General features: G+C 52.6%; 1 protein-coding gene and 1 long non-coding RNA gene across 7 annotated transcripts; one reads left to right on the forward strand and one right to left on the reverse strand.

The window, feature by feature from the left end:
• Positions 1-27,423: 27,423 nt before the first annotated feature.
• TBX5 (T-box transcription factor 5) lies at positions 27,424-113,511 on the reverse strand. Of its 6 annotated transcripts, none has more exons than XM_086681770.1 (9): positions 113,436-113,511; positions 71,575-71,759; positions 69,807-69,901; positions 67,522-67,641; positions 66,582-66,729; positions 62,912-63,064; positions 55,112-55,203; positions 38,431-38,657; positions 27,424-29,629 (listed from the first exon to the last, which is right to left on the reverse strand). In XM_086681770.1, exons 2-9 carry the CDS (start codon positions 71,719-71,721, stop codon positions 29,052-29,054), a joined length of 1,560 nt encoding a protein of 519 aa, XP_086537896.1. In that variant the 5' UTR covers positions 71,722-71,759; positions 113,436-113,511; the 3' UTR covers positions 27,424-29,051. The 6 variants fall into 6 exon arrangements, with proteins under 6 accessions (XP_086537896.1, XP_086537895.1, XP_086537894.1 ...); XM_086681769.1 differs by lacking the exon at positions 113,436-113,511 and adding an exon at positions 75,722-76,015; XM_086681768.1 differs by lacking the exon at positions 113,436-113,511 and adding an exon at positions 73,446-74,046 and having other exon boundaries at positions 71,575-71,754.
• On the forward strand, positions 76,040-80,823 carry LOC147575306 (uncharacterized). The gene is made up of 3 exons (XR_015242248.1): positions 76,040-76,488; positions 76,803-76,958; positions 79,967-80,823. It is a non-coding gene; the product is annotated as an uncharacterized LOC147575306 (long non-coding RNA).
• Positions 113,512-142,121: the final 28,610 nt, after the last annotated feature.

A 142,121-nucleotide genomic window follows, 5' to 3' on the forward strand; every position in this document is an offset into this window, starting at 1 on the left:
AACTACGGGACTTGTCAGAGCCTTTAATATGCTAATGATATTTCTAAATCTTCCATGGGGGGGGGGGTATCACATACAGTGTGCCCGGATGCATTTGCCTAACAACCCCTCTTTCTAATAGTAACAATAAGAACAATGACAGTAATAGCAATACAACGTGTTAGGTCTTATGCCAAATGGTACATGTTGTGTAACAGTCAGCTAATATTGGGATAATGCTGCAGAATAAACAGCCCCCCCACCCAAATCTCCCCAGCATACACAAATAACATCCTTTCTCAGTCGTTGGCCTGTGATTCGCTCATATGCCTCTGCTTCTGGCTGTGGGTCGATTCGATGCTGCTCTATAGTGTCTAGAATTCTGGGACCCCGGTTAAAGCCTCATCAACCACCCAGGGATTGCTCTTCTCATGGTTCCGGAACGATATATAAGCACATTTAAAGTCTCCGATGGAATACGTGTTACATCTACTCCCATCCATTGGCCAAAGTAAGCCACGTGGCCAAGCCGACAGTCAATGGAACGGGCACGTATATCCCCGAGGCAGAAAGCCACAGCAAGGGTGGAGAAGAAAGGACTCCAAGCAAATAATACAGTTGCTAGCTACTGCCTCTGTGCCCTCCCTCATTTATTTCTCACGACAGCTGTGCGCAGTATTTATATCATTGGACAGGTTAAAAAAAAAAATCAAGATGAGCATCCATTGGACAAGGGGGAATAAAGACAAAAACTAAAGCTCAAAGGTTAAGCAAGTCGCTGGAGGTCATAGTCAGAGGTGGGACTTGAACTCTGTGAGTCCCGACCCCGGCTCTTAAACTTGGGGCTAGCTACGGAAGTCCCATTTGACCTCGATGTTCCTTCACCTCACGTTCCCCATGGTACCTTCTGACACGTTCACACATATGTATTTTCGACGCAGTGACATGTTTTATGACGCTTTGGCCCAGAAGCTCGCCTCTAAGCCCGCCGCATTTATGTAAATACTTATATTATAAATATTACATGAGCCCTGTTCTTAATTTACTGCAAAACCCAAGGTTGTCATCTTTAGAACTTGGTCTCCCGCGGGGAGAAAGCGCACTCGGCGATGAAACCAGGAAATGTGAATTTATGGATGCAGTAGATACCGCGGGGAGTTCACCCCTATGCTCCGAGCACGCATCCTTCCTATGCACCTTGATGGATTCCTGGTGCCAATGTTTGCAAGTGCACCTGAGAGGTGCCCTTGGCCTTAGCTCCCGGGGTAGACCAGCAGTCCTGGGGAGCTGGAGCCTCCCACGGTAGCCCTGGAGTCACGGGCAGTGACAGACCGGATTTGGATGATACAGACTCCAGCTTTTGTCCCCCAGTGGACAACCCCACAGCGTGTTCTGTATTGTCTCTCAGAGGTCCCCAGCGGGACTGAGCCTCAGTTTCCTCCAGCAGTAACCTGCTCACAAACACATTCTGTTTTTCCTTTTAATTTTTTAAAATGTTTCTTTATTTTTGAGAGACAGAGAGAGGGGGGCGGTGAGAGCAGGGGAGGAGCAGAGGGGAGAGGGGGACACAGAATCCGAAGCAGGCTCCAGGCTCCGAGCTGCCGGCCCAGAGCCCGACACGGGGCTCGAACCCACAAACCGTGAGATCCTGACCTGAGCTGAAGTCGGAGGCTCCACCGACCGGGCCACCCGGCCGCCCCCGTCACATTCTGTACGGGCTGCTCTCCTTCAAATTCCTCTGCACCCTTCCGGGTGCTTACTGGGACCACCTCCAGAAGCAGAACAAAACAAAAGTTACAGGCACCCAGATTCTCCTCTGTTTCTAGGGGAATCGCTACCTAAGACCATAGAATATTGGTAACAAAAAAAAATAGTTGGCATTCTTTACCTACTTGGTAACTACTTGCATTTTTTGACACATTTATTATGAAAGATGTTCCTCTTTTCAGGGAGGGATCACAGAGGCTCTGATACAGGCTATGGATGCTCCCAAGCGCAAAATGCACATTGACGTCCGGCGCACCTTCCAGAACTCTGTGGGCCCCAGGTGGATGCATTGGACACGGAGGCAGGGAGAGGGGAAGCCACGCGTGAGCCAACCTCCGGGCGGCAGAGCCCAGAGCCCCAGCTCTGCAGAAAGCCGGTGGGAACAAAAATGCTGAGCTCGTGCTCCTTTGGTCTCTGGCTTAGCTGAGTCTGGGAACATCATCCTTCAAAGCTCCAAAAACTAGACTAAGCAAAACCCAGGCAAGGACCCGCTGTCGGAAATCCCTCATTCTGTGACGGGGAGGGCACTCGTGATTGTTTAGGTTGCTTATCTGCTGGCCCCGTGTTCACCTCTTCCTCAGTCCCTGACGCCTTGCTTTCCACGGCGTCACCGGTCACTTCAAAGGCTTCTCCACCCTTCGAAGGGACCCGGGGTTGGGGGGTGAGGGGGGGCGCGGCAGGAGGTGGGAGCAAGCAGGGCTCCAGCCTCTGGCTCTTGGCAAGGAAGGAGGGCTGTTGCAGGGGCCAGAATTTCCCCAGCTAACAAGGATGAGCCCCTCACGCACCAGCCTCCAGGCCTCCCTTTCCTCGGCGTGGATCCCCGCACCCCACATCCGTTACCCTGGTTTGGCAGTTTGATAACAAGGGGGCGAACGGGCTTTGAGAGCAGCCGGCCAGGCTTGAACTGGAATCCAGGGCTTAGTAGAGCATGTCTCTACTTCGCTAGGCCTGACTTTGCCCATTTGTAAAGTGGAAAAAAAAAAAAAATCACTCTCTTTCCAACCAGGATGTTTTAAGGAGCAAATGGGAAAAGGGAAAATCAAGCGCCCATGAGCGCAGAGCACATAGTAGGGGCTGCACGACTGCAAACCTCTGGCTGCTCCTGTTACGAACGCGTAACCTTGGCCGATTTCCCTCGCTGACCTTGATCCCGTTTTTATGTCTTCCTCTCCTTTCTTTGCAAACCAGGGTAGGTAATTGATCCAGCTCCCTCCCAAATCCTTCCTCGCTTGGAATATTCTCCTGGGGTCTTCCCAGAGTGCTGCCACCCCCGGAATGATCCCCGTGGCCCCTACGTGAGGCAGTGAGATCTTTCTTTATGAAAAAGACAGCCCCGCACGAAACCAGTGGAAGCGTTTTAGATGCTCAGTTCACCCCGAACAATATTCTTCTATTGAGGCTGCATCGTAAATATCTTACTGGCTGATCCTCAGCTAGGAAATTGTCTCCAGAGCCGAGAGATTGCTTTCCGCCCCCGTATTTATGGGGAAGACTTTTAAAAATCCCACTCTTTGGGTCTGCAAAGCCCATTATTGACATGGCAGTTGGGCAGGTTTGCCCGGAGTCACCCTATCGTTCAATGCCTCAGTGTCCCCATCTGGAATTAGGGCATGACTGCTGTTACTAATTATGTGATACTGAATACTTCCTAAGACTCTAACCACCATCAGTCAAAATGCTGCGACTAACAACCCAACTGCTGATGTTCCAGGCACCACGCTGGGCGTTTTGCCTCGTTCCTGTCTCCCATAACCAACCCCATGAGATGTGGGTCATCATGCTTGTTCCCATTACTCAGCCGAGGAAACTGAGGTACAGACGGGTTCCATAACCCTAATCGAGGTTATAAGGTAGTAGGAGGCGGAGCCAGGATTGTTTTTCTTTTCAGTTTATTTCTTTACTTCTCTGAGAGAGATAGGGAGCGAGCAGGGGAGGGGCAGAGAGAGAGGGCGAGAGAATTCCCAAGCAGGCTCCACGCTGTCAAGCGCAGGGCCCGACGCGGGGCTCGGACTCACAAACGGTGAGATCGTGACCTGGGCTGAAACCCAGGGTCCGACGCTGAACCGACTGAGCCGCCCGGGCGCCCCTGAGCCAGGATCCGGACTCAAGAAGAATGTGAAACTTTGGATATGCACGGGGCGCCCGGGCGGCTCAGTCGGTGAAGCGGCCGACTTCGGCTCAGGTCACGATCTCACGGTCCGTGAGTTCGAGCCCCTCGTCGGGCTCTGTGCTGACGGCTCAGAGCCTGGAGCCTGCTTCACATTCTGTGTCTCCCTCTCTCTGACCCTCCCCCGTTCATGCTCTGTCTCTCTCTGTCTCAAAAATAAAAATAATTAAAAAAAAAAAGAAACTTTCATCACCCCCACAACCCACCCCTCAGAGCTGTTCCCAAATTGATAGAGAATCCAGTGAGAAACAACCCATCGAGCAAGATAGGCGCACGTGGGAGGGCCTGGGGTTTGTCTTTTCCTCCTATTATTTTTTTTGTAAGATCAGATTACCCTGGTGACTAGCAGCCCCCGCAACCCAAACAGGCGGTGACCGGGATTCAACGCGCGTTATCGTCGGCTCCACCCAACGGCTCATAATGCAGCGTCTGTGCCTTTCTGTGACCTTCCGATCCCTTGGAGCTCTGTGCCAGCTCATTCCCCTGTGAAAACAGAGGAGCCAAACCGGGTTTCAAGCAGCCGTCTTCATTATCTAGAGGCAAAGAAGAGCTTTTGGTAGCCCTCTTGGGACCTGGCCTGGGTTGGCCGTCCCTCTGTGAAAGACCCCGGGGTGAGCAACGGGGGAGTTAATTCTCCCCCCTGCCCCCTGCCCAGTGCATGGTGGGCTCCATCTTGGATCCAGTGTTGACGTGTCCCCAAGGCCCTCTGGAAAGCTCCAGGCTGGCCCCCGGAAGAACCAGCTGACAAAACCTCGGACATCCGGCTGGAAAGAGCTCCCCAGAGCCCCTGCTGGGTAGATCCAATCTCTTGGGCTCTTGGGCTGGTCAGTAAAGTCTTGGGCCCGGGAGCTGATGCCTTCATCGGTCTCTCCTGCAAGGAAGACATGGCAAATGGGTGGTCTTACAGCCAGAAGTCTCGAGACCACTAGACCTTGCCAGGGGTGCCTCTTCCCAACCATCGAATCTCAACCCAGTTGCGCCCTCCTCCGAGAAGCCTTCCCTGACCGCCGTGACCTAGAGTAGGCTCGGCCGCATCATCCAACTGAGTTCCTTCTCGCTAGCAGAAATTACCTTCTGCGTCAAGCTGTTGGATGGCCCCCTCGCGAGAATATAAGCCACAAGCGGGCAGGGTCTTTTTCTGCCTCATTTTGGTCTGCGTTTCCAGAATCTAGACCAACGCTTGGCTTGTAAACAAAATTTGTTGGATGAAGGAGCGAATTCCACAGAGGAATAACTGACCGAATGACAGATGGAGGATGAACCCCTGTTTCTGTTCCACGTTCGAGAATGTTCCACGTTCGAGGAGAGGGAGGCCTGGTGAAGACAAAGCCGAATAGACACGCCAGCAGTCCTGTGGGCTTCCAGAACTCTGCCTGCTTCCTGCCACCCACCCCTGGCCCCTTCCTCTTTGGCTGCTGGCCAGGCCCTTAGCCCCTGGCGAGAAGGTGCCCTGTGTCATTTGGCTTTTTATCCCCAAGGTCTCATAGGTCCGGGCTCCTCACGGGGAGAGAGCAGGCTGGGGCAACAGACCCTCTGGCTTTAAATTTGTTTTAGGTTTATTTATTTTGAGAGAGACAGAGACAGTGCGAGTGGCGGAGGGGCAGAGAGGGGTAGGGAGAGAGAATCCCAAGCAGGTTCCCCACTGTCAGCGCAGAGCCTGACGCGGGGCTCGAACTCACGAACCGTGAGGTCGTGACCTGAGCCGAAACCAAGTGTCAGACGCTCAACCATCAGAGTCACCCAGGTGCCCCGACTCTCTGGGTTTAAATCCCGCATCCTTGGGGCGCCTGGGTGGCTCGGTCGGTGAAGCATCCGACTTGTGTTCAGGTCGTGACCTCAGTTTGTGAGTTTGAGCCCCACATCGGGCTCTGTGCTGACAGCTCAGAGCCTGGAACCTGTTTCAGATTCTGTGTCTCCCTCTCTCTCTGCCCGTCCCCCGCTCATGCTCTGTCTCACTCTGTCCCTCCAAAGTAAATAAATGTGTAAAAAAAAAACTTTTTTAATTTTTAATATAAATTTAAAAAAACCTCGTCCTCATATGTGATTTCAGACAATTCACTTGTGTCCTCTGAACCTCAGCTTCCTCATCAGTAAACATGAATTATAACAGAACTTTCTTCATAGAACAGTGCGAGGATTAAACGAGACAGCTGTGCATAGTCTAGGCAGAGCCTGACAATTATAATACGAATTATTATTACCGCCAAACGTTTTAACATCTTAAATGTATTATCACTAAGTGTCTTAATATGTATAAAGATTATGCAAGTGTTTTAAATATATTATTTTGAAACGTTTGAACGTTCTAGATGTATTATTCTTACAGTTAAGTATTTTAATGCTTTCAAGATATTGTCATGGATGGCTTTCGTGTTTAAAATGTATGGCTGGGAACTTTCAATTTGAAACATACTGTTCTCAAAGATTTGCTGAATAAATACATCGTTCAGGGGCGCCTGGGTGGCGCAGTTGGTTAGGCGTCCGACTTCAGCCAGGTCACGATCTCGCGGTCTGTGGGTTCGAGCCCCGCGTCGGGCTCTGGGCTGATGGCTCAGAGCCTGGAGCCTGCTTCCGATTCTGTGTCTCCCTCTCTCTCTGCCCCTCCCCCGTTCATGCTCTGTCTCTCTCTGTCCCAAAAGTAAATAAACGTTGAAAAAAAAATTTTTTTTTTAAAAAATAAATACATCGTTCAAAATGGACGCTTTTCTCTCTCTCTGTCTCGTTCTCACCGCTCCCCATCTACCCCTGAAGACGGAGCACTTGAACTCTGGAACTTGGACTCCAGTGGCTCTATTTCTGTTTCTATTCTCAAACACGCGCCTTTCCTTGTAGACGGGTCTGCAGTGAGCATCCATACGACAGGGCAGCACCGAGAAGCCCTTTGAAGTCAGACAGACCGGGGTTCGAATCCTGACCCCCCCCCCCACCTGCCTCTCTAAGCCTCTGTTTGCAAAATGAGACCCGGCCAACCCAGCCCCCTCACAGGTCCATGAGGAGAGCTAAACGTGAGAGCGTATAGGAGGTTTATCAAGGAGGCATCTATTTCTTTGCCTGTTTTAAAAAGGAAAAATTCTTTATTTGGTAACTCTGTTTTTAATTCCAGTGTAACGGGCATACGGTGTGACATCAGTTTCAGGAAGGCAGCACATATTTCTTGAGCACCTACTATGTGCCAGGGACCAGGGACAGCTCAGTGAGCCGAGGAACAGAGTCTTGCCCTCGTGGGGCCTCTGCGCGGCCAGCTGTACCTTTTCCTGCCTGAGAACTTGACTCCATTCCCCCTGCAAGCCCTCTGCCTTCTCCCACGTGCTTCGACTCCCAGCGGCAGACATTTACAGAGCGTGCATGCGAAGCCGAGGGTGCCGGGCACATCCCCCGAGAAAGGCACAACCTGGGATGCTGAGTGGTTGAGAGTGGAGTCTGTGTTCCAGTGGATGCTGTGCTGGTATGTCCAGACTCCCCCTTAGGACAGAAGGCTACGTTCCCTCGCCTGCCGGGACGCGGCCGGCTGATGGCCCGTAGCTGCCAGCCTTGTCGGGACGGCCCCTGTCGCAACCCCCCTGGAATTCTCTCCTGGACCGTTCCAGAAGATGATTTTTGGATCACTCACTTCAGGGTTACCTCAGCCCTGCCCCACCCCCCCCCCAGGTGTCCTTATCACACTATATTTTCCTCTCTTGGTTTAGTTAAATGTCTCCCCCGCTGACCTATGAAGATCTACACGATGGAGCTTTCCGGAAGAATGTCCTTCAGACAGCAGAAACTGCCTATGAATGTATTCAGCCTCGTTCTCCGACTGGCTGAAAGAAGCTTGGCCAAGGCTTGCGAAATCGGCTACAGGAAGCATGACAGAGGTCGGAGGGGATTCCAGAACTCTCCTTGACAGGACTGGGCAGGGTTACCCGGTGGGTAATCAATGGTAACAATGGCTGATGTTTGTAAACACTTTCTCGCGCATGCTTTCTATCCGTCCTCAATATCATTACTGTCAGTAGTCATTGTTGGGCGTCTCGCTTGTGAGTTCATGCTGTGCACCAGCCCCCGAGGCTGGCAGTTGACCTACAGGATCACAGGGATCGCCTATGACATTGGGAGGCAGCCGTCGCTTATTTTCTTTCATAGGTGAGCGCCCTGAGTCCCTCTCCAAGAGAGTGACTGGCTTAAGGTTGCACGGCCAGCAGGGGTGGGGCCGGGACTCCAACCCACTGGGGTTTAGAGTCCACTTGGCTCGAAAACCCTCGATCGGAAGCATCAGAGTAGAATTACGCTTGCATTCTGACAAGCCCGGCCAAGAAAGGAGACCAACTTATGCCCACTTCACAGCGTGGAAGCCGGAGGTGCAGACGGTACATAGAATAGTCACAGGAAATCACTAGGATGTCCACACGGAGGGCACAAAGACCCGCTAAGCTCCCGAAAGAGGGGGTTCCTGCTAACGCAGGAAAAGGGAGCGAGGTTCCGAAAGCAGCGGGCCCGAGGGACGCTCGCTCTCCCCGCGATGTCTGGCTGTGTCCGGGCGACGCGCTTGGCACTGAGCAGGCGCCAGATGGCCGGGAGCCGAAGCGGACTCCACGGACGCCCGCAAGGAGGGCTGCTGACACGTGTGATGTTTCACGCGGGACCCCTCGTCCGCGCGATGGACGTGAGGCAGCGAGGCTGAGCCCGGGGTCCCAGCGAAACCGGCACCCCTAGGAGACGCACCCCGCGTCCCACAGCCCCCTCCGCGCCCGGATGTTGGAGCCAGATCTCCCAAGCCCCCCCACCCCTGGCCCCCAACCCCGTCCGTCTGGTCCTTCCCCCCCTCCTCCTCCCCCAGCAACTGAGCTGGCCCTGGAAACTTATCCAGTGTTTCCCGCCCCGCAGTAAGTACCTAACACCGCCTGCACTCACCCTGCCCGCCCGCCCCCCGGCCCCGTGCACCTTGGCTACAATATCTCCTCCTCATAAATCACACAGCCATATTAACTGTCTCTCAATCAATCTCTTCCAGGTGTTGGCTTAGACAGTCTCTCAAGGAGAAAACGTCTCTCCCCTCGAGGCTTAGGCGCTAAGAGCCCCGTCGTCTGGGAACGGTTTAAAGCCAGATAGCTTCCCTTCCTTCTCAGGGTCTCCAGGCTCAGGCTGGAGACCCCCAGGATCCACAGACTGCAGACGGCTTCAAGAAACCCAGGAGAGGGTCAGATGTACCCCGGAGCGTGAGGCTGGTCTTTCTCAACGCGCGAAGGCTGGGTAAATCTGGACCATTTGAGGTTTTTCCGCCAGCAGATATTCCGCATGGGGGATCTGAACCCCGAAGCCCCGGGCTCGAAGCCGAAAGCGTGGTCTTCCCAGGACAGTTGTTAATATTGGTGGGGCGCCTGGGTGGCTCAGCCGGTTGAGCGTCGGACTTCGGCTCGGATCCTGATCTCGAGGTCGGTGGGTTCGAGCCCCGCGTCAGGCTCTGTGCGGACCGCTCGGAGCCCGGAGCCTGCTTCAGATGCCATGTCTCTCTCTCTCTCTCTGCCCCCCTCTCACTCGTGCTCTGTCTCTCTCTGTCTCTCAAAAATAAACATTAAAAAACCCACAACTGTTAACATCGGTTCGTTTTAGAGACTTGTCATCCCACACTGCCTGCCCACCCCCCCACCTTTGGGCACACTGGTGGGTGTGGCAGAGATAATGCTGGACGTTCGTAAGATTCCCCGTCGACCCCATTATAAACCCTGGTTATTTTGTCTGTCGAAGACATACGGCCCGATCCTGGCCCAGGAGAGATGGACAAAATATACCCACAACTTCCAGGTTCAGCCATGAGACTCCCTGTACATCTAGAATCTTCTTCTGCTCTTTCCACGATGATCTAGGGCGCCCCGTGCATAAGACGGAAGGAGCCCAGAGCCCTGAGTCACCACCTGGAGAACGGTCCAAACAGCTGCCCAGCGCACACGAGCCTGTGATGACAGCGAGTGTGACAACCGACTGAGTTTCAAGGATGTGTCACTCCAGCATCGCCTGGCCTACCCTGACTAACGCAAGTAGGTTCCAAAAAGTCTACCGGCTTGCGAGATACGACAGCGGCCTGCTTACGTGTCACCTTCTGTGACCGACTTCGCTTGTAAATGCCACAGAGGCCGCGCTGAGCAGCAAATCTGGTGGCAGGGACCATCCGCCGTGGGGATTATACCTAGATGGCTGGAAATCAGCGTATCCCAATTGGGCTTTCAATCCCGGCGAGGCCTCATACAGCCATGATGAAGCACGTGGCTGCCGAAGTCAGGCCAACGGGGGTCGGACTTTGGCTTAATCCCGTCCTGCTGTGTGGACTTGGTCGAGGTTAAACGTCACCGCCTCATCTGTAAACAGGGATAAGATTTGTAGCAGACGCTGGTGGCCGCGTTGCGGTCACTGTGGCTCCTCGGCTGCCAGACGTGGCCTCGTCAATAGAGAGCCGTCTCACCCAAGGTCACAACCCGCATCCAATGATGGGTGGATGACGAGGCGTAAAGACCTGATGCCCGTGACACGGCTCGAGACAACTCCGAAGGGTCATCCCAGCTTCGGATGTTGTGGGGGGGCAGAGACTCTTAGGTGACCCCCTGATGATCCCCGCGTCTTGTGTCTTGCGCCCTTGTATAGTGCCCTCCCCGGGAACGTGGGTAGAAGCCGTAACTTGCCTCTAACAGATGAACACGGCAAAGGTGAGGGAACATCGCTTCTGCGGCTCTGTCGTGTAAGACTTCACTGTCGGTCTTGCCGTCACACTCTGTCCCTTGCTGACTTTGATGAAGCCAGGGGCCAGCCGCGGGGCCAAGAACCAGAGTGGCTTCCTGCCAACAGCCAACAAGAAACCACTGTCATCTGTCCCACAACCTGTACGAAACGGAATTCTGCCAACAGCCATACGGGCTTAGAAATAGACCCTTTGGGGCGGCGCCTGGGTGGCTCAGTGAGTTAAACATCTGACTCTTGGTTTCAGCTCAGGTCATGATCTCGCAGCTCATGGGCTCAAGCCCCATGGTGGGCTGTGTGCCGACAGCTCAGAGCCTGGAGCCCGCTTCAGATCCTGTGTCTCCCCCTCTCTCTGCCCCTCCCCCACTCGTGCACTGTCTCTCTCTCTCTCTCTCTCTGCCAAAAATAAACAAACATATAAAAACATTTTTATTTTAAGAGGCTTCATCTCTGCCCATTTTGCTGCCTTTCCTTCCCTTCCGCAAGTGTCGATCCCAAGAGCACTCCCTAAAAAACCCCCAGCCCCCTAAATTCCGTCCCGGGGTCTGCTTCTCAGAGAACCCAACCTGGGACGTGCACCAGATAACTCATTGTTCTTCTCCACTTTGCTGGCAAAGCTCTGATCCTGCTGACTCCATCCCCCCTCGAAGTGACTCCGTGCTCCCATTCTTCCTGCGTGGAGCTTTTTAGGAAGAAGCCCCCGGGCCAGTTGTGACCAAGGAGCTTCAGGAAGGGGAGTCTGTCCGGGGCTTCGAGGAAATAGACCCGGGAGGGGCAGTCCCTCCACTGCCCCTGAGCACTGCTAGACCTGATCGTAGGAGCTGGGAACGCGGAAGTCAGCTGACACCCACGGCCAGAAGGCTCGGGACCGGGACGGCAGCGCGAGAAGTCGGAAGGGGGCTGCGTCTTTCATTAGATCGGCGTCATGGAAGTAATCGGCCCTGGTGTTGCGCTGCCTGGAGACTCTACCACGGGACACAACTTCTGTCTAGGGCAGCTGAATGCATTCTGATGGAATCAGTTTAGGTGGCCGCTTACAAAGGGTGGACTGGAGAACTGAATGCAACGATGCTGTCGTCGCCACGAAGCACACCTTGCGGGGACCCCCCCCCCCCGGCCACGGGAGGGGTAATTGACTGAGAGTTCCAGTGGCTGTACTTTGCAATCCATCACCAAGTTTGGGCCACACTTCCCTTGGGCCGCTTCTAGCTAAGGACTCAGCACAGCAGGGATACTAAGATGGGCGTGTTCCTGGGAGACCTGGGATTTCTCTGATGGATGACTTTGGCACAAGGACTTGCCATTGGCCTTGCTGAACCTTCCTTAGAACTGCACGGCAGTCTGGGACTCTTCCTACCAAACCAAGTAGCCTCCCTCCCTCCCTTTCTTCCTTTCTTCCTTCCTTCCCTGCCTCCCTCCTTCCTCCCTCCATTCTCTTCCCTTGCTCCATTCCCTTCTCCCTTCCTTCCCTCCCTCCCTCCTTCCTTCCTGCCTCCTTCCCTCCCTCCCTCCTTCTTTCCTTCCTTCCTTCCTGCTTCCTTCCTTCCCTCTTCCCTCCTTCCTCCCCTCCCTCCCTTCCTCCCTTCTTTCCTCCCTCCCTCCTTTCTGTCCCTCCCTTCCCCCCTCCCTTCCTCCCTCCCCTCCTTCCCTCCCTCCCCCTACTCCCTCACAGGGGACAGACCTGAATCAGATCCAGTGACCCTTCAGCTCCTCCATCTCCCTCCCCATTTGCCCTCCAAGATGTTTCCCTCAATAAGCCTCTTGAAGGTTCTGTCTCATCTTAGTGTCTTCCCAAAGGATCCAGACAAGCACAGATGAGCTTAGTGCAGAATTTGCATTCAACAAATAGTGGTCATAGCTGTTGCTGTTGTGTCCCACTCAACATTTACTCCTCGTGTCTAGCACAGTGCCTAGCACAAAGTAATACTTCATAAATATTTTTTAATGAATGACTGGATGGATGGATGGATGGATAAGTGGATGGATAAGTGGATGGATATGTGGATGGATGAATGTGTGGATGGATAGGTGGATAGATGGATAGATGGATGGGTGGATGATGGATGGATGGGTGGATGGATGGGTGGATGGATGGATGATGGATGGATGGATGATGGATGGATGGATGGATGGACGGATAGATGGATGGATGGATGGATGTGTGGATGGATAGATGGATATGTGGATGGATGAATGTGTGGATGGATAGGTGGATACACGGATAGATGGATGGGTGGATGATGGATGGATGGGTGGATGGATGGGTGATGGATGGATGGATGGATGTGTGGATGGATAGGTGGATGGATAGGTGTATGGGTGGATGGATGGATGGATAGATGGATTGATGGGTAGATGAATGGATGGATAGGTGGATGGATGGATGGATGGATAGATGGATGGATGGGTGGATGGGTGGATGGGTGAATGGATGGATGGGTGGATAGATGGATGGGTGGATGGATGGATGGGTGGATGGGTGGATGGATGGATGGATGGATGGGTGGATGATGGATGGATGGGTGGATGGGTGGATGGATGGGTGATGGATGGATGGATGTGTGGATGGATAGGTGGATGGGTGGATGGATGGATGGATGGATGGATGGGTGGATGGGTGGATGGGTGGATGGGTGGATGGGTGGATGGATGGATGGGTGGATGGGTGGATAGATGGATGGGTGGATGGATGTGTGGATGGATAGATGGATATGTGGATGGATGAATGTGTGGATGGATAGGTGGATACACGGATAGATGGATGGGTGGATGATGGATGGATGGGTGGATGGATGGGTGATGGATGGATGGATGGATGTGTGGATGGATAGGTGGATGGATAGGTGTATGGGTGGATGGATGGATGGATAGATGGATTGATGGGTAGATGAATGGATGGATAGGTGGATGGATGGATGGATGGATAGATGGATGGATGGGTGGATGGGTGGATGGGTGAATGGATGGATGGGTGGATAGATGGATGGGTGGATGGATGGATGGGTGGATGGGTGGATGGATGGATGGATGGATGGGTGGATGATGGATGGATGGGTGGATGGGTGGATGGATGGGTGATGGATGGATGGATGTGTGGATGGATAGGTGGATGGGTGGATGGATGGATGGATGGATGGGTGGATGGGTGGATGGGTGGATGGGTGGATGGATGGATGGGTGGATGGGTGGATAGATGGATGGGTGGATGGATGGATGGATGGATGGATGGATGGATGGGTGGATGGGTGGATGAATGGATGGATGGATGGGTGGATGGATGGATGGATAGATGGATGTGTGGATGGATGTGTGGATGGATAGGTGGATGGATAGGTGGATGGGTGGATGGATGGATGGATGGATGGATGGATGGATGGGTGAATGGATGGATGGGTGGATGGGTGGATAGATGGATGGGTGGATGGATGGATGGATGGATAGATGGATGGATAGATGGATGTGTGGATGGATAGGTGGATGGATAGGTGGATGGGTGGATGGATGGATGGATGGATGGATGCATGGATGGATTGATGGGTAGATGAATGGATGGATAGGTGGATGGATGGATGACAGAAGGATTGGTGAACAGGTAGGTGGATGGACAGACAGACGGATGAATCAATGTATGACAACACTTCTTTCTTTGCCAACTGATGCCTTTAAAGCCAGGTCTGAAGTTTCTCAAACCCTAGTCCACAGATCTAAGCTAATATACTTGCTTGTTTTAGGACTTTTTATTTCCTTGATGTCAATAGCAACAAGAAATCTGAGGCCTCCCTGACTTCTTCCCTAATGTGCCTGACATCTCTGTAAATGGGAAGTGGAGTGAAAACGTACATTTCATGAATGTTCCTGTCATCCACTGAGACCTCCCTATGGAATCACAAACAGGAGTGCCAGACTGGGAGATCCTAGGTTCCCATTTGGACCAGTGAGGCAAAAACTCCTGCCTTCAGCTCTGCCAGTGACTTGCTGTGTGACCTTGCACCAGCCCCTTCCCTCTCTGAGCTTAAGTTTCATCATCTGTCCAAGACGGGGATTGAATGAGATGGTCTCTGGACCTCCCATCCTCCTTGTCATGTTCTGTCATTTAGGATGTGCTCAGCTACAAGTAAGAGTCAAGTAAACCATAGCAATATTGAAATATATCCTACATTAATATGTCACTTAACCAAAGTGACGCTTTGTGCAGCTCCTCAACCAGTTTATCCATGTGCAGACTTTTTCAATCCTTTCTCCTCACTATATTTAACAGGCTGGCTTCCAATCTTGTCCTTGTTGTCTCATGGTCCCCTGAGCGCTGCCAGAGCACCGAATATCGCACTTCACTCCAGTGTCCGAACCCAGGAGAAAGGCGCCAACAGAAAGGTATTCCCTTTTAACAAGAGAAAGGAGATCCTGACCCCTTGCTTTCTCCGGCGGGGCTGCGTGCCCTCTGTCTGTGCCCACCTTCGCATGAACCCTACCGAAACCCCTCCTCGCTGCAGCCGGAGTGAGCTTGTCACCGCTCGACACAGGACCTGGCGTGTGATAGGTGTGCAACAAATGGGAAATAACGGAGCGCGTGCAGGTAGGAGGGCTCCCCAGGGAGTCCCCCGCCCGCCCGGCCCTCCTGCTCCAAGCCCTTCCCCTCTCCCTTCCCCAGTGCAGGTGGGGACCTCCAGCCCCTCGTGGTGGGACAGCCTCCAGGGCCGGCCCCTCCATTCTCCCCCACGCCGCCCGGAGACACGGGACGGCTTTGATCACTAACAGGAGACTTCTGGGAAGAAAGAGACAGGGAGCGAGAAATCTGGCGCTTTAAGCTCCCTGGACAGGACCCTTATTAATGAAACAAGCGGCTGTCAGCCTCCCCTCCAATCAGCTGTCCATTGCTGGGGGGCACACGTGGAGGCTCAGGGCAGCCCCAAAGCTGGGGGGGGGGGTAGCTGTGGCAGGGGAGGGCACAAGAAGCCGCTGCCTCCAGATATTAAATGCATAAAAAAGCCCAGGCCTCGGCTGAGAAAGGTCTGGTGCCCCGAGCCACGTCCGACCCCACTGATTTTCACTGACTGTATCCCCAATGTTCTCCTGTTTGCCTACAGCAGTTAGGGTTTACTTCTAAAATCATGAATAAGTTCCCCTTGCTCAAAAAAAATTAACCTTGCAGATAAAGCCACAGGGACCCCCTTCCCCTCCTGTCTTGGCCCCTTCAGCGTCTCCCAGGAACTAACCACTGACAGCATTGTGGGGGGTGGGTGTATCTTTCCAGAACCCGTTTCATGCTTGACACGCACACGTACCCCCCGCGTTAGGCAGTCGTATTTTGCGTAGCTATTGGTACGTAGACTTTTCCCGGGGGGAAGTGGGGGGGGGTTGGTTTGTTTTATTTCCAAATGGCATCTCCTCGAATCTCTGATTCGGCAAGTGGCTTCTTCCATTCGATGATGTGTCTGGGGGGTCTTGCCGTGTAGGTGCACACAGATCAACCTGGTTTTTTTCATAACGACATAGCATTCCTAAAAGTAGATACAACCGAGTTTATTCCACTCTGGCTGCATATTAAAACGCCAAAGTGGGGGCACCTGGGTGGCTCAGTCGGTTAAGCGTCCGACTTCGGCTCAGGTCATGATCTCCCGGTCCGTGGGTTCGAGCCCCGCGTCGGGCTCTGTGCTGACACCTCAGAGCCTGGAGCCTGCTTCCGATTCTGTGTCTCCCTCTCTGCTCCTCCCCTACTCACACTCTCTCGCTCTCAAAAATAAAATAATAAACATTAAAAAAGTAAAAAACAAACAAACAAACAAAACACCAAAGTATAGGCGTGTAGGAAGGTCCCTTTTAAAATAGGGATGCCTGGGTCCTCCCCCGCCCCAAACAAACCTAATGAGAACTCTGAGGGCAGGGTCTAGGCAGCAGATGTTACAACTCTGAATGATTATAGCTTGCAGCCAGGGTCAAGCCTTATTCATGGAGTCAGTCTCCTATTAATGCATATTGTTTCCAAGTCTGTTCTGTTAAAGCAAAAAAAAAAAAAAAAAAAAAAAAGTCTGCCGAGCATTTCTTTGTACATTTCTTCTTTGTGCCTCTGCCCTGATATTTCTCTAGGGTGGGGGTCTACCTCCGACATTTGGGGCTTCATAAGTCCTTTTTTGTGGAGGGCTGTCCTGGGCACTATAGCATGTCCAGCAACATACATACACACACACACACACACACACACACACACACACACACACACGTCACGACAACCAGAAATGTCTCCAGAGGTAGGTAAAGGGGATTAAGTGATACAAACTTCCGAGTATAAAGTAACTAAGTCCTGGGGCTGTAGCTTACAGCACAGGGGATACAGTCCACGATAATGTAATGACTCCGCGTGGTGACAGATGGTTCCTATGCTTCCCGAGGGGGTCGCTCTGAAATGTATAAAAATATTGAGTCACTATGTTGCATGCCTCAAACTGATAGGATATTGTATATCAGCTACATTTCAATTAAAAAAAAAAATGTCTCGGGGCGCCTGGGTGGCGCAGTCGGTTAAGCGTCCGACTTCAGCCAGGTCACGATCTCGCGGTCCGTGAGTTCGAGCCCCGCATCAGGCTCTGGGCTGATGGCTCGGAGCCTGGAGCCTGTTTCCGATTCTGTGTCTCCCTCTCTCTCTGCCCCTCCCCCGTTCATGCTCTGTCTCTCTCTGTCCCCAAAATAAATAAACGTTGAAAAAAAAAATTAAAAAAAAAAAAAAAAAAAATGTCTCTGGACACGGCTGAGTTCTGGGGAGCAAAATCACCCCCGGTTAAGAACAACTGCTTTGGGATAGGAACCCAGAAGGAGAGTGGTTGGATTAGAGGGGGCGCACCCTTTGGGGACTGATCCACAACCTCTCATTTTCTGGGACTATCCTTCCAGCAAACATTCTACCCCTTTGTCCCTGTGTCTGGATCTAGAAGCGGGGCCACAGCCCTGAGCACCTCCAATTTTCACGCTGCCACCTGTAGCCCCAAAGCTCAGGAACGCTGTCATGCCTGGGAATACACTTCAAGCTTCTAGAATCTAGACTTGAGAGCCTAAAGGTCTGGAGTAGAAATAAGGGTTTTGTTGTTTTTTTGTTTGGGGGTTTTATTTCTTTTTTTTTTTTTTTCTTTCCTTTCCTTTTAGTTAATTCTGCTGAGGGGAGGGGAGGATATTCCATCCTGCCCTCCCCCCCCCCCCCCCCCGCCTCAAATTTCCAGAGTCCTCTCAGTCTCCTTAAGGGCCCAGTCGGCGTCCTGGTGGCTGCCTGAGTTTCACAAGCAATGAGCCCAGTGAACAAGAGGGAGAAAGACGAGGTAAGCTGAAGAAGCTTCCCCGGGTCTGGGTGCAGGCGTGCTTGCGAATGTGCATCTGAAAGAAAATTAAATTCACAGGCTGGGAAGGAAGAGAAGGGGGGGGGGGGAGGCCACAGGCCCAGCCAGTCATGTCTCTTTAAGCGAGATAAGCTGCCTGTCTCATCCATCTCATTGACACTATCAGCCTGTTGTCTAAAGTACTTACAGTTCCCTCCTCGAGAGAGGAGAAGCTTGACGTGGGGGTGTAGGGGGCAGGGGAACGGGAGGCACTTAGGACAGGGCGCCCTGGCTGGCCTGCTTCCCCAAAGAGCAGGGAGGGTGCGCAGAGGGAGGAGGTCTTCCCTCCCCTGGCCCGTTTTTAGATCGGCCCTGAGTGCCGGGGGGGATGGTCCTGCCCCTGCCCCCTACCTGGGGCCCCATTCCCAGGGGAACCACTTGAAACCCAAGCTTGTTCTTCTCAAGTGGCTGGGGGAGAGTGTGAAGCACAGGAAAGAGAGAGTGAGAGGAAAAGGGAAGGGTCTGGGCTCCAACTGACCTCAGCCCTGCCCCGGGACCCTTTCAAAATCACCGTGGTTCTCGCTGCGCGGTGAAACCGCCGCGGGGAGTCTCCCTGTCTCCGAGAGCAGGCAAGCAGACCCAGAGACGTTGACTAACTCACCCAGGGTCACACAGCCAGTCAGAGGCATCGATGGGACTTGAGCCTAGATGTCTCTCAAGTTCCCAAACTGGCTTCTTACCTCTTTAAACCAGGGTGTTCCTTGCCCTCTTTTGTTATGAGAGATCCTGTTGATGGAGGACCTGTTGGAATGACTGTACAGCCATTTATTATTTATTCATTCAACAAATACTTTAAAAAAATGTTTTTGATGTTTCTTTATTTTTGAAAGAGAGAGAGAGAGAGAGCGTGAGCAGGGGAGGGGCAGAGAGAGAGGGAGACACCGAATCCGAAGCTGGCTCTGGGCTCTGAGCTGCCTGATGCGAGGCTGGAACTCACAAACCCTGAGACCGTGACCTGAGCCGAAGTCGGACGCTTCACCGACTGAGCCACCCAGGCGCCCCCAGTGCGTCATCTTTCCAGGAACCCAAGAGAAAACTCTCTCCCGGTTTTTAGCAAACACGGCGATCTGTTGGTCTCTTACAACCTCTCGGACTATTGTCACAAACGATTCATTCTCTCCTCGTTTTGGCAGCTGGGAAGTTCAGAGCCAAGTACGTTTCTACCAACTACACAGGATGTTCCAGCTCTGAGGGCTGAGATGCAAACTATCCCCAAAGGGGGTGGTGCAGAACGACGCTTTCTTACGTGATCCAGACAGTGTGTGGCTGGAATCCTGAGCCTCTGCACCTACCGGGTCAAGGGCAGGGTGGGAGGGGGTTGGGAGGGGGTTAAGGGGGTTGCAGGATGAACTGAAGGCTCTTCATTCACGTGTCTGGGGGTAGTGCTGGCAGGCTGGGGCTTCTACGTCTCTCCACGCGGACCTCCCCTTGGGGGCTCTCCCGGTAGGCGGCTGTCCCTTCACAGAAGGCCGGCTGGGTTTCAAGAGTGAGTCTCCCGGGGGCAGGGGCAAGTAAGACAGAAACGGCACCCGCTTTTCATGACCTCGCCTTGGGAGGTTCTCCGACTGAGAACCGTCCCCCACCCTGGGCCTGACCCGCTTTCAGCTCGGCCCTTGATGCTGGGGACCATCACCCCCTCTCACACGGCGTTTGCCAGAAGGAAGCCACCACGAGGTCCAGCTCGCACTCAAGGGGGAGAATCAGACTCCACCTCTTGATGGGAGAAGCGCGAAGGTTCTAGAAGCCACCGGGGGACGCAGTTACTGCCGTGGCCACCTTGGGAAAACACAGCCTGCACACACGGGACCAGCTAGAGCTCACTGATGTGTGCTCGGGATTCCGGCCTCTGTCCCCTCATTGATCGTCCTCCGCGGATCACGCGGAGGTTTGCAGTCCCAGATTCTTTGCACGACCGGGCGGGCGCGGAGACAGTAGCTGAAACGGCTCTGCTCTCTGAGTGTGTTTCACATGCCTGGCACCATGCAGATGGGTCCTTCCTTCTCCCCCTCTCAGTTTTCATTCACAGACAATCCTCCCATCTTTCTTTACCGCACGAGTAAAGACACAGGAAGCGGACGAAGGTCACCAGACCCCGCATCTCGGAGAAGTGGCAAAGGTGGGACTCCATCCTGGGCCTTCGGATTCAGCTCTGCCCCCGGTGGAGACCCACCCCCCTGCCCCCCCACCACCACCCCCCCGCACCTTTGTTCCCGGCCTTTGAGCCCCACTCAGCACCAAGCTCCTGCCCTTGAGGTTGTAACCTACAGGCTACGCCAGATTTAGCCCTCCCTTCCCCCCCGAATGTCTCCCCTGACCCCCGAGCGTTCTTACGCGCAACTCTCTCTGAGAAATAAGAAAGTACTCGCTGACCCCTGCGTATACATCAAGATTAACATTCCCTCCAACTTAGATCAGCCAGCCTGTGGGAAGTCGGGGGATTTGGCAGAAAGTTTCTGAGCACCCACTTCCTGCCGGGCCCTGAGCTGACTCTCAGGAATCCAGACGCAAGGCCTGGAACGTCACACTGGACTGAGATCCGTTCGAGGACGGGGACCATGCCGCCGCGGCTTTATCGCTGCGCACCCTGCGAGCGCCTAGCGCCCCAAGGGAGAAGGGGGAAGCGCTTGTCTGTGTGCGGTAGCAACGGAGCCTGGGGCGAGCGACCCCCTCTCTGAGCCTCCATTCGCTCACCTGTAAAATGGAGATGAGACTCCCCACAGGGCTGTGTCAGAAACCTCGTAGCAAAGTAGGTTCTCCGTTTTTGTTTTTGTTTTTTTGCTGGCTTCTAAGGGGCTCAAAGGCGAGTTTGGGGCCTGTGCCCCGTCATCCCGTAGAATGCCCAGCAGACAACCAGCCCTCAGTCCCCAGGGCTGGGGGTCGGGGGGGGGGGTGCTCTCTGGGGCTTGATCTAACCTCAACCTCAGGGTGATGGCAAGCGGGAAGAGGAGCGTGGGTAAAAGTCATCGGGCCTCCGGTTGGTTCTCCCACCTCTGGAAACGGCAGCCTTGAGGGAATGGGATGCAAGCCGGGGACCTGATGCTTCGGGAATGAACAGAAATCTCCCACGTTCTTTTCTTTCTTTTTTTTTTTTTCCCCCCCTAAACCCCTGATCCTTTAAGCCAAGCTCTTTGGCCAGTGCCTGCGTCAATGGATCTGAACAGATGCAGCCAATGACCTTCTGAGGCTGCAGCCTCGCGGGCGGGTGCCTGGTCAGGGGGCGCCGGGTGGGAAGGCGGGCTGGCGGCCTTTTCAGCTCCGCAGACCCCGTTGCTGCCCTGTCTCTGTCGGCCCGATCAGCGCCCACCTCTACTTTTCTCTTCCGCGTAGAATGTGGCTGGGGCGTCAGGAAGAAAGGAGGGCTTCACCATTCACTTCTTTTGCTAGCTCTTGGAAATATCAAGAATGCCTGGCCCTCAAGACAAACCCCAGCTCTCGGCCTAAAAAGCTAAGTCCAGATATGTTATATATTTATTCAAGGCAGCAATTGGCCAGGAAACGACTATAAAACACACATTTTGAATAAAAGAGGGAGATTTATGGTGCATTTGTGAATCTGAGTCATATCTCTCTGCCTCCCCCAGGCCAGGATCCCTTAATCACTAACATACCCCCAGCTTGTACACTCGGTGGGCACAGAATTGCTTCCTTCTGGTCCCGTCCCAGTTAAAGATGTGGTGGGGATTGTGCTACTTGGACTGACAGTCAGTAAATGAATTGCCAATTCATTCTGAGCTGGGATGGGGGCTGGTTTCTGCATTGGGAAGAAAAAAAGTGGGGTCCTTTCATATGTATCTTTGATCAGTCGGGACTTGACAAATTATTTTCATAGGAATTTCTCTGTCCTTAATGCCACAGGGAAAAAATGGATTTACTCTAAAAGAATAGCTTTTATGTTTCAGAAATTAGAGCAATGTAAAAGCTTTCCTGGGGTTTCTCTCTCTCTCCTTCTCTCTCTCTCCCTCCTCCTTTTTTCCCTTCCACTGCATTTTTCTCCAGGGAAAGAAGGCAGGTAGCAGAGAGAGCTGGGCAAGGCCACTGCCAATGGCTAGACTTCCAGCTTACGTTACTTCAAGCAGATAAACAGAACAGGAAAAGAAGACTCACCTCCTACAAACAACTGATGTTGAGAAAGCCAAGTCAGCTTTTCTGCCTCAAGCGTCCCTTGTGATGGCTGATTTCTTTTCTCCTCTGGATTTTTGTCGTAGGGACAAAATTCAACCCGCAGAATACCTGAATTGGGTTTGAGCAGGATTCAACCCTACGGCAACTATCTTATGCCCATGGTTTTTAGACGTTGACTTCTCCGGAGGCAGAGGGCTGTGACAGAAGATCTCTACGTGATTTCCACATCAAGATTTTTATCAGCTAGGGTACCACCTTAAAGAAAAGAACGTAATGACAGGAGTCGTGGTACAGAGCTGCCAGGGACAGCTGGGCAGGCTGTGCACTGCACCACTCCAAGAGGCACCACTCAGGTAGACTACCCCTGTGAAAGTTGCCTTCCGAGGGTTGTGCCACGTTCAACCTATACAAGTGTGGGTGACAGCTCTGAAAGGGAACTCACAGAGGTGAAGGGAAGATTGGAGAACCACAATTATAAGAAAGGGACAATCTTGGGGATCTAGGTGGAAGGAACTCGAAGAGAGTTTGGTTAGGGACCAGAGTGAGCGAGTGAGCACGAGCAACGTCAGTCCGTTTATTTCTCTACTCCGGATTCCGACGCTGGGAGAGACAGAAGCAGAGACAGGGAGCCTTTCTCGGGTCAAGCACTCCTACCCCTTGTCTGAGGGGCTGGGGAGCTGTTGGATGAGCAGCTTTACTCTCTTACTCTAGGGCTCCCTCAAAGCAGCCCCTGACACCAGCACTTGGGAGCAGCGGTCTGTGTGGGCGAGACCAGGAAGGCGAGGAGGCTTGCTCAAGGCCACGGGGCTATGTAGTGGGATGAACACTTGGGCAAAACCCTATTTGTGCTGGATTCCTCGTGTGATGGGTATTCGGTTTTTTTCGACCTCCTTGCCTCCATTACTCCTTTTTTGGAGGGGGCACCCCAGTCTTTTGATGGGGTTTCTCTCTCCTTCATTAACAGGCAGAAGAATGCAGTTCTGAGGTCAGAAGAGAGAAGGCGTGGGGTTGCCGGCCTTTTGGGGCGTAGAGATTTCTGGTCGCTCGTGGTTGCCGCAGGGGACCCGGGGTTGAGGTGGGGCCTGGATGGAAGACCTGTGTTTGAATTCTCGTCCTAAGTGACGACAGTGGCGATGGCAAGGATGGTGACGTTTTCCCAACCCTCACCGAGCTGAGGTGCGCTGTAAAACTCGTAGCACATCGCAAGGGGCGAATTTCCCAAGCGAAGAAGGGGGAGGGGGTGGGAGGGGGAGGGGAGGACGGGGAGGAGAGGGGCTAATAGCAATGAAGATAATCAATACTAATTCATCTTTTTATCACCTGACAGCCATTGCCTTACACGGGGCTCTGTGCCCAGCACCCTCGATACCCACTGTCCCACTGAACGCTGGCTCGAACGTCCCGGGGTTGGGGGGAGGGGGAACGTACCCTTATCCTCATGCCGCAGATGATTAAATGGAGGGTCAAAGAGGTTAAGTGACTTGCGCAAGGTCACGGAAGCAGTAAGCGGCAAGGTGACTTTTATGAGCCAGGTCAGGTAGGGAACAAAGGTGTGATTCTCACAACGGCCTGTGTGTGTTCGTATGTATATGTCGCGCACGTGTTTGTATATGTGTATATTGTGTGCGTGTGTGTGCGCGTGTGCATGTGTGTGCTGTATTTGTTAACAAGCGAATAATAATTCGGACCAGGACAACATCCTACCCCACCAAGAGGAACAAGCCAGCAAGGGCCAACCCCAGAAAGCGGCAACAGAGAAGCACCCAGGTGTCTTCTTGTCTCGGAGGTAGAATGTTCCGTGATTAGCAGTCGGCCGACTGGGACCGGCGTCCAGCTCTGTCACCGACCGGGCCAAGGGCACTCCTCGACGGATCTCCAGCCCCTTCGCCCTCGAAGCACACAGACACCAGGTGCCCCGCCTTCCTCACAAACTCGATTGGACAATGCGCCCCCAAAGAAACTAGACTTTATTTCACTAGTTCTGTTCCCAGTTGCAAAGATAATTCGTCTTCGTCACACAGGAGAACGGCGACGTATCCGAAAACACAAAGAAAACGTAGGCACTCACAATCCTGTGTCGTGCACACAAACAGTGGTTTCCGTTCCCCTCTATGCTTGAATGAAGGCCGTTGCATTCAAGACGACCGAGAAGCCGCTGGGCATGGCAGTTGTCGTCAGCGTCTTTTGACTTCCGATGTATCTTAAATACCCCTTGGGGCAGAGAGAGGGAGACACAGAATCCGAAGCAGGCTCCAGGCTCCGAGCTGTGAGCACAGAGCCCGACGCGGGGCTCGAACTCATAAACCGTGAGATCATGACCTGAGCCAAAGCGGGACGCTCAACCGACTGAGCCACCCAGGCGCCCCGACAAATGTGTTTTTTTAAAATAAGCCATGTGGTATTTCATTGTGTAGACGTACACTAATTTATTTAACCCGCACTGACTATATTAGTGGATAATAAGGCTGTCTCCAGTTTTGCAGGATTTATTTTTTATTTATTTATTTCCTTTTGAGAGAGAGAGAGAGAGAGAGCCAGCGGAGGAGGGGCAGAGAAGGGGACAGAGGATCCGAAGCGGGCTCTGTGCTGACAGCAGAGAGCCCCATATAGGGCTTGAATTCGCCAACCGTGAGATCATGACCTGAACCGAAGTCAGACCTCAACCTACTGAGCCACCCAGGCGCCCCTCCAGTTTTGCAGAATTTTAAAAAATCATGATGAACGTCCCAGAAAATAAGTACGATGCACATTCCCGATTACTTCCTTAGGACCAAATTCCTCAAAGTGGAATCATCAGATTAACTGATTGGCACAATTTTAGGGCTTCTGATATAGTTTGCCAAGTTCCCCTCTTAAAAGGTGTATCTATTTTGGGGTGGGGGGGTGCCTGGGTGGCTCAGTTAAGCATCCGACTTCGGCTCAGGTCATGATCTCATGGTTTGTGAGTTCGAGCCCCGCGTCCAGCTCTGTGCTGTCAGCTCTGAGCCTGCTTCAGCTCCTCGGTCCCTCTGCCCCTTCCCCACTGGTTCTGTCTCTCTCTCTAAATAAATAATTAACTTAAAAAAAGAGATTTATCCATGTTCATTCCAGCCAACAGTTTCTGGGATTTCTTATCTTCTCATTAGAAAATCTGTATCATTGTTCGCTAAACATACATTTGCTAACTCAATGAATAAAAGTTACGTCTCACTTGCATTTCATTGAGGGAAGTCTGTCTTTGCAGGCATTTATTTAGCACCTACTACAGTAAGTACTTTACTGGACATTTCTATAGATACCACCCACTTAAAGTTCACAACAGTCCTTTGAGGCAGGTGCCCTTATCCCCTTTCAGTGAACGAGGCAGCTGAGGCTCGGGTAAACTGAGGGTCCCTGCTGAGCTCGGCCACACACCAGCAGTGAGGCTGGGGGGTGTTCCCAACCTCTCTGAGCTCAAGAATGCTAACGTTCTGAATCTCTGCGAGTCCTGGCGATCCTTCCGGTGATCCCAGAACTTTGAGTCCCACGCTCACATACCCCGCGTTGGACCAGAAAGCCAGGAGGACGCTGTCCCACTCCTCTCTCAAGTACAAGGAAGCCCCACCAGCTCACAGATCGAGACTGTCCTCTGGGAACTAGCTGGAAAAGAGCCTACCACCATGAGTAGGCGCTCAGCGAGGAGGGGTGTCTACCACATAGGGTGGGACCTTAGCAAATGCTCGTTGAATTAATGAATATAAAGAAGGTCATCACTACCCACGCATGATCCCACGGCTCCTTCCTTCATCGCCATTTCTGCCTCAGGACCTTTGCACAAGCCGGAAGTCCCCTCTGCCTGAAATGCTCCTCCTCCCAACTTTTTACCTGGTTAATTCCCACGCGGCGTTCAGGGCTCTGCTCAGAAGTCACCTCCTCCAGACCGAGTTAGGACCCCTCATCTTACCCTTTTGTGACCTCACGCATGCTGCCTTCATCGGTCGTCCTGCCTCTGCAATCCACTGATTTTGCAGATGATCACCTAAGGGCTGTTTCTCTCACTAGACCGGAAGTTCCAGAAGGATACAACCTATCATCTTGTTCACTACTGCGAACAATAATTGCAGCAAATGCACATGTCCAGTCCAGAGCAAGTATCCACCAAATACATTACAGGAACGGAGCAATTTACATCGTGTCTCCTGACATCTACATAATGATAAAACTACACGAATATTTAGATAGGACAACCTTAACCCTACCAATTCGGTGAGAAGATCCTTGGTAACCATTGTTTGGAACCCAAAGCAGTTCACTTGCATCCGTTATGGAATGAGATGTCCCTTCTCTGATTTATGAAACTTGCCCTGAACATGTTTTTAGTGATTTTCCAACGCCAGCAACTATTTGAGTGCTGTGCCCAGAGAGTGGGGTGGTGGTGTTAATTCAGTACTCTTGTGACGTTCTTGGGAAGAAATAAGACTGACTGCCTGCCTTGTACAGTTGGGGAATTAGTTTGGGAAGCTAATTTTTCCAAAGGCAACCTTTTTTTTTTTCTTTCTTTCTTTCTTCAGAAGAAATACCTATTTAGAGCACAATCAGAATTTATTCGGCGAAACTTCACTAATTCATTCTCTGCAGGGACACGAATGCCACGGACCTAGTTTCTCCACTGTACCTAAAAGAAGCTGAATTGTCATTTCTGTATAATTAATTCACGCTTCTTGGGAGTTCTCTGCCTAGGAAAGGTTGGGGGCGGGGAGTATGATTAAATGAATAATTTGTAATCAACAATCTAATTGTTCCTGTTGCAAGGGGATGTGATCTCTTTGATGGTTCTTGATCATTTGAAAGGCGCAGGCACGGAAATTATAAACGTTTTTAAACATCGCGCCATGAATTCACTCACAAGTTTGTAGCTCTGTTCTGCCTTATAGGTATTCTACAGGAAGAACTCACAAATCCTCAATGTGTGCGTTGAAAATAAATATCCGTGGAAGGCCCACAAGGTCGCTTGCATCGGGACCTCCAGAACACTCACTTCCAACAATTAAGGTCAAAGAAAGAGATCCTTCAGAAAACTCCAGCACGGGGTGTTCTATGCGGTACGACCGATACATCTTTTGATCAGTTGAGATTCCTGACGGTTTTTCTTGTCCGATGCCGGCACGAATTCAGTGAAAATCAATTAACTCCATTCCAGGGACACAGGCCAGTGGATAAATATATTCACCACACTCGGACAAAGAAAACGGGACGGAAAACGCACCTGCAAGAGAACTTCTTCCTACTTCCTCCACCTAACTTCCCCTCTATTCAATCAGCAGAAAGAGCAAGGAAAATAAAAGGGGGGATCCAAGTCCCTTATACTTTTTTAAGCACATGGTATTTATTAGGCATTAATTGGCGCACAAATACACGAAATGGTTACTTAATTCTCACCCCACCCCCGTAGCAACATCAAAAGACGTGATCGCATGAAGACACTCACGTACAAACATACACACTCGCTCATACCTGGACATACTTAGCCTCACATATTACCCTGTTCTCTTTATTAGGGTCAGTTTAAAAAAAAAAAAATTTTTTTTTTAATCAAGAAAGCAAAGCACATTCAAAAGAAAAAAAAAAAAACGCAAACTTGGTTTTGAGTATTCATAAAATTAAAAGCTCTTGGCCAGCTCCCATGCTGGATTTCATTTCATGTTATTACTTAATTAGAATTCCTATTTATAAATAAATAGTACCAGTAAAATATTACATCTGAAGAACCCTGCAAAAACATTTTACTTACACGCTTATTTTTTTTTTTTTTTTAATACCGTTTTCTGCTTTCAATAACCACAGTTTGGTGTCGGCATCTGGCGTTGGTATGATCGCTTTGGAGAAAACCAATCAGCGAGCACGTCTCGCCCTTTCTCTAGGAACGGCGGGCCTCGCGTGGCGTCCGGGCCGGGTCGCCGGCGACGGTGACGGACATTTGGAAGCTTGGGGCTGGCTTTGTGTTTTATCAGGACGAATATTTGCTTTGGCCTTTTTGCAACGCTTGTCGGCACAGAGCTTGCTCCTGGCTTATCACAGTTCTGCCCGCGTGTAACCCAAGGCTTTTTAAGTTTTTCAAAGCAAGCTTTCCGGTCGGGAAGCTATAGGCCACGTCTTAGCGACAGACGGCTGGAAAGACACAGAGCTGGGACGACGGGAGGGCTGAGTAAGATAGGAGGCCAGACGGAGTGCAACGCTATGCTGACCCCGCTGGTAAAGAAGAAGGGCCAAGCGGGGCTCCGCGAGGCCCGGCAAGGTGGGAAAAGTCGGACAAAAGCCAGGACGTAGGGAACTTTCTTGAGAACATCACGTGGCAGAGGTAGGTAATTTCTTAGTCAAGGGCAGGGTGGCGAATCTCCGGTTCCGGCCGTGGTGTACGTGAGGGGAACCCCCACAGGTACATATAGGAAACACACTTGCCTCAGACCTCCCCCCCTCCCCCCCCCCATAAGGGACTGGGTCCCATTAAGAAAATTGAAAGAAAAAATATATTATTATTTATTATATAACAACGTCAACATTAACACTGAGACAGGAAAGACTCCAGCCACACCTTTAGGCTAAAACCCTCGATAAGGCAAAGGCCTTTGGAGGCCAAAAGAAGGAATCACGGAGGACTCCCGGAGGAGGCGTGAACATGGCCGGCCGACACGTGGAGTGGTCATGGCAGGTGGGGTGCATCTTGGTTTTTTTTGTTTGGTTTTTTTTTTTTTTTGTCTTTTTTTTTTTCTTTTTAAGTGTTGAAACGACAAAGTCACCTTTTTTGAATTGTGGTTTCGAGCTACTGATTAGATCAGCGTCCAGGGCTCTCGAGGGCAGACGTGAACACTGCGGAGGAGAAACGCCTCCCGCGGGGGTCCTCTCTGCTTCCGTGTGTCTCCCGCTCTCTCTCTCTCTCTCTCTCTCTCTCTCTCTCCCCGGCCAACGTCTGTGACGAAGCAGCCCTCCCTTTAGCTGTTCTCGCTCCACTCTGGCACCATGCCGACCCCGTGCACAGGGTGGTACTGATGTGGGGACAGGGTCCTCGGCACGCCGTGAGGATACAGGAACTCGGACGGCTGAAGGCCGCCGGGGGACTGGAGGCCAGTCTGAGGCCCGCACTGCCTGACCGCGGGCTGGTGGGCCGCGGAGGGCTGGTGCTGGAACATTCCCTCTGCGAGCTGCGGGGAGCCGTGGTTGGCCACGCCAGCCAGGCGGGGGACCAGGGGCCCCGAGGTGAAGTGAGGGGAGAAGGCTTGGTAGGGCAGCCGGTCCATGGGCTGCACCGTGGTGACCGTGCAGCTGCTGTAGGAAGGCATGCCGGACCACGTGTTGCAGCTGATGTCCTCCAGGCTGGGCACCGGCTCGCTGGGGGGCACGGAGCTGGCATACATGCAGGCGTGCCGCTGGGCCGACTCTGTCCTGTAGGAGGCACTCAGGGCCTGCTGCTGGGCGTAGCCGGAGCGGTAGAAAGGGTCCTCGGGGCTGGGCGACGTCTCCATGTAGGGCTTCTTATACGGGTGGTCCGTGGTAGAACATTCTTCATCTGCTAAGACAGGAGGAGAGAGACCAGTGAGGCCCCGGGACCAGCCACCCCTCATTCTGAAGGCGGAGGGGGACCTCGGGCCCAAGGCATGAAGAATCAAGTCCGGGAGACTCAGCTGCAACCTCCTCTCTGATTAAAAAAAAAAGAAAGAAAGAAAAGAAAAGACAAGAAAAGGAAAGGAAAGGAAGAAAAGAAAAGAAAAAGGAAAAGAAAAGAAAGGAAAGAAAAAACAAAAGAGGGAGGGGAGGCGCCTGGGGGGCTCAGTCGGTTGAGCGTCCGACTTCGGCTCGGGTCACGATCTCACAGTCCGTGAGTTCGAGCCCCGCATTGGGCTCTGGGCTGACAGCTCGGAGCCTGGAGCCTGCTTCGGAGTCCGTCTCTCTCTCTCTCTCCCTCTCAAAAATAAATAAACATTAAATAAGTTGTTTTAAGTAAATAAGAATGATAAAATAAAAATAAAATAAAATAAAATAAAATAAAATAAAATAAAATAAAACAAAATAAAGAGGGTAGAGACCTCGAGCAAACAGGCTGACCTTTCTGAGCTCAGTTTCATCTATAACATGGAAAGGACAATAACGACACGCTTCTACTTTTCCACTTTTCACGGTGAAGGGAGGTGTTGAGAAGGAGACGGAAAAATACAGATTAAGCAACTTAGTCCAGAGCTTGGTACAAGAAAGAAAAAAGAAAAAAAAAACACCCAATAAGTAACAACTATCACTCTTTCCTTCCCTCCGCTCCGGCACGTATGTTCCATGAAGGCGGGACACTGTCCTACCCATCACGATATTCCCAGATTCCGGTACATTCTGCGTGCGCAAAACAGTAATAACACCGTCAACAACAACAGTAAAAACAAACGCCAGCAGCGTTTCCCCTGCCTGGTGCTGTTCCAAGCTGTCTCCGGAAGGTACCCCGTGACGTGGGTTCTGGGATTATCCTCATGCTGCAGATGGCAAAAAGGAAGCACACAGAATTTCGGAAACTCGCCCGAGGCCTCACTCGCGTGGCTGATCAACAGGGGAGCGAGGGTTGCAATTCAAGGGAGCTTACTGCAAGTCTCTGCCCTGCGGTACTACGCTACCCAAAAAGCCATGCGCTAAAATACCCGTGCGACAGATGGGAAGGACAGATGGACACGTCGTGCACACACGGCTGGGCGCTCGGACGCCGCCCCAGCTCCTCTCCCGATGCCTCCGTGAGCAAGGCTCAGTTAACATCTGCAGAGCTGGTACAACGTAACGTCAGTCCACTCCCTTCCCCAGACACTAGTCCCTGGCGTAGGGCAGTGGAGGTACTTCTGTCCCTGGAAGAGGGTCTCCCTTCGTGACTCTGGGGTCACTGCCTCGTTTGGGAACAAAAGTGCGGGGCTGTGTCCTGGAAATACCCACTGAAATACAAAGTTTGGAAAACGGCACGTGCCTGGCACAGCTTCGCGTGCAGTTTGCGGAGCTCACGGATCCCCTAAAATCCAGACCCCGAGTTAAGGAGCGGAGACATATGTGAGTTTCGATCTCGTTCTTCTGCTTAATGCCTGTGTGACACCAGCAGGGCGTCTGCCCTCTCGGAGACTCGTTTTTAGCATCTCTGAATCCGAGTTAATACTATTTACCTCACCAGGCAGCTAAGAATTAAATAAAATCAAGCATGTAAATCTCCCGATAGCTTTCGTCAAGAGCAGCTCTTGTTGCAACGGTAACACCACCAGTTGGTCCCTCGGCAGACCTGATGTAGATTAACACGCCTCCAGGTGTTTCCTTTAGGGAGGCAATATTTGAGAACTTCTACCAAGGTGTAAACCCCAACACAGATTCATTCATTCCTTAGCTGGAATTTCAGCCCCCAGCCCAGAGATTTTCCGTCCTCATCTTCCAATCTCTTTCAAATCAATAAATCTTAAGAAATCTGTCTGTCATGGGGCGCCTGGGCGGCTCAGTCGGCTGAGCGTCCGACTTCGGCTCAGGTCGTGACCTCACGGTTCGTGGGTTCGAGCCCCGCGTCGGGCTCTGTGCTGACAGCTCGGAGCCTGGAGCCTGTTTCGGATTCTGTGTCTCCCTCTCTCTCTCTGTCCTTCCTTGCTCGTGTTCTGTCTCTCTCTCTCTCAAAATTAAATGTTAAAAAAAGAAAGAAAAGAAAAGGAAAGAAAGAAAGAAAGAAAGAAAGAAAGAAAGAAAGAAAGGAAGAAAGAAAGAAATATGTCTGTCGTTGCAGGGTGTGAAGAAGAAATAAATACTGGAACATTCCTCCCCCTCACTGTGATGGCCGACGGCCTGGCGGGGAGGGCGAAGAACAAAATGGGAGGAGATACGAGTTATTATTTATGTAGCACCTCCTAAGTGACCTTACCCTAATCTCTCAGTAATTCTTCAAGATGGCTGCTCTCCAGCCTGTCTCAGTGGCAGAAACCGAAGCTTGGTGAAGTGACCTTCCCGAGGTCATGCAGGGAAGGGGCAGAGGCTGGACTCGAGGTCAGGTCTGGCTTCCTTTGCCAACCACACCTTGCTTCCAGTGCTCCAGATTTCTCATATCCAAGGCCACTCACCCAGTCATCCAACAGAGACGTACTGAGCCCCTACCAAGTGCCAGGCGGTGGGCGGATAGAGAGGTCAATAAACAGTCATGGTCCTGCTCAGCGCACATGGCGGGGGTGGGGGGGGCCCTCTCCAGCCCACCCTGAACAGCGAAGGTGGGAGGCTAACAGCCTGTGAGCCTGTGCACGGGGGGTGGTCCTTGCTAGAAAGCTCCAAGTGACTCATTCACCCCACAGGGAGTCCTTTGGTTTTGCACTGGATTTTAATACAGCTCCCCAACTCGGATAGGATGGCCTGAGTTTAGGTTCCACCAAACACTTGCCCTGGTATCAAGCTCGGAAGTGACCCTCACAGGTAAGTAAAAAAAAAAAAAAAAATCTCCCCAATCAAAACACATCTACGCTGGGATCGTACCCGCCTCACAGCAAGCGCGTTGTTAGCTAGACTCTTTCTGGGACACATCTGGGCCCCAGAGGACACCCACGCCTGTGTCCAAAAGAAAGGGAAAAAATGCGGCCGCTCTTCCAGGTGCTTCGTCTACATCATGCCAACCATCCGAACGTTCGAAGCCATCCAGATGAGCCGGTGGCCACATTTCTCACCTTTCCACGGGGCATCTCTCTGGCATCTTGAAGACATTGTTACACGCAACCTTTTCTGTCCTCCCCACCTCCTCCTTTGGTCCCATCGTGCCTCTGTGCTTCCTTCCAACCCCACCCCCACCCCCGCCGCCGGATCCATAAATCTGAATGTTTCCATTGTTGCTAGAATCATAACCTTTGGGTTTTCCATTTAACCAGGGCGTTCCCGTTTTCAATAATAAAAAGTACAGCTGCAGGGTACCCTTGGCAAGAGAAAAAAAACAAGGCAAACTAACCATTCCCGAGTTTCTGATCCCCTTCCAGATTTGTTACAAGTAGAAAAAAAGGAAGAATAATATGAAAAAGGCCGAGGCGCATTTTGGAAAATCGTAAAATTACACATTCCAGTCTTTAATAACCCAAAGATCTGATGCAGAGTCCTAAGGAAAAGCAAAATGCTGGCTTGTTCACGAAAGCGGGTCCTGAACATTCTCACATTCCTCTTGGACCTCATCACATTGTCAAGAAATTCCGAAGCACGGATCCAGATTTCAAGTGGGTCGCGATAAATGGTTTGGATGTGATCCCTGTGTCCTTTTGGGTTGCAGCTTGATTTCCTTCTCTTTCTTGGGAGCCTGATAACCAACCGGTCAACTGCAAAGACCTCTTTCCCAGCCAAGCCTACTTTCCACGGCCCGGAACGCGCTGTAGTCAGCCATCAAGTCTTCCGTGAGACGGGTCCAACAGCTCAGGTTCAGGAAGTTGAAGAACAAGAATGCTCAGTCGTAGTCCACCTGTCCTGAACCCCGCTGTGTCTCCTGAATTACGGGAAAGCTCTTATGGGATGCTGAGCACCCGTCACCTCATTGCCCCGTGAAAATCCCCGGCCCCTTGCGTCTTTCTAGCGGCTTTTGATTCTGGACCACGTGGCTTTGATGATAAATCCAGATCACAGATTTTAGGACGCGGTCATGTCTCTGACTCTCCCTCGGCTATGTGACCTTGGGCAAACCACTTTACCATTCCAATTTCCGTTTTTGACTATATAGGAGGCTAATACTTAACTTTGTTGTAGGAATGCACGTAAGAAGTGTGCTTTAGTTTCTATCTTCCTTGCCCATCATGTGTTCAAATCTTAGCTGTCCAGGGACGATGGGTCTACTCGCTTTTCCCTCTGGAAGACGGGACAGATGGCCCTGGGAAGGCTGTCCCATGCTGGAGGGTGTCTGGGTGGATTCGAGCCGGAATACCCACAAGCCCGCTTTGAAATCGCTATTCCCGTTAAGGACATTTGTCACTATTCCCAAACAGGTCACTTCCCTCGCTGACTGGGTTCACTCAGATGAAAGACCATGGTCACCAGCCACTCGGCTGAGTGACCTTTAGCAAGTCAGAAGCGGAACTATAGTTCAGTCCCTCCAGGTCACAAAACCGTGCTCTTTCAGAGGGCTTAGCCTTTCGGCTTTCACGAAACTCACTGTGTTCAGAAAATACGAAAGGGTGGTAACCTTGACCTGGATGGATGGGTGGGTGGATGGATGGGTATAGATGGGTGGGTGGTTGGACGGATGGATGGACAGATGGATGGGTGAAGAATGGTGCGTGTACCCGTAATGTTAGCTCTTAGCCCAACATGGAAAGGACTGGAATGGTACTGTAGGCAGATCGTCAACTGGGAACCAAAAGACCCCAGTCTGCCCCTCACTTAACCACCACCTGAAAATCATAAATTCATCCACTTGATTACTATCTGTCTCCCCAATGAGAGTACAGGTTTCGGGAGAGCAGGGACCCCGGCCACCTTGCCCCCCCACCCCGGCTTATCCCCCATATTCAGCACAGTGCCCCGGACACAGTAAGAGCTCAACCGATATTTCTTTGACGAATGCGTCCCCGATCTGCCACTCACCAGCCCCGTGACCTTGGGAAGCGAACCCAACCTCTTGGTCCCGTTGACCCTGCAAAATGTTGAGCCCCCTCCCCGCTCAGGGGCTACAGCGCGGGTCCAAGGAAGGAAGCGATGTGAAATTCCTCGAAAAAGCACACAGCGCCGACAAAACGCACCCTGCAAAACTATATTCCCCGCCCTTCCTCCCACCTCTGACTTGCCTTTGAAGGGCCAAGGCAATATATGGCTTTGCTTTAAATCTTTATTTGGGTTGCCTCTGATATCTAAATGTGGGAAGGCGGTGGGGGGGGGGAGGGGGTGGCTGTCAGGGTGGGAGGGGGAACAAGAGACAGACAAGTGTTCTCCCAGGCCCCTGGGTCCTGGATTTGATTGAGTGGCGTTGATAAAAGACCTTCCCAGCTCTTTTGGTTCCATCCATCGGGAGAGATAGTTGGGAGACAGCTGGGTCCAAACACAAGAAGCCCTCCGGCCGGCCTGGCCCTTTGACATTTCATTGGGCCTGCCTCCTGGGCTCGTTGGAAAGGAGACAGACAATGAGGGGAAGTCAGATAGTGGGACAGGCAGGGGGCCGGGGGTGGGGGGTGGGGGGGGGCGGGGAAAGCCACCCATGGAGTCACCACTTCGCGGGACTCCCAAACTGGAAGGAAACCTGGCTGATTCCTTATCACCTTACAATGGAGGCTGATGATGAATTGCTTTTTGTCGTCTCCGAGGCACGCAGGACAGACAGAGCTTGGCTGGAATGCTGTCCCTGGGAGCTCCCTTTTGGGGGTTTGCAGAAGAGGGAGTTAGGGCTGAGAAAGCGGGGGGTTTGCCCGCAGCCGGAAAGCGTCAGCTGCTGTGACCTCCTGTCACAGACTGGTCGCCACCCCACTGGCTTCGCCCGTGGCCATCTCAAGCTGACCCTGAGCTCACCTGAGGACCCGCCGAGTGCCCTGTGCGGGTCACCTGCTCCCATCACGGGAGGGGGTCCATTCCCCCCGGCATTCAAAGCCTTCCGACTCTCCCCTGCCGCCTCCAGGAGAAAAAGCATTGACACGGATGCTGCTGTAAGTATCGAGCCTTAAAGAAGTGCCTTGATTCTTTTTAACTTCTTCCTCCCCTTCTTCTGGTCTGGCATTAATTTAATCGACACGACTCCCTAATTCAAACCCGGTGAGGTCTTCATCCGTGTGTCTGACCCAGTCTCGGTCTCGAGACGGGTCTCTAGCGGAGGACGGCGTTTTGAGATCGTAGCTGATACTGCTGACCAGGCATGGGTTCAAATTCTGCCCCCCCGGGAGCCTTCGGCACGTGCGTTTACCTTTCCGGGCCTCAGTTTCCCCACCTGTAAAGCGGGTGAATAACCGCACCTACCTAGCAGCGTTGCTGAAAGGTCGTGGCGGAGAGCCTGGGCGGGGCACCCTTACACAGAACACAGAACAGGATCTCCGTGCAGGGTCCTGTGGCCCAGGTGACATCCTCAACCCCTGCTGGGGCCTGGAGAGGCAGACATTTTTGCACGCATCTGGTCTCCAGGCCACGCAGCAGCGGACACGCTGGGAGCCGGGCCAGGGGGTCTGTTGGGGTGATATCATTGTTCCACCCTTCGGGATCCAAGGAGCGTGGATGGGCTTCAGGGTCAGCCTGGAAAACAGCCTCACCCGGATCAGCACCCCAGTCCCGGGCTTGAACCAACGACGGCCTCTCTCTCCGTCAAACTGCGAGATCGGTACACGTCCAATAGTCAAACCGTGCGACTCTCCTCGAGTAACCTCGGCTCACAGAACACTGCCAAAGCATCTGTTTCCATCAGTTGTTAGTGAGTTGGTATATTTTTTTTTTTTTTTCAGATGTTCCAGACACTGGGCACTGGAATTCCAAAGGCATTGAGTTGGCTACTGAGGCTGGGAGACACATCCAGGCCACACTGGGCCCACCGGAGCAAACCAGTGACTGCTTATTGGGTCCACCTTGTGCTAAATATGACAAGCACGAGGGACGCCTGGGTGGCTCAGTCGGTTAAACGTCCGACTTCGGCTCGGGTCACGATCTCGAAGTCCGTGAGTTCGAGCCCCGCGTCGGGCTCTGTGCCGACAGCCCGGAGACTGGAGCCTGCTTCGGATTCTGTGTCGCCCTCTCTCTCTGCCCCTCCCCCACTTGCACGGTCTCTGTCTCTCTCAAATAAATAAAATAAAACTTAAACAATATATATATATATACAACAAGCCCAATTTCATGACATCCTCACACCAAGCCTATAGGTCTAAACGTGAGCCCAAATCTATAGATTAGAAAAAATAAGGCTCAGAACAGTTAAGTAACTTGCCCCTAATCATAAAAATTTGCAACTGGCAAAGGTAGGATTCATGCCAATTGTATGTAGTTCCCTCCGTCCCGTATCTTTCTCAAAGCTTCACTGGGACGGGAGCCTTACCACCTCCCCCTCCACGGACACACTTCCTAGAGCGACAGCCGTAACCAGAGCCAACACCTGCCGGGTGCTCACCGAGTATCAGGTGCTCTCGGGAACTCGGCACCATTTACAAAGTGAGAAACTGAGGCACAGAGACGCCAGGACACCTGGCTAAGGCCACACAAGAAGCTGGCGGCAGAGCTGAGACTCGAGCCTGGGTCCTCCAGCCCCGTTGCCCACGCTGTCCCCACCGTGCCTGTCTGCCACTCACACAAGCAACGGTTCCAGTAAAGCTGAACTCAGCCACACACCCCACCCCCCCCCCAGGTCAACCACTTTGATTCTGGCTCGAAAAATATGCCACCAGAAATTCCCTTCGGTATGATAGGCCTAGACTCAGATGACTCAGGAAAAGTCCCCATTTCTCATTCAGCCAAGAAAAGTACACAGCGTCTCAGACAGAGTTCAAACCAGATTTAAAGACAAAATGCAAAGGAGAGAAAAACAACCCGTTGTGATTTTTCTCCTTTCTTTCTTTTTTGGGTGTTGGTTTGGATCTAGAAAGGCAAGAAGACGAGCTCAGAATCCACCCACCCAAGAGAAACCGTAGCACATAAACCAAAGCACATCCAACTGTAAGAAAGCTCCCTGCAGCGTGGCTCGCGGGAAGCAACGAAAATGCTGGAGGCGACCACCGTGTCTGCCAGTGGGGGTGGAAAAGCAGACGCGGCTTCATCCTTCGGGGGCAACGCTCTCCCTTCGGCAACTAAAAAGCACGAGGCAGCTCTAGGCTCGGGAAAAGATCCTCCGCGGCATAGTCTCAAGTTTAAGAAATACAAGTTGCGATATTCAGACGGCATAGTATCAGCCGTTAGAAGCAAAAACAAAACCATTTTTAAGTGCTTGCGCGTGCGGGTGTAAACGACTCAAATAAGACTGGACGTTTCAAATACATTTTCCCCAAGGAAGGGGCCAGAACTGGAGGAGACATGTCAAGTTCTACAGATATGGTTTGAGTGTCTTACAACCTCCGTGAGTTTTTTTTTTTTTTCAACGTTTTTATTTATTTTGGGGACAGAGAGAGACAGAGCATGAACGGGGGAGGGGCAGAGAGAGAGGGAGACACAGAATCGGAAACAGGCTCCAGGCTCTGAGCCATCAGCCCAGAGCCCGACACGGGGCTCGAACTCACGGACCGCGAGATCGTGACCTGGCTGAAGTCGGACGCTTAACCGACTGCGCCACCCAGGCGCCCCCCTCTGTGAGTTTTTATATTGCTTACGTTTTTTAAATAAGCAAATGTAGTTGTGTGTACTTTTCTTCCCCCAAGGAAAGGAAGGAAAAACAGAAAGGCAAGGTGGGCAGGCAGGGAGTGTCACACTCACCTTTCCTCTTGGTGCAGTGATAAATCTGGCTGTGCTCCTGGGGCAGTGGGTATGGGTTGGGCGGGGGCAGGAGATCCTGGGAGGGGCCGGATACACCATTCTCGCACTGGTACTGGGACCCCAAGTTGGACGAGGAGGACAGAGCTCGAGGCTCACTGCTGAAAGGACTGTGGTTGGAGGCTACTTTCTGTCTTACTGTGCTCCTGGGAACCACGGGATATTCTTTACTGAAAGAGAGAAGGTGAGAAATACTGTGGATCAGTGCCCCCCATACAGATGCCCCCCGCTGGCTGAGCCACGGGATCAGAGAATCCACCAGAAATGTGTCACAGCATAAGAAACAAAGGCGTCCCTGATGAGTGAAGCGATCCACTTGTACTCAAGTGCATCAAATAAACAGACGTATATATTTAGGCACTAACTTTTCATGCCTTATACGTTAGGCAGGTGGGTTTACATATAGTTCTGTATGTATACTGGAAGTTAAATGAGCTCCACCGCTGAGGAACCTTCTTCCTGATCAATGAACACACAGCGTCTTGAAATACTTCAATCTGTTGCGTGTGTCTTTGAATTCCCTAATTCAAAAGCTCAAAGAGCTGAGTAGTCGGGGTCACTTAGACTTAACTCCTGGGTTTCCATGTTTAAAACGGCGCTCAGGTCTTTGGTCAACATTAGGAAAAAGGTAGTTGACCCTCTAGAATAGTCAGGAACGATCCCCGGCTACCCTAATCTGTGCCTTACAATTTCCTTTTGAGCTGTTCTACTGGTCACCACTGACATCATATTTAACTTCTCCTCCGTGCCTGGGTTGTCCCATCTGTGAAACAAGGATAGTAAAAATCCCCAGTTCAAAGGATCATTGAGGGAAAAAAAAGAAATTCATACGTGTGAAAGACGGAACAGTAGCTGGCACAGAGCGAGCGTTCAACAAATGACGGCCGTCATCATTACTGTGGTCGTTTTGAGAGAGTAAGGAGAGAGAAAGAGAGGAGGGAAGGCAGAACAGGGCCAAAGGAAACAGAGAACAGAGCACAGGATCTAGGACTGGGCAGGCCCAGGTTCAGGCCCCCCCCCCCCATCACTTATAGACTGTGTGCCCCTCTGAGCCTCAGGCGTCACACGGGGAAACTGAGTAGAAGAAAATCCAGTGACATCCTACGAAGAGCATCCTCCCAGGTGCTCAGAATCTGGTTTCTCACACTCGTCCGGCTCGCACGCGCCACATTCCCTTGCCTTCAGCTTTCACACCAGGAATTCCCACTCCTTTCCTCATAAGAGCTTGGGAATTTCACCAGGAACCTCCCCCCGGGAAAGAGGGAGCCCCACAGGAAGCCGGGTAGGTGAGGAGTGTCAGAAGAAGAGTCTGCAGAGGAGTCGGGAGGAGGGGTGGCTCTACGATAAAAGGGAGAATTGAGGGGCGCCTGGGCGGCTCAGTCAGTTAAGCGTCGGACTCGATTTCAGCTCAGCTCACGATCTCAAGGTTCGTGAGTTCGAGCCCCACCCCGGGGTCCATGCTGACTGCAACAAGCCTGCTTGGGGTTCTCTCTCTCCCTCTCTCTGCCCCGCCCCTGCTCATGCTCTCTCTGTCTCTCAAAATAAATAAATACATAAAACTCTTTCTTTAATTTTAATAAATAAATAATGTTAATTTTTTAACGTTGATTTATTTTTGAGAGAGAGAGAGACAAAAAGCATGAGCAGGGGAGGGGCAGAGAGAGGGGGAGACACAAAATCCAAAGCAGGCCCCAGGCTCCGAGCTGTCAGCACAGAGCCGGATGCGGGGCTCGAACTCACCAACGGCGAGATCGTGACCCGAGCCAAAGTCAGACGTTTAACCGACTGAGCCACCCAGGTGCCCCGATAATTACTTTCAAAACAGGGAGAACTGAGAGGAGCATCTGTGCTCATAAGAAGATTATAGTCTGACCCCCAGCGTGTGCTCCTCCACGCAGGGAAGGGGGCTGCTGACATCTGGAGTGGGGAGAGGAAATCGGGGACAGGAAAACCACAATCAGTGTACAGGCTGATGGAGGGGTGATCCATCCCATTCTTACTGGAAGGCGACTGGATAGCATCCCCCCCCCTTTTTTTTTAATATACAATAATGCAGATCCAGCAATCCAATTACGATGAATTTCCCTAAGAAGTTGACCAGGTCAGTGAGCAAAGACATAAGCCTGAGGCTTTTCCCTGCAGCCCAGGGAAAAACTAGAAATGGCTGAAATGCCCTCATTAATGCCTAAGTAAACTCTGACAGAGCCGAGCAATGGAATATTACACAGAATTGAAAAAGAATGAGGAGGGGCACCTGGGTGGCTCGGTCGGTTAAGCGTCCGGCTTTGGTTTTCGGCTCAGGTCATGATCTCGCGGTCCGTGAGTTTGAGCCCTGCTTCAGCTGAGCTCAAGCCCCACTTCGGGATTCTCTCTCTCTCTCCCCCCTCTCTCTCTGTGCCCCTCTCTCACTCACGCTCTCTCTTAAAGAATTAATAAATAATAAAAATACTTCCATCACTGTATTTTAATACAACTGGTGTTCTTCTGCAATCCACACAATTGCTACGATGCGTCGAATCGTGTTACTCTGAGAAGTGACACGTCAGTTTCACGAGGCCACCAGAGAGGCCCATGCCACCAAACAGGCTGTGACCGCCTCCCGAGAAGAAAACCGTATCAGTAAATCCCAAACTCAGCTGTGATTTTTGCCATGAACCAAACTCTTCTTTTACGAATCACGTTTTTTCAATCCGTTTTTCGCCGAGTGCGTTTAGCCTCACTCTGAGCGACGAGATCTGCAAAGTGACGGCAACTGTAAAGCAACTGAAACAAATACTCATTGAACTCAAAGAGGGGCGCCTGGGTGGCTCAGTCGGTTAAGCGGCCGACTTCAGCTCAGGTCACGATCTCGTAGTCCGTGAGTTCGAGCCCCGCATCGGGCTCTGTGCTGATGGCTCAGAGCCTGGAGCCTGCTTCCGATTCTGTGTCTCCCTGTCTCTCTGCCCCTCCCCCGTTCATGCTCTGTCTCTCTCTCTCTCTCTCTCTCTCTCTCAAAAATACATAAATTTTTGGGGCGCCTGGGTGGCTCAGTCGGTTAAGCGTCCGACTTCAGCTCAGGTCACGATCTCGTAGTCCGTGAGTTCGAGCCCCGCATCGGGCTCTGTGCTGATGGCTCAGAGCCTGGAGCCTGCTTCCGATTCTGTGTCTCCCTCTCTCTCTGCCCCTTCCCTGCTCATGCTCTGTCTCTCTCTGTCTCAAAAATAAATAAACGTTAAAAAAAATGTTTTTAAATAAAAACAATTAAAATTTTTTTAAAAACTTAAAAAAATAAAGATAAATCTACGTTTGAAAAGAGCTCACGTGAAATCATGTCACGTCCAAAGAGCGCTGCATCTAGCACATTCTGAAGGGTGCGCTGCATTGGCCCTCTCCATCCTTTCTGTGACCCTTAGGAAGTAGGGACTGGTTTTGTCCCCACTTTACAGATTGGGAAACCAAGGCCCTGGGAGAAGAAGCAACTTGCCGCCCCTGGTCACAGAGCTAGAAAGACCCACCACCAGGACTCTACCCCAGGCGTCCCCTAACGACTTCTCCGCAGGCTCCTGATGGTGTCTTTCCATTCTCAGAACACAGTATACTTTTAGGAGAGCAGGGACCGGGGCCCAAGATTCCTCTTCCGCTTCTCCCACCCCTCGGGGGCTGGAATGATCTCCACCCTGGCCCCGGACTTTGTTTGTCACGCGAAAGCACGTCAGAGTAGCCAGGCAGGGGACGCAGAGCATCCGCCAAGTTTCCATGAGGGCACAGAACCCTCACGACACCCGGGGGTCCCCTGGCGGAGCTTTCCCGTGCTCTGGGCCATCTCAGAACCCAAGCTGGAGCCGTCCTGAGCAGCCACAACACTCAGAACTCCCCCCTGGGGCCAGAGGCCTGAAAGGAATAGAATTAGCTTTACGGTCCTCTCTTTGAGGTTCCAGCTACGTAATGGAAAGAAGAAGAAGAAGAAGAAGAAGAAGAAGAAGAAGAAGAAGAAGAAGAAAAATTAGAATAATAATAAAACATTACAAAAGTTGTCAACTCTTGCTGGCAATTCTGTTCGGGTCTGCTTAGTTCCAGAGCTGGGCTGCCAGAGCTCCGACAGGAAGGGGGAAATCTCTTTCAGTCGTATGTTCTTAATGGGGAAGGTTATTTTTTTTTTAATTAAAGAAAACAACTCCCAAAAAATGTTGGCCGAGGGATTTTACAAGAGAATGTATCAATGGACTCCGTGGAATTCTCCCCTCCAGTGCTGCCAACTTGCAAAACAACTCTCTGCAAAGGCCAAACCCTGCTTTTGATTACTGACACTCCCAGAAGTGGGAGAGCCACATTATCCCAACAGCCGCTTGTCCCTCACAGCTTGTTTCTCTGCAAGGCGCTTGAGACATCATCCCCACCGTCAATCAGGAACACCTCCCTCTCGGTGCCTGCCGTGCAACGTCCCCAAGCCCATCTGACAGGTGTCAAAACAGGAGCGTGCAACGGCGAAGCGTCCCCTCCATTGGTACGGGGTCGACACAAAGGGGGGAAAGCGCCGGCAATCCACCAACACGGGGCTGGGGCGGGGGGGGATTTTCCCCGGGCTCCCCAATGCACCAAAGGAACGCGGTCAGAAGCAACAAGACGGCGTCTAACGTCCTTGCAGAGGGGAAGACAAATTGTCTTCCTCTACAGCTCGAGAGCGGCAGTGAGGAATCCAGCGCGCTTGGGGCGCCTGGGTTAAGCCTCCGACTGCGGCTCAGGTCACGATCTCGCCGTTCGTGGGTTCGAGCCCCGCGTCGGGCTCTGGGCCGACAGCTCGGAGCCTGGAGCCTGCTTCGGATTCTGCGTCTCCCTCTCTCCCCGCCCCACCCCCTCTTGCACTCTGTCTCTCTCTCTGTATGTCAGAAATAAATAAAATGTAAAAAAAAAAAAAAATTAGAAAAAAAATCAGGATCAGGAGGGGTGCCTGGGTGGCTCAGTCCATTGAGCGTCTGACGTCAGCTCAGGTCATGATCCCATAGGTTTGAGCCCCATGTCGGGCTCTGGGCCGACAGCTCGGAGCCTGGAGCCCGCTTCGGATTCTGCGTTTCCCTCTCTCCCCGCCCCACCCCCGCTCACGCTCTGTCTCTGTCTCTCAAAAACCGAATAAACGTTAAAAAAACAAGAAGAAAGAATCCAGGGCACAAAGGGGGTAAAGGTAAAAGCTGAAAAGCCCTTGTGCATCTAGGAAGAGGGCAGCAACAAAGTGCTGGGGGTTTTGTTTTGTTTTGTTCCAGCCTTACCCTCATCTTCTGGGTGATGATGAACTGAAGCCTTACCCTCATTTGATCCGGGCGATATGCCCACCTCACCGGTAGGATTACATGCACTTCAGAGGTAAATAAACTGAGGCTCAGAGAGGTCAAGCAACTTTCCCCAGATGGCACAGCAGAGGATAAAGCCGAGCTTCTCCCGGGCTCAGTGCTATTCCAAAGCTCTTGCCAACTCACTCGATCGCAGGGAATTGTTGCCTTCACAACAACAGCCTGGGCAACACGGCCGCCCTGTTGCATAAGGCATCCTGGTGGCAGCAGCTGGAGATGGGCTGCATCGGGCAACATCAAGTTCTACAGGTCAACCTGTCAATCCTACCGTTTGAGCGGCCTTGAGTTTACCGAAGGTCACCCCCCGCCCGCACCCCTGCTCTCTGCCAGCCGCGGCCACATCCTCAAGGACGGGCTGTGCTCAGTCCGGGCTCGCCCGACACAAGCCGGGGTCCTCAGCCCCTCCGCTCGCCCTGGGTGCCGGCGCCCCGCAGAGCAGCTTCTCCCCGGCTCGGGCCCCCGCTCACATTCTGTTCCACGTGAGCGAGTGCAGTGAATGACGCCATTGTCGCCGGGTCTGGGCTGTAAAACGTTACAAGGGAATATTGCGATCCGCGGCCAAACTGCCCGCCGCCAGCTAATGAACGCCCCCGAGAAGGTCTTCCACTGCAGCCAACTGAATCGGCCTTTTCACGGGAGCAGGTGGCAGGGGTGCTGGGTGCTGGGGGGGAGGGGTGTTGTCGCTCCCCCCCCCCCCCGCCCCCAACCCCCGCCAAGCCCAGCGAGCCCTTCTCAAACAACCGAAGCAGCTTGCTGGGGCAAGACTGGGATTGCAAAATCCCTGTCCCCGCGGAGCAAATCCCTCCTCTGCTGGTACCTTAATCTGTGATTAAAATTCCCACCATCCCACAAGGGCCTTGGCGATTTATTCACTCTCTAGTACGCTCAGGGGCGCTCTTCTGATCTCACGTGCGTGGACGCTTGGGGGGACCGGGGACAGCTCAGCCCAGGCAGGACGGAGCTCAGCACACAGAGGGCTTTGCCATTATTTTTATGACTCAGTTCATGCCGCACCAGCACACTGCAGAAGGCGCGGTGAGAACCGGACGCGCTAAGAAATTGGACCCCCTCTCCCACCGCTGGTTCAACAACCGGGGCTGCAGGACTCAAGGGGGCACCAAGAAATTCAAAGGCGCCTCTCCCTCTGTGGCTGTGAGCCCCCACCTTACGGCACTTCGGTTTGAGAACTCGGGGCTCCCCGGTTGAATCTCCGGGTAACTGAATATCAGGGTGGTCGTGTGGAGTCAGGGCTCTGAACTCAGGCCTCGTGGATGTGCCTCACCAGCGACAAACGCGGCCACGGTGGAGCTGGCTAGCTTCCACCTTTCTCTGAGCCTCAGTTTTCTGTCTGCAAAATGGGAACAGTAAAACCCACTGCCTCTTGGGATTGTAAAACAATACGATGCGTGGAAAGGCTGAGCCCGTAGGCGGGACACACAGCTCGATGAGCACCAGCTTACAAATCGCCCATTACTCGATTCTGAAGCAGAGATACCTCCCTTGCCCGGGCTCTGATTGGTCTAGGAACCCCCCCTACTCTGCCCAAACATCAGATATTTAGAACTTGTCAATGTTTCCAGGGAGAGGGCCATTCTTGTTATCACCTCCTCAAAAGCGGTCCAGAGACAGCTCTGGGATCACAGAGAAAGCGCTGAATAGTTTCATGGACCGCTGATGACATCAATCTTTGCCTCAGTTTCTCCACTCACAGAACGGGACGACCAAAGCCCACGTCACATAGCATAGCTGTGAGCCCCCAAAGTAAGAGCTAGGATGTGAGGCTACGGACAGGAAAGGTCAGTGCAAATGAAACTTTCGATGGGGCTCACGGTAAGGGTACAATCCGCCTTGGTTCAGTCTCCTAAAACTATCAGTTTCAACAAGTTTAACCATGTCTTTGTTTTACTAGCTTTTTTTTTTTTTTTTTTTTTTTTAATGATTTTAGACAGAGGATGGGAAGGTGGAGGGGACTTTCTGAGGTCCGGCCTCGGTCTTTCTGGAAGCCGGAAGACTGGGAGGGCCCGGACTAACAGATCTTCCTCAAACTGCTTCCTATACCAGAGGGGATTGTTTTGAGGCTTTTGTTCCGAGGGGACGCACGCGGGGGCCCCTCGGTCATGCAGAAAGAAGTAAGTCAAGGAGCTGCTGGTGACCTTCAGTTCGAACAACGACCTTGGCAAAGCCACCCAAAAGCAACCACTTCTGCAAGAATGCTAAATGGCCTGTGTACTAATATAAAAATCTGTCTCTCCCCCTAAAAACAGACACAAACACCTATGAGGGAACGGATCTCCAGGGAGACTAACTTCTAATGTGAGAACATGACTGGGATGGGGCAGCTGAGATACAGGGCTTAGAGTGAGGATGGCTAGAGATTGGAGTGGGTTTCAAGCTTGGCTGCACAGTACAACCACCTGGGAGAATTAAAGGGAAACAAATGTTCACTCCGGGTGAAATAGTTAACGGAGATTAAGAATGCATTCATTGTGGGGGCGCCTGGGTGGCTCAGTCGGTTGAGCGTCCGACTTCGGCTCGGGTCATAATCTCGCAGCTTGTGGGTTCGAGCCCTGCGTCGGGCTCTGTGCTGACAGCTCAGAGCCCTGAGCCTGCTTCGGATTCTGTGTCTCCCTCTCTCTCTGCCCCTAACCCACTCGCATTCTGTCTCTGTCTCTCTCAAAAATAAAAATAAACATTAAAAAAAAAAATGAATGCACTTATTTTCATGAGCATTGAATATATCGAATTGTTGAATCACCATCCTGTACACCTGAAACTAATAGAACACCATGTATTAATTATGCTTCAATTTAAAAAAAATATTTCAGCAAAGAAAAGGAATACTGACTCCTGAGTCCACCCCACCCCCCACCCCCGCGAGAGTCTGATGTCATTGTTCCATGGTGCAGCCTGGACTTGGCGATCTTAAAAAGCTCCCCAGGAGAAAGAAGCCTTATGCAAAAAGAGTGCACGCTATAAGCATCCATTTATACCAAATTCTGTAACAGAAAAAACCCACAGTAGAAAGGAAATAAAAGTCGAATTGCTTCTGGTGGGGACGTGGGGGCAGGAATTAATTGGGATGGGGCATGAGGGAAGTTTCTGGGGTGGGGGAATGTTCTATATTACGACGGGGGCTTGGGTTTCATTTCACAGGAATGTGCATTTGTCAAAAAGCGAACGGTGCCCTTATGGTTTGTGCATTTCACTGTATGTAACTTTACCTAAAATAGAGATTTGTGAGCAAAAATGGAGTCTTAGTTAATGATACGCATGAAGCATAGAGGAGTGGAATATACTCGTGTCTGCCACTGCCACTCAGTATGAAATGCATAAAAAATAAAATTGATGGATGGATGGGGTGGTGGATTGATGGACAGATAGATTGGTGGGTGGATGGATGGATGGATAGATGGACTGGTGGATGGGTGGATGGGTGGATGGATGGAGGGAAAGATGGACTGGTCAATGGATGGATGGATGGATGGATGGATGGATGGATGGAAAGACGGACTGGTCAATGAATGGATGGGCAGATGGATGGATGGATGGATGGATGGATAGATGGACTAGTGGATGGTGGATGGGTGGATGGATGGATGGATGGAGAGACGGACTGGTCAATGGATGGATGGGCAGATGGATGGATGGATGGATGGATGGATGGAGGGAAAGACGGACTGGTCAATGGATGGATGGATGGATGGATGGATAGATGGATGGACTGGTGGATGGGTGGATGGGTGGATGGATGGATGGAAAGACGGACTGGTCAATGGATGGATGGATGGATGGATGGATGGATGGATGGAAAGACGGACTGGTCAATGAATGGATGGGCAGATGGATAGATGGACTGGTGGATGGTAGATGGTAGATGGATGAATGGGTGGACAGATGGATGGAAAGATGGACTGGTCAATGGACAGATGGGTGGATGGATGGATGAATGGATGGATAGATGGACTGGTGGATGGTAGATGAAGGGATGGGTGGATGGGTGGGTGGATAGATGGACTGGCCGATGGATGGATGGATGGATGGAAAGACAGACTGGTCAATGGATGGATGGGTGGATGGATGGATGGATAGATGGACTCATGGATGGTGGATGGTAGATGGATGGATGGGTGGAGGGGTGGATGGGTAGGTGGATAGATGGACTGGCCGATGGATGGATGGATGGAAAGATGGACTGGTCAATGGATTGATGGGAGGATGGGTGGGTGGATGGATGGATGGATGGGTGGTCAGATGGCTGATAGGGCAAATATGTAACAAAATATTAACTGTAGAATGTAAGCAGCAGATTTGTGGGTGCTCACTGTACCCTTCTTCCACGTTTTCTGTATGTTTTACAGTTTTCATAACAAAACACTGGGGAAGCACTGCGGGTACTTCTCACATTCAGCCAAAGTTGAGCGCTTACAACAAAGGGTTAGGTTTTACACAACAGCCCAGCACACGGGATCTATTTCCAGATCTATTTCACACATTTACCTGAACACCCGTGCCCGTTCTGTAGAGCCAGGGGATTACCCAGGTGCGAGCAGGGGACCCCTCCATCAGAAAACGTGCCAAAGGGCCGTTTCTGAACCCTCCCTAGAGCCACCGATTCAGAACCTCTGAGGAAGAAACCCAGAAATCTGCTTTTCTTAACAAGCTCCCCACCCCCAGATAATTTTGATGTCTGCCAAAAGTCTGAGAAGCGCTATTCACACGTGAATGAGTGATGTGCCCACAGACACTGTCCCTGAAGAGAAGGTATGCCGGAGGGGGGGGTGGGGGTGGGGACAGTGCTGCAGATGAGCAAGAAAAGGTCGAGGGGGGGTGTTCTCAGCATCCATATCCCTGCCGGTCAACCAGGAGCCAACATGGGACCCCCTTGGGACAAACCTCAATTTCACATCTTAGGCCGGCTTGGCTTCCCAAACACAACCCCCTCTTATTTTCCATAAGTTCACACTTCTCTGGGGGAGGCCGCGTGGCTAGCCAAAAGTACGGCAAGGAATGGGGAGTTCATGCCATCTCCGGAATGTTGTCTTGCAAATCACTCCTCATTAACCGGGCATTCCGATTACCTTTAACCACAAGCATGGGGCTACAAGAGCGCTAAGCCGTTTGAAAAGTGACCGTTTGAGGTTAAGGGCTCAACATTCATTTAAAATCAGGAAGCCGGGGCTGGAGAAGGAGGGAAGGTGCCAATGGAAGGGCTTTAACCTTTTAGGGCGGCGGTGGGGGGGGGGGGGGTGGACCCCTGAATCCTTCGAAATCGTTTGCAAATGTTGGTTTTTTTTTTTCCTATTTGTATCTTGTGAGTTGTTCAGAGAGTCCCTGGCTTTCATCGGATTTTCAAAAGGGACCCTGATTAAGAAGCCCAGCCCTGCAGAAAAAGATGGAGGGGACTCTAAGGAGCGCAGAGGCAGGTGAAACGTGGGTTTCCAGCGTGGGTGGGCAGAGCCGGCCTGGGAGAGACAACAGGAACCTACTGGGTGGAGCTGGGACATCCTGGGCCCTAAGCTTTCCTAGCCGCTGGCTGGCTGGGGGGCGGGGGGCTCCAAATCCAGGCCAGCGAAGCAGAGCCTCAGGGTGTCCCGGCTCCAGACAGGCTCTGAAGCCACCACTGTCCATCGAGTGTGACAAACCCCAATGACGCTGCATAAATGGCCCTCTGTGCAAGGTGACCCAAGAAGTGTGGGGGAAGCGGTGGGGAGCAAGGGGGAGTCTCTCCACCCTCAAGGGGCCGAGCTCACAGCCAGGCCTCTGCGACCTGACTCGCCATGGGGCCCTGGGCTGGCCAAGCCGGTGTCTGGCTTCACGAGGGCACGGGCCCCGTCTCAACGTCGGCCTGACATCAGTCCAGCCTCAGTCTGGGCCTCATCCCCTGCCAGATGCCTCCGTGCATGTCGGGGTGGGCTTAAAACACACGGACACCCTCTTCGACTCTCCTCCCTAGAGGGGGGATCCCCGCGCCTCAGATTGGGCCCCACTCCAGTGAGTCCCGTGCAAGCCACGGGATGCGGCAGGAGTAACACTACCTGTTTTCAAGACCCGGTAAGCAAGAGTCTCACGGCTCCCTCCTGGTCCTCTTGGGAGGAGCCGGCAGCCCGGGGAGGAGTCTGACTCCGCGGAGTCCGCCACGCGGGGCGGGCCGCACACACCGGCTGAGGTCCCAGCCGAAAGGCAGCACCAGCTGGCGATCACAGTTGCGTGCCTTCCCGGACGCCCGGACGCGTGACTTCAGCTACCTGCCGCCCCAGCCAACACCTGGCTGCAGGCGACAAGTGCCCAGACGAGCCCTTTCCAAGTTCCCGACCGCAAATCACGAACGAGACGAGCGGGGTGACTTCCTGCTTCACCTGGCACACCTGGCGGCCAGCCACGCCTGGTCTTTTCAGCATCAGTGCTTCTGACGAGCAGCAGCACCGAGCGAGGGCCAGCAGATGGGCACTCTGAGGTCGCCTGCACTTCCTTGGCCCTTTAGCGGGCCATGGTGGCACAGAGCAGGCGGGGTCTAGCGCTCCAGCTGTCCCGGATTTAGTCACGCACACGGAACAGAAGGCATAGCCTTCCAGCCCGTCCCAGCGAAGGCTGGGCGTCACCTGTTACCTTGCAATAGCAATCAGGATGCGCCCATTATCTCAGTCATTATCTCAGTCACCCAGGCAACAGCCCTGGAGGTGGGTTCTATAGTCATCCCCCATTTTACAGATGAGGCAGCCGAGGCTCAGTGGAGTAGGGGAGTCCTGGAGCCACTCCATGGGGTGGCCCCGATCCCAACTCCAGAACTTTCCCCCAGTGGACCCCGTTCCCCAGGAGATTCACCTTTGCATCCTCAGGACCCGGCGTCGAGCGAGCCCTTCACAAACGTGTGTTTGCTGAATCACGGATCGACAGATCAGAAACTGTATGGATTAATGAGTCTCTGGTCCTCAGTTTCCCCTTCTGCCAAAGGGAGAACACTGGGGGGCAGGCTGTCTCCTGTGGTCCCTTCTGTCTGGAGCATCCTATGCTTCTTGGAGCAGCTGTGCCCCCTAATGCCACCATGTCACTGGGCCACCCCGGCTGGCTTTCAGAGAGCTTCAGAACGTGACCCCTACTCTAGACCCCAAGACTTGTACATCACTGCCCACTTCTACCCTGAGCCAACCCAGAAAACCCTTGTTCCCAACAGGGCAAACGCCACTCTTCCCACAAAGCCTGACTCCCACCCGCTCCTTCCCCCATCTCCCCTCCCCCCAGGGCTCCCACCTCCTGCCCCAGCGGCCTTGGCCTTGGTCCCCAGCACCTGCTGACTCTTAGGAAGTTCACAACCTGCCTGAACACATCTTAAAGACTGGAGCAAAGTTCAAAGAAAGCCATGTTCTATGGAAAACCAGGCTCTAGATCATTTCAAACAGCAGTGAAGCTCCCACACCTTTCTTGTTAGGATGCACATTTAGGGGTATTTCCCAAATTTCGGCCATTTGCATAAGACCTTGACAAGTTCGACAAACGTTTACTCCAGCTCTACTGCTATTTATTTTTTTTTTTTAATTTTTTTTTTCAACGTTTATTTATTTTTGGGACAGAGAGAGACAGAGCACGAACGGGGGAGGGGCAGAGAGAGAGGGAGACACAGAATCGGAAACAGGCTCCAGGCTCTGAGCCATCAGCCCAGAGCCTGACGCGGGGCTCGAACTCACGGACCGCGAGATCGTGACCTGAGCCGAAGTCGGACGCTTAACCGACTGCGCCACCCAGGCACCCCGAGCTCTACTGCTATTTAGTTAATACTTTCCCTTAAATAATCAGCCTTCGCCGTCCCCCTTCCCTCCCCCCTTCCTCCTTCTTTAGAAGCAGCCTCTTTCTAAGCAACAGCAACTATAAAATCAGCCTGATGTGCTTGCGTCCCTAGACCTTCTAAAATCATCCATCTGTCACCAGGGGAGGGGTCCTGCAATTGGGGGAATATTGGTTTTTAGGGGAAGATGTTGTTTAAGCCGCAGATTAACCTTGCAGAATAACCTCGGCATATTTTATTTTTTTTTTTTTTTAAATTTTTTTTCAACGTTTTTATTTATTTATGGGACAGACAGAAACAGAGCATGAACGGGGGAGCGGCAGAGAGAGAGGGAGACACAGAATCGGAAACAGGCTCCAGGCTCCGAGCCATCAGCCCAGAGCCTGACGTGGGGCTCGAACTCACGGACCGTGAGATCGTGACCTGGCTGAAGTCGGACGCTTAACCGACTGCGCCACCCAGGCGCCCCTTCCTCGGCATATTTTAATCAGCCTGCTAAAAGACAGGATTTTAAAATAATTTTATCGTCCTCTTTGTGCTTTTCCCACAGCTCTCCCATTTTTTTATAGTAAGCGGTCTTCTTTCTGGAATTAGAAATCGTACACGGACGTTGCAAAACAACTAAGACCATCTGCATTTTCAAAAAACACCGAGAGCTGGGTGAGAAGAGACAGCGGGGTGAGTGCCCAGACATTTGCCAAGCGAACACGGACGATATTTATGCGGGCTAACTGTGAGTCAATGTCCGGCCCTTTCCCTTCTTCCAACTGCTGGAATTAGAGGAAATGTCATTCCTCCTGCTTTCCCCCCCCCCCACCCCCCACCCCAAGCCAGCTGTCACCGGGTGTGCAGGGGACAGGAAACAGGATTACAAGACGAACAGGGAGCCTGCCGTTCCGGCCTGGCTATTATCACAGCCGACTCCGGACAGCCATCTTCCCCACTTGTCACTGGGAGTTGGGACCACAGCCCAGAATAACTGCTTAACGAGGGCAAAACTAGGAGTAATGGCGAGTCTTCCCCCAAATCAGATACGTTATATCGAGCGTGGACTAAGAACCAAGTACCCTGTTGACAGCCTCTCATATAACACTTACAAGAACCCTGGAAAATGGAAGCTGTATTCATTTACACCCATTTTACAGATGAAGACACTGAGGCTCTGCGAGGTTAAGTCACTCGCCTGAGGGCGCATGCTGATAAATGCAGAGTGAGGATCGAACCCGGGTGGGTTCGTCCGACTCCCAAAGCTTTCTGTTGGACCCGCTCTGCCCTACTCTGTCTCCTTCTCAGGGACCACGTCCACAGTACTGGGCCCATGACCGTGTCCACTCTCCCAGCCTGGTTCCCCGGTGCGGCTCCTAACATGGCCACAAAGACGCACGCGGTTCTTAGGCTGAGAGTCCCCTGGGGTCACTGACAGTGAAGCTCTCAGACATCTGTGCTTCCCCACCTGTCTCTCCTTCCACGTCTATCATCCAGCCAATCAGCTTCCAAAGCGCAGGGCCCTGGCCCGACACAGGAAAGCGGTGAGGGGTCCTGGGGACAGACATACACGGTCTGTGGCCAGGGGACACCTCTTGGAGGAAGGGGCAGCTCCAAGGAGACCTAGTGATGGGCAGGAGAGGGTCAAGTGGGGAGGAAGGAAGAAAGCCCGAGGCAGACCAGACGTGCTGTTCGAGGGGCCAAAAATAATGGGAAGAATACAGGTGTCGAGCATCCCCTTCCGCAAGATTGAGACAGAGCGGGGGGGCACTGGAGGGGGACAGAGCTAGGGAGGAGTGGCCAGGTCGGACAGGAAGGGCGCGGCCCTCCACGAGGAGTCTGGACGACCTCATCCTGAGGGCATCAGGAAGCCTGGGAGTGTTCTAGGCTGTGGAGTAACCTCGTCTGATTCGTGTTTTACACAGATGTCTTTGGCAGCTGCCTGAAGAATGTCCTAGAAGGGTCTAAACAACTCAGGAGGCTGTGGCTGCTGGAACCGAGAGCCTGGCAGGAGAAAGGGGGGGTGAGTTTGGACACATGTTAAGAAGGCTGCATCGACGGGACCCGGTGGCTGGGTGCGTGTGAGGGGGTGATTTGCAACACCTTCAGTCCATCATCCCATCTGCTCTTGACTTTGCGGGAAGGAGGGAAGATGTGAGGGAAGAACCCTTGGTGTGCAGGCCGGAGCGGGGTGGCTCGCATCCAGTCCCTACCTGCACGGCCTAGAGCCTCACCTTCAGGCCTGAGGTGAGACTCCATCAAAGGCTACAACGCCTTAAAGGAAGCCGACAGGATGGCGAGGGAGTGTGGTCGCCGTGCAAACGACAGCTTGGCGCTGTGAGCCCAGGGCCACAAACAGGTTGACCCCTCCCGGCCTTATGAGGTGCTGTCAACTTTTCCACTGACCGTGGACTTCACCCAACTCCAATTTCCAAAATGCAGACACTCGACGCCAACGTTTTCTAACAATTTAAGAACTGGGTTCTCTTAGCCACAACCACAAAAAATCTCACTACCCCCGCGATCGTGAAGGACCCCAATGATAAAGCGGGGTGGACGTGTGCGCGTCTGAAGGTATCGGTGTTACTCACTTTTTAAAAGCATGCAAAATCACAGCAGGTGACCCCACCAGCTAAACACGGTTTCCGTGGCACGTATTTCCAAACGCATGTTAAAACCCCAGCGCTGCGGGTTTTCCCTCTCCCTTTCTTAGATCCCTTCTGTTTCTTTGAATGGGTTTGTCCGTCCATCTGCCTGACTCACCCTTCTCGTGTCTTCCAGAGAGGATAAGGAAAAACTTCCTAAATGACCTCATTTTATTTTGAAACACTAAACCCACCAGAAGGGGTGCAGCGGGGGGGGGGGGGGGGGGGGGGCGGGGACAGAAACCCCTTCCTGGTCAAAGGAATCAAGATGTATTTCTAATTCCCTCGCCATATGGTAAGTTATTTTGGAAGCGTATCATGAGGTAAGAGAACGTTTGAGAAACTTGGCAAGGCTTGTACAACCCTTTCAAATCAGACCAAATTCCCACTATGTACATTTGCTATAGCCCCTTCTATTCATCATATCAGCGACCGTGACCACAGGATATGTAAAAATACCGAGCAATTTTTATCACCAGCTTCCAATCCCCCCAGTGCCCCGGACCACCACATGGTGTCAGGTTTGTCTGTATTTCACCCCCAGGAAATCAAGTCATTAACTTCCCTTTCATTTACGGAGAGCTGTTGCCAAAAAGAAAATCATTCATCGGCTGTGACTTATGGGAAGAAAGAGAAAGGACTGACTTCACAGGAAGGTAGGCGACAGCAAAGAAAGAGGGGAGAGAAAGTTCTCGCTTTTGTCCCTCCCACCCTCCCCAGGGCAGATGGAGAACATCAAGTTCCCTCGTTCCTCCTCCCCGTCCTGCCCCCCCCAAAGGGGCACACGCCCCTCCCCCCAGGCTGTCCCATCCTTTAAGGTTTAAGCCGTGGGTGGCCGCTTCTCCCTTTTCTCGGTGGGGACGAAGGAGCCCAGACTTCCAGCTTCTTACCTTTGCATTCTTGACATTCTGTGTAGGTCCATGTCGTCACTGCCCCGGAATCCTTTGGCGAAGGGATTATTCTCAATCTTTAATTGGGTGATCTGAAGGAAGGAGAGAGAGAGAGAGGGAGGGAGAAACTTGGGTTTTCACTTCACTTGATGGCAGCCTCTGGCAACCAAAGGCAGCAAATTAAGCCAGTCACGTCAACGGAACCCACCACTTCATTCGAGAGGAGGCTTTGAAAAATGTCCTAGATCAGACCGCTTGGAAAAGGGGAAAAAAACCTGGTTTCGGTTTGCCCATTAAGTGGAGTCATACCCCGCATCACTCCAGCTGCGTTTGGTTTTTAATCCTGCCATGTTGTGCCGCACACACGATCTAGGCCCCCGACACTCGGTGCGCCGACCCCCCCCCCCCCCAGCCTGGAAAGTTGTGCGCGTTGACACGGTGTCGCTCCCCCCCGCAGCGTGGCGATCGCCGTTTGGAAAAACTCGACTGCTTCCAAAATTCTGCTCTGCCTCATGCCGGGTTCATTCAGCTTCACAGACAAGGGTTATAGCCAGCCCAGGTAGAAGACGGTGTCTAATTAAATCAATACCAAAATACAGAATGGTAACGTACATGATATCTGTCAGACCGCTCCAAACCCCTTCAATCTTCTAGACAAAGAAGCGCGATCCCTGTTCTTGGAAATTTCGGTTGTAATGTACAATACTCAGTAACAGAACAGGGGAAACAGTCCAACCGTATGGACTTTGCTAGAAGTACTTCCTAAAAGCTGTGTGTGAATCGCATGTTTATGCATCAAATCACTTTTTTTAAAAGGATTCTTTTTTTATGTTTATGTGTTTACTTTTTGAAAAATGTTTTGATTTGTTTCTGAGATAGAGAGACAGAGTGCGAGCGGGAGAGGGAGACACAGAATCCCAAGCAGGCTCCAGGCTCTGAGCTGTCAGCGCAGAGCCCAACGCGGGGCTCGAACCCAAGAACCGCGACATCATGACCTGAGCCAAAATCAGATGCTTAACTGAGGCACCCATGCGCCCCTATGTTTACTTTTGAGAGAGAGAGAGAGCAGGAGCGGGGAGGGGCAGAGAGCGAGGGAGACACAGAATCCGAAGCAGGCTCCCGGCTCAGAGCTGTCAGCACAGAGCCCGACGCGGGGCTCAAACTCAGGAACTGCGAGATCATGACCTGAGCTGAAGTCGGACGTTCAACCGACTGAGCCACCCAGGCGCCCTCATCAAATCACCGTTACAGCCAGCAAGGCAGATTCAGTGACACTAACTTCACCTTCATTATCATGATTGTACCCTATCTATACGGCACGCTGGTCTGCTTAGTATCGTGATCTCAGTCAAAGCCCTTCTCGTTTACGTTTATTTCATACATGTAACTTTCTCTACGCATCAAACCAGAATCACCAGCTATTCAATAAAAGGAAAACTATTGTATCAAATTCTCTCTGCTGGCACCCACAGAAAGTTCTAAATCCAAGGCCCGCCCTCACTTTGTTGCGAGGGGAGACGAGGCACTTTTCGAGACGAACTTACACAAATTGGTTCTGCACTCTCTCCCTGATAGATGAACGGAAAGATAATCAAAGCGAGAACACTTTTCTCTTTGTGGTCACATCATATGCCAAGTACACACGAAAAACACCTCATCCACCCCCCGTAGTAGCGCTGCAGACTTTGAGAAACTGAGCACGTTTCTTTGAGAAACCAGGAGTAATTAGTGAATGCACCCATAATTCATCCGTGGCACATCCGGGGGGGGCAGGCATTCTGGTATGTTCTGTTTTCCAGAAGAGATGGCTTTATAAGGTTTCCTTCCCACCCCAAGACGCTATAATGAGTGTGAAATTACTATATTGTGTATGTGTACACGTGTGTGCGTTTGCGATGAAAAAAAAAACATATAAAATTAACGTTTTTAAGATCTGGTGTATGAATCCAACCATAGGACATTTTAGAAAGGCAAAGGTCAATGGTGGCCAGAAGTTGTGTGGGGAGGGACGGATGAAAAGGCAGAGCCCAGAGGACATTTAGTGAAACTATTCTGTGTGATACTTAACGGCGGACACACGTCCTCATATGTTTGTCCAAACCCACAGGATGTACGACACCACAAATGAACCCTAAATTAGACTCCGGGTGATAACGATGTGTCAATGTGCATTCATCGATTGTAATAATGTCTCACTCTGGTGGGGGATGTTGATGGTGAGGGAGCCTTTGGGAAGGGTGGGGGGCAAGGGGTCTATGGGAACTCTCTGTACTTTCCACTTAACTTTGCTGTAAACCTAAAACTTCTCTTATAAAAACAAAATCTGTTTTAAAACTTTTAAAGTAGGTGTGGGTATTTATGTGTATACACATTCCTTCCCCCCTCATTTCTTTTTTTTTTAAACCATGCCCATTCCTACAACTTCCTGATCTTGACTTGACTCTTCAGAACGCGTAGAAAAGTCTATAAAATCTCTTAGGAAAACAGTCTTTAACATGTGCACTCCCGAAGCCACTTCTGTTTTGGAGTCCAAAGACCCATCCCCTCCTGGAGCTTTTTTTATTTCCCACTCAGGCTTTGTCACAGTAAAATGCAACCCAACTGACCATAAATCATGTTTTTGTTTTTGTTTTTTAAAGGAGGGGGAGAGATTCTCAATATGCTAAGTAAACATTCGATCATTTAAGAAGGGAGGGAGGGAATCCTTGCCGCACTCCACGCCTCCAATCCCCCCCCACCCCCCCAAGTGACTGAAGCCAGTCTCTGGAAATATTGAAGACAGTCAGGGTGTGGTATCGGGGCTGAATTAATGCCTGGTCCATGATGTCACTGTTCCTCCAAGCGCTCAGGACAAACAATTATTATGCAGGGGCGGGGGGAGGGGGGGGAGGAAGTCTTTTATCAGCAAAAATCTTTTTCCCTGACACCACTCTTTACCAAAAGGTTACCTACTTTTTGCGCTTCCAAAAGTATGATCGCATAGGACAAACACAATCTGCTACAAGTACCCCTAGGTAGGTTGATCTTACACACATCTGGCTTTGTAGACTGAGTCCAGACGCCCGTAGGTTATTAAGAATTATCACCCTGGAGAAACGTTAACCTACAAGCTTAGCTAAAGGTGGCAAAGTCCGCCTTGTTCTGTATAACCGCCTCTAGGATACGTCCTTCCTGACACACCGCCGTGTGCTGTCGCTCGCTCACTCACGGGCACACAGGCTGATAGAGTCAGACGTCTGAGTTCCACTAAAAAGGCTCCACTGAAACTGACTTCCCTCCAAAGTCAGCATAAAACCGGATATCCGGGGGAGGGGGGGGCAGTGGGGGAAAAAAAAACAAATATAAATGCCAGCTCGGACCAGTGAGACAGAGGTTGTAAAAATTAATGAGAATAATTGTTGGGAATTCTTGCTTTTGAAAAAAAAAAAAAAAAACACCCTCGCGAGGGCCAAAAATCTTAATTATGTCTCTCTATTAGGGGTTCATTTCCTGGTCCCAACCAGAAAGCTCATACCTCATAAATACAGGCTCCTTACACAATGATTTAAGCAGGAAGAAAAAATGCCTCTTAATGGCGAGGTAAGTTAATATCGGGGGGACGGCCGCTTGCAAACACAGCCATTGTTGCGCGAGCAGAGAAATGAAATGCCCACGTGACCTTTTTTTAACACCTAAATATTTCTAGGGATCGCTCTGGACGCTGCTGACAGCTTCAGTGAAAACCTTACAAAAACGTGTTTCACAGAGCAAACGTCGTTCTGGACGAGTCGAGTTTTTAAATATCTTTTCCAAGCTGTCAACCATCTGGGGAAATAACTCCCAAATCCAGCTTGGGGATCACAGCTGGGCTAAGGAAATACGTCGTGTCATTAGGAGCCCGGCGGCGTGCGGGTGCGTGACTGCAGCCCAACGCGCGAACCCTGCCACGCACCTGCCTCCGCCTGGTACCCGCATCCAAGCAGAGAGAGGGCATCGTGAAGGCACCGGGCCCTTGACACCAAAAATCAGCGGCTCGTCAGTGTCCCGAACTGTCCTGGCGATTTAATCACGCGGATGGCTTTTCTGTCCTTGCTCATTTTTCCAAAGCATAATATGGGGCAAAGAGCCCTTGAATGGATGGCATGTTCGGGGAACGAACCGACTCCACCACAAAGACTAATGTTTGTAGCTGTTGTGCAACCACAGTAAGAGGAACTTCTTTAAAATCTCAGTTTTTCGGAACCCAACGTAGCCAGGGCAGGGCAAAGGGTTTCCAAGCGTGTGTTCTGGAAGGAGCTGCCCTGTTGCAAACGGATCGGTTGAGCGGTAAGTCAGTGACTTCATCACTAACCGTGCTTACTCTTTGCCAGGCTCAGCACTACGAATTTTCCGAGGATTATCTCGTTTGGTCCTCACAGTGATAAAAACAATGCTTGTGTTATCCCCATTGTACAGAGGAGGAAAACTGAGTCCAGGAACTATGCCCAATCGAATGGACTTCAACCCAGGCAGCCCGCCTCCAGAGTCCCACCTTAACCTTATGCAACAATGAGCAGCAGCTCAGGTGGCTCCTGCCCAAGAGGTCTCAACTCCTCGCCCAGGTGGGACCATAAGGGAACAAGACAGAGTCCACAAACCACACACAGGCTGGCCCTCTTAAGTCAAGTCACACGTCATCTATCCACGCAGGGAACGTCTGGAGGGGCCCTGGACTGGACTGGAAAAATGTACTGCTTTAGACTACCTCCTGATAAAAATGAGTGCCTTTGGTACTTTACCACTAAAAAGTGGGGGAAACCTCATATGGGAGAGAGTGACTGCAAGTTCTCTCCTATGGAATCCCTCTTCTGGATGTCAGGTGGGCTCAAAAACCTTTATGGCCCAACCAATTAAAAAAAAAAAAAAAAAAAAACCCAGGGGCACCTGAGTGGCTCAGCCGGTTAACTGTCCAGCTCTTGATCTCAGTTCAGGTCATGATCTCACGGTTTCGTGAGTTCCAGCCCCACATCGGGCTCTGTGCTGACAGGGTGGGGCCTGCCTGGGATTCTCTCTCCTCTCTCTCTGCCCCTCTCCCACTCATGCTGTGCCCCCCCACTCTCAAAATAAACAAACATTTAAAAAAAATTTTTTTTAAATTCCCACCTGTGAACCCTATCCATCCAGATTCATATTTGGAGACACACATTTTTAGACCCATGAGCATTTAGATACACAATCCCCTAGATTGTGCTCAAACCTCACACAAAGTACACACCCCGTTGGGCAGACACTCCTTCAAGCACACGGATCACTAAATATATTCACTGGGGAAGATACCTTTTTAAAAACAGAAATCTGGAAAAAAAAAATTGGAGGGGGGGGGCGCCTGGGTGGCTCAGTCGTTTCAGCATCCAACTCTTGGTTTCGGCTTGGGTCATCATCTCAGTTGGTGAGTTTGAGCCCCGCATCTCACCGTCAACACAGAGCATGCTTGGGATTCTCTCTCTCTCTCCCTCTCTCTCTCTCTGCCCCTCCTCTCCTCATGCTCTCTCTCCCTCTCTCAAAATAAATGAACAGACTTAAAAAAAAAAAAAAAGAAAAGAAAGAAAGAAATAACAGAAACCTGAGCGTGTCAGGTAGATTCACAAGAGGTCGCGATGATAGTCTTGTGGGTATAACATACCTGTCAAATTGGCCAAACTGTACGCTTCACATATCGCAGTTTATTGTTGGACGGTTATGCCTCAATAAAGCAAAGAAAGAGACGGAAAGAAGGACAGAGACAAGAGTGTGCTCATGTTCCCCAGATCTAGCCAGGCTGGATGGGCCCTAAGATCCTAACTACGCAGAGCTTAGGAATCTCCCCCACAGGATCTACTCTCCAGCAGGGAGAGTCTAACACTTCCTGTCCTTTCTGTAGGAGCCTATGCTTTCTTAGAGGAAAAGAAAGAAAGAAAAGAAAAGAAGATCTGATACATGTTTTGACCCTCTGTCAGGTGTGTGTGTGTGTGTGTGTGTGTGTGTGTGTGTGTGTGTGTGTAGATACGTATGTGTAATACATGGCTGTGTGTGCATATGTATGAGAGGGAGGGAGGGAGGGAGGGAGGGAGACTGAACGTCCTTGCTACTATTTTTTCCAATTTTTTTCCCCTGTGACTGTCACCGCAAAGTTAAACATAGATTGACAGCAGCCATAGAGGAAACAGGTTTCTAACAGCCAGACTCAAATTAGCCTGAAACAGTTTTGCAATTTTCAGGGTATTTGGCCTTAATGTTTTTGCTCTTGCTGGGTTTGACGAGTCGGGGCTTGGATCCCAGAAAAAAATCCTTCTTCCCCTTTAAAAAGTCATTGCACTTTGGGGAGAGTGAGTTTTCTTTCTGGAGGGAAGCTCTCTCAAGACCTGGGGCCCCGAGACAGGCCTTGTGGTCTAGAAGGGACCATCCATCACAGCTTGGCCTGGTGACTGACAATCTGAATTTGGAGATTACTATCTTGTAAGTGCCCTGGCTTCACTGGGGCGGGTGGGGGGACACTTTCTGACACCCGGCATGTACTGGACTGACCTTCCCGGGGTGACCGGAGGCTTTAGGGTGCTAAACCCACCCTTCACCCTGCCCTGTCCTCTCCCACCTCTTCCCAGTCCCTGTAACTTCCTGCCACCCTTGCTGGCAAGTGGGGACAGGAGCTGTGGAGAGGGAGGACATTACCATGCCCCCATCTACTATCTCCTCATGTTGCCCCAGTGACCTGCCCTCACTGATCCCCTATGGGACCTGCTAATTTCCCCTTTGCCAGTCCTCCAATTCAAACCACTACTTAATGCTAACAACCTGCACCCCCACGGTGCCTCCCCCCCCCCCCCCCAGATTCTATGCCTTTTCATAAGTAGGTTTAAGAATCATTCAGTCCTGCCCTCCGGCCAATAAAATGAATCCAGAGGCACTCAAGTGTCTAAAGAACAGAAAGGACCCAAGACAAGTCAAGACGAGCCCGTTCCCCTGGGAGAAAATAAAAGATACTCCCCCAACCTGCGGTTATGGGGTGCCCTGTTCACATATCATTGTCCAGCTTGGAAATACCCGAATCAGGGCCTGGATTTTGAACAGCGTGGGGTCTGTCGTTGACAGGACCCATGTGCACCCTTCCCTGTCTACACCACACTGCAGCCGGCTTCCTGAAAACAAGGTATCCCTCCCCTCCCCAAGCGGTGGTTGTGCAGGGTCTTGTCTAACTAGAGAAGGCATCTTGCAAACCCAAGCCCAAGGCTTCTGGCAACTTTGTCCCAGTTCAAGTTGAAATGCATCCAAAAGACAGACTGGAGGAGAGACCCCCAACCCTCCCCCACCACCAAAAAAAAAAGCTCCATGAAGGGTACCACCGGGCCCCCACCCAAGAGCAGGGAGCCACGTACAAAAGTGACCTTTCTCCTTGGTGATCACTTCATGAGACCAGAGATGTGCTCGCTTTGGCAGCACATATACTTCATGAGACCAGAGAGATGCTTTCTTGTTGCATTTGGACGCATGGGCACCTGCAGTTTGATAAACTTGTGTCTGATGGTGTGTGCATGTGTGTGTGTGTGTGTGTGTGTGTGTGTGTGTGTGTGTGTGTCTATGTGTGAGAGGGACACACAGAGACAGAGACAGAGAGAGTGATACAAAACACGTGAACATAGTACAAACAGCTGCAGTCCTCGATCTGTAGCTTTGTCCCGCCTCAGCCCGCAGCGAGGGAACGAAGAATCCCTTAAAGTCTAAAGGTTCCAGCACGAGACCCCTGCACAATTGTTTTCATGCAAACGAACAGACAGTCCCAGAGCTAGCTCCCAGGTTTCAGCTTACCTTGTGGTTCTGGTAGGAAGTCACCGCAATAAAGGCGGTCTCAGGAAAGACGTGGGTGCAGAACGCAGTATTTTTTGAGCCAAATCCATTATTTTCATCTGCTTTCACGATGTGTAATCTGGGCTGGTATTTGTGCATGGAATTTAGAATAATCTAAAAATCATAAAGAAAACGAAATTGTAAGAACAATCAAAACCCCTTTGTTTCCAGATAAAAAACCCCACTTTCCACCCCTAAAATTCGCCTCCTTATACGGGCTCTCAAAAAAAAAAAAAAAAAATGTCTGATTTTTTCCCTCCTGTTTTGAAAAGGGGCCAGTGATTTCATTAAAAAGAAACATTTCAAAAATGACAATTTCCAACCAAAAAAGCCCGGGTAATATTCCAGGAATCTACCCAAAGCACACACGGCAGTAAATCAGAATTCTTAATAAAGTTTGCTTAATAAATTAACTCCTGCATAAGGTACTCCCCCCCCCCCCCAAATGGGAGGAAAGCAAGTCAGGAGCAGGGAACTTGTGCCTGGAGTTGGGGCGGGGGTGGGGGGAGATGTCTAAGCATCAATTTTGGAGTGAAAGGGGAGAAGACACAAACATCCTCCGCCCTGCCCCACCCCCCATAAACCTGCGAGAGATGGAAAAAGAAGAGACCAAGAGTTCGCAGAACTGGAATAAAAATCACCTTTTGTTTGCAGACTGTGCAAAGGAGCGTCGATGAAAAAAAAAAAAGAGGATAATGGAACGGGGGGGGGGGGGGGACCTCCACGGATGGCGAGATGGGGGGGGGAGGAAGCATCTCCTTGTCACCCCCCCCCCCCATCTCACCCCCAGCAGAGGAGGGCCTGCTTCCTTCCAGGTTCCCTTTCTATAAGGTCAGCAACATTTCAGGATCCACGAGCCTGATCTCCAGATTTGGCGGGACACAGAACGGCTGCATCTGCCTTTTGGGGGGAATGCGCTCTTTCTCCTTCCTTTCTGCCTTCTGCGTGTTTGGGGAACGCCCCCGGGGGGTGGCGGGGCAGACAGGATCTTACCGCGGTAGCCTGAATCCAGCTACTATAGTCAGTATGGGGTTGGGGGGGGGGGGGCTCTGCTGGAACAGGGCTATTCCTAGGAGATGAGCATCTTTACTTGGAAAACCGGCCTGGCTGCTTTGAGGACGCCGGGTTTTTGATGATTTCGGGAGGCTGTGAAAGCCAACACGCATCAGGACGCTCCGAGAGAAACCCGCCGAACCGGCCAATCGCCGCGCTCAACGGGCAGGATGGAACTCGGGCCTGCTTTCTCCCCAGGACAGCCAACTGGAGCGGCCGGAGGCTGTCCCGGTGTCTTGGATATTTGCGTTGATGACCCTGGGGCAAGGTCCTTGGGCCAACCCTTGAGACCCGCCCGGAGGAGGGGGAGGGGAAGCGGAGAAGGGGCGCGAACCCGGGGCCCCGCGGCTCCCCGACCCCGGGCCGCGCGGCTCTAATCTCCGGCCCGCCGCGGTCCGGCCGCCTCCCTGGCCGATAGCGACGCCGGGCTGGGGCGGCGTGGCGACAGAGAGACGCAGCGGGGCCCCGCGCGCCGCCGCAGCCCCCGGCCGGCGCGGCCATCGTCCCGGCTTAGCCAAATTGCTTTGACGGCCGGGGACAGTGTCGAGACATCAGCGCGAGGGCGATCTAATGACTCCTAATTTCATTAGGGCGGCTCTGGACCCCAAGTCCGGAGTTGGGGGGTGGGGGAGGGCTGCGAAGGGCAGTCCAGGGCAGCCCGGAGCACCCTCCCTCTTCGGTGCCCTCGGGAGGACCAGAAACGCTCCAGGGTGCGGGAGCCTGACTGCGGGGCTGCGAGCCTTCCCCGGGCGCCTAGCCAATCGCGACCACAGAAGGCACCGCAGGGGAAAAGCCAGGCGCCCACGTGGGGCCAGAGCACGGTCCCCGCAGCCGCGCACCAGGGTTCCACGGAGACCCCCCCACACACACACACAAAAGGGTCCCCCGCACCCAGCCCGCGGGAGGCCGCCAGCCAGGCGGGAGTAGCACGCCGGACGCTTACAAAACCGTCCCGCTTCTCCCCAGCGCTTAAGCTAAAGTCTCGGTCCGGTGCCCGCAGGTGCGCGTCACCCTGGCCAGCTGACCGCCCACGCACGCTCGACGGCATTTCTGTGCAGTGCACGCTCCGGCCTACCGGCCGCTGCGGGCAAACTGCCTGGTTGAAACGGAAAGGAGGCCGGGCGTTTTGTCTAGAGACGCCCCTCTGCACCCCCTGCTCCTTCCCGCCGCACAGGAAGGGAATGGGCCTGCCTTCTCTCTTCCCCAGCGGCCAGTGGTGCAAGCACTCAATGTCCCCTCCCCACCCCAGACCCTGGGGGCTCAGTGTTTTAGCACTAAGGCCCCACGGGACCAGAGTCTCCCATTTGGACCTTCCCAAACCGTCTCCCCTCTGGATCAAATCCTTGCAAACCCAGCTCCCTCAACTGGGCACCGTGTGTTTGTTGATTTTCCCTAAAGAGACCACATGGCGGGACAGAGACCACCCTTGGAATTAGATCAAGCCTCGATCTCTGCTCCCACATACAAGCTGCATGACCTTGGGCAACTCCCCTCCCCTCCCATATTTCTGTCCTCGTTTCTAGGCTGCCATGAGGGTCAAGTGTTCTAAGACCAACCAGCCCACTTTATGGTGGAATCAGCAAGCTAAGGGTTTTGAACACCGAATCCGGAGACCGTGTTCTGTCTTGGTGATTAATTATTGCCAACGAAAAAACCTAGAGACATTTCCCCCCAAATCGGCGTTTTGTTCTTCATTTGCTTTTCGTTGGTGAAGAGAAATCTACTCAAAGCTAGAGAATCCACTAAAAGCTACACAATTCTCTTGGAAGGTGGGGCGGGGGGCAGCACATGCAATGTCCTGCATGCAGATTCAGGGGGTTCACCAAGGCTGTTCTCTCCAACCAGACTCCAGGTTTAGGACCCTGGTCTAGTGTGCCTGCTGCGGGAATTGGTGCCCAGCCCATCCTGGGAACTGGGGGTGAGGAAGGCTAGAAGTCGGGGGGGGGGGGACATAAACCCTAAAGTATCAGCTAAAAAGGATATCAGGGTTGGTCTCTGGCAGCTTGGCTTCCCCATCCATAAAAGAGGGAGCAGGTGGCCTGGGGTCTCCCTCTCAGCCAGAATGTCTCAATAATAAGGCAAGATCTGGAAGCGAATAGGGAAGGTATCTATGGCTCCCACCACGGTCCAGCCTTTGGGCAGCGGGTGCTGCGTACCCACTGGGCTAGAAGGACCGTGTTTTCTGAAGATCTGAAACGCAGCCGCCGTCCCTAATCACCGATGGGACTGGGGGCCAGGCCAGGGGTGCGCACTTGCCTCTCCGCAAGACCCCGGTTCTCCAGTTGCCCGGGAAAGGTGGCCCCAGAGCATGGGACAGCAGACCACAGAGAGGACCGCACAGGAGAGAGGTGGAGCCAGAGGGGAAGAAGGTGAGAGAAATCAGAGGAAAAGGAAGAGAAGGGAAGGCCGGAGCCTGGAGGAAAAGACTCAGGCGGGTGGAGCGGGACAAGGAAAGGAGCGGCTGAAAGTGTGACGAGGCAAGAAGAGAGAGAAACCCTAGGAGGAGAGAAGCGGGGACAAGAGAGACAGAGAGAGACTGGGAGCAGGGGTGGACCGGAGGAGCCCTCCTGGTACTTACGTGCCCGAATGGGTCCAGGTGGTTGTTAGTGAGCTTGAGTTTCTGGAAGGAGACCAGCTGCCGCATCCAGTGTGCCCCAGTGGCCGGCGAGTCTGGGTGCACGTAAAGGCGGCCCGGCATAGCGGGCTCTGCTTTGCCCGTCACAGACCTAGACCGAGATGGGGCGGAAACCCACCCAGACTTAGCGCCCCGTGGTGCTGGCGAGGGCAGCTGACTAAGAGAATGATCTGGAAATGTCCTGACCCTCCCCTGGCATCTACAAGCCCAGGCGCCCAGAACGCCCGTAGCCAGGCGAGCCCCCACCCGGCTCTCTTTTCTTCCACCTCGCTCCTTCCCCTGCACCAGGGGCATGCAGCCTGGCGGCCCTCAAACAATCGGTGGGTTCTGGAAGGCTCTGGACAAAAAAAAAAAAAAAAAAAAGTCTAAGAAAAATCCTTGAGGGCTTTCAAACGGGCCTTCCTCTTGGAGCCTCCGTTCGCTGGGCAGCCACGGGGAGCAATCCACCCAAGGAATGGACCTCTCCTCTCTTGCCTGTTTGACTCAAATACCACGGCCCGACTTTGCAATTTCATAAAAAGGCATGTTCAAAGCAGGTAACTCATAAAAAATAACTGTAAATGGTTTTATGCCCCCAGAAATACCTCCAGCGCTTGGAAACAATACCCTTTTGAAAAATCCACAACCCGCGGCTGCAGCAACAGATAACAAGCCCTTTACCTCCCGTGAGCCTCAGTTTTCTTGTCTATAAAATGGGGGCTAAGGGCTGCTGTTTCTTCCTCTCGGGGTGGTCCGGAGGATGCGTGGGGATAGCAGCAAGAGCCTCTAAGGCACAGTAGGAGTTCAGAAGATGTTGCTTCGTTCGGTGCGGGGGAGGGGAGGAGGTTTTTTTCTCCCCCCCTTTCCTCCCTGCTCCCCCTCAACTGCCCACGCCGGTGCCTACCATTTATTGTCTGCGAACTTGTATCTGTGGTCATCCGCGGGAACGATGTCCATGAGGAGGATGTATTTCGTTTTGGGGTTAAGGCCCGTCACCTTCACTTTGTAACTGGGAAACATCCGCCTAGGGGAGAAAAGGAGGGAGACCCAGAAAGTCAGAGACAGAGACAGAGAGAGAGAGAGAGAAAGAGAGAATTAATGCCAACGTTTTAAAGAGCGCGTCCCCACATTTTAACGGGAGAAGCCACAGTTTGAGAAGCGCTCGGGAGAGAAGTGACCCCCGCTCCGCTCCTGCCAAAATCCACTCCGGGTTTCCCTGCGAGTTCTGGGGAGGAGAAAGGCCCAGAGGTGAGCTGGAGGCTGGTGATTATTTGTAACCAGGAAGAAAATAGAAACCTGGAGGCGAGGGCTTCTAGAGAGAACCAGGGCCTCCATTTCTGCTCTTTGTAAATGCTCTTTTCAGAGCCAGAGACCTACTTTTTAATCTAGGGGCAGAAGGAGACTTCTTAGGCCAAAAGCTGGCCTCCTCCGTGCAGGCAGGTGCGTTGGCCGCTATGCACCCACATGCGGGCACCGAGGTGGGTGCACACCCGTGGGCACCCGTGTACCTTCTGTCCTGGCTTCGGTCCTCCACCCCCAGCGGAGAGCTCAGCTGGTGACCTTGCCACGAGCCTCCAGCCGACATTTGTTCCTCAATCCCACCACTCACCCGCCCCCCAACTTCTCCAAGGCACCTGGTGCCCTTCCTGGGAGAGTCTAAGCCCTCCGGCCCTCGGCAAAGAAACTCAAAACCCATCCGGGTTTGGTTTTGGAGACACCGGGGCCTGAACCAGGATGGGCTCAGGGGCAGGCGGGTGCTTCGGGGTCTGCGAGGCTCTGTACCCCCCCCCCCCTCAGCGCGCACGGGGCGCGGGCTCCAGATTCCCAGCCCTCCCGCGGAGGGGGATGGAGCGCTCCCCAGAAAGCCAGAAGGCGGGTCCGAGGCTGGCCGGGGCGGAAGGACGGGCTGCTGGCTCCTGGCTCACCCAGGGATGGCAGGAAGGGGTGAGCGAAGGGAGGCCTTGGAGCCGAAGCCTGGTGGTGTTTATCTGCCTGAGCTCCGCGCCTGCAGGCAAGCTCGAGGGAGGCTTCCCAGGCCTTTTATAGTTAAATCCCCTCAGCTCAGGCTGAGGGGGAGAGGGGGCCCGGGCTGTGTCTTTCCTTCCAGAGCAGATTGGGAAGAAGAACTCAGTTCTTCAGTGTAAACAGAACGCGCCTCCTGGTTCACTCAGGCCGAGCGGGGGAGCAAACGTTGTTTAATTTCAAATAATAATAAATGTCACTGTTGTCAGTTTATTGCGGGGGGCTCAGGCTGGACAACCAGGGCGTCTGGTGAGGCGGCTCCCCCCTCCCCCCCTTCACACACTCGGTGGCCGGCTTCACGAGCCTGTCCGGGGCGGACTCCGGACTTTCTGCCCTTGGGACACGGAGGGCCCCTGCGGCACCGGGAGGCCTGTGGTGAGGACGTCCCCAGGCCCGGGCTCGTGCACACACAGTCGCCCCTGGGATACAGAGTTGCATGACCCTCCAAATAGCTTTCCCCAGAAGTTTAGCGTTTCTAGAAAAAAAAAAAAAAAAAAAAAACCCCTGCGAGCTTTTAAGAGGAACTCTGGGGTGAGTGTCTTGGCCAAACTGCCGTGTTTATCGGTGTCTGTATATATAGAGCCCGGCCGAGCCCCGGTTCAGTTTCAAAGGCTTCTCCCGCTTTCTATAAACAATGAAAGAGGTAGCGAATACATTCAGCGGTTCGGAGTTTGGCAATCGGGTGGGACTCTGGAGCCGCTACAAGGTCAGGGAGAGTGGGACGGAGGGTGGGGGCCAGGAGTCAAGGCTGAGAGCGGGTCTCATCTCCGTGCCGACTCCGCACCTCCCGGTTCCCCGTTCTCTCTCCCTGCCTGTCCCACTTTCTCCCACGACCAACCCGTCCACTTATTATGGCCCCCAAAGCTCTGGATTCTTCTCCTATACGAGGTGGGAGAAATGCCCTGTTTCGGAGGTGAATCCAACAGGCGTTTCCTCCACCAGCGATGCAGGTCAATGGAGGAATTCTCCAAGCGTCTTTATCCAAAATCGGGTCAAACAAAACACATTCGTTCTCTCTCTCTCTGCTCTGCTCTGCTCTAGGCTCTCTTTTCTCTGCCCCCGTCTCTGTCTCTCGCATCTCCGAGACCTTCCCTCTTTTGTCTCCCCCACAAGTTGCCCAGGCGCCCCCCCCCACCCCACCCACCCCAGCAGAGGTGGCCAGCTCACCGTCCGGCCTTGGTTATGATCATTTCTGTGCCGACTTCGTGAAATTTCAGCCACAGTTCTCTTTCGTGGAGAAACACCTTGATCCCTTCCATGCCCTAGAGAGAGGAGAGAAAAGTCACACGGACCGGCCCCAGGAGCAGTGGGCCTTCCCTTCCCCCCAGCTGCCCCCCAAACACAGACTTCTCCTCCCCTCCGGAGCCTCTGGGCTCTGAGGCTGAGAACTGCCCCCAGCCAGCCCTGGAGCACCAGCAGCCCTGCCCAGGAATCCCTGTACAAGCTCCGTGTACCTCCCCACGATGCCCTGTTGTCTCCTAACGCCACCAACACAAGGCTAGAGAAAAGTCCCCAACCATCAGGGTCCTCTAGTGCGTCCATGAGAACAGACTTTAAAAAACCAAAACAGAAAAAAAAACAAAAAATAACAAAAAAACTGGGGCCAATCGCAAACCCTTTTAGCCAAGATGCAACTAAAAGACAAAAGCAAAAAACAAAAACACTCCACCTCAAAAGGCCCACTCAGAACATTCTCACGTAGCCACTCCCACGGGGTGCAAATAGTGCATATATGCGTGTTGAGTCTCGCGGTGGTGCAAATATGGCCGTAAGAGAAAATGTAAACTTAAAACTGTGTAGATCGTATAAGAGGTTCCCACGGTCCAAAAAGTTAATCCTCTGATGCCTCTATTAACAAACCTCCTAGGTTCTCACACCCAACTTCATTCGCTTCCAGCTGTTTTTTGATTACGGGAGCAGCCGAAACCGGTTAACGTTTCCGCTATGCAGCTCAAAGTTATTTTACTGAAGCGACGCAGAAAAATTTCTAGACGAAACCTTCGTTTTGCAATAATCCGCAACTGTCTCAATAAGCAGATTTGCTTTTCCGGAAAGAAAATCGAAGTCCCCCAAACCGTGTACCCACTGTGCTCTACAACTATTCACGCATTTTCCTGAGCCGGGAAGGGGAAAAAGGAGAGTCAATGAGGTAGCCAGGAAGGACATCCATGGAAATCCCAAAGAAGGGCTTTAGCTATGTGCAAATATCTCTTCGGACCAAGTCACCCCGTTTTGCACCAACTGACACCTTATTTAAAATTATGGGAGGGCTCCAGGGGCCGCCTGGAGCACCCAGAGCGCTGGGGGGAACAGGGCACAGAGCACACGGCCTAGGAGGCCTCTCCCCCTCTAACTGGGGCCCAGCTTCCATCCAGGGGAGACTGCGGCTCCCTGCAACCTCTTGGCACGGCCCGGCGCTCCCCTCCACCGGCCAGAGCGAGCCAGCCCTCCAGAGCCCGGCCCAAGACAAATAGTGCAACTCGAGGGTCTGGGCGGCGGCTCGGGGAAGGCGGGCGGAGGCGAAGGCTAAGGAAGATCTGAAGAAGGGTCAAGCCATCGCTCACGCCGGCCTGAAGCAGCCGCTGACCCAGCCCTTAATGAGGTGCTCAGGGCTGAGCCTATACCTAGTGCAGCAGCAAAGGAATGATCTGGGCTATTGTTAGCTGGCCCCAAATAGCCGGATAATGAAGGCTTCTCTATAACAACTTCAATGTATTTCCAAAATCCTCTGGCCATAAAGATTATCGTCACAATAAAGTGGATTGGAATATACTGGAATGGGGGGGGGGGGATGCAGGGCATAGGAAAGTGGAATGATTGGAGATAAAAAGGAAAAGGGGACAATTATGAGCAACGGGCAAGCCACCCTCCTCCCCTCCCCCACAGGAGGGCCTTCGGTTTTTGCAAAGGGCTTCTAGGCTAGCTGTCTTCTTACCTGCTGGGTGAAGGCGGCCTGCGGGGATGACGGAGACTTGTTGGGGGCCCCTAGCGTGCTCTCGGGCTTGGAGTCACAGGGTAGATCTTTCGAATCAGGTTCCAGGGGAGTGTGTGCCAGGCCAAAGCCCTCGTCTGCGTCGGCCATGGTGTGCCTGGCGCCCTGTGCCCGAGCAGGGTCCTGCTCTGAGGCCAGGAAACAGAGAGAGAGAGAGAGAGAGAGAGAGAGAGAGAGAGAGGTTGGAAGTACAATTCTAGTGACAGTAGGGCGCAGCTGGGCCCCAGTGTCCAGCTTCCAGCACCTCCGTTCTCAGCTGAAGGAGGCTGTGGAAGGTCCCGTTATTATTATCGTTGTTATTACTCTATGACCACGCACAACCTCTTGCAAAAGACCCGGGTCAGGCTGAGAGGAGGCGGCGAGGCTCGCATCTCCCCTGCGCAGGCTCCCCCACGATAAGCCAGCTGCCCGTCAAATTTGTCTGGACTTCTGGAAGGGCCAATAAAGATAAGGCCTGGGTATTTTTGGAAGCCATTGGGCACGAACCAAAAACAAAACAAAAACCTAGTGTCCTTTGGAGAACTGTTTTTCTCCGTCAGACTTACAGAAGGACATCACGGCTCTGTGTACTAAAAGTCACAGGAGGCATATTCTCCTGCAGCAGGCAAAACGTCTACAGTAACCCGCCTCTTGCAAAACCAAGAACCTAGAGGGGGAAAGATACGCAGATCAAGAGACCCAGCTCCAAGGAGAATTCGCATTCATCCTTTATCAGTTACAGGCCTTAAAATGAAAAGTCCCTTAACAGTAAGAGTCCTCCCCTTTCCCCCCACCTTCAGCAAGGGTAAAAATTAAAAGTAGCCGAACAGAAAAGGCAGGAGAGCGGCCGCGCAGCAGTGGGGAGGGAGGCGCGCTGCTGGGCGCGGCAGGCCAGCGCTCTGCAGGCCGCAGGGGCTGCGCGATCTCCAGGCTTTCTCGGCTCTCCGGCCCAGACGGGCATTTTTGACGAGCAGCCAGGCCGAGGGGAGTTTCTCCGAGCTTCAGCCGGGCCTGGCTCGCTGGAAATGCAGGCCCAAGCTCGGGCCGAGGAGGACAAAATGGGTCCCGGACAAATCCTGGGCGGCAGGCGCTGGATCCAACTCGGAGGTCCGACGCACCGGGGAGAACGGCCGGGGTTGCAAGCACGTAAAGGAACAGCTGCAGAACTGTTCAAGCCCGGATGAGCCTGCCTCCCCGCTCTGATCGCTTTCCAATCTCCTCCACGTTTCCAAGTAGGGATCTCCTCCCCCCACACCGGGCTGCACTGGGAAGGGGGCGCCAAGGATGCCCCCCCCCCAAAGCTTCGCAGCCGCTGAAGCGAAAGGCTGGGTCCCACCCAGGTCTGCGGTGGCCGGAGACCCGGAGTGCGGCCGACGAGGACGGCTCGCGAGGCCCGACTCCCCAGCAGCTTCCCTCACCACACCCTTGGGGCTTGGGCGAGGCGGTGATGGGAGCCCCGCGGCCGGCTGGCAACAAAAGAACGCGGGGCTGGCGTCGCCCACGTGCGCTGCCTTCCGCCGGGGGCCGCCGGGACCGTCCCCTCGCGCGCCCCGGTCGCGGTCGGCGGCAGCTCGGGGCTGGCGGAGGCAAGCTAGATGCGCTGTGACAGAACCAGGCCGCGCGTCCTGCAAACCTCCCCGCCGCTCGCGGGCCGCGCGCCTCCCCGCCTGGCTCCACGCGCCGGGGACCTCCGGGCCGCGCCACATCCCCCGCAACGCCGGGCTCGGCGCAGTCCCGGGCGGGGCGGAGTCCCGCCGCCGTTTCGCGCCTCCCGGAGCCCGCGCGGCCGGCGGGCTCCCTCCCGAGCCTCCCGGGCCATCTGCAGAGACGGTTACCTCGCTCGGTGAAGCCGGTGCATTCACCACATCCCTTCTTGCTCCTAGCAGGGAAGCTGGCGGCGAGGCGGGGGCGCGGGCATGGTGGCTCCGGGTGGGGGGTGGGGGTCTATGCCGGGGACGGCTCGCCCAGACTAGCGGCTACCGCTGCCTACAAAGGATCGGCCACCGCTGGAGCCTGCCCACCTCCAACACACACCTCCTCCGCTTTGCGCTCGCTCGCTCTCCCTAAAGACTTCCAAGTTGTCCGGCGCCAGAAGGGCTCCAAGGAACGCAAGCGGCAGCCTCCGGGAGCACCCTCGAGGGAAGAACCTCAGGGCCCCCTGCTCACTTGCACCCCTCGGGAGGGAGAGTTGGGAGACCGGAGGGAGCTGGGAAGTTGGGAATGGCCAAGGTCCTTTCTGAGCGCCGCTTTCAGGGTTAAAGTTCTGGAATCCAAAGAAAAAGGGCCTCTCTCCCTCTCTCTCTCTCTCTCAGAAATACAAGCCGACTCAGCTGAGCTCAGTGACGTTGGGCTGCCTTGATGCTTACAAAGTACTGAAATTGCCTATCCAACTAGCTCCCATTGCATGCAGCCTGCCTCTGCCTCTTTCCCGCCCCCCCACCCTCTCTCTCTCCCTCCCTCCCTCCCTCTCTCTTCCCACTCCCTCCCCCAACCACCTTTTCCACTAGATTTCCCGAACACTCAAATCACAGCACTAGTCTCAAACCCAGACCTCGAGATCACCCCTCCTCTCCACCCCCTTCCCAACCTCCATCCATCTCTGCTTCTCTGAGCTCGGCTCGGTGGCTGCAAAAAAATCCTGCACAAATCATCGCAAACCCGGTCGGCTTCTGCCCGGGAAGTAATCTCGGTGACACGGCTGTGCAGAGAACGGAGTCTGAACGCTACGCTGCACGCGCGCGCGCGCACACACACACACACACACACACACACGCCTTGCGCCTCCTCTGAAGCCTGGCCCGCGTTCTCCCTCCAACGCTGACCTCAAGACAGAGCTGCATGACCCCGCCTGGCCCGGCTGGCCGCCGACGGCCGCCCTGACATCTCTCCCCCTCCCCACTCACCACCCGGGCTCTCAGCGACTCCAGGGTGAAGGCAGGGTGAAGGTGCATTGGGGATGGGGACTGAGATCAAAGATGCCAAGAAATTGCCTGGGGCTCCCACCCCCGGGGCCACCAGACCTCCCGGGCTGGAGATGTACGCGGCAGTACCCAGTTTTATTAAAATAATCAAACAGTCATTGGAGACTGGCTGGGGTTTTCATCTCCACTGGGCCCCTCTCCCTGCCCTCCCCGTCTCTGAAATGTATTATTTTGAGGGTTGAAGAGGTCAATAGAAGCGTAAACACAGCGAGCAGGTCTTAGCCTGAGCAGACCCAGTCTGGAGCACCAACCATTGAGGCTCCGAATAAATGTCAGGGTTCCCTTAGTTTCCCACCCTCGTCTCCTGTACCCCCTCGCCTTATTCTTTTCTGGGGGCTCTGGTTCGAGACTTGGGCCTGCAGGCCAAGGTCTGGGGAAAGGCACCGAGAGGGGAGAAATGCCCTGGAGAGATCAGCGGCCATCTGGGTGTAACACATCGTTGCCAGATTACAAAGTGGACTGTCCATCCCTAAAAGTGGGGCTACAAGGGGTTGGGTGGGGGGGAGAGAAGGACCAAGCCCAGCATTTGCTACGGTTCTCACTCCGCCTTCCAGGTTTGTTTGCAAACAACCTTTCACCAAGGCGGTTTATTTATTTATAAACACACCCTCACCCTTCCAAAATGTCAGCTCAGAGGACTTTGGGCTTGCTAAGGAGGGGACCCCTGGCCAAAGATGGAAAACAAACGTGGTTTCAGGATGAGCCTAAATCTCCGCATCTCTGGCAAAAGGAAGGGGAAATCTAGAAAGACCTCTCCAATCCCTTTAAATTCTCAGAGATTTGCGGATAAAAGAATTTCCCATAAATAATTCGGAGGCCCCTCCCGGGAGGGCAAATCTGAACTCCCCCAAGTAACTGCCTAGCCAGACTCACTTAGTCGGTGGAGTGCAGTTTGTGCTGGCCACCAAGAGAAACTGGGATTTTGAAACCTCCAAAGGGAATCTGTTCTTGCCAGGTGACACTCCAAGGCGAAATGCAAAGAGTGCATTCTCATTTCCACGGTGAAAAACAGCATCTCTGGGAGGGGGGTTCAGCAGGGCTGAGTTGGGGCGGGAAGGCAGGGGGCCGGAGGCAGGTCAGGTGCTGAGAGAAACCTACCCCCCCCCATAGCTGTCCAAGGGGACACTCACCTCCAAAAATCCCACCTCTTCTTTCCAGCGCAGAAGCCAGCAGTGGCGCCTTGCTGGGGAGTGGGGGGGTTCAGGTGAAGACTTTGCAAAGGACCCCCAAAAGAGACCCCTTTTAGGCCAAGCCTTCTTCCAGCGTCTGTCAAGAGTACTAGGTACCTCCCAGCTCGAGGCTGGTTTGTGGTCTTCGACAAATTAAATATTACTATTTATTACCAGGCATACCCCAATAAAATAAAGAGGCAACCAGGCGATACGGACTATCTCACCAGCCGCTGCACCTATAGGACTTGGAGACGTCACGAGTCACGCAACCGGCCCGCGCGCGCTGTCACGCTCGACTGGGGGGCAGCGGCGGGAGGTTAATTTCTGTCCGTCTTCGCCTATCAGCCCCGGGTCTGAGCAGCCACAAGTCCCAGACGCCTGGGCCGCGGGAATAAATAAAGAAATAAACAAACCCAGCGCTCTCTGGGGGAAATGGGGGTGGCGAACATCAGGCACAAATAGAACCGAGATCGATTTTCTTAGGGAGGGGGAGGGGGGCTCTTGGCGAAGGGAGGTGGGAGCCAATCTCAGCCCACGATTGGGAAGAAATCAAATTGTTCCGAGGTGGAACGAAGTCCCTTGGAGGAGGCACGAGAGTCCTCTTATTATTTAAAAATTATTTTTTTCCGAGGAGGAGCTCTCGGCAAACGAATATCCAGGCGCCGCTCTAGCTGGTTATGTTTGGGACGCGATAACTCAGTGCCTGCTCGCAGACCTGCATACAAGTAATTACCGGGTTATCGCGCAGGGGAAATGAGACCAGGGCGTTGGAGGGAAGAAAGAGGGTCGTCCACAATGTATCTTACTGAGAAAAAGTCCATTCTGCGGGAGCACCTCTAGCCGGGTCCGGGGACGCAACTCGTCCCAGCGCGGCCCGGCGGGGGCGGGGTGCGAGTAGGTGCAGGGGTCGGGGTAGAGGGGGTGATTTCTGCACAGAAAAAGTACAGCGACAGGGCCTGCAAAGGGTGAGGCGCTCTGTCTTGTTCTGGAATAACGATTATCATTATTCTTGGTCTCCTCAATGGGCATAACTCCTAAGCGCCCCGTGGAGGGATATGCGCTCGAGCTTTCGCGCGCAGCTGGAAACGCGCTGGGTGCAGTTGGGAAACGTACTGCGTAGACGCCCCCGGCGGCGCCGAGGGAAGAGCTAGGCCTGCCCGGGAGCGAGCGAGCGAGCGTCGGGCCTTCCGCAAGGGTAAGCTCCCCGCCAAGGGGCCCAGAGGGAAGCGGATGTCGGGATCTGGCCTTGCCCCCAGCTTCGGGGGTTCCATCCCGCGTTTCGCTGGCCCCTAGCCCCCCTGGCTTTCCGAAGCGCGGCCTGTCTCCAAGTCCGGTCCGTCTGGGGCTGGAGCGGCAGCGAAAAGTCAGGAACGCAGCTGACCGAGCGGCCCCGGGAGCTAAGGTCAGGCCCGCGGGGAGAACGGGCCGTGGTTTCCAGCGCTGGACGCGGGCGCCCGGGGCCGGCCGGGCCGCAGACTCAGCTGTATCCAGCCAGCAGGACCCGCGTCTCTCCTCTGGGCCAGGCCGCAGTGACTTCCCCCAGATTCTCTTTCGTTTCCCAGGTTACTAGCTATTCTCTTTTCCCCAGTCCGAGGCCCTTGGGGGCGAAGCGTTGGCTCCCAGTTGCCCAGAGTGCAAGCCGAAACCCTTCGCCCGAGGCCTGCGGATGGGTTCCCATTTGATCTCCAGGCTTAGATGGGCCGGAAACGGAGGCCTGGGCCCCGCCGGAGCTGGGAGGAGAAGGCGAAGCTCTGAGCTGGGCGAGAGCTCCTTTCCTTGTGGGTCCCTTCCCCCGCGTTCCCGGCGTGGGTCCCCGCAGCCCCTCGGACGCGCTCGCAAAGGATCCCGCAGCCGCGGCTTCCGGGACCCGCTGTCCCAGACACTGGGGAGGCCCGGAGCGCGGACCGCGTACACTAAAGACCTCCCCCAGTTTTGAGCATCTCCATTCTTTCCCCCGGTCGTTGGGCGGTTAAGTTCCAAAGAGCAGCCGCCCCAAGCAGCCTCCCTTCCCTCTTCGGGAGGATCCGCGCTTTCCTCGACCTGCTCCCGGCACGGTCTCCACCGCCCCCCGCGCCCACCCCGCCAAATGCATTTTCCTCAATTTTGCAAACTTCTGGCCCTGTTTTTAATATCACCGTGGGTAGAGGAGTAGAGGGTCCCACTTAAAAAAAAAAAAAAAAAAAGCCCGAAACAAAACCAACAAGGGGAGACCGCTGTTGCTCATTTCTGGCTCCTGCCTCTCTGTTTTAGGAAAGTTGAGTGTTTCTGAAGGAAAGACAGACCACCGTCTCTTTCCTCTCAAAAAAAATGACCTGGCTTACGAAGACACCATCTTTTCCGCTTTTTTTTCCAACGCGTCCCTGCCTGACTGGGGTCTCGTCTCTACCGGAGTCAAAACAGGAGGGAGAAGAGCAGAAAAGGCTGGGAAAATGAGGAAGGATTCCAGCAACGACAGATAACGACAAACCAAAGTTGGGCCGACTCGTTTTGCAAAAAAGGCAGTCGGTCTACAGGGGAGAAATTCCCTCGTTTTCTCAGGGGGTCATTTCCCCTCTCGCCTAGTTAAATCTGGCTCTGCTGTATTTTTTCCAGGACCTCGCGGTATCTCCCTTCCCCGTGTTTTAGCCCATTCCTGCCTTTCTTCCCTTCTGACCGGAAGCATCTGGGGAGCGTACTGGCTATGGCTATTATTTTAATATCCCATATTCTCCTCCAATATTTTCACCGAGAATTATTACTGCCACTGCTCTTATCCAGGTTGTTCTTCCCTGTGCTTTGGAAACATTCCCCCCCCCACCGCTCCCCCAAATTTGGCGGATGAAGCCCCCCCCCGCCCCACCCCATCAGGGCAATAAAATGAGATCTAGAAGGTGAGATCTCGATGCTAGAGATTTGCAAGCTCCCAAGGAGCATAGAAGGTGATTGGGGTGTAAAAAGGGCATCTTGTTCTGGCCCCTCCAATTTAAGCAGTCTTCAGTGGAGGAGAAGGGTGAGTCTCGAACTGAGGGGGGCCTGGAACCCCCTCTTACCCCAATGGGCTGCACTGCGCCTGAGAACTCCATCTGTCCCTGCAGCCTAGAACCTGTAGAAAGCCCCCCACCCCACCCCGTGCAGTCAGCATGTGCCCACAGCCCCAAAAGCCATGGGGGAAATATATACTAAATTCCAGGGCTCTGACCCAGTAAGATAGAGACTCGGGCTAATACCTCCAGGTCTGGCGGGGAGCCTGTCTGGATACCCCCCTCCCTCAACCGGAGGGTGCTGTGGAAACTTGGGAACCCGCTGCTCTCCAGGGCTCTGGAAAGACAAATTTTCTTTGGCAAAGGGAACGGTGTCGTGCTGTCGACAAGGCAGACTATTTTTCTTGTTCCCTCACAAGGGGGGGGGGGGAGAAAAGAAAGCGAGAAAGAAAGGGAAATTAAATCCACACGTGTTAAGCTTGCTCAAAGGGCCGGATTCAAAACCAGAGACGAAACCACGACTCCGGTGCTGGCTGCCCGTGGGCCTCCTTCCAGCCAGCCCGGGCCTCACAGAGCAAGACGTCCACGCCGAGAGGACTCAGTCTGATGTTTCATAAAGCGCTTTCTTTAAGGGGGAAGGGGCATGGTTCCTGTCTACGCTGCAGAGGCAGAACTCGGAGCCGCAAAGCAAACAAAGGAGATAGTAGATGGGACCCTAACACCCCCCCCCCACACACACACACCCCTTTAAGAAAGTTCAGCTAGTACCTCCTAGTCAAGCCAGTGATTAGGCAACATTGACTTTAGAGCCAAAATGAGCCAGGCCAGTGATTTTGGAAATCCCTGAGGTCTTGACCCGGCTTTCAGAGTTGGACCTACCTGGGTCAAGAGAACCTAAACCGTTGTTTTACTGACCCTGGAACAGCCAGTTTGATCATCTGCATGGCAACACCTCACATCCCTTGCTTCTCTCTTTGGCCGAGAAACTTGCCAGGGCAGCGGCCACAGGCCCCAGCCCCGGGAGGAGCTCGGCACCCGGTGCAGGGGAGGTAGGGGTGAAGGACAGAGCGGCCACGCCGCGCCGCCGGGGAGCTGCGAGTGAAAACTCTAGTAATGACCTTGAGGAGGTGAAGGGACGCGTGTGGGGGTGCAGGGTGACAAGGGGGGGCCAGACCCCAAACTGGAAGGATCCGTCACCAAAACGATTGCTTGGTCAAGACCTCTAATTTTTCTTCCCTTTCAGCCCCGGGCCTTGAGCGCCGCAGCGGGTCCCCCCTGGCCTCCTGGTGCTGGGTTTCTGGTCTTTGGGGGCAGCCTCGACAGAAGGATCCGGAAGCAGGGGCCTCCAGACGCCTAGCTGCTGCCGCGCCATCACACCCGGAAAACCCTGGGGTGAAACTGACCACGGCTTTCGTGGGGTGCAACAGAGAGAGGTTGGTGGCAAAGAAAACTTCCTGGCGACCGTTTTGGGGGGGGGTGGGCTTGTCTTCCTGGTCGCCATGGTGACCCAGGAGTCCCGTCCAACACTCTCAACAATGGGGCACCCGCAGGACCATCTGGACGTTCCGAGGTCTTCGAGGTTCTTCTCCCACCCATCACTCTGGGGCTCTTGGCTTTCCGGAGCCTCCTCCACAGATTCAACACGGCAGGGATTGAAAAACCACCCCCTTTTGGAAACGGAGGAGAAAATCGAGATTTAGTGCCGTCTTTGCGGGTGGGCCCAGGTCTGGAGCAAAAGCCCCCACTTGGAGTTGACGACCGTGACCTCCGAGGGGTGCGTACAGGGATGCTTTCGCCCAAGCCCGCAAGCCCAGATTTTCAGCCAGCGACCTGGGACCGGGTCAGCGACCAGGAGTGCTGAGTCTCTGTCTCTTCGCATATACTATTCACCCCGATCTCTGCTTTCGAGGCTCCCCGCATACATGCACACCACCCTTTCGCCTGCCTGGATTAACGTCTCAGTGGAAGGAGGAAAGTCAGGAACTAGAAATTTGTGGCTTTCGTGTGGGCAAGGCCTTACTGAGAGAAAGAATACATTATACTCCTTTTAGAGGGAACATTTTCCATTGTGGGTGTAATATAAACAACATTAAAATAGCACGTTGGCCTGCATTGCTTTCTGCTTGAACCTGCAGCGGGAAATACCCATCTTTCTTCTGGGGGTGGGCAGTGCACGATACAGGCGACTTTTCCGGCTCCATTTTTCAGGCAGCAAGCTCCGAGAAAGATCCAGGGCACTGACCGGCTTGGAGGCCATGGAGGGAGCTAGAGGGAGAGAGAAGGCCTCAAGGAGAAGCACTGCAGGCCTTTTGGGGGGGGGGGGCAGCTGAGACCTAGGGCCGTGGGTTTGGGTCTCGGTGACTCCTCCTCTGGGGTCCTCCCTTCTTGGTTCGCTCTCTGCAGGGGACGCCACCCATCTCCAGGCTGGTCAGGAAAGACAAAACTTAACTCCTGTCTCTCAGCTTCCACGGGGGGCATCTAATGTCCCCCAAAGTTCTTGGCTGGCTCGTCAGTGCCCCCATCCGCCCCTTTCCAGGCTGAGCCCCAGGCGGCTGCCTCTCTTTCCTCTCCAGCATCTTGTGTTAATATTTTCAGAAAAGTCCTGCTCGAGTCCCCCCCCCCCCCCCGCCCCTGTCCCGTAGCCACGATGAGAAAAATGTGGGTATTTGAGGCTCAAAAATCTAGCATTTGAGGTGTTGACAGTAGCTAACATTTACAGCAGGCCAGGAGCTGTCGTAAGGTGGTTTCACTCACACATTATCTCTGAAAAGCTCAGTGAGGAGGTGACTCCTGGGGGTCTGGCCACAGCGTCCCTCTGGTGGGATTTGAACCCAGGCAGTGTGACTCCAGAAGCCGGGAGCAACTCTCTTACGAGACAGGGGGAAGGGAGGAGGCCCGTTCGTTGTGGGAGCATTTTGACGCATCTGAAAACACATTCAGTCAAACTAAGGCGGCTGCGGCTGCGGAAGGCTTAGCCTTTGGGGTAATGGCTCTGATCTCCGGCACGTCTCCACCGTCTCTCCACCCTCCTTCGGAGGAAGCAGAAGAGGGTCTGTGTGGGCATCAGACCCAGATTCCCCAGAACTGAGCAGGGTGGAAGAGAGAGCACGTAGAGGTGCGGACAGTCTCCTCCTTAAACCTCAGCATTCTGTTCTCCGTCCTGTTCTGTCCCCAGACCGTGGCCCCGTAGCCTCAAGCCAGGACCCACTGGAGGGAAATAGGGGTGCGCGGGATATGGGGGAGTGGGGAGGGGAAGAGATGAGCACGACTTCGTTTAAAAAAAAAAAAAAAACGAAAACGAAGAATTAGGTTCAGAGAGGGTGAAGGCTTGCTCGGGTCACACAGCCTTTGCCGAAATGCACTCAGCTCCTCGCCAGTGTCTAGGCTCTGTGCTTTCAGCCGGAGCCCGAAAGGGAACCCCAGTCGCTTCCCCAGTGCACACGAAGCGGTGCCCGCGAGTCCGGGGCGGCCAAGGGCGCCCCTCGAAGGCAAGGGCGCGGGGACTGCAGGTGCCTGGGTTCCCCTCCCAGACGCCCAGCCCTCCCTTCCCTCTATGCATCTTCCCCGCTGCACCTCTGGGCGTCCACAGAGTCCCGCACCTCCGGGGTCCCACCAGCGGGTCTCAGGAAGGTCCCAAGCCCTTTCAGGGGCTCCAGATCCCAGACCCCGAGACCTGATGTCAGTCCTGAGGCCTCCCCAGAGGTGGCCTTTCGCTTTTCCTTCTTCTTCTTGCCACCTGCTTGCCCCTGTGCCCACTCCTCCCAGGCAAGCCCCTGGTGCAGCGCTGGCTGCCGCAAGTTAGGAAGGGAAGGACTTCTCTAGAAGGTAGGGACTTGGAGAGCCAAAGCCTGAGAGGAGCGCCCCAAAGGGAGGCTCAAGGGGTCCCCGCTCTCCAGCTGTCACTCTTCAGTTTCCTCCACCTGGCACCTGCCGGCCCCTTGGCTGTCCAGGGACTGAGTCTTCCCGCCCCCCTGCACAATTTGCTGTCTGGGAGATTGCCACCTCTCCAGACCCCCCCCCCCCGTCTCCCCCACCCCAGGATGCCGGCAGACAGACTGGGTCGTTCCCAGTTCCTCCCAGACCACTCAGAGGCCAGGTCCTCGCCACCAACAGCTTTCCCAGGGGCCCCATTTGCGGGCTCCTGGTGCATCTTGGTGAGTGCCCAGGACCCGGGAGTGAGGGCCTGACCCCAGAGCACCTGAATCTGAGCACCGGCCAGGACGGCCAGGACCCAGGACGGATCCTCCTGAATTCCCGACCCCCTTCCCAGGCTCCACCTCCTGGAGCAAAGCTGGAGGTTCGGGGGTCCACCTGGGGGCATGGGCTGCGTGTCTCCCTCCATGTGACTGAATAGGATGTCACCCTCCAGTCTCTCTGCACGACCGTGTGTCACTTGAGGAGAAAGCGTGTGTATCTCTCTGCTGTTGTGTCAAACATCACGACGGGTCAAGTGGTGTCCTGGGCCCATAACCCAGGTGACGTTCAGCTCCCCTCCATTTTTATTGACCACTTTTATGATTATTATTTTTACCAACAGCTCTAAGTGGAGGCCTGCGGGCCTGGGCCCCCTGGAAGGCAGCTGAAGTTCTGTCAGGAGGCCAGAGGGGCCCGGCCACAAGGTGGCTGGGCCACCAGAGTCTATATTTGGAAGCAAATCCCACAGGCGTTTCCTGGGAACCCGGCATAGCCCTGAGGACACCGGGGCGGACTGGAAGGGTGGCAGGGTGGCTTGCCCAAACCCTCCCGGGCCTGGGGGCCTGGGGGCCTGGGGGCCTGGGGCAGGAGCACAGCGCTCACCCGGGCTTCTGAGCCAGGCCTTCTAATGGCCCCATCCCCCTCCAGCCCTAAACGTAGTTTCTGGCCCTAAAAGCCACTTCTGCTCCATGGTGCCCGGGGGGGATTCAGCTTTCCCCCAAGCCCAGTGGCCTGGCCCCTCAGTGATGCCACTCACTGGCAGGGTATGCAGTCTTCAAGAGGTCACACGTAAGGTGTCCCAGGCCCGGCCACTTGGGAGTCACTCACAGCACACACACACACACACACACACCCACACGATCACGGAGGGCAGAGCCAACCGCCTCGCACCTGGGGCCAGCGACGGTCGCACACATGGCCCTCGTCATATCGGCCATCACACATTCACGTGCACATCCTCACCGGTTCCATCTCACACGCACACACACACGCCTGTTCCGTCACACGGGCCCAGTCTCCCGCTCATTGCCACGCACACACACATGCTCGTGGTCGGTCACCCACCACCCCCCCCCCCCCCCCGCGAGTGCACGTCTGCCCCTGCGCGGACGTGAACTCAGCCGCACGTACGACGGCAAACGGGGCCCACGGTCGCGCCCAGAAAGCCACACGCGCGATGGCAGTCCTCCCCCCCTGAGTCACACACACCAGCCCGCGGGGCCCGGGGCGCGCCCGCTCTCACCCACAGACGCATTTTACCTCCGCTCGACCAGGATTTGCACCCGGTCCCCACGTCCACAGCCCACCCCGCTTTCCCCGCCCCGCAGCCTGGACCCTCGCGTCTCCTCTACTGCGGTCGTTCTCGGTCTCCAAAACGGGAGCACTCAGAGGCTGCCCCCCACCCCCGCCCGCCCCCCGACCGGAAGACATACTTGGGTGGGCACCACCATGAATCATTCTCCGAGGCCTGGGGAGGCTCCACTGGAGGGAGCCCTTGATCCAACAGCCCCACCCAAGCTGCGGTCACCAGTTCCGGAGGAGGAAGGACGGGCAGGTCTTGAAGCAGGCGGGTTGGGGGGTGGGGGGAGAAACCCATCTGCAACCCGCCTCTTTCCCAGCCACCCTCCGCAGAGCCCCCAAGGGCTTTGCCACAGACCCATCATGGTCCCGCCCTTTGGACCCTCTCTAGTGGGCCCTTCCTGCTAACTAGTCCAGCGCTAATTTTACATGTGGGGAAACCGAGGATCGGGGGCTCCCGGGTGGCTCAGTCAGTTAAGCGTCCGACTTCGGCTCAGGTCACCATCTCACGGTTCGAGCCCCGCGTCAGGCTCTCTGCCCGCAGCTCGGAGCCCACTTCAGATCCTCTGTCCCCGCCCCCCCCCTCTGCCCCTCTCCACTTGCACACACACGCTCTCGCTCTCTCTCTCAAAAACAAATAAACATTAAAAGAAAGTCTGAGGATAAAACACCAACTCCTCATATATTTAAGGCCTTGCATGAGCCTACCCCTGCCTGCCCCTCTCACCTCACCTCCTGGCCCCCTTTCTTCCTCCACATTCCATCCCCCTTCTTCTTTGTTCTTCATTTGTACCAACCTTTGTTTCCACCGCAGGGCCTTTGCACATGCTATTCCCTCAGGGCCTTTGCACACACTATTCCCTCTGCCCCTAGCTGGCTCAAGGTTATGCCTCCTATCACTTTTGTTATGTGCCTGTTCATTATCTGTCTTCACCTTAGACTCTAAGCTGCTGAGGACAGAGATCACGGCGCCCATCCCATTCACATAGTCGATGCTAGATAAATACTTGCTGAGTAAAGTATATGAAGGTATTAAGCAGACCCAGGGTCAAAGATGTGGAGGCATAGACAGAAAATATACAAGGTATCAGTGAAGGGCACAGGACTGTCTGCTCCGTGCCATAAAATAAGTATGGGGCGCCTGGGTGGCTCAGTCGGCTGAGCGTCCGACTTCGGCTCAGGTCACGATCTCACGGTCTGTGAGTTCAAGCCCCGCGTCGGGCTCTGGGCTGACCGCTCGGAGCCCGGAGCCTGCTTGGGATTCTGTGTCTCCCGCTCTCTCTGCCCCTCCCCCACTCGCGCTCTGTCTCTCTATCAAAAAAATGAATAAACGTTAAAAAAAATTTTCAAATAAGGATAGATGTCTGAAGGGTGGGAAGTTTACGGGTGGAATAAAGCCTGCAACATATTCTTGGCTTTTTCTGAGCCTTGAAGCCCCGAAATGCTTCTCCCCCCCCCCCTCCAAGTGCCCCCCACACCGACCCATCCCTCCCTTGTCCTCTGGGCCTTCCTTTTGTCCACCCTTCTATCTGTTCCCAGGAGCCTGGAGAAGGAGCCAGTAGAGTGAAAGTGGTCTTTTTATAGGCTGATAAAAACCAGGCTTATCTAGAAAGCTTTGTCCTGTCTCCCCAAGTGTCCCTAATTGGTCCCCACTGCCCTCCCCACTGGGGCTGCAGACACCCTCCCTGCCTTCTGGCCTCTGCCCCGCTCCCCACTGCCCTTCCCTTCAGTGAGGGATGCCTCACAGGAGACCTCTGTCAGGAGGACTTTTGCGGGATCAGGGGGTGGGCGAGAGGAGATGGGGACCAGGGATGCTGTCGGGGGAGGGGTCCGGACTTCTCCAAGTGGGTTTGCTATGCCACTATTTAATGATGCCAAATATATTAAATCCTATACTCTAGCAGCCTCTTAAATCCGTTTACGGCTCATGCTAGACCCTGGGCTATAATAATAAAAATAAAAGAAAGGATTTATGTAGCCAGGGTGCGGGGCCGTCACCGACAGAAAAGGAAGAACCGTTTCTAGCTGACCCTGCTGGCCGGTCGCCCACCCTCTGACCTCCTGTTTTTCAGGGCAGGGCGGTGACAGGGGTGGGGAGGCTCCCAGGGGCAGGGAGGAGGAGAGCCGGGGTCCTCGTGGGACAGCGTGAGGAAGCCAAGGGAAATGTCCACTTAAAAGAAACATATGCCGGGCTTCTCTCAGACCCGTGTTTCCAGACCCATCTCTCCATTTCTCTCTTGGGCTCCTGGAGAAGGACTTTCTCGTGTTATAGAACAAGGAGGAACAGGGACTGGAGTTGAGGAGACAGCAAAGATCTGGGGTGGAAAAGGCCTCCAGAGGTCCCAACCCTGCCTCTTTGGAGTCGTGTGAACTGAGCAAGCCTCTTCGCCTCCCCCAGCCTCAGTGTCTCCGACTGTGCAATGGGTCTCATAAGACTACCAGCCTCGGTGGTTGTTTTGAGGGAAAAAGAAATGATATAGAGAAACGTCTGGAGGACACCGAGGTTTCTGGGGCACAGGACGCAGGGCCAGGGCAGGGGAACGAGGTAAGGACGGCTTAGGGCCTGGTCTGAAGGGCCCAGAGAGCCCTGGCCTCAGTCCCCGGGGGGAGGGGCGGGGAAAGACAGCGGTCGTTCTTTGGTGACTTGAGGATTCGTGAGGTGGGGGCCCTCCCTGTGCTAATCCAGCACCCCCTGTAACTCCGCTAAGGACCCCCGTCGTAACCATTGACTTCCAGGCCCGGTTCCCCTAGGAGAGAGCCCTTCTGTTCATCCCCCAGCTTCCAGAACAGGAAGAAACGTCCACTGTGAACGGCCGAGAGACTGGATGCGGCCGGACCCTCTGGCTCTGTGGTCCTAGTTTGGGTGTCGATGAAGACCAGGGCCCTGGGGCTGGGATTGAGGGTGTCCCATTTCTCGGAGAGCTGGGGTACAGTGCTTGCTTCCTGGGGGCCCCCCCCATCAGGAAACTAGAGGAGATTGGGAGCTTATGGAAGCTTGATTGCATTGAATGACCCGACGTATTTTTATTTTTTTTTAATGTTTATTTTGCAGAGAGCACGAGGGAGGGAGGGGCAGAGAGAGAGGGAGACCCAGAATCCGAAGCAGGCTCCAGGCTCCGAGCCGTCAGCCCAGAGCCCAACGCGGGGCTCGAACCCGCGAACCCATGAGATCATGACCCGAGCTGCTGTCAGACGCCCAACCCACTGAGCCACCCAGGCGCCCCTAAGGACCCAATTCAGCGCACCGTCCTGTATTCACACCTTTGCATGGCTGCCTCCCGCACCGGCTCCGGACGTGGCCTCTGCAACCTGCTGAGGCCAATGGCACAGCAACACAACGGGCACCTTGTGGGCTTCTGCTCTCTTGTCCCCCTGCCACCTCCGTGCAAAGGCAGGGCTCGCCTGATGGAGGATGAGACGCACCGCTAAGTTAGTCAGCTGCCCCAGCCGGGGCCCTACGTGAGTAAGACAACCCAGCCCAGACCAGGAAAGCCACCTCGGCTGCCACTGACCACAAACACCTGCGCGAGCCCCACCCAGCAGACGACCCATCTAGCTAACCCAGAGTCACAGAAGCCTCCGGCGTGGTGCTCCCTTGTTACGTGGCATTATCGTGGCAATAGGTACCTGATACACAGCCCCGATCTGAATCCAGCCCCGACTATCCCCACCTTCCCGTTTTTGCCCAGGAAAGGAGTTTTAAGGTTCCGGCTGCATGGTTTCAGGTCCCGGGTTCAACGCCCAGGGGTGGTTTTTTAAAGCATCAGAAATACATTGGCGCTTCTGGCTTCAAAGCAGGGAGACTGGTGTGGACAAAAGAGTGAGGGAGAATTCCTTAAGGCCAGGTGGAGATCGAACCAACTTCCTGGTTCATCAAAAACACACAGACCTGGGGCACCTGGGTGGCTCGGTCGGTTAAGCGTCCGACTTCGGCTCAGGTCATGATCTCACGGTCCGTGAGTTCGAGCCCCGCGTCGGGCTCTGTGCTGACAGCTCAGAGCCTGGAGCCTGTTTCAGAGTCTGTGTCTCCCTCTCTCTCTGCCCCTCCCCTGTTCATGCTCTGTCTCTCTCTGCCTCAAAGATAAATAAACGTTTAAAATAAATAAATAAACACACAGACCTGGGCTGAGTGAGGCAGCAGCCGTGAGCTGCGTCGGAGAAAAACAACGGCAGGTGCTCCCTAGCACAGCTTGCTGGGCCACAGAGAGAGGCATCCCCCTCCTCTGGCTCCAGGCCCCTGGTTTTCTCTGGGAAATAACCCCCTTCTTCACGCCTCTTACCCCAGAGGCGGCCAATCAGCATCTTCCAGCCGTCAACCACAATGATTGGTTCAGCAACAGGCACTGTCCAAATTCTATCCAATCAGAGGGCTTTTGCCGGAAAGACAGGGAACAGGCCTATTTCTACCCACTGGCAGGTGCGAGGGTGGAACCCTACTGCCCGCGATCACCACCAGACAAGAGCCTGCCCAGAGGGGCAAGTGCCCTGACATCTCCGGGCCTCCGTTTTCTCGCGTGTGAAAAGCGGATAATTACTGCGTCCCCTCATGGAATTGTTGTGAGGGGTTAGGGAGATCCTCGATGAAAAGCACCAGGCGAGGGATCTGGAAACGTGAGCTGTTGTGATTACTTTGGTGCAGTCACTGGGCCCGATCAGTGTCTGATATTTAACCAGTAACGAAAAATGAGCAGATACCTAGACGTGTCTCTGTGATGCTTTCCATGCGCACGTGGATGCCGGTGACCGTCTTGTACAGCATTTCCTCCCAGAAGCGCCAGTAAAAACGCAAGGCGGTCTTTCCAAGCCAAGAGAACCCCCCGACCCTCATCAGGCGTGTTCTTTGGCTGGCTCTCGGGACGGGAGTTTGAAATGAGTCACCCTGAACTCTCCCTGGCCACCAAAGGCACACATGTGGTCCCTGAAGGAGTCACCGCCCTCGACCCTTCTCCAAGGCTGGATTAGTTTCCTACGGCTCCTGTAACAAAGCACCACGGACTGAGTGGCTCAAACAACCGAAATTTATCATTTCCCAGTTCTGGAGGCTCCTCTGAAATCAAGGTGCCAGCAATGGTGTTTGCCTTCTGTGGTGTTTCTGTGTCCAAATTTCCCCTTTTTGTATGGATATCAGTCATATTGCATTAGGGCCCGCCCTAATGACCTCTTTTAACTTAATTACCACCATAAAGACCTCCCTCCAGGGCCTCCTGGGTGGCTGTCAGTTAAGCATCCGAATGGGGGTTGGGGAACCAAGGTCACAATCTCAGGGTTTGTGGGTTCGGGCCCCCCCCCCCCCCCCCCCCCCCCCCGCGTCGGGCTCTGTGCTGACAAGCTCAGAACCCGGAGCCTGCTTCGGATTCTGTGTCTCCCTCTCTGTCTGCCTCTCCCCCGCTCACGCTCGCGCACTCTCTCTCTCTCTCTCAAAAATAAATAAGCATTTAAAAAATTTTAGAAAAAAAGTAATTTCAGGATTCACCTTATCATATTAAGGAGATAGTTAAATGACTATCTAAATAATATGTGTCACCTACAGGGGCACCAGGGTGCCTCGGTCAGTTAAGCATCTGACTCTTGATTTCAGCTCAGGTCATGATCTCACAGTTTGTGAGATCAAGCCCCACCTAGGGCTCTGCACTGACAGCATGGAGCCATCTTGGGATTCTCTCTCTCTCTCTCTCTCTCTCTCTCTCTCTCTCTCTTCCTGCCCCTCCCCCCAAACAATAAACTTTAAAAAATATGTGTCACCTGCACACAGCTAAGTAATACATATCACCTACATTCCCTCAACCCACTGAATGCTCAATAATCGTCAGTGATTCCTGTCGCCCCATTTTTCCCCCTTAAGGCTTCCTTCAATCTCAGTTTTGCACAACAGCTTATGTACGCGTCCACTATGGCATCTATCCTCAGAGCCCCGTTGCGCAGGGCAAATTCCCCAAAATTTGTTGCAGGCCGCTCGACTCCAGTCTCGAGGGAACAGTTGGACACATTTCTTTGGAAGGAGACGACTTCCAGACGAGACATCAGCTCGTGCAGCATTCCCAAAGGAAGTGTCTGTAAAGGGGCGGTGAACCAAGCTGAGAGTGTAAAATGTCAAAGCCCAAAAGCGAGGGTGTGGGTTCAACAAACACCCGGAGGTACCTAGGTGCTGTTTAATGACACCACAGCTATATGCTGCCCCGGTTGAGCTGTTCTATCACCCACCCACCCCCCACTCCCGTGCCTCGATTTATATGAGGAGACAGTGAGTGAATCTGTGCTGACCCATCTCCCGTGAGACATCCGTAATGCGCTGGGAGCAACTTACATTTTAACGAAAGAAGATGTTTGTGCAGCCTGCATAGGTCACAAGGACAACATCCTCTTTTCCCCAGATATTAAATGTCTCTGTTTATTTCTATCAAAGCGCTCTATCCTCTTCCACACCCCTAAAAAGAAAGCAAACAGTAGAGGGGTCCAGTAGACCAAGAGGCCCCCAGGAGGTTAATAAGCAGGAAGGGGGCAGCCTTGCTCGGAGCTGACTTCACGGTTCTTCTCCCACCGGATTATGAAGGCAGATCAAAGCGTGGCCCGAGAGCCAAAGCGGCTCGCTTCACGGTGGGGTAATCTGAAATGGGGCTGGGTGGCCAGAGGGTCGAGCTGGGAGTCAGTCGCTCACACCAGCCACAGCCCGATTTCCACATCTCAGTAGCCCTGGACAGTTGCCTGGAAGGCGCATTCACGTGACCACTCATGGATTCAGCGGACATTTCTTTAGACTCCAATATGGCGATGTTACCATGCTCTACCTAATGTCTCCTTTCATGGACATTAAGGAAGAGGGATAGGAAGACGGATAGCAAGAGGCTGATGTGAAAACAACCCAAGGACCTCCTGGCCAAGGGCTTGTTGAGGGAACGGCAGGGGCGGGAAAGAGACTCTTAATGCCAAAGCATGTTTGCAAGAGAGCTCAGTAGTCAGATCCCCTGTGAAAGGCATTCGTGTGCCGTGGTCCAGAGCATAGACAGGCCGACTTGGGTGACCACGGGTAAGTTACTAAACTTCTCTGTGCCTCAGTTTCCTCTTCTGCAAAATAGACACGCTAATACCTCCCTTCCAGGACTGCCAAGTGGATTAAATAAGATATTCATGTGTAACACTTAACACACCATTGACAGAGGGCTACCAGATGTAACAAAATTACCGTCCTTCCTCTCTGTGGTCCGTGTGTAGAACTGAGCAAACCTGCTTCCCTTAACCCACGACAACGTGGTCTGGCCTCGAAGAGGAGAAGAAAACCAGTACTGAATAGGTTGTTCCTCAGCCTCCACGGCTTTATCTGAGATGAAGCAGGGAATATCCCGCTTGTAGGGCTAATGCAGGGGTTACACGTAAGGCTGTGAGTGCCTGGCATCTCGGATGAGCACGATTGCTACAAAATTGGGTACAATCGAAATCCCAAGTGGCGAATCAGACCAAGGAGTCTATGGGACTGAATTTGCCAAGCCTTACTTTATGGCTATTCTTTAACACCCGCCCCCCCCCCATTTTTAACTAGTTAATTTATTTTCCATAACACCTCCCCACCTTTAGCTCAAAGGTTGGCACTCAGTTGTTGTCCCACAGGTGTAAGGCTGAGAGTTTTCTTTTCCATCCATTTCTCTGGACCCACCAAAAGACATTTCATAGATGTACATCTGAGCTGTACTTGGAACTCATTTAAAGTTCTAACCCCGCATTATTCTAAACTCAACCTCCAAGGCCACCCAACAGGGGCTTGTAAAATTTTTTTTTAATGTTTATTTATTTATTTGGGGGGGGGGCAGGGGCGGAGAGAGGGAGAGAGAATCCCAAGCAGGCTCTGCGCTGCCAGCTCGGAGCCCGACGTGGGACTCGATCTCACGAACTGTGAGATCATGACCTGGACCGAAATCCAGAGTGGGACGCTTAACGAACTGAGTCCCCCAGGGCCCCCCAGGGGTTTGTGATTTAAATAAATATTGGCTGAGTGTCTACTGTGTGCCCAGCACTATTCTTGGAGCTGACATTACAGCAGTGACCCAAATCGCTAAGCATCTCTGTCCTCAAGAAGCTCATTGTCATGCCAATCTGCCACAAACGACTCGGGGGCTTGCACAACTCAGTGTCAACCACATCATCGCTAGCTCTCTCTAAAATGCCGGTCTGGAAAGGAACCTACAGGTCCTTCTTTTCAAAGGAAAGGGTGGAATCTACCGACATGGAGAGGTAAATAGAGGTACATACGAATACATCGTTGGAGATCCCAAAACCTATTTGAGCACGGACGCATTACTGAGGTCCTTGATCCACATCTGCCTGAAACCGACATGCCCTTGAACTTCCCAGTTTAATGGGCCAATGAAATACGCCCCTTTTAAATGTGTTTGCTTATGCCAGCCATTAAGCGAAGTGAGTGGAGAATCACACGGGTCCCGACAATTACTGCTACGTTATATCGTATGACCACTCTGTTGCAGGCTCCATGCTGGGCAACAGGTATACAGCAGGGGGTAAGACCCAGCCCCCACTCTTAATGGTCTCACGATGGTCTAATAAAACGGGCAGGTGACAGTCACAATACAATGCCATCTGAATTTTCTCAACCTCTCCTCCCATCCAAATTCTCATCTCACCGTGGCCTGAAGGGGCCAAGTGCACCCTCCTTCATTGGCGACTGTTTCCATGGGGATCATGCCCGGATGCATCCACCTGGGTGAGGAAAGGTATACGCCAACTGCATACCCTAGCTTGCCAACTGCATACCCTAGCCTGCCAGCTGCATACCCTAGCCTGCCAGCTGCATACCCTAGCTCGCCAACTGCATACCCTAGCTTGCCAGCTGCATACCCTAGCCTGTCAACTGCATACCTTAGCTCGCCAGCTGCATACCCTAGCTCGCCAACTGCATACCCTAGCTCGCCAACTGCATACCCTAGCTCGCCAACTGCATACCCTAGCTTGCCAGCTGCATACCCTAGCCTGCCAGCTGCATATCCTAGCCCGCCAGCTGCATACCCTAGCTCGCCAACTGCATACCCTAGCTCGCCAACTGCATACCTTAGCTCGCCAACTGCATACCCTAGCTTGCCAACTGCACACCCTAGCTTGTGGGGGCTGGCGTGTGTTAACACTGGTACGTGATAATCATCAGTAAACGTTTTGGGACTTCATTAAATCATATAAGTAGTCTCGTCGGCGATGGGAAGGGCATATGGTGCTGAGGTGGGGGCTGAGTGACGCGCACCAAGAGAGAATAGCTGGAAAGACATTCTTAGATGAGCATCCCTTCTGCGGGCCTGTGAGACCATTGGAAACATCTGACAACACACACGGAGTCTCGAACCATAAATCCGGGCCAGAAGCTCCTTAGCACGCGTCACCCTGATGAAAAATGATTGCGGTTCACTGAGGCCTAGGATCTGTACCTAAAGATCACAGAGGGTTCGAATCCCTAGAGCTTAGTCACCCTCCTCGTGCGATAACCACATTCCTGGATGACAGCATTCCGATGAAAGTGCCAAGAAGGCGCAGCCTCACTCTAGTTCCCGCTATTATTTCTTGTGGTTTGCGTCATCACCTTGAATCGAAATAGAGCCTGGGTCCATGCGTGTAGATGGCTAATCACCAGGACCATTTGTATTCTGCGCGTTTATATTCTGTCTGCTTGAGACTCGTAGGCCAGAGCCACCCTAACGACCTACTGTAGGGCTGAAACGGCAGAAGTTTATTTTCCCACAGCTCTGGAGGCTGGAAGGCCAAGGCCAAGGTGTTGGCAAGCTTTGGTTCGTTCTGAGTCCTCTCTCCTTGGCTTGTGGATGGTCTCCCTCTCCCTGGTCGTCGTGGGGTCGCCCCTGTCCGTGTGTTTGTGCCTATGTCCTAACCTCTTCTTCCCGGGCACCAGGCATCACGCCCTGGGCCCACCTGAATAATCTCATTTTACCTGAAATACCTCTTTGAAAGACTTATCTCTGGGGCACCCGGGCGGTGCAGTCGGTTAAGCCTCCGACTTTGGCTCAGGTCATGAGCTCACCGGCTCATGAGTTCGAGCCCTGCGTCAGGCTCTATGCTGACGGCTCAGAGCCTGGAGCCTGTTTCAGATTCTGTGTCTCCCTCTCTCTCTGCCCCTCCCCAACTCATGCTCTGTCTCTCTCCTTCAAAAAGAAATAAACATTAAAAAAAAAAAAAAAAAAAAAAAAAAAAGGCTTCTCTCCAAATTCAGGCACCTTCTGAGCTACCAGGGGTTAGAAATCCAGCATATGAATTTTTGGAGGACATAGTGTAGCCCCTAACAGGTTTTGACTTACATGTTAAGGACCTCGCAGGCCAGGCACTGTGCACACACTTTACAGGCCTTGTCTCATTTCATCCTTCCCAATAGCCCCATAAAGATGACACTATTAGCCCCATTCTACTGACGAGGAAACTGAGGCTCAGAGTGGCTCACTAACTCAAACCAAGTTACACAGCTGCTCAGTGTGAGCGCTGGTGTTTAAATCCGATCTGGCGGTCACCAAGCAGTGGGTTTTTCACCTTGACCCAAAAATGTCTGGTGGCCATTCTCGACGTGACTTTAGGTACAACAAAGACGAACTTCAGGAGAAACGGTTAATGCTTATATATTCACTTTAATGATTATTCAAGAGGCGCCTGGGTGGCTCAGTCGGTTGAGCATCTGATGGGTCATCCCAGGTCATAATCTCGTGGTTCGCGGGTTCGAGCCCCACATCAGGCTCACCGCTGTCAGCGGGGAGCCTGCTTTGGATCCTCTGTCCCCCCCCTCTCTGCCCCTCCCCCACTTGCTCTCTCTCTCTCTCTCTCTCTCTCTCAAAAATAAATAAAACGTTTTTAAAAAATGATTATTATTGAAAAAAAAATAGACCAGCCCACCAAACTCGTGATTGCTTAGGATGAGACCAAAGTGGATATTCAGGTTTAGAAAAGTGGAGAAGAAAGAAAGAATTAGAAAGAAAGAAAGAAAGAAAGAAAGAAAGAAAGAAAGAAAGAAAGAAAGAAAATTGAATGGACGGTGCTTGAAAATGGCAAAAATCCCGAGTGAGTTTGACAATGACCGAACTTTGGGAAGGAGTGACTTCCCTGATCTGCAAATTCATACAAGCACATCACAGAGCCACCCCCTGTCAGCTGGACACCCATACACGCATCTCCGTAAAACCTATCTTAAAACCACTCTGAGCCTCAGTTGCCTCATCAGTGCCTGGCCCGTGAGGTTCTTGACAAGTAAGCAAAAGCCTGTTCTGGGCGAAATTGTATCCTCCAAAAATACCCACCACAACAACAATAACAGTAACAATAACCTATGTAGTGCCCCGCCCCCCGCCCAGAGTCATTTGTGTTTCAAGGACACCCATTCTCCATTCATCTCCCAGCTGATTTACGCATGGAAAACACTTGTATTCCCTCCTCCTCCTTGCTTTCGATCTCTCTCTCTCTCTCTCTCTCTCTCTCTCACCCACCCCCTGTCTCTTTGCAGCCCTGTTTTTCCCACACCATCCTCCTGGAGGAGTAAGGTAGCCAGCACACTACTCGCCCTTGGCTGGGAGAGCACCTCTGGCTCTCTGGGTGAGTTTCCTTCTGACCCTCTCCCTTCCCCGGGGGGGTGGGCGCTGTACCGTTTCCCGGCAACCAGCAGCAGCCAGGATCTTTCATCCGGTTCTTCACCGTGGTTTCTGGGGCTTTATTAGCAAATGAAAATGGCCCCACTCCAACCAACGTCAATGCCGTCCCAGCTAGGAACAGGGCCGGAGCGTTTCCTGTGGCTCGAAGACTCAGACAAACCAGTTTGAAGAGGTGCCAGTTGGCTTTACTCAAGCTACCAGTGAGCTATTTTTGACATAAAAAAGAAGCTGAATTTAGCTGATAACCGATTGAAGAAATCTTAAACACAACGAGGTGGGGGGGGGGGGGCGGGTAACGTCCTCGCCGAGGGGGCGGGAAGACAAGGGACTCAATTCCATCAGCCACCTGGTTTGGAAAACTAATTGAATTCCATCAATTGTTGGCAAAACAACTGACTGAGCTGCGGTCTGGGTACCTTCTCCTGCCCAGCATCTTTCCGCCACCTCAGTGTAAGTGGGGAGACAAAGCCTTAACGTTTTCCTGAGCCAGAGGTTGGTACAGCAATGAGAAAGAACTCCATAGCGCACTGATCTAACGTGTTCTATCTCCTAAGGAAAACGAATTTCAGAAGTGAAGATAACATTTTCTGAAACATTTTAGATATGTACGCAACGGGAAAATGGCTTCTGGAGGCCCGGCCAAACCTAAGGTACAGAAAATAATGTCTTTAAATATACTCCAGGGATGCCTGGATGGCTTAGCATCCGACTCTTGATTTCAGCTCAGTTCGCGATCCCAGGGTCATGGGATCGGGACCTGCATCGGGCTCTGTGCTGGACGTGGAACCTGCTTAAGATCCTCTCTCTCTCTCTCTCTCTCTCTCAGATCATAATCTCACAGTTCATGGATTCAAACCCTGCATCAGGCTCTGTGCTGACAGCCCAGAGCCTGGAGCCTGCTTCATATCCTGTGTCTCCCTCTCTCTCTGCCCTTTTCCCGCTTGTGTTCTCTCTCTCTCTTTCTCTCAAAAATAAATAAGTATATTTTTAAAAAAAAGATTCTCGGGGCGCCTGGGTGGCTCAGTCGGTTAAGCGTCCGACTTCAGCTCAGGTCACGATCTCACGGTCTGTGAGTTCGAGCCCCGCGTCGGGCTCTGTGCTGACAGCTCAGAGCCTGGAGCCTGTTTCAGATTCTGTGCCTCCCTCTCTCTGACCCTCCCCCGTTCATGCTCTGTCTCAAAAATAAATAAACGTTAAAAAAAAAAATTAAAAAAATAAATAAATAAAATAAAAAAAGATTCCCTCTCTCTCTCTCTCCCCCTTCTTCTGCCCCTCCCTCCCTCTCTCTCTCTAAAATAAATAAGTAAATAAAATCAAATATACTCCCGATCTTTTATTTTCAGTAATTCAAAAAGGATTCATTCAATCCACCACCCCCGCCTGCCCATCTATGTTTGCTCATAGCAGCCTTAAGTTGCAAGGCAAGAAAGCAGAATTATTTTTTCCTGAGATCTGGAGAAATAGACAAACAGAAAGGTGGAGTGGTCTGCCTAAGGTCACACAGCAGCCATCCGCTGGCCCGGGATGGCCCAGTTCTGTACTTTGAGTCTCTGCTTCATTGTGCCCCCTCTGGGTTGTTTGGTGTGGTTTGATATAAACATTTGGGGCGCCCTTGGGTGGCTCAATCAGTGAAGCCTCCGACTTCGTCTCAGGTCATGACCTCACAGTTGGTGAGTTCGAGCCCCACGTCAGGCTCTGCTGCTGACAGCTCAGCGCCTGGAACCTGCTTCGGATTTTGTCTCTCTCTCTCTCTCTCTCTCCCTGCCCCTCCCCTGCTCGCAGTCTGTCTCTCTTTCTCAAAAATGAATAAATGTTCAAAATAAATAAATAGATACATAAATAAATAAAACATTTAACAGACATTCCTGTTCCTTATTTTCAATCTTTTAAAATGAGACCGCAACCAAGAAGAGTTTTCCAGTTCGGTCCTAAAGATCACTGTTCAACTTTGGCAAATGTACCCTGGGTTAGAACCTGGCCAACATATAGCCCACAGCCCGATGCGACAGCAACGTTCTTATTAGTGACTGTAACAGTCACCAGTCTGCCACCTGCTGAACCCTGGACATCCCTTTTCATCTCTGCCTCAGCCTTTATAAGCCAGCCCTGAGGAAACCCATTTTACAGAGGAAGAAACCAAGGATCCGCAAGGTGAAGGCTGCCCAAGATCACACATGCCAATGTGACATCGCAAATGTTTAGTGAAAATCCGCAACGTATTTACTCTCAGGGTCAGCAATTCCTTGAGGTATCTGCTTGCTGGAAACTCTTGCCCAGAGAATACTAACCGGCATCCGTGACGAAGCAGGCACAAAGATGTTCACTGTATCATTGTTTATCACGGTGAAAAAAAACAGGGAAAAATCTAGATGTCCGTCAGCAGAGAAGGTGACCTTGGGCTGGTTACTTAATTCCGTATGCCTCAGTTTTTTGTTTTGTTTTGGTTTGGTTTTTTTGGAGAATTTTTTAAAAATGATCTCTACACCCAATGTGAGGCTTGAACTCATGACCCCGAGATCGAGGGTCTTGATTTACCAACTGAGTCAGCCAAGGCACTCCATCTGGATGCCTCAGTTTTCTTCTCTAAGTAACGAGGAGGCAACAATAGCACCTATAGGTGGGAGAATTCATTAAATAAATTCACTTAATGAAAACAGAGAGGGAAACAAATCATAGGAGACTCTTAACAAGAGAGAACAAACAGGGTTAATGGAGGGAAATGGGTGGGGATGGGCTAGACGGGTGACGGGCATTAAGGAGGGCACTTGTGATGAGCACTGGGTGTTATATGTAACTGATAAGATGCTGAATTCTACTCCTGAAACCGCCATATGTTAACTAAAGAATTTAAATAAAAATTTGAAAAGGAAAAAAAATTCATTGGGGTGCCTGGCTGTCTCAGTTGGTTGATCGTCCCACTTGAGCTCAGGTCATGATCTCACGGGGCGTGAGTTCGAGCCCCGCGTCGGGCTCTGTGATGACAGCACAGAGCCCACTTCGGACCTTCTGTCCCCCGCCTCCGTCTGCCCCTTCCCTGCTTGCTCTCTCTCTCTAAAATAAATACATCTTAAGAGAAAATCTCATTTACTGAATTCATTATTTTCTCCCTCCATTTCTTTTTTTTTTTTTTTCAACGTTTACTTATTTTTAGGACAGAGAGAGACAGAGCATGAACGGGGGAGGGGTAGAGAGAGAGGGAGACACAGAATCGTCAACAGGCTCCAGGCTCTGAGCCATCAGCCCAGAGCCCGACGCGGGGCTCGAACTCACGGACCGCGAGATCGTGACCTGGCTGAAGTCGGACGCTCAACCGACTGCGCCACCCAGGTGCCCCCCTTACTGAATTCATTAAATAGACTGCTTGGCACCTGGAAAGTGCTATGCATGAATTAGCTACAATTATTATTATATAATAAACTGCTGTGTAGCAATCAGGATGAGTGAAATATATTTACAATATTTGCAATTATAGATTATATCTATGTATCAAAACAAATTGAACACAACTGTCAGAAAGATGATGTTGAGGGGAAAAAAGCAAATCGTAGAACTATATACACAGTATAAGATTCATGCAAATTAAAAAACAAAAAAGCCACAGGGGCGCCTGGGTGGTTCAGTCTTTTAAGTGTCCCACTCTTGATTTCAGCTCAGGTCGTGAGATCTCACAGTGCGTGAGATCGAGCCCTGTGTCAGGCTCTGCCATGACAGTGCAGAGCCTGCTTGGGATTCTCTCTCTCCCTCTCCCCCTCCGCCACCTCTGTGTGTGTGCGCGCGTGTGTGTGTGTGCGTGCGCTCTCTCTCTCCCCCCCCAAAATAAATAAACATAAAAAAAGTTTTAAACCCCCACAAACTCATATTTTGTATCACTTCTAGAGAAGTGTGTTTTTCATAAAAGTATAAAACTGGGCGGCAGATATTTGCCAAATTTCTGATAGTGGTTATATTTGAGGAGAGGAAGAGACAGGAGGTATGGTATCAGAAAAGGGGAAACCACTTTACCTTTATAATATTTTGCTTCTGCTATTTAAAAAAAGCTTTGCAGCAGGTATGACCACAGGTTAATCTGTGTTGTTGTTTTTTTCTGTGTGTTAAGCACACAGGCACTTGATATAATAATCAGTGTACTTTTGTGTATGTGAGAATTTTTTTTCCAAGCGTGAAGAAAAGGCCCACAAAGTCTTTGTTCCTGTTGCTATGAAAAGCTCAGACTCAGCATATTTATGATTTTGCTTGTTTCCCTCTTATTTTTTTGGCTTCTTTCCTGGCAGGGGAGAGGGATAGATTTTACTTACTAATGATGAAAGAAAGAAGGAAAGAAAGAAAGAAAGAAAGAAAGAAAGAAAGAAAGAAAGAAAGAAAGAAAAGCATCATTTACCATCCAACTGTATAATGATCTTTGCAAAGAATTATAAGGTCGTTTTCAAAAAAACACACCTCCAGGGAAGAACCCAGCCTTTGCGGTTGTCTCCATAAGGTACAGAGACCTTCCGCCACTCCCTAAACCACAGCCGCCCCTCCTTGGCCAACCAGCAAGTTCTCTCCAAGGAATGCAGAGGAAACCCTTGCTTCCAAGGCCACACCAATATGTTGTGCAAAGATAGGATTAATTTAAGTAAACAGGGCTCCAACACACTTAGGAAAGGGAATGCATTTTTATCCAGAAGAATTCATTTCAAAAGTCAACAGATCTTTTCTATTTGTGCAGCAGCCTTAAATTTGTAAATGCCACCCTACTTTTTAATATGACCACAAACATTTTCAAGTTTAATGCAAACTTCCTTCCTTACTGAGGTCTGCCCACATTCAAAGTGGCCAGATTCTGGGTTCAGGCATTTGCCTCAGCCGCTGATATCACACACACACACACACACACACACACACACACACGCACGGAGTAGTAACAGAAATCCGAATTCTACTTTGTACACCACTGCCCAGGACTCTCCATTTGGAGGAAGTCAGGATTCCAGAATTTTAGCATCTTCCTCCTTTTTCAAATGTTGCAGCTTGTAACATTTGTAACTTACATAGAAACTTCTTTCCTCAGTTATTTTTCTGGCAATGGGCTAAGAGACCACGACCTCCATCCAAAAGGAACTGGTAAAGGAGGAAGGGACAGCAACACGGAGGGAACAGAGCATAATTATTTATTATTTAACTATTAATAATTAACGTTAAAAGCTAATATTCATTGCATGGTGGGTTTTTTGTTGCCTTTTTTTTTTTTTTTTTTTTTTTTTTTTTTTTGGTGGCAGGCAAAATCCTAGATGCTTGACATGTTTTGTCACATTTGATCCTCATAGGAAACCTTTAAGGCAGGTAATAGTATCAATCCCATTTTAAAGATGGGAAAACCAAGAGGCGCCTGGGTGGCTCAGTCAGTTAAGCCTCCGACTTCAACTCAGGTCATGATCTCACAGTTTGTGGGTTTGAGCCCCATGTTGGGCTCTGTGCTGACAGCTCAGCACCTGGAGGCTGCTTCAGATTCTGTGTCTGTCTCTCTCTCTCTCTCTCTCTCTCTCTCTGCTCCTCCCCCACTCACACTCTGTCTCTCAAAAATAAATAAACATTAAAAAAAAAAATTTAAAGGTGGGAACACCAAGCCAGAGAAGTTAAGGAAGTTGCCCAATGACACAGAGCTAAAAAGTCACGGCTCCAGATGTGGATCAGGCACCGGGCTCTCACCCACCGGCCCACAGCTATATGTTGAATATCAAAGGTAACCATTCAAATCAGAAGAAATTGTGCATAGATTGTGTCCAGGAAATCTACAAGAAAGGGGCCACAGCTGGAACTGCCTGGGAACAAGGAAAAGGACTGTGGCAGGAGGGGCCGAGAAGGAAACATGGGTTCATTATGTAACTTTTTAGACAGAGCTGAAATGTAATCTTTACAATATACAAGCACATGTGGCTGGAACACACATTTCAGCATCTGGGAGGGTCGCGCAGCGCCTTAGACATCTTCGGTTCTCAAGAGCTATTTGCTGGCCTGGCCACGCCTCAGTCCCATCTGTCAAAAAATAGGATTCCTCGTATCTTCCTGGGGCGTTGCTCTGGTAGCCAAGGAATGCATTTGAAGTCTGAAGGCATTACTTGCAGAAGCCCAATCCTCAGATAAGAGGAATTTCGGTAACAGCCCTAGCTCCTATGTTTAAGGGATCCCCACAGGATTCCTAGCCCCACATCCGGTTCTTAACCGAGCAATTTTCGAAGCCGTATTCTCACACCCCATTACCTTTCAGGGCTTAGCGCCGGCTCCGGGAAGGGAGGCCCGCTAGGATTTATGGGTACTGCAGGGGAGAAGGGCAGGCTTGGGACCAAATCCTTTGGAAGCACGGAGACCACGGGTGAGTTTCCTGTGAACGGCTAAGGGGCACGCCTGGCTCACTTGGGTCTCTGTCAGGCCCACCTCGGTGCCATCTGCCACCGTGTGTCCTGGCCAATTGTCTTTGGATGTGTAGCAGAGCCTGTTGACTCACTTTGGTCTGGACTTAGCTGTCCCCTTGCAAGCATTTCTTTCATTTACTCGTTGTGAATGGTGGTGGGGAGGTAGGGTGGAAATTAAGGGTGGGAGAGGGGCTCCCGTGGTTGGGAAAAGGAAAAAAAAAGTAGAAAGAGGAGGAGGAAGCTGAAATAGGGGTCAATTCAATGGCAGCTATTAGGCTGCCGAAGCAGATGATCTGGGTTGGCGAGCATCCTACTAAGTACAGGACTCTGGGCAGGAAGTTTGTTCCTAGAGCCTCCGTTTAACCACCTGTAAAATGGGGCCTCTCTGGCACAGCGACGTGGGGATAAAATGAGATATTTTTGGAAGGGCTTGGCCCAACCTCTGCCCACAGGGAGCGTTCATCACGTGCTGATTGCTATGCTGAAGCTGGGGGAGAGAAGGGGGTGATGGGGGGACATGGGGGGGGCAGGCAGGGGAGGGGGGAGTCCTAAGAAAAGAACCACGAGGACAAGAACCTTTTTTCCAGTATTTTACCAGTTCACTTAAAAATGACTTCTGGCGTGCCTGGGTGGAGCTCAGGGGGGTGCAGCGTTCTTTCCCCACAGTTAATTTAACCAGAACCCCATTAAAACGGACCAAGCTATCAATTTTTTTTCCCATCAAAGAAGTGCCACATTGAACATCTTTACACATTTGCAATTTGCGGGCTGTAGGATCACATCTGTAGGGGCAACATCTGGGGTGGGGGGAGGAGTCGCTGAGTCAAAGGACAGCGCTCTCCCGGTTTGGGCGGGTACATCAAACCCCCCCTCCCCGTATTGGCTGTAACCATCTATCTTCCCCCTGCTCGTGGCTTCTGGGATTTCCTGTCCCCCACGCCCTCGCCAGCACCGTGTGTTAATTACATATTTCCATCTTGACCCATCTTCTTAGTGGTGTCTGAGCTTTAAGAGAGCCAGGCAGTCACGACTGAAAGCAATAGGGCTCATCAGCCAGCTGCTTGGATCATTCCAGAAAGCCAGACATAAAGAGCATGTGCTCCGGGAAAATGAACTGTGAAGCGGCTACCAGTGTTTCTGTCCCTGAAGTCCCCTCGGTGATCTCCACACAGGAGCACCTGTTTCTCTGCTTCCAGAAGCCCCCAGCGTGGGTCCCCAGCCAGCCTCTCCCCGAAGGAGGCTATGATCACCCCAGTATCGCCACAGGGCCGGGAGATGTCAACATTTTCTCCCCGTCTGGTCCGCGCTGTAGGCTGAGTTTAAGGCCTGGGGAGGAAATGACCTCTTATTAATAAGGAAGCTTTGGAAAGGTAGATGGGGTAGAGGCTACTTACGGGGGCAGCGTGGTCAGATGTTAATATTCTCATCACTTAGCCAAAGGGGCCAGAGTGTGGACCCTCCTTGTCAAACCGAAGACGGGGACTGGCGGGAAGATGGATGTTGGTGGCTCTGAACAGCAAATTATGGAACATGACGCTTTTCATGCAGGTGTATTTATGGGATTTATATTTACCTAATAAATATAACAATGGATGAACAGCTGTTGAGAAGGGGGAGGCGTGGGCTGGGTGGTGGGGCTGGGAAATAGACATCTGTCATCCTGGAAGGGAGCTAGGTGGTCTGAGAAGGATTTTAACATCGGATGGGTTTTTTGCCTTCTTGAAATTCTCGCCAACCATTGGCAAGGCGGTCGCCTGGGCTCTCAGAACGGAGGTGGGAATCAAATGGGCCTCAGAGGGGGACAGAGCCTGGTATGCACAGGCAGGCAGTAGTAACACATAGGAGGGACAGCCGGTAGCCGGGTATGTCACCCGTCCCAATGGACAGTCCCACTGACTATGGAACATCTGAGCTCTTAGTAACCTTCCAGCCCCTCCGCCTCTCCAACACACCCAGTCCTGGAAGGGCTGGTGCTAACCCAACGCAGGACTTCTGGAAGGTTCTTAAAATGTTCTCCTCCCCTTTCTGGTTTTCTTCAGGCCAGTGTGACCCGCCGCAGTTGGTTTTCCGTAACCGAGAACGTTGACGTTCAATGGCAACACATCCTAGGCCAAGAAGTGGAGAGAGTCACAGTAGAAAGGAACAAGGGAGCGTGGAGGGATGCAAAATGGTGTAAATAAATAAGGGGAAAGACGCCCGCAAGAAGGGGGTTTTGAAATCCTGCAACTGTGAGGAGAAAAAGGAGAGAAAGAAGAAAGAAAATCGAACACGTAATGGGAAAGACGGGATCCAGGAGGGAGGGAAGGAAGGAAGGCAGGCAGGCAGGCAGGAGGCCAGCCCGGAGGGGGAGAAGGGAAAGGAAGCGAAGGTTAAGGGGAAAATTTTTTTGAAAGGGGGGAAAAGAAGAGATAAGACGGCGAAGGGAATGCAGAAGAAACCCAGGAAAAGCCAAATAATTTAAAATTAAGTCAGGAGAGCTTTGAACGGCGATGTTTCTGAAATTCTTTCCAACGCGCTCCGGCGACCCGCCAAGGCACACGCGTCTAAACTCTTCAATGAGCTTTCGCTCCGCTCGCGGCTGGGCACATAAAGGCATTTCCGACGAAAGCTAATTGGCGAGCTGCGGCTAAAAGGCCAGCGCGGCGGGGACGGCGGGAGGGCGACAGCGCCCCGGCTCCCGCGGTCCCGACTGCTGGTCGTCGAGCCTGGCGCGCCGGAGGCCGGGAGTCGGCCTGCTGCCTCTCTCTCCGGCCGGCCGGGGAGGCCACGCGGTGCGGGCCGGAGCCCGGGGGCCTGCGTGGCGGCCCTGTGTCCCCGCGCCCCGGGGTCCGGGCTCCCCGCGCCTGGGGGTGGAGCCGGCAAAAGCTCAGCGCGCAGAGGCGCGCGCGGCGCTGGCGCGGGTCCGCCGGGAACCCACAACCGCCTTTCTCCAGCGGGCGCGCTCAGGCCTCTTTACAACACAAACCTGTAATTTACACATTTTGATTCCGCCTGTAATTTCGCCCTCCGAGCTCCGGCGCCATAAAACTCGTGGGGCCTGGCAAAGGGACCCCCACCCCACCCCCGCAAGGCCCCAGCTCTCCCCGAAGGTCCCTGCGCTGCTTCCAAATAATCGCGTGGACGGCGGCCAAGAATAGCTGGAAAATAAACACAACTCCCCGGCCTCTGAGCGCAGGCCCTGGGTCTCCCTCCCGGCCCCACCTGGCTCGGGGGCTCGGGGGAGGCGCGGAGGCCGTGCCGAGAGCTCTGCGCTCCGAGCGCTGCCTGGAACCCCGGAACCGTATCTGGACCCACCGGCTGGCCTTTGTCCCGCCGTCTCTCCTAGCGGGAAAATTGTCTGGCTTCCGACCTCTGTCCGGAAAAAAAAAAAAAAAAAAACGAACAACGAAGAAAAAGACCCAACACGGACTCGAGGGAGAGTTTTCCCCTCTAAACTCCGAAACTTTCCCGATTAGACGGGAGATCTCAACCTCGTGCCCCTCGTTAACACCCCGAGGTCCGAGCGTGTGGGTGCGTGTCTAGGGCCGTGCGAAAGTGCGATGGCGGTGGTGCACCCTAATTTGCGTGTGTGCCATGAAGCGTACGCTCGCTGGCGCGTGCAGATAACTGGACGCGCAAAGACGATCCGGTCTGCGGACGGTTATGCGCAAATTAAGCGTGGCTCGGGATCTGCAAACAGCATATGCAAGCGATGATCGGTGTGCAAATAATGCCGACGTGCCAGCGACTTGGGGTGCAGCTAGTACCTCTCCGTGCATATGCTTCTGTGGGCAAGTTGTTCCGCGTGCAAGGGAGCTGGGGTTCGCGCCAATGATTTCCACCGCTGCACACGATCGTGCTGATGTGTGGTGCCTTTACAGAGCCAAAGAAAGGGCTCCAAAAAAATCGTTTCTGGGCGGTTAGGTAGACGTCGCATCGTCCGGACCGCCTAAGTCCTGAGAAGCAGCGCGTAAAAGAAAACCTGCCCTGCTTCCCACCGTGCCCTCTCCCTGCCGGCTCTGCCTTCTGGTGCGGAAGGGAAAGAAGAGAGGGTAGATGTTTGCAGGTCCTCCCTTTGCCTGCCCCAAACTTCCAGCTCCGCGGGGTCGACGCTCTCCAGAAGCGGCGCGCCTTTGCACTCGCCCCGCGCTGCGCCGTCACGAGTTTCCTCGGACGCACGGTCTCCTAGGTGTCCGCGGGTTAACTGGCTGCCGCCACGGAGTCGCCGGAGCCTGCCTGGGCTTTCTAGTGCCCGGGAGCCTCCTAAAACCTTCCCCGGGCCGGGTGCAACCCGCCCGGGGCAGCGCCACCGGGAGAAAGCGAAAGTCCTCGCGTTTTGCCAGCGGCTCGTGCGCGCTGCGAAACCCCAGTCGGCAACCACTGGGGAAACAGTGGGTTAGCAAGCCCCTGTGTCCCCCACGGGCACTGCAGTGGCGAAGCACGTCCCGGCTAAGGCAGTCAGTCCCTCCCAGTGCGCACACGTGTGCCCAGAATTATAATACAATATAACACATCGTAATATCGGATATTATACCGCGTTTACCTTCCATTAGGATGTGTATATTGTGTTAGGCTGTGCTTATGTGTTTGTTACGACGTGCTGTGATATTGTATCTTTCAATCTCACTACCATGTGCCGCGCACCTACAGGCTTATTTGATCCCCACGAAGACCCCGGAGGCCAGACTCCTTTCTCCCTCTGCGCCCTAGAGGTACAGAGAGGGAAAACATTTGCCCAGCGTTACCCAGCTAGAAAGGGGGCAGGGCTTGGATTGGAACCCAGAGCCTGAAAACTCGCAGTAGGGGTGAGAAGGGGACATCTACCCACACCGCTGCCCGGGAAGGTATCCTACATGCACACTGCCCTTTCTGGACTAGACCCATGATGCATGGATGTACATGTATTGCATTAGCACCCCGTGGCTGCCTGCGCTCCACAACCCTCTGGCTGAGAACTCCTGCCGAGGTGCCTCTCTTCTCCTAACCACCCTATGAGGGAAGGATTGTTATCATCACGGTTCACAGAGGAGGAGGGGGGGGGGGTTCAGAGAGGTTAGATAATTTGCCCAATGCCACTGGGCAAGTGAGGGGAGAGTTTCAGCTCAGGCATTCGGACTCCAGAACGATTCTGATTTTGATAACGACATTCCCAACCCCCCTCCCTCCCCAGGCATCCCCGTTTAATCGGAGTCCAAAGGTAGGTGGGGGACCAATGGTAGAGAACAGGTTTTAGTGAGAGGATTGTTCGAGGTAATAAAAACTCTGGATGTCCTCTCCAAGAGGAAGGAGGTCTATGAGCTAAGGAAAGTTTTGGGGAACGTGCGTGGGGTCCAGGACCTTGCCGGTGACTCAGGTACAGTTCCACAGTCGTCCTTGGGAGACCAAAGAGCAGAGGATGAGTCCTTCACAAATCCTAACCTCCTTTTTGCACGAAGTTGCAGGGGCCCTCACGGGAATACAGCCACAGGACCCCGATTCATCCCCTCCCTCCAACTGCAACAGCCAAGGGGTCACTGCGCCCTCCAGAATGTCCCCCAAGACCAGAGGGCAATAGCCAGGCCAGGTCTCCCAGCAGCTCCTGGAGGAGGGGACTTTTCCACCTCGCTTTTCAGACTTTTCTGCTTCCAGGCGGAGCTCTATACCCCGGGAAATGAAAGCCAGGGAAAGAATCCAGACCCAGCCCGCCTGGATTAATCCAACCCCCGGCCCCTCCGCCGCCGGGCTTTCTTTCCAAACACGCTGATACCCAAATTGCTGGGGAAGCTTTGTCACCGGCGTTTGGACGTGTAGCCTGAACCCCCACCCTCGGGCTCTGCCAGAACCCCCACCCACGAGACGCCAGAGGGACCCTCTCCCCTGGAGCGGCCCTACAGGAAACGCGAGGGTCAGAAATTGGCGTCCGGGCACAGAGCGGTATCCGCTAGAGGGTGAGATCTGACGGGCATTTCCGAAGCTGAAAAAGTCAACAGGATTGTCCCCAACCCAGGCCAGCGGACCATCCCGGCTGTCCCCTGCCCCCGCTGGGTTTGAGGGGTGTGCAGCTGCTAAGTGCAGGGAGAGGGCTGTTCAAACCGAACACACAAATACAGGATTTTTTGTTTCATCGTGTTGTGTTTGCCTTTCGAGATAAAACGCGTATCTACACTTTCCTGGAGAATATGCGGATGGAAAAAACCTGGAAAATGATCCAGAAATTTGGGGCTTAGCTTCCCCTCTCCCATGTATACTTAATTATCTGGATCTCTGGCGGGGGGGGGGGGGGGGAGTTTAGAGATCGAGCATCTGGATGATTGGAAGAAGTGCTTTAATTTTCTATTTCTGTGGGTATGTAGGCGAGTAGGAGGGATGTGTGTGCCTCCAGGTGGGAAACCTGGGGATGAATTTGAGGCTCTTCCTTAGGCTATGAAAGTGAAAACATCTCCTCCAAGAGGAGGCCAAGGTGACAGTCCCCCGCACCACCTGCATCACCAAACCCCATTCTTCTCCCTCCATCCCAAGCCCGGGGGCATGGGGACATTTGGCAAAGGAAAAACCACCAGAAGTATCTGGAAATTTCAGGAGAGGGTATATCCTTCAGAGTCAAGGCTGGAGGGTGGAACATTTCACCCTTGCTAATACAACCCGGACAGTTGTCCCCTTTGGAGCAGATTTGGGCCGGCTGGCAAATTCAGGAAATTTTGAACGATTCCATATAACGTCGGGAGAATGTGACAATTCCACTCGGATAAGGCGAGCGACATCTGATGGGGGGGGGGGATTTATAACAAGGTGGAATTTTTGGTAAAAAGTCTAGCGGAGTTTTTCCGTTTTGTTTTATTTGAAGATGCGCGCTGGGGCTGGAATTTCTACCTCGGCCACGGCCACACTCGCCAGGCACCGAGAGCAGCATCGCCCCGGTGGCACGGCCCCTGCCCCTGCCCCCGCCGCCGCCCCCAAGCAAATCCCTGGCTGTCGGCGCGGGGGCGGGGGGACAGCCGGCGTGGGGGCCACTCAGAGCGGAGGGTCGCCGGGTGCGCTCACAGCAGATTTCCCCGCGCAGACCCAGAAAAGATGACCTAAGAGGCGCTGCCCGGCTGAAACGCGCCTAAATAAAGGGTCCGCCGGCAGCGTGGGCCAGAGGGATTGCCTCACACTCCGGAATCAGGTCCAGACACGTTTGGAAATGTTTCGCTGGCCGCCCGCCCCGCAAGGGCGACAGCCGCAGCCGGCGGCCGCGTCGCCGGTCCTAGGCTGACGCTGAGCGGCGGCCACTGTGGCGTCCTCCGTGGTTGCCCTCCCCTTTTTTTTTTTTTTTTTACCCTCGTCCATCGCATTTGTGTGCCCCCCCTGGGGGCAGGGGTCCGTCTGCAACGCCCCAGCTGTGACCAGAAAGGCGTTAAGGGATCGCGCAGGCAAGAGGTTCGCACCAGAACGAGGCGCTGTTAGTTTCAGCCTCGGCCTCTCCCAGTGATGGGCGGGCTGCACGGGGCAGAGGACCGTCCTGGTCACCGCTGGGTCCCCAGGGCCCAGAACGGAGCCTGACAACAACGGAGTATTTATCGAACCAATGCACGGATCCAGAAATCGGGATTTCAATCTTCACTGTATCCTTATCCCCTCTGGGACACTGAATGTCTCTCTGTGGCCTGCGTCCCCTCTGTAGAGGAACAGGGCCGTCTTGTGGCCCCTGCTAGGCTCTCACAACTCGGTCATAATAAGTGATAACCATAAAAACATCTGGAACTCATGGACCACCTATGCTTTTCATCAAGCTTTATATTCTTCTACTCGACCAACAATCGGTAGGTGCCGTTATATCCCCATTTTACAGATGAGCAACCAGGCGCACCACGACGCTAATTAACTCAACCACCCGGTTCACACGGGGATGAACAGTCATCCTGACTGTGTGATGCCACATCTAGGGTACAATGAGCGCTCGGCCTGGGGCTCCCCATTTCTCCAGACTTTTAAGACAACTCTACGCGTGTCCTCCCAAGCCCGGGGAGTCCAGCCAGCCTAAACCCAAGCCCAGACGTTTGAAGGAGGCTGTAACCAGCTCTAAACTTACACATCAGGGCGGGGACCCCTGACGTCTTGGGCCAGTGTGTTCGCGAGCCCTAACTCTCGGGGCAGAAGAAAAGGGCTTTCTGCCATCTTCCCCAAGGCCGCGCATAATTCCTGCCTAAGGCTTGGAATTTCTAAAGCCCCGAAGAGCCTAGAGAGCAACGAAAAGGGCTATGAGAAAGGTCACCCAGAGGCAGATGTGACCCATCTAAGCCCCTGCGCCTTCGCCTTCGCGCCGTGCGCCCCACCCGCGTCTTTACACACTGGCGCAATTGCGCCGGGAGGCGTTGGCTCAAACCAAGATCCTGCCCGCTGGGCTCCAGTCCCGCCAGGCTTCGGCCCCTGCACGCTAGTCAACGTAATGAATGGAGAGAGAAAAGAAGGAGTGGGGAGGGAGGGGACACTGTGACGGGGGGGGGGGGGGGGGTGAAATATCTTGGAAATAATACACCGAGAGAAGGAAATATGGACAACAGTTTATCAGCGCCCCCGCCCCCATTGCCCGCATGTTTAAAACCCCTAAGTAATTTTAGATTGTGTCTTCAGTTAATATATCTCTCTCCCTTTCCCGCGGGCTGACAGGGAAGCGTCGTTGCTGCAAGATGTCTGCAGAAAAAGGGTCTTTAAGAGTTTCCACATTGTTTAGCTACACAAATGTGTTTGTGGTTCCCGAGGTCCTCCCCCTCCCCCACCCGCCTCCGAATCTCATTTCACTTTATGACTCCAATTGTTTGAGGATGCCCGCGCCACATAAATCCTGCTTCGAGATTAATCTCTCTGCTCGCTCGCTCGCGCGGGGCGCAGTGGTTTGTTTTTTTTGTTTTTTTTTTGTTTTTTTTTTTTGAGTTCTTTAAAAGAGGGCGCCGGGCGGAGATTTATTAACAAGGAAAAATAGTTTATTTTTATAGTCGACCTCGGAAAAGTGGGGGTGGGAGTGGGCCGGGGAAGGGGAGTCGTTCAGATGGATAAACAATGAGGCCGAAGGGGCTGGGGCGTTAAGGACCATTTCAGCGGAGCCTGGGCTGGAGACTTGAACTTTTCTCCCGGCTACCCCGCAGCCCGGCTGCGGATGCGAGGCCACGCCAATGATGGCGGAGGTGTGGGCAAGAGAATCGCCCACTCTCCTGGGGACAAGCCTCTTAGGGGATGTGGTACCCCCGGGACGTTCCCCAAACCAGCCTCTGCCCGGGTTTTGGATCTTCCCTTCCAAGGGAAGTGACTTTCATGTGATTGCTGTGGATGGCCCTCCAGGGCCTGCAGAGCACTGGATGCTGTTTGCAAAACTGGGGACGCTGGTGAATTTTTGTGGAGAAAAGCCATCGTTTTCGTCAGCTTCTCCGAGGACACCTTGTCATCTAAAAGGCCAAAACCCCACTAACTTAGCAAAGAGCCAAGCGAGGCCCTTTACCTTCCCACGTTGGTAGGTCCACACTCCATACGTGTTTGTCCTTCAGACCGGCTCAGCGTGTGTCACTAAAGGGTAACCACCACCTTAACCTAGGGCATTTTGGAGGTTGCCTCGGGCCCCGTTTTGGACTCATGATATTTGGGAATTCTCACCAGCGTTAGATTCAGAGCCCAGGGACCCGAGCTTTGCCCTCGGCCTCTAACTGGCTGTCTCGGCCTCTGGGCCTCAGTTTCCCCTGAAGCTTTTGGAAGGAACCTTTTTGAGATGTGTACGTGCTAACGTGCTGTCTTGCACAGTCAACCACCTCGAGGTAGATGTCGGAGAAGAACACACAACCCAGAACGTTCCACCCTGCACCAAGGATAAGGCCCCCCGAGGACCTGGTGGGGAAGAGGGCTTGGTAGCCTTTGGGGCAATGCAGATCTTACGGAGACGATGATAACAAGAAGGCTCTTCTCTGCACCAAAGAAGGGAAAACGCACTTCAATAGTCGATTTTGCATATAATTTTCCGGAGTCCCTGCTGCATAGGTGGAGGCCCCCTGCTTAAAGTGAGGAGATGGGGCGTAAACCCTGACCGGTGTCTGAGAAAGGGGCTAGGACCACCAGAGCTGACTAGTTCGAGACCCGCTAGGCGCTCCCGGGTGAGCGGAGCAGGGGGAGAGGGTGACCGGAGGAGGCTCCTCCTTTGATTCGCACACCCGGGCGCACCCGGAGACCGGCCGGCACCGGCACCGAGGCGTCTGTCTGTCTGCGCGTCTGCCCGCGGGTCCCGGCTGTCCCAGTGAGCTGTAAGAGCGCTGGGAGCGCGGCTGGACCAGCTCGAGGGCGCGCCCTGGAGAGGCCCCGCTGGGGGGGGGGGGGGGGGCAGGATCTGGCCGCGATCTCCCAGGGCCCAGTGAGCATCTCGCTGGGGGCCCTGCAGTGAAAGGCCCTGGAAACACTCTTGGCTTGAGCTCTGCAACCCGGTCTGCAGGTCACTGCCTCGGGTGCTCTTCCTCCCAAACGTCTTTCCCTGGGACCGGGGACACCTGCTCAGGGCAGACGCAGGCCATGCTTCAACCTGTTTGATCCCACGCGGGTCCCCTTCCAGGGGAAACGCACATCCCAGTCGGCTGGGCTGCTGGTTGACTCTCTCTAGACGGTGCCAGAACTTTCTCATAATAGACCACCCAAAATAAGGCTCTATTTTAAAACGATCTTTCAAATTATCACCTTACTGAAGCCCGACAGCCCGCCGAGTTGTTATTAGGATTCGTCCCTGCAAGATGAGGAGGCTGGGCCCAGAGATGTTAAGCTACTGGCCCAAGAGTGCACAGTAAAACCTGGAAAGCTTGGAGTCAAACTCAGGGCTTCGGGCTCCAAATCCCCCTCATGTTCTAACGTACTACAACGACCTTCTGACTACGGGCCCTCAAGCCCAACACGCTCGTTCCCCCTCCCAATACGCCCCAGTATGCATGCTGGCGTCTCAGAGGAACGGAGGGCACCCACGCGTGGCCGGAGGCCGGGAGTGTCGAGCCCCGCTGTGGGAAGGTGACAAGGCGCATCAGGGGTCAGACACACCTCTCGCAGGCGCACCCCGTCACCGACAACTTGGGGTGCGCCCCACCGCATCCCTGCCCTGAAGCCCTGACCCCTGCCTTCCCTGCTTTCCTCCCCTCCCCCCCCCCCGCCCCTCCCCACTCCTCTGGTTCTTATAAAATACCAGCCTTCGCCAGGCCCGTAGGGAACATCGCTCCCCACCCACCTGCCGCCTTACCTGGTCGCGCAGGGACGCAGGCCTGCACCGGGAGCCTAAGCGCGGGCTTGCGCGCACCCTGGCGCAAACCTCTCCATCAGGCATCCACTGGCCTTGAGCCGCGTTTCCGGTTGTAGCGCTGGGCGCTCCCCCCCCCCCCCACCCCGAGTGCGCCCGATAAGCTATCACCCGGGCCGGGCCCCGGAGGGGCGGTGAGCGGCCAGCCGGGGCACCTCTGGCCGGCTCCCGGCTCCGGGGGCCCGGCTGCCTGCCAGCAGCACTCAGGACAGCAGCGAGATGCCTGCCGAGGTGTTTCTGGTTACAATCACCTCACACACAGGCCTGCATTCCGCCCCCCGCCCCCCCCCCCCTTCCCCATCCTTACCATTATGTCTGAAATCACACCTTCTCCGGGCCTGGGGAAGCTTGGCCGGGCTGGGGGCCTCGAGTGCCTTGAGCGCCCCGCCCGGAGTTGTTAATCCGCAGAACTCCAGCAGGTCCGTAAAAAGGAATCTTTTGGTGGTCGGAAAATCAACATCGAGTGGGCATATCGCCTGTGTCTACGCACCGGGAGTTTCCCACCCGTTTATCCACGGTCGCCGTGCGTTCCTGATGCTTTTCTGGGAGGGCCGAGGCGAACCGTTTAATGGATTGGTTTGTTTTCTCTTTCGGATAACGGAGGGCTTAAGAGATACGCAAAGATTCTCAGGAGAAGGCTAATCTTGGCTCTTACGTGGTCTGAAAAATTAATCATCATCCTCACCGAGAAGCTGGCCTTGATTTCAGTACTAGCTTTTTTTTAGCGTGGCTAGCATTTATGGTGTGCTTTTGTGCTCGAATCCCTCAGAAAGGCCTGTGAGGTGGGAACCGCTCTCGTCGTGGTGCCCGTGGATAGCTGGAGGTGTGAAGAGGTGAGGCGGCATCCCCGAGTCACACGGCCGTAGGAGAACCAGCCCCAGACGGCCTTCCAGCTACCACAGCCAGGCGCACAGTAGGTCTGGGATAAAAAGTGTGGGAAGCCTGAACGTTGGCGATGGAAGGCAGAGATGCCCTCACTGCTCTGTCTGGGGGAGCCGTCTGCCACCTAAAAGACCTGCAGTCAGACCACCCCCCCCCACCCCAGAGGCCCCATAACATTTCTCCCCCCAGCCCTCTGAGCTATTCAGGCCGGAAAAGAATTCCAGAAGGAACGGCCCTCCCTCCCTCGCCTTGTCCGGGCAGGGCGGCTCAGGAGTCCTGCCTGACCCGCTCCGGGTAGGAGAAAGCCTGGTGCTTTCCCACGCTTTGGTAACAAACTGCGGCCAGACCATTCGGGGGGTCCTGCTAGCCGCGTGTCCCAGGGGTGAACGCTTAGATCCCGGCCACCCCGCTCCAGGCTGGGTCTGGTTCCTGCGTGGTCAGGCCTAGGGGCTGGGGCCTGAGCCAGGCCTCCGGGGTCACTCGAGGCTCTGCTGAGCCTCCCCCCATCTGGAGAACAGGGCCGCCCCAGACCCACAGAGCCATTAACCTCACCCATCCTCTGCTTACCGGTTTCCTTAAAATAAATGTGACAAACGTGAGCCTAATGATCTGCGGAGGAAGACGTATATGCTTCAGGCCCTTAACACATGGCTCCTTCCCTCCCCCGCGGACGACGCGGCCCTACTTCAAAGAACGGCCAGTTGGTGATATTGGAGAGGCTCCCTGACTTTCCGGAGACAGACAAACCATCAGCCAGGTTCTTTGGGGGCCGGATAACAGCCGGAGACACTAACACTAAGGATAATGATGATGATGATGGTGATGGCGAACGTTTATTGGCTACATGCGCCGCACAGCGCTAAGAGTTTGGCGCACTGACTCATCCTGCTGTTCCTTGCAGCAACTCCCGCCGGGCGGTCAGTACAATCGCCCCATTTCACAGCCAAGGACTACCGAGGTCACGTACCCCATATCCTCGCAGCTAGTGGGCAGGGCAGGATTTGGACCAGATCCCCCAGGCTTTTAAAATAATAACCAGGATAACAATAATAACACTAAATGGATTTTTATTTTGTTTTTTTAAGGTTATTGATCCGGAGAGAGAGAAAGAGCGTAAGCAGGGGAGGGGCAGAGAGTGAGGGAGAGAGGGAGAGAGAGAATCCCAAGCAGGCCCCGCACCACCAGCACAGAGCCCCATGTGGGGCTCGAACCCACGAACGTTGAGATCATGACCTGAGCCGAGATCAAGAGTTGGGTGCTTCACCGACTGCACCCCCCAGGCACCCCCGTAATTGGGTTTTAAGAGATAAATGCACGTGAGGCAAAAATCAACGACCAAGACTCCCGTTCCCAGCTGCTGACACCCACGTCTGTGTTTTTGCCTCTTTCTATTCTGCCTCCTTTTTGTAAACTGCGAATGGACCTCGCAGTATAAACTGTTGTTCCTTTGTATTTTTATTATCTGGTTAACTTGAGGGTGCGTTTTTTGTTTTTTGGTTTTTTTTAAAGTAGGGGCTTCCGATCGCTAATCGCTGCACATCAAAGGAGAATGTTCCAAACAAGCAGACGGAAAAGGGCACTGGTGGGGCTGGTTTCCTGGGGGGACAGAGCAGGGTCAAGTTCTGCTCAGGGTCATTTCAGCTGCTTAGGGACAGAAATGGAGGGAGGGAGAGAGGAGGAGAGAGGGAGGGAGACAATGGAGAGACCGGAGGGAGGTTCTGGAACGCTCTGACATCTCTGACATTCCAGTGGGAGATAGCAGATGTCCCAGGAACAAAATATGCTCATCCGCTCTTGGCACGGGGGTGTCACTGGACTAGCATCTCAGAGCGGGAGATTTTCAAAGCCTTAAATGGTCTCTGAGAGACAGGGCAGAGCCATATCCACTGTCTGTTTTGGGTGGAGGGACTAAGGGCCCTCAGACCAGCAGGGCGACAGGCGCGGGGGGGGGGGGGGGGGGGGGGGGGATAAGGCTTGCCTATTTGGGTCTGGCTTCCCATGTGACCTTCCCGCCTGGGAACAGGCAAGTTTAAGGCGTCCTCAGCATGTTCATTCCATTCCTCCCACCCATCCCCAGCACGCTCACCACCTCCTTTTTTTTTTTTTTTTTTTTTTTATAAATCCCCCTTGTCTGCATTTTGGCTCAAATCGCCCGTGCAAAGCTATTTTCCCAAACGGTGTTTGTGTTTTCATTCTTCCGGGTGTATAAACACAGAGCATCTTCCTGACAAACCCGTGCAGCCCCAGCTGCCCGCCTCCAGGCTGTCCCCCAGGCGGCAGGCGGGCAGGAAGGGCCGGTGCCTTCCTGGAACCCATTCGGAGAAGCTGGAGTGGCCAGAATACAAGGCAAAGGGTGACACCGTGGTGAAGAGTTGCTGGACCCTCAGTATCTGTAAATTTGTTTTTTGTTTTTTTTTTTTTAATTTTTTTTTCAACGTTTTTATTTATTTTTGGGACAGAGAGAGACAGAGCATGAACGGGGGAGGGGCAGAGAGAGAGGGAGACACAGAATCGGAAACAGGCTCCAGGCTCCGAGCCATCAGCCCAGAGCCTGACGCGGGGCTCGAACTCACGGACCGCGAGATCGTGACCTGGCTGAAGTCGGACGCTTAACCGACTGCGCCACCCAGGCGCCCCTGTAAATTTGTTTTTTAATGTTTATTTTTGAAGGAGAGAGAGACAGAGCGTGAGTGGGGGAGGGGCGGAGAGAGGCAGACACAGAATCCGAAGCGGGCTCCAGGCTCCGAGCTGTCAGCACAGAGCCCAAGGGGGGGCTCGAACCCACGAACCACGAGATCGTGACCTGAGCCGAAGTCGGACACTCAACCGACTGAGCCACCACCCGGGTGCCCCGTCCCTTTAGTAATGAGCTGTGGTTTTGTCTGCCCATCCCTGTCTCCTGCCCCACAGTTTGCAGCTTGCTAGTCAAGCATAGTGACATCCTGGGGGCGCCTGGGTGGCTCAGTTGGTTGAGCATCTGACTCGGGACTTCGGCTCAGGTCATGATCCCAGGGTTGTGAGATCGAGCCCTGCATCGGGCTCTGTGCACTTAGCGTGGAACCTGCTTAAGATTCTCTCTCCCTCTCTCTCTCTCTGCCCCTGCACCCCACTCATGCTCTCTCTCTCTCTCTAAAAGAAAAAAGAAAAAAAAATAGTGATGTCCCCTTTTTCCTGGCCTTCTTCTGCCTCTTCTACCGCCTCTTATTCATACTGTCTCTTTCTCTGCCCCTGTGTGATCCTTTCTCCCTCCTTCCTTCCCTCCTCCCTCCCTTCCTACCTTCCTGCCTTCACCTACCTGCCATCCTGTCTTCCCTGTCCAGCCATCCCCTTTCTCATTCCCTCTTTCCTTCCGTCCTCGGAGCTCCCTTTTTGGGGGAGGGAGAATTATAATGAGAGATGCATGCCAAGCTTCTGGGGCCTTCCAACTCAGGGGCTTTGGGGAGCTGATCCTAACTGAAACAGTGAGTCTCTTTCACCATTTGAGGGGGACTGTAAATTGAAACAGCCCTACTGGAGGGGCGTGGGCAGCTTGTAGTTTACCTTAAAAGTGCATGCATGGCTGTTTCATTTCTAGAAATGTTTTCTAAAGAAATAACCAGAAATGTGAGCAACGATCTGTAAGAATGTCTGTAGCAGGGGCGCCTGAGTGGCTCAGTCGGTTGAACGTCCGACTTCGGCTCAGGTCATGATCTCTTGGTTCATGGGTTCGAGCCTCGCGTCGGGCTCTGTGCTGACGGCTCGGAGCCTGGAGCCTGCTTCGGATTCAGAGTCTCTCTCTCTTTCTCTGTTCCTCCCCCGCTCGCTCACTCTCTCTCTCTCTCTCTCTCAAAAATAAAGCTTGAAAACAATAAAAAAAAAAAAAAAAAGACTGTCCATAGCAATGAAATAGGTCACGACAAAAATAGTTAAGAACTTAGATGTGCAAAAGCAGGAGTTGGGTAAAATCATGTTGTATCTATAGATAGAATACCACATAGTCGCTAAAAATCCAAGTTTCAGTGAGAAAAACAGACATAGGGTCGTATGTATCTTTACGATTCCATCTTCTTTGTGTGTGTGCATCTGCGTGTGTGAATTACACGGGCATTAAGAAGGTGGCGTATGGACGATTGCACTTATACGTGCGATCGAAGAACAAAAGAAGCGAACAAAAGAAAACTCATAAGTACGGAGAACAGATTGGTGGCCACCAGAGGGTCGGGGAGTGGAGTGTGGGTAAAATGGTGACCGGGTCAAGCGGTACAAACTTCCAGTTGCATATATATAAAAAAATTAGGTCACGGGGATGTTCTGTGCAGCGTGGCGAATATAGCCGATAGCATTGTTTTGCGCGTTGGCAAACTGTTGCAGGAGGAGATCTTGAACTTCTTACCCTGGGAACGAAACGTTTGTGACTCCGTGTGGTGACGGATGGTAGCTAGATTTACCAGGGGTGATCATCTGACTGGTGTGTAGATAGATTTCAAGTCGTTACATTGTACACCTGACACAGAATGTTCGGCATGTGTCAGTTACCCTTCGATTTCACAAAGGTGGTGTGTGTTCCTCAAGATGTTTAGCAGTGAGGGGTAGGATTACAGAGTTTGGGAGGGTTTGTGCCTCCAAATGGCTGCCTGAAACTGCCTGATGCAATTATGGTGGTTTATACAATGCTGTCTTTCCTACTTCTGCATAGTTTGAAGGTTTTCCGTAATAAGATACTTTCTGTGTTGATAGGGATGCAGTGTTTTCCCTAAGTGTGGCCAAGCGAGAAAGAGACGTAGTTCGAGTTCACTTTTCCTCTGGGGCTCTGGTTTGAGGACTTCCCCAGAACTTCCTTTCCCGTGGCAGCCGGGACTCCGGATTCGGGGGGTCCGTAAACCCAATTACGCCCTGCTAACCTTGAGCGGGGCCGTGGCTGGAGCAGGGGGCAGCCGCCTACTCAGACTTGCGCTTCGGTAATGAGAGGGCCAGGACGACCCAGCAGGGACTGGAGAAGGGGCAGAGTCTGGCAAAGTCAATCAGGTGGGTTTGCACTAAGAGGTTATTCTGAGAGGCCGGGAGTTCACCTAGGAGAGGCTCGTGGCAAGGAGAGTGTCGAGGGCCTTTTAGGCCCGGGGGACATTTGGTTGCTATTATGAATGAACAAACCCAGTAAAGCTGAAACAGGAAAATGGCAAAGTTGGACATCTCAGTGGGCTGGAGAGAGGCCCAATGACCCTGGGGCTAAGTAATTCCAAATGGTCTTTGAAAGCTCTGACAGTCGGGCCGCTGAGACCCGGGGGCAATGGGAGAGGGAGGGGGGGCAGAGGTCCCATTACAAAGGGGCTGAGGTTCTAGGCACTGAGCCATTTTAAAGCAAGTTAATTATTGCCCTCTCTTGCCGGCATCCTTAAAGGAACCACCAGACGCAGACGTTCGCACCCATTAGTTGCAGGAACCCGCATGCTGGCGTTCGGAGAGAAGGGGGAAATTTTCACAGCTAGAAACGGAGCCCGTTCGCTCAGCAGTCAGAACGGCAGCCTGTAAGCCCCCCGTTCTACGTGGCTAGTTCGTGCCTAGAACACGTGGCCGCCAGTTAACTACTCGAGGTACAAACATACTGATCCCATCTTTGTCTCTGTGCAAAATGGCCCCACCTTTATTGCCACGTGGCTCCAAGTGTGCGTCTGGGATCCCGTCACCTGATGGGTGGGCCACATTGATTCCTAGGGCCCGCCCCAAACTTCCGAATCAGGATCTCCGAGCTGCAGCACCGGTGCAATTTTCACACTCACACCGGGTCGCTCTCATGCTCCCCGCAATCAGAACACCGCCGTAGGCATCACTGTTGCTCGCTTCTAGAAGATCCGGACGCATGCAGAGAGAAGCAGGCTGCCCAAAGCCGTGTCGCCATAAACATTATTCCCACCGTTTATTTTGTGTGTATTATAATCGCTTCTCGGCCTTTTGGCTAAGGTCAAGTGTATTTTGTGTTCAGTATAGGAGATGTCCTAGGTAAATATCACACTTACCATTTATTTCAGCTTTGTTAGGTGTCAGACGCGGTGTCGAGAAATGTGAGTGTGTTAACTCATTTTATCCTCAAACAGTCCCTTCAAGGAGGCAGTAGACCTGACCAGGGAACGGAGAGTTGTGACTTGTCCAAAGGCATCCACCTTTCGACAACAATGACAACCACAGCCACCCTAACGGTAACGGGTCCCATTTACTCAGGGCACCCCGGGAGCCAAACACCGCGAAGCGTAGATTTTTAACATTTTTTAAATCGAATCCATGTAATTTAACTTGACGTGGGTTATTTAACTTCATTCCCACAACTTGATAAGGTAAGCACCATTATTATCCCCCTTTTATGGATGAGGAAACTGAGGTCCAGGGAGATTCGTTTCCCATGGCCACAGAGCCAAGAAGCCGGGACAGCAGGATCAGGCCCCAAGTCACGGCTCCTACCGCCTCCGGGATGTGATGTGGGATTCAGGCCACTCTCCAGCCATAGCCCAGAACTCTCTCTTATGTAGCTAGAAAGTTGTAAACCCTAGAATGACCTTTGGTCTGGTGGAATATGGAAATAGGCTGCAAGGTTTCTGAGGAGAAGAGGTGATACAGAGCAAAGGTTGGGCATTTTGGATGCTTGCCTGGAATTTTTATGAGGTTATCTCTTCCTCCGTTAATCCATCTGTGAAATGGGCCCCTGATGGAACCACCAAGGGCCAGAACGATGGGCCAAGAGTGAAGAAACCAGGTCCCGATTCTAGAGCTGACCCCAACTCACGGGCCCCGCCTGGGCCTCAGTTTCCACGACCCTACGCCACTCTGAGACCCTGTGTTCCTGAACCCTACCTCTCCTAATCTTCCAGTTCAGACGGTCTATGAGCCCCTTCTGCGAGCTCAGAGGCTCGGTTCTTGTCATAAGAAGGGAATAACAACAGATTAATAAAATCTAGGGTGCTGGTGACAACAGCTCCCCAAAGTGCGAGTGGACTCGGGCATTTTCCCAGCCATTGAAAAGGGAAAATCAGCCTCCTTAAAAAAAAAAAAAAAGAAAGAAAAGAAAAAGAAAAACACACACACACACACACAAAAACCCCAAATTCTCCTCTCACTGTAAGTGCGGGTTATCAATCGGAATTCTGATGACTTTGGGGCTGACAATTTTAACAACCACTTAAGTCTCACCCTGCGCCTTTTATCTGAGCACTACACAAACATTGTTAAACGCCCAAGCCGAGGCCAGCGACCATGGTATCATCTTCGAGGGGAGAACACCCAGAGAACCGAAGTGACCACGGGCCGCTCTCTCCCACTCTTCCCTCAACAGAGCTAATCAATGGCCTGGCTCGGCTTAGAATTAATAAGTCCGGACTCGCACTTTTGACCTGGCTGTTAGATAACAATTCCTTTAGCTAGGCCACGGGTTATTAGGCATGAAGAGTCAATTTGATAAATAGATGACGTTTTATTTATCTAAATTTCTGGAGGAGCGGTGTTTATTTTTGAAAGCGGGGGATGTAATTTATAAATAATTTATGTGCACGGTGTGAGCTAAAGCAGGGGGTCCTTACTGGAAAAACAAGAACCAGAAAGCGGCTCTCATACTTCATTGATTTAAAAATAAACAGAAATAAAACCTCGAGTCCCTGTACGTGGGATTTTCTCCCCCTGTTCGGTCTCCTTAGTGCCGGATTTAGAGGTATTCTGATTCATTGTTCTATTTCCAACTGAATCTCGCAAATGGAAATGGCTTTCTCACTTGCCACAAGGCAGTTTTAATTCCCTGATGATTTTTATTTATTTGTTCTTAATTTTTAAAATGTCTTATGTTTGTTTCTTTTTGAGAGAGAGAGAGAGAGAGAGAGAGAGAGAGAGAGAGCATGAGCGGGGAAGAGCAGAGAGAGAGGGAGACACAGAACCTGAAGCAGGCTCCAGTCTCTGAGCTGTCAGCACAGAGCCCGACAAGGGACTCGAACTTGTGAACTGCAAGATCATGACCGGAGCTGAAGTCAGATGCTTAACCGACTGAGCCAACCAGGCGCCCCGATTCCCTGGTGATTTTTAATTCTGTAAAAGTTGGAAGCAGGCTTACCGTTCCCAAAACGAAGGCGGCTTAAATAAACAATGATACATCTGCAAAGTGGGGTATGCCTAACACCCCTGATGTTGTAAAACATCATTCATCCATATTCTCTGTCTCCCTCTCTCTCTCCTTCTCTCTCTCTCTCTGTCATATACATACATACATACACAAGTATCCTAAAGGGAATACAAACAGGTTTTACAAAATAGTTTGATTGTATTTTCTTCAAAGTATCCAAATGTTCTAGCACAATAACAAGCACACACGAACTCTGACCCAGCAATTTCCTGTCCAGACACGCCTGCAAACTTGCACACGGATGTATCTACACCCAGAATGACTGCAGCATTCATTGTTTAGAATAAGATAAAATTGGAAACATTTTAAATAACCAACTGTAGGGACCTGGTCAGATAGAGCAGGGTTTAATCCCTGTGGAGGAATACTATGTAGCCATTCAAAGGAGAAAGGGGGAAACGTGAGACAAGTTGCTAAAGAAAAAGCTAAGACCCTTAGCGGTGGGTCTAGTATGTGTGAATGTGTGTTAAAAAAAAAAAAAAAGGAGAAGAGGGGTGCCTGGGTGGCTCAGTCGGTGAAGCGTCTGACTTTGGCTCAGGTCATGATCTTGCGGTTTGTGAGTTCAAGCCCCAAGTCGGGCTCTGTGCTGACAGCTCGGAGCCTGCTTGGGATTCTGCGTCTCTGTCTCTCTCTGCCTCTCTCCCACTTGTGCTCTCTCTGTCTATCAAAAATAAATTTAAAACCTGTAAAAAAAAAAAAAAAAAAGGAGAAAAAATGTCCAAGGAAGTGAAGACAATGTTGCTCTGGGCTGGGGAACGGTGCTGCAGGAGACAATTTCTCTCCTTTCTTTTTTTAAATGTTTATTTTTGAGAGAGAGAGAGTGCGAGCAGAGGAGGGGGTGGGGACGGGAGACAGAGAGAGGATCCGAAGCAGGCTCCACGCTGACAGCAGCGATCCCGATGTGGGGTTCGAGCTCATTAACCGCGAGACCGTGACCTGAGCCGAAGTCGGACGCTCAACCGACTGAGCCACCCGGGAGCCCCCAGAGGTCGATTTTTTACTCTCTGTGCCTTTGTAGCAACGGATATGGGAGCCATGTGAACGTTTTCCTATTGAAAGTACATGAAAATATATACAGTCAAAGACCACCTGTGAATCTGCTTGGAACACTGCTTTAAAAACATGCAGAAATTGGCTCTTTCTGGGTCCCTGGGTCTGTGGATGCTTTTGCAGTTTTTCTCTTTGGGGTGTTCATGTTTTCTGATGTTTCTGAAATGCACGTAGAAGGGGTTCTTGTGTAGCTATTTGAGAAAAGAAGGAAGGAAGAAAATGATTTTCCCTACTTCGCTCTCCATGGAATGGATTCCTTCAGCTCCCCACTGTCAGCGTAGAGCCTGACGCAGGGCTCGATCTCGCGAACTGGGAGATCGTGAGCTGAGCCGAAATCAAGAGTTGGACGCTCAACCAACTGAGCCACCCAGGCGCCCCCGGACGCACTTCTGAATTTTGTGGTTGCCCTGGACTTCTTTCCCAAGGGACCCCAAAGGCTCAGCGCTCATGACAATGGCTCAGTGAGAAAAGGGAGAGAGGAGAGAAGCAGTCGGGATCCCCTTTCAGGGATGAAGAAGGTCAGATGTTGAATGAGGCCCCTCAAGGGTTACCTATGACCAGGGAGGAGAGAGTCTGAGTTTCCCCACTCAGGGGAGTGATCGTGACAACAAGAAGAATGTCTAATCTAATCGCATTTAAACGCTTATCCCATGCCATACCCTGGGCAAAACACTCTCTGCACATTATCTTGTTTAACCTCGCAGGTTGTTGTGAGGGTAAAACGAGATAACACCCCTTGAGCAGTAGACAACCCTTGGAACCGACCATGGCTACATTCTCTATACCGTCTTGCCAGTAGGGTAGATCTTAGAGGCCGCTGTGGTCACCTATGTACAGAGGCGCTCTTCGTATGTGTTCCCGTGTTCGTTTTCAGCTTGCTGGTTGAATTTCCAAGTACCGGGACCTGAAATTCTTGGCTGAAGGATTTCTCTTGCCTCCGGAGTCCGCTCTGGCTGCTCAGAGGCAAACTGGAATCGCCAGGGAATTCATGCCCCAACCGCACCCCCGGGGCGCCCTCAATCAAGTACCAAGGGAACACAGTATATAATACCGTAGCTTTCTTGCCCCCGGGGCGGGCTCCACTGTGGAGTATTGTCTACACTGATTCCCACAAGCTCCAGAGCTCATAGGAGTAACCCGCTGGACTCCGAACCCGGCACTGACTTCCTCCCCTTCCCACCACGCTCTCCTCCCCTCCCCTCCCTGCAACTTTTCCTGGGATCGCCTCCCAGATCAACGGCTTGCACTTAAAGCCTTGTCTCAGGCTCCGCGTCTGGGGACCCAGCCTAAGACATCTGCCGCAACCCCATCGCACGCCCTTTTAAAAACAGCTCTGCTGCTCTCGTGCGCTTCCTCTTGCGGGACAACTGCCATCAGCAGAGGATTTGATGGGTTTCTAATCTCCTTCACATCTCTTATCTCATCGGCACTCCCCCCAGGTCTGTGAGACAGATCCGAACATCATGCCCCGCCCCTTCCTTTTACAGATAAGGCAACTGAGAATGAGCGGGGTGGTGTCATTTGCTCGAGGACACACACAGCGAGGGAGAGGCAGAGCCCAAATCCTGGGCTGCTGATTCTACCGCCCGCCCTCAGACCGTGAGACTATCTGCTCTCTCTCTGAAGAGTGGTTATATATCATTGCATATTTTTCTGGATAATAGCTCGTTCAGACTTCTCAACGACTGTGTATTCGATTGCCCTCATCATTATTGTTTATGAAGACAGGGCCACTTGGCTAAGATCACGTGGCTAAGAAGGGGTCTTCTGACTTCTGGTCCAGGAACCAAACAAATTATTAAATAGTCCTTGCCAGGGGTGCCTGGGTGGCTCAGGAAGCTGAGCGTCCGGCGTCGGCTCAGGTCACGATCTCACAGTTCGTGGGTTCCAGCCCCACGTCGGGCTCTGTGCTGACAGCTCGGAGCCTGGAGCCTGCTTCACATTCTGTCTCTCTCTCTCTCTCTCTCTCTCTGCCCCTCCCCTGCTCACACTCAGTCTCTCCCTCTCTCAAAAATAAATAAACATTAAAAGAATTTCTTTAAATGGTCCTTGACGGTCAGCTGGCCCATGCCACTTAGAGGACACCTTGCACTTTAAAAAAGCACCGAAGAGAACCTCGCTGTAGCCTTCACGTGATTTACAGCAGGGGATTGACAACGGTCCTCCGGAACTGGGCTAAGCTCTTGATTCTCTCTGCTCTGTCTTGGGGAAGATAAGGAGGTGTTTGGACCTTGGGGGAAGGGATCATTGTAAGAACTAACCACAACGAATTGACAATAATGAGGGGTAATAAGCGAGGGTCAGCATGCCCTGGTGATTTCTCCTAATACAATGATGTTGACCCCTCATCGTGGTGCTTCCCTCAAATCCATTGTCCTTGCCACTGATAGGTGATCATAGAATGGATCTGTGGCACAATTGTGGCCAATGACATATAAGCAGAAGTTTTCTGGGGAGGGAGGGGGCTAGTTTCCAAAGATGCCTCCCGCACCAATAAACCAGACCTTCCAGTCTGGAAGGTCTGGTTTATTGCCCTTATGTTGTCTTCTTTCCTTGAACCTGGACTGGCCCTGGGACTTAATTTTGACTGATAGGATACAGCAACAGTGATGCTGTGTGACTTGAGGGGACGGCCTAGGTCATAAGCAACCTTGTAGCTCCCAACCACGTCTCTTATTCCGGGGGAAGCCAGCTGCCGCGTGAAGTCTGATTTCCCTGGGACCGCCATGCTGTGGGGAAGCCCAAGTGAGCCATATGGAGAGGCTGTGCAGAGAGAGAGAGAGAGCGAGAGCTGCCTGACCAACCTCCAGCTCTTCCCCGATCCTGACCGGAGCACTAGGCAAGAAACTATCTTGGACACTGAGGGCAAGTGGCACTCAAATGATACCTCCCCAATGGTCCTCTGACTGCAATCTCCATGAGAGACCCCAAGTGAGAACTGGCCCGTTGAACCCAGCCAACTCAAGGAACCACAAAAGAGAAACTTCTCGAAAATTCTCCTTACTTCTAAGAAAGAGATATAGAGAAAGATGCCTCCAACACCTTCTTTCCTCTGGACACATCAGGTCTCAATGACTTGAGAACTTGGGAATACAAAAGATCTAGTTGTTGAAGGCAAGTTCCACGCACTGGGAATGGCAGAACAAAGAGAAGGAAAGAATTTGAGTCATTGACAGCCTTGGAGCACTGCTGGATCAACCAGCCCTGAAACCCACCCTACCTTGGACTTCTCACTGGGTGAAATAACACCTTCATTGTTGGCACCAGTCTGGGCTTTGATACTTGTGCTGAAAGCTTCCTAATTCAAGCCTAGACTAGGGAAGCTGATCTGGGCTTGCAGGCAGTAGAATAGAAGGGTTAGGTAAAGTCAAGTTGGGTTTCAACATGGGCTCTGCCACCTTCCAGCCCATGGAGTCAGGGTAAACTATGCCCCACAGAGTCATCCCACCAAAAGGATGACACGGCTGGAGTATTTACATAGCAATTCCTGTAAGTCCTTGGTTACAGGCTATTCCTGAGGGTGGGGGCTTGAACCTCCAGCACTTCTGGCCACTGGACTCTGGTAGCTGAGAGAGCCTCCAGGCACAGAAATGCCAGCACTCCCAGTTCATGCTAAAGTGATATGGGCAAGAGGACAGGAATAGGGCCAAGGCAGTATCGACTACAAGTTTCTAGATCTCATATTTACTAGGAACACAAGGGACTGGAGAACAAATTAAATAGCACCACAGGGGCATCCCATAATGATAAAGGGGTCAGTTCTCCAAAAAGTCATAGCAATCCTCAACATGTATGCACCTAACAACAGAGACTCCAAATACATAAGGCAAACAATGATAGAACTTCAGGGAGAAATAGACAAATCCACTGTTGCAGTTGGAGAATTCAGCACCCTCGATCAGATCCAGCAGGCAGAAAATCTTAAAGGACTTAGCTGAACTCAACAACACCATCAACCAAGTGGATGTAATTAACATCTATAGGCTATTTTATCCAGCAACAGTGAAATACACATTCTTCTCAAGCTTACATGGAACATTCACGAAGACAAATCACATTCTGGGCCATAAAACACGCCTCAGCATGCATGAAAGAATAGAAACCATATGATTGATGTTCTTACACCACAAAGGAATCAATAATAGAAAGATAGCTAGAAAAATCCCCAAATACGTGGAGATTAAACAACACATTCTAAATAGCACATTAATAGATCAATAGATTAATCTAAGAGTCTATTAAACAGCACCTCTAAATAACACATGAGTCAAAGGAGTCTCAAGAGGAATTAAGAAATATTTCAACTAAATGAAAACCTAAGCAGAATTTATCAAACTGTGTGGGATGCAATGGAAGCAGGCTCAGAGGGAAATTTGTAGCATTGAATGCATATATTAAAACAGAAGAAAGATCTAATATCAACAATCTAAGCTTCCACCTGAGGAAACTAGAAGAATAAAATGATTCCAAGGTCATTAGAGTGAAAGAAAAAATAAACCTGAAAGCAATACTCAGTGAAATGCACAACAGGAGATCAACAGAGAAAGTAAATGAAACCAAATGATGCACAGGAAAAAACCAGACAAATCAGGAATGTGGGACCTTGTCTATCTTGTCTGACTTACTATTGCAACGAGTCAATGACTTGGGCGGAGAGTACTCTAGGTATATATATCTAGGAAAGATACCCAAGGTATATATCAACCAAGGGTAAATGTGTGCTTTGTTTGGACCCTAATCAGAACAAAACAACTCTAGGGGCGCCTGGGTGGCGCAGTCGGTTAAGCGTCCGACTTCAGCCAGGTCACGATCTCGCGGTCCGTGAGTTCGAGCCCCGCGTCAGGCTCTGGGCTGATGGCTCAGAGCCTGGAGCCTGTTTCCGATTCTGTGTCTCCCTCTCTCTCTGCCCCTCCCCCGTTCATGCTCTGTCTCTCTCTGTCCCAAAAATAAATAAACATTGAAAAAAAAAATTTAAAAAAAAAGAACAAAACAACTCTAAAAGACTTCTTTTAAGACAACCAGGCAAATTTGATTCTCAAATTCGTATTAGATGATAGTAAAGAATTTTTGTTAAATTTGTTAACGTGGGGGTGCCTGTCTGGCTTAGTCAGTAGGCATGTGACTCTTGATCTTAGGGTTGTGAGTATGAACCCCACATTGGGTGTAGAGATTACTTAAAAAAAAGTTTTTCAACATTTATTTATTTTTGAGGGAGAGAGACAGAGCGTGAGTGGGGGAGGAGCACAGACAGAGAGGGAGACACAGAATCCGAAGCAGGCTCCAGGCTCAGAGCTGTGGGCACAGAGCCCGATGCAAGGCTTGAACTCACGGAGTGTGAGATCATGACCTGAGCCGAAGTCCGACGCTTAGCTGACTGAGCCACGCAGGCACCCCTAAAAAAATAAAATCTGAGGGGCGCCTGGGTGGCGCAGTCGGTTAAGCGTCCGACTTCAGCCAGGTCACGATCTCGTGGTCCGTGAGTTCGAGCCCCACGTCAGGCTCTGGGCTGATGGCTCGGAGCCTGGAGCCTGTTTCCGATTCTGTGTCTCCCTCTCTCTCTGCCCCTCCCCCGTTCATGCTCTGTCTCTCTCTGTCCCAAAAATAATTAAAAAAAATAAAATAAAATAAAATCTGAAAAAATAAAATCTGTTAATGTGATAATAGCGTCGAAGTTATGTAAGAAAAACGTCCATGTTCTTTAGAGATGCCCACAGAAGTATGTAAGGATAACATAGCACGATGGCTGGGATTTCTTTTAAATTCTTCAGCAATGATTTTAAACAAAATCAGGGTCTGGCCCTGCCCTTACTTCTCACCTTAATCCTGGACCTGTCAGATCTTGTTTTCATTTGCAATTCAAATAAAATATAAAATCATAGATTACTTTCCATTAATTTTGATTTTTTAAAAAAAGATGGCATTAAATGACTCTTTATCTCGATTACTGAAGTTTTTTTTTGGTGCCTCCCCTCCAAATCTGCGGTAGTGAAATGTTAGTCCTGGCACCACATCCAAATTCAGTCGTCTTACTGCTTTGCCTTGGGGTCACCCTGCCTCAGGATAACCAGAGCTGGTCACGATTTTCCAGGTTAATAACCCACTGAAGGCTTTCCCACCATCCGCTCTCACCACACCGACATATTTAACACCCTCTTCCACCCTTCAAGGAGCCACCATAGAAGACGTGGTCCAAATTTAGGAGATGGTGGCTTGTGGTTAATTAGGAGTCTCGCCAACAGGGAACACACTATTTACAATCCTGGCCTTAATTTACAGGTTCACACTTCGAGGCTGCCTTGAGTTTTGCTAGTGTTTTTAAAGCAGCTTTAAAATATCCATAGCCGTTCCAAATGCTCATCTCCACTGTTTACTCTTTGAGTTCCTTCCCCACCTCCTTCTAACCTGATAGAAGCTGCCTTCCTCTGTTACCACCGCCAGCTCCAGGCGGGCACCTTAGGGACCCCCCGGGATTGTTTCTCCACCCGGTTCCTAGCAGGAAAGAGACAAGATTTGCATCTTTTTCTGACCGTGCACACACTGATAGTCCCTACCTCCTAAGTGTGATGATTCCGCATGTTTCTAAGACCGCCTTGGAAAAGAATAAAATGTCACATTGGGAAGAACCCTAAAGGAATAACTGAATCCTGTGCTTAACTCTTTTTTTTTTAATTTTTTAATGTTTATTTATTTTTGAGAGAGAGAGACAGAGAGAGAACAAGCAGGGGAGGGGCAGAGAGAGAGGGAGAGTCAGAATCCGAAGCAGGTTCCAGGCTCTGAGCTGTCAGCACAGAGCTTGACGTGGGGCTTGAACGCATGAGCCGTGAGATCAGGACCTGAGCCAAAGTCGGTCGCTTAACCAACTGAGCCACCCGTGGCTCCCTGCTTCTTGACTTAACGAGGTGCATGATTAAAGCTCTAAGAGTCAGGTGGATCTGGGTTCAAAATCTGCCTCGGCTGCTGTGGATCTTAGAGAAGTGACTTACCCTCTCTGAGCCTGTGTCTCTTATCTGTCAAATAGGAATAAAAATAGTATGGACCTCATAGGGTTGTTGAGACAGTAAGCGAGCTAATGTCTGTGAAGCATGTGGCATAATTCTTGGAACAAACTAAGCGCTTAATACTCGCTGGTTGCAGTAATTATTTGGGCGGTCAACGTCTTCGAGATTTTCTTTGAGAATCTATAAAAAGCTATGAAGACCCATCAGGAAAACATACATTCTTTTATGTTAAAAAATAATTAGGGGCGCCTGGGTGGCTCAGTAGGTTAAGCATCTGAGTTTGGCTCAGGTCATGATCTCAGGGTTCGTGGGTTTGAGCCCCGCTTTGGGTTCTGTGCTGACAGCTCGGAGCCTGGAGCCTGCTTCAGATTCTGTGGCTCCCTCTCTCTCTCTCTGCCCCTTCCCTGCTCGTGCTCCGTCCCTCTGTCTCAAAACTAAATAAACATGTAAAACCCCCTATGGGTCTAGAGTACCATTTAACAGACAACGTGGACAAGAGGGGGAAACGTTTGTTTCCTAGCTCACGCCAGAGATGCGGTTTCCAGCTCCAAAATTTCCTCCATCAGCGTGGATAGGCTCATATCCCCAGCTCACATTCTCCCAAAGCCAAGAGTAGCCATTGGTGGATACATTTTGTTATTCTGTTTGTTCCATTTACCAAATGGTAGTAGATTCTCTCCCACACAGCTACACAGACTTCACGCATAGTATTTTTGAACGTCACCGTTCGGTTCCGATCATGGAATTGACACAGGCACCGTATACGAATAAAGCGAAAAATAAAGTCTCCAGTCCTCTCTTCCGAACCTAGAGAGAAGCACTGATAGACGGGGGTACGTCCTTCCGGGATCTTCTCAGTGCACGGGCTACACGTGTAAACGCACATACCGGGTGTGGTGGGACCCGGGCCGACAGGTGGTTTATCACATGGCCGGAGGTAAGTGTCCTGAGTGTGCCTCTCGGTTCCAGCAAGTCCTTGAGCGACCTTGGATGGCCCTTGGAAGGTCTCCAAACCCCATTTCCCCATCTGTAAACGGAGCACACTTGGGCCTGGAGAATTGTCGCCAATATTAAATGGGTTCAGACCCGCGGAGCCCCTAGCAAACTGCTTCCCCACCTCGCCACCACCGACGCCCTGGCTGGATAACTCTTTGCTGTGGGGAGTCGTCCTGTGTGTTGCAGGATTCTTAGCGGCCTCCTGGTCTCAACCCACTAGACGCCAGTAGGACCCCCGCCCCCAGGCAAAAGTCCCAAACACAACCACATCCTCCCCCAAAGGATGCTGAGTGAACTCGCCTTCTTATTATCATCATTATAACAGGGTAGCACCTTTACTGAACATAAAGCATTCAATGGCTCAATTCATACAAAAATACACACCCGCTGGTATTTTAACCGTCCACGAAGGAGTCCGATTTCTTTGTCTGCTCAGAGGCTTTTCAGACCCAATACTCCCGGTCCACCTCCGATGGAAACTTCCCCCCACAAGAGCATTTCATGTGTGTCATATTGAAATGGATTTGGCCATTTTTATTGGCTCTGTGCCTCCTGAGTCTCTCCTCTCTCTCCCCCTTCCCCCATGCAGGTGAGAGACAAGACTGAGCCCACAGCGAACAAGCTGCTTTTCTCACTGTCTCTACCCCGTTTGCATCGAGGTGTTTTTCCACGGAGCCCTAGGACGATGGGATTATGTGTGTGCATGTGTTCATTCACGGGCTCGTTGGGATCGAAACCCCCCCGGGGGGACAAACTTGGAAAACGACCGAATTAATCACTTATGATCTGCGTTCTGTGCACATTATCATAATATTGATATAATGCACATACTGTTCTTTGCTTATTTCTCTATTGAGTGAGGCCGTGCGGTAGTTTCGAGGAAATCTGAGACTCGTGCACCTGGCTAAATGCTCTCTCTCTCTCTCTCTCTGTAAATAACCCAAGGTCTCCTGGTTTGCGAGGACTGGCCTAAAATGAGTTACAGTTGCCAGAACGTTTTTAAGTAGGGAAATAAATTAGAGTGGTAATAATCATAACAATTATATAATAAATGTTAAAAATTGTTAAGTTCCCCAGCGTCCTCCATAACGTCTTTTCGGTGGGGAGAGGGCCGGGGTGGGGGGGGGGGTGTGGAAATTCCATCGTCTGCATCTGGTGACATCATCAGGCTGGAGAGGACAGGCTTCTAAATTCCAAATGTCACCGAGGTGCTGAATGAGGTGGCGTTAGACTTTCTCAGCTGAGGTTGCTGGGCTTGGATTATTAAAGTCCTTGCTTGCAAAATAAATTTAGGGGTTCAGGGAAGTTTCTGGATTGACCATCTCTCTCTTCCACCTTCCCTCTTTCCTCCCTTCCCCCCCCCATCTTCTCCCCCCATAAGGGAGCCCAAGGCAACCACAGCTGCACAAATTATCTCAGTGCCCCCTCCCCCAATAATTTCTCCACGTCCAGCTGCAGACGGAAGAGAAACGGGGCTGGGAAAAAAAAAAAAAAAAAAAGGAATGACAGCATGTCCCCAACCAAGAGACCCTTCCAGGAAGCCCCGACGACTCAGAAAGCATGTTAAAGCGCCCCGAATGGGCAAACCTGGGTCTGGTCTGAGATCCATGCGACATATAGATCGAAGCGAAGGATCCAGGCACGATTCACAGTAACGCCAGCCAACGTTTGTACGTGGGATATGGAGCGGTGCGCTTCACTCGTATTATCCCGCTTTTCCGGGGGTAGGGACTGTTATCGCTCCCATTTTACAGATGTGGAAACGGAGGCTCAGAGAGCATAAAGCGCTCGCTCAAGGCGACGACAGCTTTACGCAGGAGACGTTAGGTCCAGCCCGGATCTGGATGCCTCTGGAGCCCGGTCCCTTAACCGCGATGCTATATGACCCAGATGGGCTGCGTCCCTCGGTTTGCAAAGATTTTCAAATCCGGAAGGCAGGCCTGCAAATCTGACACAGGGATGCATGATGAGAGCTCATCCCTGCACAACATGGTTGACATGAAGGGCAGCCCAAAGAAGCACCTAAGTGAGTTTTTGGAAGATCTCTTATGGGGGGAGTTGGTGCTGCCTCTGGTATCAGGCTTATAGACCCAAAGTGGAGTTTACCCTTTGGCCAGGCTTCCATTCCTTTCCAGAAGACGACCAGAAGACTGTCCCAGGAAGTAACTCCCCATCTTGTTGGGTTGCCTGTTTCCCAACCTCCCGAATGCAGTGGTTGATGCCCAGACTACAGCCGGTCCTATGTTTAAGTTGACTTTACCTCCCTCTGTGGCCGAGCCGGGGACTCTACCCCTCTGAACCTCAGTGTACCCACCTGTGAAGGGAAGGGCTGATCGCAGCCGGGGCCACTCTGGCTCACACTGTGCCTCTACAAAATTAGAAAAAGGCACACCTTCCTCAAGCGACCCTACTTCCTTGTTGGAAATTTGTCATAATATACCGATTTCAGTAAAACAAGACGCTTTACTGCCACCTGCTGGAAAGCTGTTGTAATAAATACAAACGGGTAAAGGCGGGGCTGCGAACGGCATCTCCTTTGTGCAGTGCATGACCTACACAACTGTGCATAGCAGCCCGATAATTCTTCCCTGTATTGCTGGGAAGCGAAAATTTGAGACGGCCTGCCAAGTGTTTTCTTAGCACGTTGATACGGACGTGGCTCGCAGATTCCCCAGCAAATGTTGGCTGCTCTGTTAAGTTCTGGCTCCAACAAGTTATTGAATGAGCGTGTCTCTCCTGGCCATGTATCTCATACAGCATCTGGTTTGAGGGACAGTATCTCTCAGGCAGTCTCAGTCCACCCCTCAGCACTTGCCCGGGTCCATGCTTCAGAACAGCCCAACTTTCAACTCCCCGAACATGCCTCCTCTCTTGCCTCCCGTCCAGGAAAAGGGACAGAGAGAACTTTCTCAGTCTGGTTCCAAAAGCTCTGTCTGGCATTTCTTTGGTGTTTGGAATCTCTGAGGCTCCCGGGACAGTCTTGCAAAATGTTTGGTATGTTCCCTCAGCTTTGCCCCGGGGCCGAAAGGTTCCTGGCACGGGTCTTCACATGGCGTCTGGGGTTCAACAAAAAGTCTGGTTGAATCTAAGCTTTTCCTTGTACTGGCTGTGTGACCTTGAGCGAGTCACTTAACCTTGCTGTGCTTTGGTTTCTTCCCAGGTGAAAGGACCCCACTAATCCATCACAGAGAGCTACGCGGCGAAGACAAGGGGAAAACGTGTTTAAAAGTGCTTAAGAGCGAGCGCTCTATGAATCAAAGTTATTACTATCATTAGCAACAGGGGAAAATGTTTCAGATTTTTTTTTAATAGGTCATCCATTTCCAGCTGCCCGTCTGATCGCTGATGACCTTGTCTTTTGCACCGAAAATTAGAACCCCCGAATCTAGGACCTTCCCCCCGAATGCCTTCCCTTCGTGGTTTGTATGAAAAGCTGAAAGTCGAATCGCTTTCTTGGCTTCTGCTCTGCAGACGTCCCATGAAACGAGATGTGTCCCAGCTTCTGTGGGACACAGAGTTGCTTCACTCATAATGTCACAGCTGTTTCCTCTTCAGCAGCAAATACTCTAGAGACATGAGTGGCTACTAAGAAGTAATCATTCGTTCCCTCTCTAGGGAACGCTGCTTATAACCGCTGCTTTAATCACTGGGTCCCCTTTTCCTGGGACTCGAGGCGGAATCAGGACGTTCTCTCTTCCTCGCCTCTCCTTTCATGTTTTCTGTCTGCTTCGTCCCCCATCCCTGGCTCCGGACTTCCAGAGCCTTCTCCGTCAGCCTGAGGATCTGTGGCTTAATTGAAATGACTCTGGTACATAGAGTACATGCCTAGGTTGTTACTGGCTGCAAAGCAACTGGGTTTGGATCACGGTTTAGTCCATTCTGGGGGACAAGGGCAGGGCAGGCGAGGATCGGCTTCGAAGGCCAATCTGCGGACGGACGGACGGTCCAGCCACACAGAGCGAGACAGCCCCAGCAGAGTCTCTTGGCTTTGTGACTTTCAGCAAGTGGCCCCACCTCTCTGAATCTATTCTTGCTCCTTTTGTCCTTAAATGTCCTCGGATGCAAATGCAGCTAAGTGCAGTGCCTGAGAACTGGGTCTTTTGGAAGCGACTCACCTGGTCTCTGAAGCCCACTAATCAGCTGCTGTGTGACCCGAGGCAACTTACTTCCCCTCTCTGATCCTACGCTTCTTCATTCATCAAGTGGAGCTGAAAGATTGATCCTCTCTCCCTGGGCTCCTCGCGAGGGTTGGAAGAGATAATGCTTCGAAAGTGCTGGCAAAGTGTCTGACCTGGGGTGAACACCCCGTAAATCCTAGCCTTTATTATAAGCCTTTTAATAAAATAGAGGCTTTCTGGGGATTTAAAACAAAAAAGAAAGGCACACACTCATGAGCCAAGAAGCATTTTGGAAAACTGTTTTATTTCACATGTTCTGGATGTATCTGGCTGGTCTTTTCCATTAAAGAAAAAAAAAAATTTCCCCAAGGAGGCCACAGTCTCCACACCAGCCAGGCCCAGGCCACACAGTAAGTTGGGTCTGGGCTCGAAACGAAACCCAGGCCTCTGACCCCACATCGGACGGTTGAGGCTCCCCATTCTCCACCGGAGCCAGTGATGTTACAGGGGACTGTGCCGCGTCCCAGGGGAGGAAGAGGAAAATGGCATTTCTCTCTTGCCTCCGTGTGACTGGGGGGTGGGGGCGGGGGGCGGGAAGGGAGATGTTTGGTCCAGTCCGGGAAGCAAGTTCAGCACCCTGGAACCCTTCTCCCATCTCCAAAGCCTATGCCTCCCTGCAGTGGCCCAACCCCCAAGACTGGACCTCCCGGACCCCCTTCAGCTGCCCTGCCACCAAGGCTGGGACTACAACCAGGCTTCAGGTACAACGTGCGAGGTGCCCCCCCCCCCCAAAAAAAACCTCAGGGATCGAGATTTATTTTTTATTTATTATTATTTTTTTATTTTTTTTTAACGTTTTTTATTTATTTTTGAGACAGAGACACAGCATGAACGGGGGAGGGGCAGAGAGAGAGGGAGGCACAGAATCGGAAGCAGGCTCCAGGCTCTGAGCCATCAGCCCAGAGCCCGATGCGGGGCTCGAACTCGAGGACCGCGAGATCGTGACCTGAGCCGAAGTCGGCCGCCCAACCGACTGAGCCACCCAGGCGCCCCAGGGATCAAGATTTAAATATATATATATATATATATATATATATATATATATATATATATATATTTTTTTTTTTTTTAATGCGATATATTTAAAAACTCAAAATTCATGCAAAAAGAAGTCCAAGGTGCCAAAAGGCAGCATTTGAAACAGAAGAGAGGCTGGGTACTCAGGATGGCCCCTCTCACCTGCATCCCACACTGTAAGAAAAAGGCACGAGATTAACTCCTGCTCCCACCCTCTCAGCCTCACCTCCCCCCCCCCCCCCCCCCCCCGAATTTCCTGTAAGGGCCACAGCCATAAATTTCCACCTTCCCGGCCTGCGGCACCCCCTTCCCGGGCAGAGGTGAGCCGGGGTGAGAACACAGAGGCTGTTTGGACCGCTGCAGGCCCGCGGGAGGGTTCGGGTGGGACGATCCAGCTTTTTCCATCTTGTTTTGAAACTATGTAGGCTCCTCTCCTTAACCAGAAAACAGGAATTAGGTCCCAGCTCCAAGAATCGCTTCCTGTCTTCCAGTTTATGACCTTGGCCACCTCGCAGCCTTTTAAAGTCGCCGGGCTGGCTTCCTCAAATACCTGAGGTCTCAGGGACAGGTAGTAAACAGATGGGGGGTGGGGGGGGGGCGGGGGGGGTGTGCTTCCCGCGGCCAAGCGGGCGGGGGCATGTTGCACCGACCCCCGGAGCGCCGCGGGTGCGCGGTGCTGGCGCGTCCAGAGCTTTAAACCTTTTTCTTTGATCGCTTTCTTTTTTTAAGAAGGGGGGTGGGGTGGGGAGACAAGCCGGGGAAGGGGGGACGCGGCGGGGAAATGAGGTGCCGAGGCGAAGTTTTGATGCTCTCCTGCCTCTGGCTCCAGCTCCGCCCTCGCCCGAGGCGGGGAGCTTGGAATTCCAGACCCGGCCTCCTTCCCCTTTTTGAAATTGATCGATTTTATCCGGGAGCTTCAAATCGAAACCAGGAGAGGGGGCTTTGAAATGTCAGAGCAAAGTTGCAAAAGGGAAAAGGGGGTGGGGTGAGGAGGGGAGGGAGGGGAGTTAAAAATAAGCGGGAGGGGGTCTTTCCGACCTGGCGCGTAGCGCCGGCCACCTTTGTGAGGATCCTTAACCTTTTCACCCTTCAGCGGTGCTGGTGGGCTCCGCGAGGCTCTTTGAAAAAAGCTGACGAGCTCCGTGGACCCTCTACCCACCCCCCCACCCCAGGGAAGTGGTGCTTCTTAGGGGCGTGCCACGTTTGCATTCACTTTGGGTGGAGGGCGGGCGGGTGGCACCGGTTGTGAGCAATCTGGGGAAGTTTTTGCAAAACCTTCTGCAGGGCCATTTGCATTGGAGCTCGACCCTCTCTCCCCGAGTGACGATCTGGACGAGTCTGGTTTGCCTGGAGTAATCTCTACCTGTTACAAAGTATTATTTGGAATTAAAAAAAAAATGCAGCCATGTTCTGGGGGAGGCAGGAGCTGGCAGGCATGACTTCTAGCTGGGGACGCGGCTGCAGCCCACACTGCGAGCTGGAAAGCCCGGGGCGCGCTGGAAACTCCTCCCGCGTCCGTGCTTCCGGCGAGGCCCCCTCCTGGCGCTCCCGGCGCCTCCTAGTCCTTTCCTTTAGGGCCCCGAGACCTTCACTCCTGACGCGGGGTGCTGAGGCAGCGGGGCTTCTAATCTGGCCCATCTCCCTCCCTTTGCCTTTAAATAAGGCTTCAAATGGGAAAGACTCTGGCTGACGCACAAAGGTATCTCTTTAGGGGACTGGCCCCTGGAAAGGCCTGGGAAATGCACCTTAAGTTGATAGCGGGACCTTCCAGCCTTCTGCAGGCTGCGCCAAGACCAAAAGGATTGAAATACACAGGGTAGGAGTCGTGGAAAGCCTAGTTCGAATTGCTTTGAATTGTCTTGATCTCCTGATGGCAAGGGACCCTGGGGCCGGGCAGTAGAAGGTGGCTGCTGGGTCTAGCCGGTGCACGGCTCAGCTCCCTCTGTCCCTTCCTCTCCAGCATCCCGGTGCTGACGCTGCAGGAGGAAGGTAGGCAAAGCGGGTGCAGGGGCTCTGGGGTCCCTGAGGACGGCTGCCCCCAGGGGCCGGCTTTGGGAAAGGCACTAGAGGTTTATCAGCTCAGGACTGATGGAGGGTGCAAGGCAGAGATGTAGAGAGAGAAACAGAGAGAGAGGAGCATCAGGGAAAGAGACAGAGACAAAGAAAACGAAGACACCGTGAATAGTGAACCAGAAGCTGATAAAGCAGAGAGAGAGGGCGCGCGCAACAATGAGGGACACCCACAGAGGACTGCAGAAACAGGTGGAGAACCCAGCATCCTGAGTCCAGAGCGTGCACCCCCCGCAGCCTGGTGATCCTGGGGGGCTGAGCTGCCATATGGTGGCCCCAAAGCCTGTGCCAGCCTATCCAGCTCCCGGGTCCTGGTCCCGCTGGGCACTTAACCTTGTGCGATGAGCCCACGTCCCCCAGGGGGGACCTGGGAGAGCTGGCCACGACTCAGCGGATTCTTGGCTCCTGGGATCTGAGCCCACGAGGGCCACCCGCACACCTGACGAGAAGGTTCTACTGAAGAATGATGGATTGGTAGCAAGGATCGAGGGGTTGCCCACCTTCTCCATGGGGAGACCCCTTAACTCTGTCCCTCTCTCAACCCGCTGGCGAGAGAGACTCCTTCTCTCTCTGGAAAGCAGGGCTAGTGGCGTCCCCATGAGGGATATGAAGAATTTCCCAATAAAAGGTGGGACCGCAGGGCACCTGGGACGTGGGGGATGGCCCCTGAATGTCTGCTGAAGAGTGAAGGTAACCTGTCAAGTGCCGGCTGGGAGCCAGGCACCACGCTGAGTGCCTACGTACGGCTCACAATGGCCCAATGAAGAGATAGCATTATTCTGTCCCCAAAGTTCACAGGGGTTAAGCCGTTTGTGCCACATCACACAGAGGGCAAGTCTGTGCCCGAAATCACTGGATTGTTACGCTAGACTCGTGGTGGAAATCTGTTCTCTGTGCAGCCCCAGTCGGGTGACATTCCCAGCAGAGGGGAGGCCAGACTTGAAGCCGGCCACATAGTCCGCAGCTTTGACTTTGGCTTTCCGGGCGGGCCGCAGGGGTCCACGTGCGGGTTCGGGTACTTTCTGAACTTTTCCTGGTTTCCCCACCCCGTTCCTCTCTGGGCTCAGGTTCTCAACAGCAAAATACTCAGAGGTACTATTTGAAGAGATCTTGCTAGATATAAAACTATATTCCACCCGCACATTAGCCCTTCCAGGCATTATTATCTCCGCTACGGATGAAGAAACTGAGGTCTCAAGGAAGTCAGGAACTTGTACAAGGTCACCAGCTCATAAAAAGAGGAAGCTGAGGGGTGCCTGGGTTCAGTCGGTTCAGCGTCGACTCTTGATTTGGCTCAGGTCATGATCCCGGGGTCGTGGGATCGAGCCCTGAGTGGGCTCTGTGCTGAGTTGTAAAGCTTGCTCGAGATTGTCTGTCTCTCTCTGTCTTTCTCCCTTGCTCACGCGAGTGCTCTCTCTCTCTCTCTCAAATGAAAAAATGGGTGCCCGGGTGGCTCAGTCGGTTAAGCGCCAGACTCTTGGTTTCAGCTCTCAGGTCATGATCTCACAGTTTGTGAGTTCAAGCCCCGAGTCGGGCTCCACACTGACAGCACGAAGGCTGTTTGGAATGCTCTCTCTCTCCCTCTCTCCCTGTCCCTCTCCCACTCTCTCTATCTCTTTCTCAAAATAAATAAATAAAACTTTTATGGAAGGAGTCCAAATGTCCATCGACTGATAAACGAATAAAGAAGATGTGGTTGATATATACAATGGAATACTACGCTGCAATCAAAAAGAATGAAACCTGGCCATTTGCAACAACGTGGATGGAACTGGAGGGTGTTGTGCTAAGCGAAATACATCAGTCAGAGAGGGACGGATACCATCTGATTTCACTCCTGTGTGGAATTTGAGAAAGCAAACAGACGAACACAGGGGAAGGGAAGGGAAAATAAGATAAACACGGAGAGGGAGACAAACCGTAAGAGACTCTTAAATACAGAGAACACACAGGGTGGCTGGAGACGGTGCAGGGATGGACTAAATGGGTGGGGGGCACTAAGGAGGGCACCTGTTGGGGATGAGCACTGGGTGTCCCATGTAAGGGCTGGATCCCTGGCTTCTATTCCAGAAGCCATGGCAACACTGTGTGTTAACTAACTTGAATTTCAATACGTAAACGAATGTCAAAGCAAATGAAGATAACATGAGAAGGAGGCTGACGTCTGATCACCCATCTATCAGATTGCAGAGCCTTTCTGGGACCCCTGTCACCTCACCTGCAAACTGGACGGGAAGCCCCCGAAAGCGGAGTGGCTTCTGGAAGAGGCACCTCTGGACACTTACGCCCTTCTAGAACGAGATCCCGAGGTCCAGTAGAGACAGGAAAACGGTTCGCAGAGGTGGCCTCCTCGGAAGAAGTGGTCCTGGGAAGACCACCTCCATTTTCCAGAAAAGAAAACTCACTCGGACAGTATTTGACCACATCTGTGACCCCTTGCGCGGGGGAGCCGAGCGAGGCTCTAACGGGGGGTGGGGGGGGTCTGACTTCTAATCCAGCCGGATGGCAAGGGGGTGAGGACTCTAACGGACTTCTTGTCCTCGGAGAGTTCACAACTGGGATACAGGTCTCCTTGACTGGGCTGCTGTGGCCATCCTCCACCCCCCAACACAGCAACGCGCGAGCCCCTTGCCTTCCCAGCTGCCCCCTTCTCCAATGAGTTACTCTTGGCCAACTTGGCCAACATCAGCTGTCTCCCCTGGGAGGTTCAACCACCTCCGTGCCAGCATCCCCTCAAAATGACTGACTAATGCAGAGAGACCAGCTGGTCCCCTTGCCCCCGGGGCAGGATCTTTGCCTGAGACCCACGTTTGCAGTTGCTCTCAGCCTTGGCTCTCTCTGTCCCGCTTCACTCCTTCCCATGTGAGTTTCTCCAGAGAGCACCCCCTCAGGAAACGCATGTGCATGAATCCTTGCCTCAGGCTCTGCTTTCTTGGGACCCTGACCTCAGAGAGGGGCTAAGCCGGAGCAAGAATTGGATCTCTCTGGGGCAGACACCTCCCATGTCCCTTCCAGGTCTTTGGAGATGGGAGAGCTAATTCCACCCCCACCCAGGAGAGCTACAGGAAGCAAGTTCAATAGGGTGGGAACAGGAAGGCCACTTGTTCCCTGGGGGCTCCTCCATAGAGTGGGCATTTGCCTCTGAGCTCCTGACCCCCAACATCCGTCTCTGCCTCTAAGCTGAAACTGCCAGGCGAGCGGAGAAAGAACCCACCGGCTTGTAGCACGCTGGCTGACCCATCCCTAATGTTGTGGCGCCCCAGGGCAAGGGGACAAATTGAGGTCCACACACTATACCTGAGAA

Source organism: Puma concolor, chromosome D3, assembly GCF_028749965.1.
Source record: "Puma concolor isolate L17-30 chromosome D3, mPumCon1.1.hap2, whole genome shotgun sequence".
NCBI lineage: Eukaryota > Metazoa > Chordata > Mammalia > Carnivora > Felidae > Puma > Puma concolor.

Excerpts from the sequence above, each read along its gene's own strand:
- TBX5 (XM_086681770.1), bottom strand. The coding sequence starts at position 71,721 with ATGGCCGACGCAGACGAGGGCTTTGGCCTGGCACACACTCCCCTGGAA. Across the intron at positions 38,658-55,111 it reads AGAATGTCAAGAATGCAAAG|TAAAGAATATCCCGTGGTTC; the intron begins GTAAGAAGCTGG and ends TCTCTCTTTCAG. Across the intron at positions 29,630-38,430 it reads TCACTGCACCAAGAGGAAAG|CAGATGAAGAATGTTCTACC; the intron begins GTGAGTGTGACA and ends CTCCTGTCTTAG.